The following is a 144,179-nucleotide window of genomic DNA, read 5'->3' as shown; positions in this document are numbered from 1 at the left end:
TGTGGGTGTGGACCTTCCTGGCAACGTGGCACAAAAATCCTAAAATGAGCAGGGACTCAGCATCAAGGGATTGAGAAAGTGTTCTCGACCAAAAGGGGGAAGAACAAAATGAGACAAAATAAAATGTCAATGGCTGAGAGATTCCAAACAGAGTCGAGAGGTTATCCTGGGGACTACTCTTACACATTAAATAGACATCACCTTTTTAGTTAAGGTGTAATGGAGAGGCTAAAACTAGGTCTGGGTATCTGTTTTCAGCATGGTTCACTAAATTGCTTAGTGAGTTGGAGATAGGTGCTCACTGGAAAACTTAGTTCTTCACCATATTGACCTCTCCATAGGGCAGCTGGTTTTCCCAGAGTAAGTCATACAACTGCCTGAAACTGTAGAACTGTGTTCCAGTAAGTTTCTTGAAGATGATTGTATGATGCTATAGCTTTCGCAACGTGACTGTGTGATTGTGAAAACCTTGTGTCTGATGCTCCTTTTATCTACCTTATCGACAGAAGAGCAAAACATATGGATTAAAAATAAATAAATAGTAGGGGGAACAAATGCTAAAATAAATTTAGTAGATTGAAATGCTAGTGATCAGTGAAAGGGAGGGGGAAGGGGTATGTTATGTAAGATTCTTTTTTGTTTTCTTCTTATTTCTTTTTCTGAATTTATGCAAATATTCTAAGAAATTATCATGATGATGAATATACAACTATGTGATGATATTGTGAGTTATTGTTTATATATCAAGAATGGAATGATCATATGGTAAGAGTGTTTGTGTTTGTTTGTGGTTATGTTTAGTAAATAAATTTTACAAAAAGTTATTGATTTTGTTTTACTTAATCTACATCTTTGGAAATATTTCAATAAAAATTTGGAGAAGGACTTAGAGGATGATGCATAACAGAAACTTAAACCAGAAGTGAGTCTACAAATATAATTTGTCTGAAATGTCCACATTGATTTGTCTAAACAGAGCTAAATATGGCATACAGCTCAAGGCATAAGTGAAAATCTTGTTGGAGATGAATTAACATTAGCATCTGTTGGATAATTTTCATAAATCATAAAAAATAAATGTCTTTCAAAGGCTATCATTAAATGTCTATCATTTATGATAGCTTTAGACAAAGTAACATTTAGCTTAAAATGAAATTTGACCTTTAAAATTACCTAAGTGTTTAGTTTGGCTTGGTTTCTTAAAACTCTTTAGATTATTAGACTTCTTGAGCAACTGATCGATATAATTTAATTTGTCATTTTCAGCTGTTTATATTATACATTGAAAATATGCTGGTGTTTACAGAGGCACTGCTTCAGGTTAAATCGATCACAATAAAGTCAATGCATTTCTTTGGGAAATCATTTTGATCTTTTTAAGCAGTGTTTTGGAACTATTGCATAATTTACCATCCAGTGCTTACAAGTCATCAATAGGTTTGATTGATTGTTGTAGCAAATTATGTAATGCTCTGACCTCTGGTTGACTTTCATAGATTTAAAATTAGTTGATGTGAAATAATTTCGATGTTCAAAGTACATTTACATTAGTTAAAATGCATTTCATAATGTTGCAATATGGGGACATTTTTAGAGTTACTTTTTTCACATTATATTGGTGCATGTCTCACTATTGAGGACAGCATGAAGTAAAGGGAGAGTTTAATATATTTATATTATTTCACAATATTTTATCTCGATCATTTGATATGTAGTTTCCTTTGACTTATACTTTTAATGGAATCATACATAATTTCAATGAAAAATGCCTTAGAAATCAACTCCATGATATTGCTGTTGTGTTTCAATCTGGAAATCCTGGTTTAGACATTAACTGATAATATATACCAAGTAAAATATAACTACTTAAATATTTTATATCTGTCTCTCCTCACCCTACTGTAGCACTAAATAGATATTTCATTAGTTGTGTATTGCTGCCTAGCAAACCACCTCAAAATTTAGTTTTTTTTTTTCCACAAGGAATAAACCCTTATCCCACAGTGCCTCACTGTCATGAATTCAAGAATAGCTTATCTGATGGTTCTAAGGCAGTGTTTCTCCATGAGACTCTAGTCAAGATTTAATTCATCCTTGCATTCAATTAAACTAGGTCTGGGATCTGTTTCCAGCATGGTTCACTAAATTGCTTAGTGAGCTGGAGATAGGTGTTCACTGGAAATCTCAGTTCTTCACCATATTGACCTCTCCATAGGGCAGCTGGTTTTCCTAGAGTAAATCACCCAACAGAAGCCGAGGTGGAAGGCACAATGACTTTAGTCTCCTGGCCTCAGCTGTCAGGCTCCACTCTTTCTGCAACATCCTATTACTTGCAGAGGCTGACACTATTTAGTGGGAAAGAGAGGACGCAAGGAAATGAATACCAGGAGGCAGTCATCACTGGGGGCAATCTTGGAAGACAGCTACAATAGATTATAAGTAAAACACTTGGAAGTTCTTTTATTTATCCTAATTTTGTGATCAAAAACAAACATATTACAAAATTAGAACATCACATTCAATTAGATTTCAAAGGCTGCTGTAACAAATTTAGCACAAATTTACTGTCTAGGGAGAAATTTATTCTATTACAGTTCTGGAGGTTAAAAGTTCAAAATCAAGGTGTCAGTAGGTTGTTGCTCTCTCAAATGTCTCTAGGCAAGAGTCTTTTCCTATCTTCTTGTGATGGCCAACAATTCTTGACATTTTATGGCTTATACCATAAATCCATCTCTGCCTCTGTCTTCACACAGCCATCTCCTTTGTGTTCCTGTCTTTGTGTCTCTTCTCTTCTTCCTATAAGGACAGCAGTCATATTGGAGTAAAGACTATCTTACTACAGTACGATCTCATCTTAACTAATTACATCTTTAGTGACCTGATTTCCAAATAAGGTCATATTCTGAGGTACTGGTAGTTAGAATATCAATATTTTTTTTTTAGGGGGAGCATGATTCAACCTATTACAGCCTGCTCTCTGGACTCTCAAAATTCATCTTCTTCTCATGTGAAAAATACATTCCCCTTAGTCCAACACCATCATAAATCTTAACCATTCCAGCCACCTCTCTAGGTCCAAAATTTCATCTTCTAAATCAATAATTGAATAAAGGTAAGATTGGGTATGTTCTACCCTGGAGCAAAATCCCTCCTCATCTGTCTATCTGTGAAACTTGGAAATCAAGTTATCCGTCTTCAAAATACAGTGGTGGGATAGGCATCACATATATATTTCCATGCTAAAATGGAGAAATTGGAAGGAATACAAGGGCCTAAAGCATATTTGTAAACCAGAAAGCAAATTCCATCATGTTTCAGGACTCTTGCTTCAAGGAAGTGGTTTCATCCTCTTGACTCAAGGCTTTGTACCTTGGAACACAGGTTGTGGTGGCCTCAGTCCCAAGGCTAGCACTCTTTGGGCAGCTCCACCAGCCTCTGAGACATCCTTAGAGTCATTCTACTCTTTTATTGAAGGCTAGCACATGTCCACAGTTGAGATAAGTCTATTGGCTTGTTTCTTACCACAAGTATGACAGCCTTCCTTCCTTTAGTTCAGTCTCTGCCCCCTTCAGTCCAATCTAGCAGTGTTTCTGCTGAAATGGTTGTCTGGAGCCATAAGCTACATGACTAATATCTTTAACAAATCATTGTTGAGGTACATCTTTAAACTTCTTTGAAGATCATGCTATTTGGATAGGCCTAGAATTTTCCAAATCATCCAGTTCTAGTTCCTTTGTACTTGAACAGTTTATTCCTCAATTTATCTCTTTCTTCTTGCATTTTAATAAAAGCACCACAGGTAAACCAGACCATAGCTTCCATGCTTTGGCAATCTCTGAAGCTAGCCATCAATTACAAGTTTTATTTTCCATCCAATATGCAATTCAGACAAATTTTCTAACACTTTATAACAAGGATCACCCTTCCTCCAGGGTCCGAAAACATATTCATTATTCTCTTCTAAGGCCTCGCCAGAACTGCCTTTAATGTCTGTATTTGTACAAAGCATCTCTTCAAAACAATTTAAAATTTTTAAATTATGCATCTCAAAATTCTTCTACCTTCTACTCTTACTCAATTCCAAATTCACTTCCACATTTTTAGGTATTTGTTACAGTGCTGCCACTCTCCTGGTATCAGACTCTATTAGTTTCCTAGGGCTGCCAACATTGACACAAAGTTGGTGACTTAAAACAACAGAAATTTATCTCTCCAGTTCTGAAGTTTAATGCGTTGGCAGGGTCATGCTCTCTTTATTGGCTCTAGGGAAGTACACTTTCTTGTCTCTTCTAGCTTCCTGTGGTGGCTAACAATCAATTCCACGTATGGTAGCTGCCCAAATTGGCTCTGGCTCTGTCTTCTTTAGGCCATCTCATCTGCATGTCTCTGTCTCTGTGTCTTTTCTCCTTGTTTTATAAGAAAGCAATTTATATTGGATTAAAGACCCACCCTACTCCAGTATAACTTCATCTTAACTTTCGCTATATAATGACTTTATTTACAAATAAGTTTATATTTTGTGATACTGTGATGGAGACTCCAACATGTCATTTTGGTGGGGTGGGGGGAGGGTTGTGTAATTAAGCTCAGAACAGCTATCAACTTTATTTATTCCTGCTTGGAATAGAGATGTTTGTTTATGCTGAACTTTTTCTCTTTCCAGAACAATTTATTCAATGCTCTTTACACATTTTTCTTGTGAAATGTACTTATTTCATTTTATACTTATTTCTTTTTTCCCTCAGACCTCTGTTTTTTTGTTAGGCCATATTTTATTAGGCTAATATGTTGATTATTTGATGTGAAAGTTAATTTACACACAATTCAGGAGCCTTCTGAAAGAAGTAAATTTTATTGTGAATATTTCAGATTTATAAAAGGGGCAGAGGAAGACATTCTGGCCATTGATAGAGATTGAATGACTCATAAACATCGCAAAAACAATGTTTAAAATCAGCTCAGTTTAGTAACCTACCAGAGGTTGGGTGGTTTGATATGGGCCTTTTAATACATAGGGAACCCCAAGATTCTGTATCTCCCTCAGAAACTGTTCCTTTCCTTTGAGGCTAATAATTTTATTGATTTTCCTAATTAAATTCCATCTACAACCATGACTTCGACTCACTTCTATGTCAAATTTGACTCACAGGTTTATATTTCTTATTTAGACCTGTCTCTTGAGCTTCTACCTGATTTCAACTGCCAACTGGATCTCATGAAATACTGAAAATTGAGTGCAGTTTGGAGCCAGGCAGACATGGATTTAAATACTGGCTCCATAATTGTATTTGCTCTGTGGTATTGGACTCATTACCCACGAACTCTGAGCCTTCGTTTCTCATTAGTATAACGAAAATAATACTATATCCCTAACAAGTCAATTAGGAGGATTAAATATTATACAGCTGTGGTAATCAACCAGGGGAAGTTTTGTCCCCAGGAAACATTTGGCAATGTCTGAAAACATTTTTTTTTTCAGTTTCACAAATGAAAAAGAGGAGTGCTATGGTATCTAGTATTTAGAGCCAGGGATGTTCTTAAACATTCTCTAGTGCACAGGACAACTCTCTACAACAAAGGATTATCTGGCCCCCAAAATAATAGTGCCTTGGTTGTGAAATCCTGATGTACAGAAGCATCTGGTCTAGTTCCTTACAGAAGAAAAACAATCAATACATGTTCAATGAATTCAAGTATCAATTGTTTTCAGAACCAGGAAATCAAGTCAACTGGATAAATAAAAATATGATTCAATGTAATTCTAGGTTTTCGACACAATGCCCAAGATTAGTTAAGGTGAAAATTGACAAACCATAACTTGTAGTTGCTGTTGAATGCAAGCACACACACACACACACACATATATAATTGTAAATATATCAGTTATAAAATTTTGGTCTCATAGTTTGCTAGTTCTGATGTTCACTTTAATGATTCTCTAGAGTCTCTGTTTTGTTTTGCTTTGGTTGGTTGTTTTTTTGATAGTTTGGTTGATTTGTCTATCTGTTATCAATGCTATTATTTTTGCCTATGTTTGGTTATGTGAGGAAAACATCACTTTGCATCTTTTCTTTTTTTGTATGGCGGAATCACATGTCATTCTTCTTCCATGTGAGTATTCCATTATTGTGGCACCATTTGTTGAATTTTTGTTGGTTGGGTGGTTGGTTGATCTTTTTTGTTTTGTTTGGGGGAAGTGCATGGACAAGGAATTGAACCTGGGTCTCCCACAAGACAATCAAGAATTCTACCACTGAGCTACCCTCACACCCCCCATTTTGCATTTATTTTGTCAGTTCTTTTTACTATCTTTGATCTTGATGATATAGCATTTCCAATTATACATCGAATAAAAGTATAAATTCCAAATTTAATTTAGACCTTAGGCTAATGAATATTGTTATCTGTAGAAGAAAATATGTTTTGAAAGAAGTTATTAGGCACATCCTGCTGATATTTCTAAGCAAAGGTGGGATAGTTTTCTATTTCCCTTGACACGCAATTACTGGGATTTGAAGTTTTTAAATAGGAGACCTTTAAGTTTACATTGTGTGGGTATCCAGGTGGCAAGATTGACATGCTTCATATGTTAGGGATCATGTGAACTTCAGTTTTATAATAATGTGGGTATGTGAAGTGAAGAGGGACAGATGTCATCTAATTACATTGGTTGTTGCATGGTAATCATAAGAAAGAGAGGAAAGGATAGAAGGAGAGAGCTAAAGAAAGAAAGGCAGAGTCTTTACTTAAGCAAGTAAAAGTTCTCTATTCAAAACTCTTCAACGTTTTCATCAAATACTTAAAAGCTCTTTCCTTCTATTTTATTACAGATACATGTATTTTTCTATTTGTTATTTTTAGATTTTGTGGGAAAAAAATGAAGCTAAGAAAATAAAACTACATTAGTTTCATGGTTATTTTAATATTCATGGGTTTTGGATTATATGAAAAATATAAATCAGAATGAAGTCTGATTTATATATTTTAATTAATTATGGATGCACAGTGGTTATCAGAACTGAAATACTGCTATATTTATGCAAATCTAATCTAGTTTGAGTGTTCACTCAGTAAAGTCAGTAAGAAATCTATTATCAATAAAGAAAAATGAGTGAAACCCTAGTTTTTCCTTCTGATGATCTCTATTGCCATAACTCATTGTCCCATCCAAAGGTGGTATATTTAAGGTCATCAGTTACTCTTAGAATTCCAGTTCCTCCACATTAATGTCATCATGAGGTCCCCTGGATTATAACGCCTAGTCCCAGATGTTGCAGTCCTGACAGCCACTTATGCTGTCATCTATTTCCTGAGCCTCTGCCATCTCAACTGAAATGTACTTCAGAACATTCAGGTTTAATTCTTAAACCATCATCCTCTCCCTAATCTTGGAAAACAAACTACTGGATGGTTAAATGTTATCTTTATCATAGCACCACATCACCTCACATGCCTCCTTATCACATACTCCAATTTAAGACTGCCCCTAAAATGAGGATTTCAAGGTCAAAAGATTATTTTGATATGCCAATGTTTACCTCTAAGTAGGTGACATATTTCTATAGCCGTCAATGTCAAGAATGAAGCCATATTTACTCCTTGTTCTCCATTTTGGCATCATGAACCCAACATATATTAATATTTATAAAATTATTAAATATTTATAATTAATGTGCCAGGTACTGTTCTAGTGGTGGGAATACAAAGTCAAACCAGTGAAAAATGATTCACAGTCTCACTGGGCTTAAAACAGATATTAAGTACCATTTATACTATTTCTTTTTCTTTACTCGATTTTCCAATTTTTTAATTAGATGAAACTATAGTTAACCTGCTGATAATTCTTTTCACTATACCGTGTAACACTTATTATTAAAGAAATTATGTTTCATGACCTCATTAACGAATATTAAGAAAGCCCGTGTGGCCAATTCTCTTTTTTTCTGACTTTATTAGCTTGAGTTCTTCATTTTTATTTTACTCTCATTCATCTGAAATTCCTATTTGAAATTTTTTTTTCAGAAACAGCTCACAGGTAGTATATTTTCTCTAAATTTTCCTGTGAATGGAAGCCCTGCTTGTTAGATAATTATTGACTTACAATCTTTTCTGTTTGAAATTCTCCAGCCTTTTCCCTATGGCCCTCCGGAAATGTTTGGTCATCTATAGGTAAGCTGTTTTCACTGCCTGAATTCTTAAAGGTATTTTCTTAATTTATTTATATTCTTCAGTAAAGAATTTTGTCACTTTTAAAATCTACTTAATATAAAATGGATCCCTTTAACTCAAGACTCATTTCTTATTGAGTACATTTTTTTGTTATGGCATCTTTTAGAGCAGTATTCTTATTTGTTTCTTTCAAAATATTTATTGAGGACATGCATATGAGCAGGGTGCTATACATGCACTAGAGTTCTCTAAGTTTAAGCAAGAATATGTGATGCTTGCCCTTAAGCATTTTAGGTTATAGCTGCCCTGTATGAAAGGGGACAGTTTTAGCATGGTGGATCCAGTAAAGCTCACCTAGCATTATATGCTGGCTTTTCAATGAGATTTTAAATGCTAACATGAATGATCATTTTAAGTATCCATAGAATGTTTGCATTTCCCATGCAATGTACTTGTGATTATTTTTTTGGAGTTTAAAATATTTATCTGCTGTTGTATATAAACAAATTTCATTTTATGAGAAACGTGAATTTATTAGTGTTATATAAAGGGAAATCTCCCAAAAGAAAATGAAGGCAGTACTCTGTGAAAATACCTAACCTTTGCTGCCACATCTGTTTTTTTTTTTTTTTAAGCATGGGCAGGCACCGGGAACCGAACCCGGTTCTCTGGCATGGCAGACGAGAACCCTGCCATTGAACCACCATTGCTGGCCCGCCACATCTGTTTTGTTAATGTATAGTATGATGTTATTTTACATATCCCTTGAATCTAAACTTTCATTTAAACAAAGACAAGATAATTCAATTACAAAGAAACTGTTTGTTCCCAAGCCAGAACCAAAATAAATAAATAAATAAGATAATCCCGAGCTCTGAATTGGTAAAAGAATAGCTTATGTATTTATTTGCATTTCCAGATATCTTATTAGTGATTTTAGTGGAATGCATCAGAAGGATTAATTGCTTGGTTTTATGCATGTTCTTTATCATCATTAAAAGGCCCATTGAAGGAGGTTTCTAACGCTGTAATGTATCATTTACTAAAATTCTCTCTTTGAAAGCTGACAAAAAAAGTATCTTAGATGTTAGTGCCTAATTACATGGCTTGGCTCTAACAATTATTTTCAATTTGTTGATCTCAAGTTGTAAGGACGGAGGAGATAAGTAAATCAACAAGCAATCTCTGCATGAGATCTAGTCCTACAGAGAGTGAACAGAGGGCTTCAAATACTTCAACATAACATGTTGAAGCTTATGCTGACATGGAATTGCCTTTTTCTGAAGAAAGATTTTTATTAAGTGTATTATGATCACTTAGTCCCTTTATCGAAGTTAACTCAGAATTAAGAATCATAAAATAATAATTACCATGTCTGGAAATTAATATTGGTTAGGCTTACATAATGTCACATGCTGCTTTTGCTGAATTAATATAGGTCATCTATTTAATGGATTGAAAACATGGTTTTGGCAAAATCAGTTAAAATAAGCTAGTTAAAAATCTTCTAAGGAAACATATGATATAATTAGATGGAAATTATTTTCCCCTTTAAATTATAGATTCAAAATATTTCCCCATTTGATGTTTTCTTTGTCTTCACAAATGTCCATCATATTTTTTTTTCATTTAGAGTTTGTTCTGCATAAATCTTTTCTTAGTTATCCCCTTAAAATGAGGCTTACCTCTAATATAGGAAAGAAGAACATCAACTAGAAAGTAATTTCTTGAAAGGACATGTTTCAGTAGGAGTCTTAACTTAAGAGATGCCTAGCTTAAATTATTTGCAAACACAAAGTAGAATACAAAAACCCTGTGAGTTGGCAAAGAAGATATTTGAGCAGCTGTAATCTTTAATAAAACATGGTAAAAAAATTAAAAACAAGGAATATAATTGCATCTTTTGTGAAGCAAAGATATATAGCTGTAAATATATAAGAATGATTCCATTAGACAAGGAGGATATTGAATAACAAAAACTTAGTGGGCTGACCACAGTGGCGCAGTGGCAGAGTTCTCGCCTACCATGCTGGAGACCTGGGTTCATTTCCCGGTGCCTGCCCATGCCAAAAAAAAAAAAAAGACCTAGGTACTCTCAAGCACCATCATTTATTTGTTTTATAACCATGGATAAATCATTCAACTTCTCTGAGCCTTATTTAGAAAAATAGCAGTATCTACATCATACTGATACTGTGAGGCTTAGATGAGAACACATATTTAAGTGCTGTTATATGTTGAATTCTATCCTCCAAAAAGAAATATTCAAGCCCTAAGACCCACAGTCTCATCGATGTGCTCCAATTTGGAAATAGAATCTTTGAAGGTATTATTAGTTAAGATGAGGCCAATAGAATTAGGGAATGTCCTAACCCAATATGACAGGTGTCCTTATGCAAAGGGATGAAGGAGACAGCAAGAGGCGGAGAGAGAAAATGGCCTGTGATGGAGACAGTTATGTAGTTATGCTGCCACAAGCCAAGGGATGATGAGGATTGCCGGCAGCTCTTGGTAACCATCACAAACTAGAGAAGGCATGGAGCGGTTTCTTTCCTATGGACTTTAAAGAAAGCATGGTCTTACTGATACCTTTCTTTCAGACTTCTAGCCTCCATTACTCTTTAACAGTGCATTTCTCTTATCTTAAGTCTCCCAGTTTATGCTACTTTGTTAAGGCAGCACTAGCAAACTAAGAGGAATGGCCATCTGTGAACTAAAAATATTCAATAAAAAAGAAGTTGAGATACTAGAAAAGTGGCTTGAAAAGTTATTTCAAATTTATGGGGGAAAAGTTCAAATAGTTAAATTTCTGCACCAACAAGAAATAACTTTTAATCAAATTGTCTATTTCATCACAGAATGGGCTGCATTTTGAGCAAGTAAGGGCCTCACTGGAAAGATGAGAGTGAGTTCTCTTAAGATTATAATCTCTTGTTGAGATTATGGAGAAAGTTAATTAAATATTTGACTGGAAGATAGTAAAATTCCTCTACACTCCTGAAAGCCAACGGTTTGTCAAAATGTCTGTCCTTCTACTCACAAGGGACAATAGGGTAGAATGGTTGCATATTAGGGTTTTGAAATCCAAACTGATTGTGTTCACATTCCAAGAAAGTCTGTTTGTGATGGTATGAACTTGGGAAAATTACATAACTCCTCCAAGATTTCTTACCTAATACATAGTGATAATAATTTGCATTTTAAATGGTTGTTCTGAAGCTACAAACAAATAGTGAATAGTGAAGGTTTAGTAAAATGTCTAGAATGTAGTAAATGGTCTACTATAGTTATCAGTGTTTTATCATTATTAACCTAGTGGCTGGGTGGAAAAAAGCTAACTCTATCAAAAACTCTAAGCTAGGAAACAAGAAAGCAAAGTTTACAAATGCAGTGTCTAACTGAATGGTAAAACAAGTTTAAGCCATAAATTTCTTATCAAAAATTTTTTAAATGATATTTGAAGTAACACAATGTAGCTATCTAAGGATAGCCAGTCCTTATAAAACAGACTTATAAGTACCATGTACAATGTGTAATTACTACACTGATAGTATTGCCTAAATTTGTAGACATTTGAATTAACTGAGCTTCTCAAGATTAAAAATATTTTAGCCATTAGATAGATCTACTGTTTGAAATTTGCTAATAGCAAAATCAATATATTGTATGTGACAGTAATAGCTTGGAGAATATACAATGTGATTATTGGAAGTTATTCTTTAAATTCCTTTTTGCATTTTAACTCATTGATGACATCACTGGTTTATCAATCTGTATTAATTCATAATCTCGGAAAAATGATTGTGGTTTGCAAATTTTCTACATTGATTACATCAGTTTTTCCTCTACATTAAGAGGAATCCTGTCATTTATTATAAAATCTCTCAGAGTGTTCTAGTTTTAAAGGTCTATACTGTAGTGAAATGTTCTTTGAATTTGTTCTTCTTAGATTTGGCACCAAATTATCCACCCAAAGAATGGCCTGATTAGCTATCTATAATTATTAAACCTTAGTACAACTGATGCTGCAGATTATATAATAAATGTAAAATTAATTATTGCTGCTTGTTATTGCAATTTATTTTATCCCAAATAAATTTTGACACTTTTTTCCCCATGTAGCCTCATCTAAAGTATAGTAATTTCACATGGTTATTCCAATGGCTAAAGAGTAACCCATTTCTAAACTAGGGAAACCATTATAACTGTAGTTTATTGGTTGACACTATCATTTAGAAATAGAAGCTTACATATTAAGAAAATTAACTTGAAGTTGTCATTCACCAATTAAATAAATGTTAAATAACCCATTAGTCAACATGTAAACCCAGGAGTCCACATTTCTGTAATTAAAACCAGTGCGCTATGAATTTCACCTTTGTCAGAAAACTTATCATTTTCTTAGTTTTAAAATCAAGTTGCTACCAAATGCTGTAAGAGCAAAACTCATAATAAAAAATAAACTTAGACGTTCAATTTTCAGAGGAAGGTATAATAAAAGATTGAAATAAGATGCATGAAAATAGAGTAACTGGGCGGGCCACTGCAGCTCAGTGGCAGAGTTCTTGCCTGATGTGCCAGAGACCCGGGTTCGGTTCCTGGTGCCCCGCCATGTTTAAAAAAAAAAAAAAATGGGAGTAACTATGTTACCTGAAGATAAATTAATTTAAAAAATTATATGTCTTTTGTCCTGAATTAGACAAATCAAAGGATGGAATGATTCCATAGCTCCCTGGGTAGAAAGTCCCGAGGAAAACAGTATTTTTCTCTATGAAAAAAGCTTACATTTGATAAGTTTGGGAGTTAAAAGTTGAATCTGCAATTGGGTGTCTTCCTAGTTTTGATGGTGAGTGAAGGAAAGGGCAATCAGTAAACAAGAGAGGCCCTTTATCAAATACGGCTTTAATAACCACAGGCAATACCGAGCATCACACTGGGAAGCAAATTGTTAGTCAATGGAGGCTGCTGTGCTTCGGTGTGATAGTCCCTGAGGCTAAAACCAATCAGAGGCAAGGCCAGGCTGCACCCCATGAAGCTGATGAGTGGTTTCCAGGGGTAACTTCTTTCAGAACACATTAGAATAACCTAATTTGGGGTTTCCAAACTCTGAAAAAATGATGGAGAGATCACTTCCTAACAAACCTTATTCCTAAAATTGCAATGGAAGAAGTGTCATATTTGCAATAGGCTCTGATACATTTAAAAAAATAAAACTGATGTGGTATATGCTATTTTATCTGTTATAATTAGAAAATTCATTTCCAATGATCTTTTATATAAAGATGCGTTTCCTTATGACATGAATGCTTGAAAAGTCATTTTTTTTAAATAGTGCAGGAGGCTGCTTATTATTTCTAATACCATAAAACAGCTTTCTAATATTAACAGACTGAAAATTCACAAATCTTCATGGCTAAATATGTTAAGCTTTGACTGTTTTATTTATATAAGAATTATTTATGGAACACAAACTAAGTGGAACCTACCATATTGATATATATGGTCGGTCTTGTCTTTCTAGAAACATATATTATTTTCTTCAAGAGGGCTTAAAATGAGGTCATGCTGAAACTTTCGACAGAGCACTAGTTCTTCTTTCACAGGATTCCTGGGATGACATCCTCGAAAAGGGAATTTTTAGTGTTTAAATCATGTGAACTTGTTCAGGCTACTGAATTGGCTATTGAAAGATAAATATTTTATTAACTTTATATATACTGAAATTAATGCTTTGAAATGAAGTAGTACCACATCAGCTTAAAGTATTTAATCTTCTAGAAGATTTGGAATATTAAAGAAATTGGAGGGTATAGCAAATAAAGTATGAATTAGTTCACTCAGCTGCCCGAAAGAGTCTATTTCTTCTGAAAGCATTCTATTTATTCCCAGGAAGCATATTTATTTTATTTATTCCTAGGGAATACATAGTATGTCTTTGGATCAACATTATTGCTCTAAAGAGTTGGCCAGTGGAAAATCTATGGTGGCAGAGGTGAGACAGAACCAAGACTCTGGGCAGATCCGTCAGTTTTTGTAAGTCTGTCTTCCGAGGGGCAAGCTGAAAAATTAATTCAGTTTGGATGTTTGAAAGAAAATGGGCCAAAGAACAAAACCCCCACAAATATGACAATGTGGAGATGTCTGTAGTATTAGGTAAAAGTGAGAGTCGGTTGATAATAAAGGGAAATGTAAGAAGGGGCTTTCAGGGCAGGACTCTACTCCTAAGGAACAGTGGGAATAGAGCAATAACCAGTTCTAAAGACAGGATACACTGCAACAGACAGTTACATGGTTTAATATACATTGTAAGCACAACGGTAGGCACTGTACGAAAGAAAAAATACCACAAAAATATATAAGACTAGGGTAGAGTCTGTCATAGAAGTATATGAAAGAATAATGTTACTAAAAGTCAAGGTCTTGGAATGATTGCAGAGAACAAAACAATCAGCAATTAAGACTAAGGTATCATTTAAGAGAAGCTTGGCAGAATACCTGACCTAATGCTGAGATGATAATCCATTGCCTAATAACTCCTTAAATAATTTCTTTAAGGAATGCAATTTTAAGCCATTATTGGAACACATTTGAGTGTCCAAATATGTGGATTCCGTAGGCAAGAAACTAGTGTACCCCGTAGGAAAAGGAGCAGCTGGACTGTCATACAGGCGCTCACCCACGCCTCCGATAATGGTAAGGTCTTCAGAGGCAGAGAACAACTTTCTATCTAAAACTAATAGTGGGATTTGTCCCCAGAGGACATGTTATTCTGTTGCACATGGGCATCAAAAAGGGAGTTATTTCTCACCAAATACTTTCTCTAGAGTTGAAAAAGTTATTTTTGAGACCAACTGCAATTTGGTATATGTAATGCACTTGCCCCTTTGGAGCAGAGTCAAGGTCAGTAAACCAAAGAAGGAAGAGAAGGAAAACAATTTCCATTTATTTTTTGCTACTCTAACATCTGAGTGCCTTTATGAAACTGGAAAAGAAACGTGTATGTCTTTTACTTTGAACTTGCTTTTAGCACTAATGCTACACACGTCGCTTTGATGCATTCTATTGTCAACTGTCAAAAGCTAATTTTGAGAAAACAAGTTAGTAGAGAGTTAAACAAGTTGTGAAAGCAAAATAAATATACAAATAAATTAACTGAAGCATGTGCCAAAGTCTTAAATCTTGGGATTATCTTATGAAGACAGAAGTGAAGGGTTTATGATTATTTTTATAAGAACAAAAAGAAACTTATAATTCCCTTAGGAATATACACATTTGGCTTAATTCTTATATAAGTTCAATTTATTGTGAGATTGCCATCCTACCAGGCATCAGCAAAATGAAAAACAATGTAACACCAAGAGAATGCACTATAAAATAATTTCATTTCAACCAAACTTTCTAAGCTATATTGAAATTACACTTTTACACTGAGTAGTCTTATTTAACATGTACATGCAGAAAGATAGAAATTTATATTGCCTAGAAAAGCAAATATTACCAATAGTATTAGTAACTATTTAAAGATACAGAGTTTTCAATCTCTGAGAAACAATGTGAAAATGTCAATACAGTAAGGCCACCTCTGGTTTAAATTAATGCCCATTTTATTGGCTATGCATGCTTTGGGGCTGACACAGAAATCATTTCATGAACAATGACAATTTGCTTTACTTCAGATTTTATAAATACTAAAGAAATTTGTTATTCTATTTTTAAATGTTTTCAAATACATTTCTTTAGCAATTCTTTTAGAAATAAGGTTAATAATCTTCTAGTGGAAAAAAGGAAAATAATATTATGTAGGGTCATATTAAGTTTTAAAGTATGTTTTATTGTGAGTCATAACAAATATACAAAGAAATGAAAGAAAAAGCAATAATTTTCTAAATACATTTCAACAAGTACTTACAGAACAGATTTCAGAGTTTGTTATGGGTTACCTTTCCACTATTTTAGATTTTTCCTTGTAGCTGCTTTAAAGCCCCAGAGGGGAGAAGAAATATCAATATAGTGATTCATCAGTCAGACTGACTCATTTGTTAAATCCTGTTTTCTTTGTTGTAACTCCTCCTTCTCTTGTGATCCTTCTCCCAATCGATAGGGAACTTTAGGCAATGCTCCAAATGAACAGATAGGCTAAGGTCTCGTTCAGAAAATATTTATAAGAAAATTGGAGTCTAGGTTGTAAGCCCTTAGAGCAACCACACTTGGTCTGAAGTTGTAAATGGATTTCTAGATTCTGAGACCCTGAGCTATATGGGTATCAGCTGATGTTTCCCTGGAACTTTGAGTACCTCTGTGACACCTAAGACCCAGAAATGGACAGTTGCAGCCCTGAAAGTTAGCACAGCTGTGTGCAATAGCAGTTCAAGTGATGGGAAAGGAGGTTAGGGTCATGTTCTTTTGAGTCACCTTTAATGCAGTATAATTTACACGTGATAAACCCATTCTAACTAATCGTTTTGATGGGTTTTGACAAATCTGTGCACCTGAGTAACCACTATAATCAAATTATAAAAAATTTTATCCCACCAAAATGTTTCCTTGTATCCTCTCACAACCACTAGCCCTTCTCCTGCCTTGGCACAAGATAATTACTTACCTTCAGTTATTCTAGATTTGATTTGTCTTTTCTAGAATTTCATATAAGCTAGAATTAAACAGTTTGTATTCTTTTATGTCTGGCATTTTTTGAACTACGTACTATTTTCTTGAGTCATACATTTTCTTGTGCATATAGGTATTTTGTGTGTCTTATATTGCCAAGTAAAAACCCATTGAATATGTATATAAGCATACATATATATAAATATGTGTGTGTGTATACTACGTATACTACAATACGTAAGTTGTGAATTCCCTTTTTGATGGACCCTTGGTTTCAGGTGGGACTCTAATGAATAAATCTGATATAGACATTGGTGCTCAAATCTTTGTGAGTAAATATTTCATCGTTCTTGGATAAAGGTTTATGAATTGGTCAAATGGGTTGGGCAACAAGTATATATATATATATATATATATATATATTAAACTTTATTTAAAAAAAAAAGAAAAACTATTTGCCAAAGCAGCTAGATAATTTTACTTTCTTTCCTGCAACCAGCAATGTTTACATATACCTCCAAATCCCCTTCAGTATTTGTTATTCACAGTTTTTCATCTTGTTTTGTTTTTGTATTTGGAGGGTGCATGGTCCGGGAACCTAATCCAGGTCTCCCACATGGAAGGCGGGCATTCTAACCACTGAAATACCCATATACCCTTATTCACAGTTTTTTAAAAAAATGATTTTATTAGTTGTAATGTGTGGCTAGAGGAACACCACTATGGGTTAAATCTACACTTCTCTGATAAGTAGTGAGCATCTTTTCATAGGATTATTGACAGTTTGTCCATCTTCTTGTGTGAAGTGCCTACTTTTCTACTTTGTATCTTGTTCTTGATTTGTAAGTTATTTATGTATTCCTGATGTAAGCCTAGATTTTATATATATATTTTATTATATGGGTTTTTGAGTTTTCATTCTCTTAAGAGTTCATTTTGAAGAGTAAAAGTATTTAAATTTGAAGAAAAATGCATCAATTATATTCTTATATTGTTCATATTTTTGTGATCCAGTTGAGAAATTAATGATTATCCCAAGTGTAACAAAGAGTAATAAAGTCCAACAAAAAGGCTATGTCCATTTTTATGGATACTGCTATCTTCTAAACATCACTCCTCTCTCTTCCCCTTTGCTGCACGTGTGGGTTTGCTGATAAGAAAGCCTGGTTCTCCCTCATTTGGCACCAGTGGGAAGTGCCAACCATGCAAGGGAGGGAGCCTACACCCAAGCTCCAACCTCACCAGGAGGAAAACCCCAAGCCAGCATCTTTTCCTTCTTATCTCGAGTCATTTTTGGACCAGATTGGGAAACTTTTAACCTCTTATATATTCCTAGTGTGTGTGTGCACTTGGAATGTTTGTGTGTAACAGGGTGGTCACAACTCCAAGGATAGTAACACTTTCTTCTATGATTTCTTTCAAAGTTTAATAACTTTAACTATAGGCTAGACAGAGGATCCATTTTGAGTTAAATATATGTATGATGTGAAGTGACTAGATTCATTTTCCTATTGAGATAATTTGCTTATTCAATATGTGGTCTTTCATGTCTGACATCTTTTACTTAATATTTTCAAGATTTATCCATGTTGTTAACTGTATCAATTCTTCATTTATTTTTATGGTTAAATGCAGTTGCTAGTACCCTAGAAAACATGTTCTTAATCTTGAGGTATCACTGTGGGTTCGAACCCATTGTAAATAGGTTCTTTGCAGGAGGTAACTTCATTAAGGTGTGGCCCAACTGAATCAGCAGAGATCTATTAAGACCTTTATAGAGGTTTATAAGGGTCTATAAACAGTCCTTTACAAAGAAGATGAAATTTAGACACACAGAGAGGGAAAGCCACAGGGAGAAGTTGGAAGTCACAGGGACCCAGTGAAGCCAGGAGAGGCTATTACTTGCATTGTCATGTGACAGAAAAGGCAAGAACCAAGGACCATTCCCAGAATGCCACAGTCTTCTGAGAGAAATCATTGCTTTGATGATGCTTTGATTTTGTACTTATTGTACACTCAAAACAATGACCCAATAACTTCCCATTATTAACACTAACCTATTGCACGGTATTTGTTCTAGCATCCAGAAAACTGAACACTGCATAACATACACCACATTAATTTATCCATTTATCATAGATAAGTATTTGGGTTATTTCCACAATTGGGCTACTATGAGTAATGTTGCCAAGAACATACATGTACAAGCTTTTATATGAACATATGTTTTCAATTCTGTTGATTATATACCTTTGAATAAAATTGTTAGGTCATAAAGTAACTCTAGATTTAATCTTTTGAGGAAATACTAAAATATTTCCATAATGGATGCACCATGTTACAATCCAACTAAGAATTTTTGAGGGTTCCAGTATATCCCCATGCTCTCAACAGTTGCTGAGTTCTGTATTTCTGATTATGGCTAAAATAGCAGGTATGAGGTGATAATCTCATGGTTTTGATTTGTATTTCCCCAGTGACTATTGATGTTGGGTATCTTTTCATGGGCTTATTGGTAATTTGTATGTCTTCTTTGGAAGTAATTGAGCTAATTTTTCTTTTGATTATCAAATTTTCGGTGGTTTTGTATATTCTAGATACCGGCCTGTTTCAGATAAATTATTTGCAAAAGTGTTCTATTTTTATATTGTCGTTACGCTTTTAGGATAGTATTCTTTGAAAGCACAAACATTTATAATTTTGAGGAGTCTAATTTATTTATTTTTTCTCTTGTCACTTGTGCTTTTTGTGTCATATTTAAGAAAATATCGCCTGATTCAAAATCAAGAGGATATAGTCCTATTTTATGTAAACGTTTTAGAGCCTTCGCTCTTAAATTTGGATTGATGGCCCAATTTGAGCTAGGTTGTGGATATATGAGGTAGGTGTCCATCTTCACTGCTTTATGTAAGGATAGTCAGTTCTCCAAGCACCATTTATTGAAAAGACTATTCTTTATTCTGCAAATTGCTTGATACTCTTGTCAAAATTCAATTACCCGTAAATGTAAAGATTTATTTCTGAACTCTCAATTATATTACACTAATTTGTTTGTCTATCCTTCTGCCAGTACTATGCCTCTTGATTTCTGCAGCTTTTTATTAAGTTTTGAAATTGGAAAGTCTGTGCCTTCACACTTAGTTTTCAAGATTGTTTTGGCTATCTTGGTTCTCTTACATTTCCATGCGAATTTGGGTTGTGCTTATTAATTTCTGGACAAAATACCTTCTGGAATTTGACAGGATATTTTGAATTTTTAAAATCAATTTTGGGTGTAATGCTTCTTTACAATACTAATTCTACTGATTAATGAGCATGGAATATCTTTCTATTTGTTTAAGTATTCTTTAATTTATTTTAATGATGTTTTGTAGTTTTTACTGTACAAGTATTTTGTTAGAGTTATTCCTAAATATTTTATTGTTTTGATTCTATTTAAACAGAATTTTTTTTACTTAGTTTCATTTTTGGATAGTTTGTTGCTAGTATATAGAATGTCTTCAATTTCTATAAATTGATCATGCGTTCTGCAACCTTCTAAATATGTTTAGGAGTTCTAATAGATTTTGGAGAATTCTTTAAGACATTCTATATACCAGGATCACGTCTTCTGGGAATAGAGATAGTTTTATGTCTTCCTTTCCAATTTGGATGCCTTTCACTATTTTTCCTTGCCAAACTTCCCCAACTTGAACTCCAGTACATTGTGGAATACATGTGGTGTGAGTAAGCATCTTACTTGTTCCTGACTTTGGGGGTAAGTTTTCAGTCTGTCACCAGTTAGTATGATGTTAGCTGTTGGTTCTTGGTAGATGCTCTTTCTAAGACTGGGAAATTCCTTCCTGTGGTAGGCAGAATAATTGTCCTCAAATATGTCCATGCTCCAATCTCTGAATAGTAAGAATATATTACCTTATACACAAAAATGTGAATCTGTAAATGTGGATAGGTTAGGGGTACTGAGACAAGAAGGATGATCGTGGAATATTTTGGTGGACCCAATGCATTCACAAGGATCCTTAGAAGGGGGAAGGAAGAAAGTCAGTCTTATAAAAGGAGATATAACATTGGAAGCTGAGGTTGAAGTGATATGGAATTCTCAGCCAGACAGTATTAGTGATGGATATGTGGTCCACAGTGAGGACATGGGGACAAAGAGGTCACACCTTCATTTGGGATGTGCAATGTGTTCTCTCTTCTGTAGTTGCCTGTATGAGTAAGTCATAGTATTCTTTATATAACTCATAAAAATCACATTATTTCCCTATGTATATGGTAGCCTTCTCTTAATTAACACCCCTTACTACAGGGAGAGACAATGTCTCCTAATGATGAAGCACTTGGATACTGGATCCAGACTGGCAGATTTTAATAGTGGCTTCCCCACTTATTAGATGTGTGAACTCATTATACCATCCTATGTCTTGATTTTCTTATTGGCCAGATAGAGAAAAAATTGGACCTGTCTAGGGATTGTTGTGAGAATTGAAATCGTTTATATACATAAAGCACTAAATTGCTACAGTAAGCACTAAATGTGTATTGTTTTCTTATTATACTACTTCTTCTTAATTTTATCACACTTTCACCAACGCAGTTTAAAAATGTCAGAAAACCCAACTCAAACTTTCTTCATCGATTGATTGATTCATTCATTCAAATTATATTTATTGAGATTAAATATGTCATTCACTTTGTAGGGAGCTGGGGTTATTGCAGTAAACAAAATCATATATAACATGACAATAGTAAGAATGCTAAAGAAAAATAAAGTGAAGAAGAAGATATAGGTTGACTGTGGAAGGCTATTTTAAGTAGGATTGTAGGAAAATCCACCATGAGATGATAATTTGTAAGCAGAAGCTGGAAGAAAAAAGAAATGAGCTATGCAGATATTTGAGGAAGAATGTTCAGGAAAAGGAAACTGACAATATGGAGGCCCTGGGATGGGAGCATGCTTGGTATAATACCAGAGCAGCAAATAAAGCCAGGGCAGGTAGCGCAGAATGAGCAAGGAAATGAGAAGGAAGAGGTAGTAACAGCCATGTTTTTAGGACCTTGAAGACTATGTAAAGAATAGAGCTTTCATTAAAAAGTTTTCAGATGAAGAACAATGTGATATGAATATTTGTTTTTAAGCAAATATTTTATTAAGTGTATATATGCATATAGTGTTTTTTTCATTTTTCACTACTGCATTTAAAAATCAATCCATCACATGATTACACCCCAATTTATTTATACATTTACTGTAGAAGGACATTTGGGCTGATTTCAGTTTGAAGCTCTTATGAATAAGGCTGCTATGAATATTTATGCATATGCCTTTCACTACACATATGCACACATTTATTTTGGTTATGTGCCAAGAGGTGGAATTGCTAGTTGTTGGGTAGCGTTGATTCTCAGGTTCCATGGATAATAACAAGGCTTTAAAATATACAATAGTATAAGACAGTGAAAATTATTCTATTTACTCAAAAAGTATTGTCAGGTTTTAAATTTTAGCCATTCTGAAGAGGTACAACAGCATCTCCTCCTGAATTTAATTTGCATTTACCTAGTGACGAATTAATTTCAGCACCTCTATCACATTTATTGTCCATTCAGGTAGGCTAGTATGAAGTACATTTTTATGTCTTTTCCCTATTTTGAATTGATTTGTATCTATCATCCTTAGTAGTTTGTAAGAGTATTTTAGATATGAGTTCTTTATGAAATACATGAGTTGTAGGTATCATTTCCTACTCTACAGATTATTTTTCATTCTTTTCATGGTTTCTTTTGATGATTAGACATGATTTTAATGAGCTCCCCATTCCTGGAATGTATTTGTGTGTATGGTATAATGTAGAGATTCATTTCTTTCCATGTGCATATATAATTCAATAGTCTCCATTTATTGAAGAGATCATCTTTTCCCCACTGCACTGCTGTGGAGCTTATTTTATGAATCTGGTGAATAAATACGCATGTTTCTGAGTTATTTTTTAAGACTGTGTGCAATAAGCATATATGAAAAGTTAATACAGCAGAGCCCCATGGAGAATTGTTTCCCAACATAGATACCCTTGTCTCATTCTTGATCTTATTTGTAGGAAAAGTATGCACTAGTTCACCATTATGAATGACGCTAATGGAAAACTTTTGTTTATTTTTTGCTAGATAGACTTTTCATATTAAGAAATATCTTCTACTCCTAATCTGCTAAAGTGTATTTTTTTTGGACATGGGCAGACACCAGGAATCGAACCTGGGTCTCTGGCATGGCAGGTGAGAATTCTGCCTGCTGAGCCACCATGGCCCACCCTAAAGTGTACTTTTGTTGTGACAGGGAGTCGAATTTTTTCATAAAGACATTTCTTCACCTATTATAGTTATATTATTTTTCTCTTTTATTATTCCAAATTTATATTTTATATTGGCTGATTTTCAAATGTAAGCTAAATTTGTATTCCTGAAATAAATACAATTTGATTTTGATCTATTGTTATTTTTATATTTTGCTGGATTCAGTTTTTTAATATCTGCTTAAGATTTTTGCATTTCTATTCATATAATATCTCATTCCAGTTTTGTTAAAAATGTTATATTGGCATCATTGAATGAAATATACAATGTATCCTATTTTTCTCATGTCCTAAAGAATTTTATGGAATTAATAGATCATCACTTCCTAAAGTGTTTGAGGAGATTCATTGTAAAGCAACCTATGCTTGGAGTTTTCTTTGTGGAATGATTCGTATTTACAGATTAATTATTTCACAAATAAATGACTATACATATTTTGTCTATTTTCTTGTGTCCCTTTTGTTATGTTGTGCTTTAAAACAATATTTTCCTAGTTTACCCAAAATTTAATATAATGGTATCAGTTTTTATAATCTTTTATCTATTTGGGCGATAGGATATTTACTTATGCTCTGTCTATATTCCAAATTTTGCTAATATATATCCTGTTTCATTCTTTCTCAGTTTTCTTTGTTTTTCTTAATATTCTTGCTAGAAATTTATTCCTTATATCAATCATTTCAAAGAACTGACTTTTGACTCTGCTGATTTTCTCTATTGGATGGATTGTTTTCTTTTTCATTGAGTTCTAATCTTATCTTCATTATTTCTCTCCTTCAGATTTTTCTGGTTTTAATTTGGTGAGCTTGTTCTAACTTCTTCAAATGGATATAACTTCTTTAAATTCTGAAAAATTGCATGGAGTATTGTATATATCCCACGCTGCTTCTTTCTAGTTGGTAATTGGGCATCCTTCCCTGTCCTTCCCCACACCACCCCACTCAAACACAAATCAGTAAGCCCTGCTAGCAAAAGAAAAAAACTGGAAATCCCCCATTCACTTCCATGTGTTTCTCTTCTTTTAGTAATTTTGGACATTTTATTTCCGACTGAAAGTTCTCTCCGATGCATTCAAACAAATTTGGGGGACTTTTTTTTTTTACTTAAAAACTGTTTCCCTGGCAGTTTTTATGAGAGGGTTGTTTTAATCCAAGCTTCTTTGACAAAGTCAAATACAGACATTCTGAATTCTGACTGCTTTGTGGAAATATTTTTTTAGAATTAAGAAGGAAAAATGAGAATGATTAGGAGGGTAATATACTAGTTCAAGTCAAAGTATGAAAGTAGTGTTGACTGGGTATTTGGGTAGAAAGTGACAAATGGTTGGTTTCAGGATATCTTTTCAAATAGTCCTGGCAGGATTTTCCAGAGGGCCAAAGCAAAAGAAGATTGAGGATGGCTACAAGTGTTTTTGCCTTAAGCATCGGAGAGATTTTTGTTTTCTTTTTTTCCCACAGAACTGAAATGTCTCTGGGTAGTACTTTGTTTTCACTGTTAAGCGCAGCCTGAAACAGACTATTCCATCATAGAGGCAACGTGGCTGCAGCAGCTTCACCTTCTAGAACCCCCACTTATAAGCCCTCGTGTATGTTTACCTCTGTCCATTCCTGAGGTAATTAGTGTAATCAGGGATTTCTTTTTTTGCAGTTATTTCTGGAAGGCACACCATGAGAAGACAGGTCTTTAAAAGTTATGGTGGCATTAGAAAAAGAAGGAGAAATGGATATTTACAAATAAAATACAAAAATATTTACCAGACCAACCATCTATAAGATGTTCATAAGCACACGTTGGAGCAAAGGTCATTCAAAAATAGAAAATAATTTGATATTTACATGCTGAAGAATTGCATGGAATATTAAAACATCTGGTAAAAGTGGCAAAAATGAAACTTTTCTACCATTTCTCTCAGATAAAGCATTTATATGGGAGAACCACAGGAGCTGAAGGTGAAAAATGAACATCACAACAGGGTCAAATTTCATGAAAGGTAACTTGTGGAGGGAACATGCATATTTAGAGGAGAAATATAGTAACTTGAGTGATGTACATCTTGGAAGCCCTGTGAAATTATCGGGTATTTTTGACAATGGGCTCACATACCTCTGGGAATACTGAAACTGGAAAATATCTTATAGCTTCTAGTTTTACTATTCAAGTTCTGTATTTCTAGAAATGAAAGTGCTCAATATGGTTGAAAGCAGTTATCAGAATCTCTTCAGCAAGAGAGGGATTTGCTTACGTCTGAATGCATTAGCACTAAATATTGCAAGTTAATTTATCAATGAAAATACTAAAAGTAACTAATTCCTTATTTGAAAATTATTATTAAATTATTATGGTGTGAAATATTGAAAAAGGCAAGATTTCATATTCAATTTCTCATCTCCTGGTCAAAGCATCAAAAATGTAATAATTTAGAAATGACATGGTTTATGGTTATATATTCCTAAAGGCTAATGTATCAATGTTGCATTATATGGATTATATTCTTAGTAGAAATTTGGTTTTGTTAATGGTATAAATAATGCAGGGAGGAATGAAGTAATTTAAAATCAATTATAAGGAAGCACACATTTTTGAATTCAAAATAATTGTAATTAACTAAATCCTAAGCAATTATAGTCATCTGAATTTTATCTGAACTATTTAGATTTTTTTAATATATTAAATTTGAAAACCTGTATAGCATGTACTTAAATTTCAATGATTTTTCACCTTTAATATGAAAATGTAAAAGAGGAGATAAAGTTTGATTTTTTTCCTTCTAAGGATAAACATACTGATATTGTCTCTAAAATTCAGATCTTGATTCTTTGGTTGTTTTAAAAACATCATCAGTATGGCTTTATGAGAGACTCACAAAAGTAATGAGAGTATCTTCTAGCATGAGCTAGTGTGCTTACAAAAATACTCAGAGCAGTTACAAGATTCATAAAATATTTAAAAGCATTTAGTGATGAATTTTATAAATGTCTGAACGGTGACTTCAATCATACCGAATCAATTAGCTGAAGAAGCATCTTTTCCATATTCAGTGTTTACATTAAATATAACTTCCTGTGTGTGTGTGTGTATGTACTATGTGCGAGTTTCCTGTGTAATGAGGTTTTAATCATTTTCCAAATCTATAGCTTCCGTTCCCTGGAAATCACATACTCATTAATGCAAGAACAACAAAAACATTTATTTCATTTTCACGGTGTTTTAAAACATTCCTCAAACAATGACATTTATTACCGCATAATTTTGGGTATTGACACTCTACCACATACCCTAATTTTAAAAATTGAGAAAGTGAATCTTAATTTCCTCAGAGTTCATGTTTTCTCTTCAGGTATAAATGTCAGTGTTTAATCTTGTTACTCGCTATGATATCACTCATTTGTTGAACTGCTTCTATGAGTCAGCACTGGGCTATTTCCCTTGGTTTGTTACGTACTCACATTTTGTTGGCTGAACTCAGTGACATAGGCACACCTACATTCAAGGGACTTTGGGAAACAACTTATTTTCTGCATGCCTGGGATAAAGAAGAGCTCCATGTTGACAAAGAGATCTAAGCTCCACCATAATACATAAATAAATTCAAATATAATTGAGAACTACTTTCTGCTATCAAGGAACTCAACTTTTGTGGGAAGGGACAGTTAAATTAGTGGATGACTAGAATGAACTGAGATAAGGGCTACTAAGAAATAAGATAACGCATGAAATTCTTTTAAAATGCCAAAAGAATAAATAATTGCTTACAATAGAAAAGGGCAGATGCAGTTACACAAAAGGTAATGATTCAACTTTATTTCCAAAGATGACAATAAATTCATTAGGTCTACAGGGGACAGAAAACTTTTGACAAAGTATAAAAATTATGGAAAGTTGTGAAAAATAAAAGTTTGTTAATAGTTACCCAATTATACTGTTACCCTATTAAAATTTGGAAGTGATTTAAAATATAGGAAAAAAGGTCAAAGAATAAGTAATCTAGGCACTCATGCACCCTACAACCAGAATTAGCAAACATTGGCATTTCTTACATTTGCTTCAGATATGCTAGACTAAATTAGTAATCCCTATGCTTCATGTTCCCCTGTATCCACATCTTTACATGCCAAGTTGCAGCTCTCCCCACAGACACAGAGTAGAAGCTTCTTCTCTCCCCCATACCCACTACCTCTTGGCTTTGGTCTGAACTACGTGACTTACTTTAACCAAAGAGGTGGTATCAGGAATATGCTGGTAGGGGGATTAAAATGTACATATGTCATTGGACATGACCTCTATTGCTTTTGCCATTCCCTTAAGAACTTCATCTTAGCAGCATATGCTCCTTTAGCCTTGGCCAAAGAATGAACACACTTGAAATGGAACTAAACCAAATAAATCTGAAGCTTGAAACACAACTGACTAGCTGAACCAGCCTAGAGAGGCAGACAACCAGCCAATCATCAAACCCATGAGCAGCTGAGAACAATAGAATCACTTCAGCACAACATGGCTATGAGAAAATACTCTTATTTTTATTAGCTACTGAGATTTTGTGGTTACTTATTATATAGAATAACTGAAAGATACAGTGTCTATATTTATATAAAACCAAGTACAGATAATGTTAAACTCCCCCCTTTTCTCCCTCTAGAGAACCATTTCTTTCTTTCCTTCCCCAGAATAATCATTAAAATGAAGTTAATGTGAACTTAGGGCGGGCCGCGGTGGCTCAGCGGGCAAAGTGCTTGCCTGCTATGCCGGAGGACCTCGGTTCGATTCCCGGCCCCAGCCCATGTAACAAAAACGGAGAAACAGAATACAATAAAACAAGAAAATGTTTAAAGATGTTTCCCTTTCTTCCTTCCTTCCTTCCTTCTATCCTTCCTTCCTTCTCTCTGTCTTTCCTTTAAAAAAAAAAAAAAAAAAAAAAATGAAGTTAATGTGAACTTAATTTGTATTTTCTAGTCTTTTACAAATGCAATTGACAATATTACATGGCATGCACACCCACGCCCCCCCCCCCCCGTACATGCTGATAGGTAATACATGGCTTATTAAAAGAATATTAAAGGAATTTCCAACATGCAGGCTGGGCATTGTTCAGAGTAACTCTAGCACGGATTATTAGAAGTGGAATCCTAAGGCAACATATATGAACATTTTCAATTTTATGAGAAGTAGATTGTATTTCCATCTGCATTCTTTCAACACTGGGTAATATCAAACTTTTCATTTTTTGTCACAATTCATTATTGTTTCCATTTAAATTTCCCTGATTATTGTAAAGTTTAACATATTTATATATTGTTGGCAATTCTATTTTTTCTTCTATGAGCTGCCTGTTTTTTAAAATTTATCTATTAATTAAAAAAATTTAACAAACCAAATAAAACATTAAAACATAATCAGTAATTCACAATATCATCACTTAGTTGCATATTCATCCTTTCTTAGAACATTTGCATCAATTCAGAAATAGAAATAAAAAGACAATAGAAAAAGAAATAAAATGAAAACAGAAAAAAAAAAGATTATACCTTCCATACCCCTTACCCCTCGCTTTCATTGATCACTAGAATTTCAAACTAAATTTATTTTAGCATTTGTTCCCCCTATTATTTATTTTTATTCCATATGTTCTACTCATTTGTTGACAAGGTAGATAAAAGGAGCATCAGACACAAGGTATTCACAATCACACAGTCACATTGTGAAAGCTATATCATATTCAATCATCATCAAGAAACATGGCTACTGGAACACAGCTCTACATTTTCAGGCAGTTCCCTCCAGCCACTCCATTACATCTTGACTAACAAGGTGATATCTACTTAATGCGTAAGAATAACTTCCAGGATAACCTGTCGACTCTGGAACCTCTCAGCCATTGACACTTCGTCTCATTTCACTCTTTCTTCTTTTGGTCGAGAAGGTTTTCCCAATCCCTTGATGCTTAGTCTAAGCTCATTCTAGGGTTTTTCTCAATCCGTTGATGCTGTATGACCTGCCTGTTTTTGGTCTTTTTCCTGTTTTTTCTTAGTTTTCTTTATTCTAGTGCTGGGTCAAACACTTTGTTTTCTGAAAATTAAAACACACTAAAATTATTTCCTCCACACCTCTACCTTTTTAAACTTTTATATTACATTCTTCATTCATTCCTATAGAAGATGATAATTTTAATTCATTCATTTTTTCACTATCATCTTTTATGATTTGTGGGTTTTGTGTCTTGTTTATGTAATGCTCTTCTAACATAAGATACCAAATATTCTAAAATATTTTACACTGATATTCTAATTTTTAAAAATTATCATTATTAATTTAGTCATCTAAAATAAATGTTTCTGTAATGAATTTACTTTAATAAAATTGGTGGTTTTGCTTATGATAGAAAGAGGAAGAGATGAGGCTAAAGAAAAGAATGAAAAACAAACATGATCCTATTCCCCATACTTATTATTTGGCTTTTATCTTGTAGATCAGTGCTTCCAAACATGTGTGTGAAAATCTGTGGGGGGCGATACTAGGTTATGCAAAGTTATTTTTTTGACAAGACACAAAAGCTCAAATCAATAAAAAGAAAATGAATCAAGTGCATTTCATCAAAATTATTATTTTTTTAATTAAGAAATCTAAGGAAAAAAGAAACGGAAATCCACAGCCTGAGAGAAAATATTTAGAAAATGTATACCTGGCAAAGAGCTTGCATCCAAATATGTAAAGACCACAAACCAATAAAAATGAATCAAAAATTAAGTAATTTTAAATGAGCATTCATTTGAATAGACACTTCACAAAAGAAGACATGCATAAGGTACTAAGCACATAAAAATAACTACTTACTAGTAAACTCTATAGTATAAATTATCTAGAATGGCTAAAGTTTAAAAGATGACAAAACCAAGACTGAGTGAGGATGTAAAGCAATGGGAATCTCATATACTGCTGGTGGAAAAGCAAATTGTTATAACCATGTTGGAAAACAGAAAGTCAATACATTATAAAATTAAATATACACTTACCATGTCTCCTAGCAAAACCACCTCTAGATATTTATTATAAAAAATGGAAATCTATAGCCATAAGGAAACACATACACCTTACATGTAAATGTTCATCACAACATTATTCAAAATATCCAAAACTGGAAGTAACATAACCACTGCTCTACTGGTGAATAGATAAATAAATTATAGTATAGCCACAATACAGAATGCAATTCAGTAATAAAAAGCCACAAAAGGATAGATACTGAATGATTTCATTTTTATGACCTTTGTAAAGGTAAATTCAGAGGCCTATAATACAGAATATAGGGGACTTAGACATACAAAAAAGCTAGAGCTGAGTGACTGGTTAGCTATTGATGTTGAACTTAAATGTAAGAGACTGGATAGAAATGAAGGCAGTTGCTTAGTGGGTCAATAAGCAATATTGCCATATTGAAGGTGAACATCAAAATATGCAGTCCAAATTGTATATCTGTATTAGCCAATCTTGATCATAACCTTCCTCTCACTGGGAGAAAGATAAAAAAATTTGCACAGATACAGTGACTAGGAGAAATGAGGTCTTTTGGGAGAGATTGAGATAGGGATAAAAATGAAAGGTAAATGTGTGTGGCTACCATTTTGTAATTAAACCTTTTCTCTCATCAAGTTCATTATAATTGCTACTAGAGGATTTTATTTTATTATATTATTTATGTTTTTGTTCATTTCTTGAGCATTTATTGAGCATTAACATGAAATCATATAAATTACTGAGGATTAAAATGGCCATCCAGACAAAAAAAAGCCTCAGTCAGTTACAGGAAGCAGACATGTAAATAGCCAATTACATTGCAATGCTTTCCTTAAGGTTGCAAGAAAAAGTGCTGTGGGAATCCAATTTAAAGAGCCTCTGACTGTTCTCAGATAAGGAGAAAGTTCAGGAAAGGCTTTTCAGAAGTGGAGTTTCAGTAGAAACTTTGAAAGAAGAATCTTGAAAGGCAAGTGAGGAGATAGGATGAAGAAGAGTTTTTAAGGTGGGGCAAGCACCTGACTGAGCGCTGACGGTGGATTTATGAAATCATCCTAGGTAGTTTGGTTATACTAAGTGTAAGGTGGATGGCAGTGGATTTTATTCCTTATGTGGGGAATGCTAAGCAGAAATGTGAATTGATTATAAGTGTATTTTATAAAGATCACCCTTATGATAATATGCGGAATTGCCACAGAGGCAGGGGTGAGCAAGACAACTGTGAAACTGATTTTGACAGTCTTGTCTAAAAATTGATGGATCTAAATCAAAGAAGTGCAATATGAAAATTTGAGTGTATTGGTCAGAAAATAACAGAATTACTCTCCAAACTGCAAATGAGGCTCCATTTTCTAATCATAAAGAATACTGTCAGCATTATAACCAAATCCCTTCATTCATTTTCTGCTCCCAACATACCTTTCTAGCTAAGTTGTACTTTTAACAATACCTTAGCTCCATAAAACCTTTTAATTTTTCATTTGAGTCTTGATTTTTCCATTTGGAATATGGAGTGCTACACACCAATCAAATGACAGTTCTTATATAACACATTACACAGTAATTATTTTTCAGAATAATGTCTTTATCAAATTGAATAATGTTCTAGGAATGCTTTAGAATTGAATGTACAACTTAAATTGATTTATTTTGCTTCTCAAAGAGATGTGTGTGTGTGTGTGTGTGTGTGTGTGTGTGTGTGTGTGAACTTGGTGGGAAACTTAGAACATGAAAATAAGGAAAGAAGGACATTTGTCTATAATCCAAAGATTTTCACTATCAAGATATTTCAGTACATGCCCTTTTAGTATTTTATATGAATTTTATGTTCTAAATATAAGTATAAACATGTTGTAGCCTTTTTATGTAAAAGACAAACTTTGACTATCTTTACAAATGATTAAACTGCTTCATTCTTTGATAGCTGACTAGTTTCTACTCCATTTTTGTGTCATAATATTATTAATCTTATCTTGTGGCTGGGTATTTAGGTTGCTTCTTGTTTTCCTGTTATAGTGTGTGTGTGCATGTATGTGTGTGTGTGTGTGGTGCGTGTGTATCTATATAACACACATATATATAAGTATATATATATATATATAATCTGCAATGATACTCTAAATATTTGTGCATCTCCTCTTTAGCATTTTCCTTTAATGAACAATCTAGAAAAAAAATGCTGTGTCAAAGACTATTGCACAAATGTAAGACTGTCTATCTCTACTGTTAGATCAAACTTCAGACCAGCTGATCCAACATACACTCCCATCTATAAGGTATGAGAGCCCCTCACCTAACACACACTGAATTGCTAATTTAACTGGTCCTGTTTTTAATAAGTCTAATGTACAAATATTTCTGACTTACTCCTGTCTTATCTAAGCAATAATAGAAATCTGTCCACTTTTCACAAAGGATGTAAAAAATAAAAGAAGAATAAAATCAAACAGTTCTCATATAAAATACTAAAATTTAAAGCATTTTAAAACAATAAATGATTATTTGGTTTCACCTTCATTTTGCGACCCACAGGTCCTACATTCTCTCCTTGGGGTCTGTTTTGCTCACAGTGATAATGTTTCCTTTGTAATGTTTTGTTCCCCAATAGAGAGATTTCATTTCTAACATTCTAGCATTCTCTCAATAATATGTTTGACTTTACTCAGAGATGTTTGAATATTTGGCAGTGTGTGGAGGAGTCCTGATGGGATTAAGTAAGAGTGGAGAGCATCTTTTCAAATTCAGGTAGCAAATTAAAACAAAAACTTGGCTTCTTTTTGCATGGAACTGCAAACAGCATCAATAACAGCAAAACTTATAGAGTACTACAGCATGTTATTTACTGTACTGAGGTTAAAGGACACAATAAGCTATTGCAGTATGGGTTTATTTCGTTAAAGTTCTCTAAATGTTCCCACATGGGTCATATAATTTAATTCTTAGAACAACTGTAGGTTGAATGTAATTATAATTTTGTTTCCAGACTCGAAACCCCAGGCTTTGAGGAGTTTGAAAATGATATTTAACTTGCTGCTCTTCAAAGTATAAATTAGTATCTAAGTATTAAACCTAACGTATCTTAAAACCAAAGCCTGAATCATAAGGTTAGAAGGAGACCTTAATTTAGAAATTATCCCTAAGTAATCTTTGGATACCACAACTCATGGTAATTAAATTACTTGTCCAGAGTCATTTGCAGTCAGAAAACCAAGATGCTCCTTATTTCTCCATGAGGAATGTAGCATATCTGTCTGTCTATCTACCCATCCATCCATCTATCCATCTATCCAACCAACCATCCATCCATCCATCCATCCAACCATCCATCCATCCATCCATCCATCCATCCATCCATCCATCCATCCATCCATCCATCCATCTATCTATATAGTTTTTAAACATGTTGTTTCTAATAGTTTGTACCAGCACTGTCCAATGGATATATATTACAAACCACATATTTAATTGAACATTTTCTATCATCTTAAAAGAGTAGGATGAAACAGGTGAAATTAATTTAATAATATATCTCATTTTATCAAATGTGTCCAAAATAGTATTATTTTAACTTGATATCCAAATAAATATCATTAAGGAAGTATTGTAGATTATTTATTTCATACCAGGTCTTCAAAGCTGGTGTTTATTTTCTACTTACCCCATAGTTCATTTCAGACTAGCCACATTTCAAATGGTCAATAACCACATGTGGCTACCATACTGAACAGTTCACTCTAAATTAATCCTCGTAAGTACCTTCTTTAGATTAAACATCTCTCCTTATTTATAGCACTGGAATATTCATGGAATATTCTCTACATTTAGTTTTTGAAAAGATAATATTGTTGCAGCTCAATGCATCTGAATGCTTGCATAGCTGCCAAACTAAGGCAGATTGTGTCACTCCCCAGCGTTAACAACTTTCCCACGGAAAAAAACTTAATCACAAATTGACTAAAATATATTTCCATTGCAATTTTATATATTAAAATTTAATTTGTTTAGCATCAGAAGTATAATCACTTTTGAACTAATAAAACAATAAATTTTGAAAGGCAAAAATTTTCAAAATAGTAAAAAATTTTTCCATACATAATAAAGTTCAATTCTTCCTCAGAAGTTATAAAAATATAACATTATAAACTACTTTCCTCAACTTTGCATTTTGACTAAAAATTTGTGATTATTTTTATTAGTATGCACAAAAGAAAAAATTTAGACAACTTTAAATATCTAAAACAGTAAAAAAAAAAAACTTCAGTAAAACCACAAGAAAACCACTATGTTTGTATCATGACTATGACATTATTTTGACAATGGCAATAATAATAAATTCCTTTATTGATAATTTAACATTTTTATTTATTTAAATTTATTTATTAAAAGAATGTATGGACTTTCAATCAAAAGCATTTATCTAAGAGGGAAATTATATTTAAAATAATTGAAGAAAGGACTTACATGACAAAAGATAGCAATAGCAAAAATCCAAATTAGTGCTGAGCACATATTTAATTTAAAGCAACTTAAAATAGAAATATTTGTGACAATTAGAAACAGTGGAGAAGTTGCACATTAACAGAAAATAGCTGTAGCAATTTTTAGCAAAAGTTATTTTCACATAGCATTTGTCTTATTATGATGAGAATTGATAAACATTAGGATGGTAACATTAAACCTTAGGTCTGTGATGGCACCTCTATTTTGTGTTCAGTAATGTAATTTAAGTGCATTCCCAATCTTGATGATATGATATTAGTTTGAAAATTTTGACACATGAATTTTTTGTACATCACTTAGTAAGCTCTTTAGATCTTGGCCTTCTTTAAAACTACAGCATGGAAATCATGAAGGAGTTTGTTAGAGATGCAGAATTGCAGCCCCATTCCAGACTCGTTTGGTCAAAATCTAAATTTTCACAAAAACTCTTCAACAGGACTTAAGTTATTTTTCTCTAATATCAGTTTTTGAATTCCAAGAAGATAGCAGCATTTGTGGCAGGATAGTTTTGTGGTCTCCCTGAAGCACGATAAAATAGGCTGAATAACTGTGTATCAAAGCCCCCCCCCAAAAAAACCACAAAACATAAATACATTTACAGCAAAAATAGTCAACAAGTGACAGCAGTAAAGATGGTGGAATGATCAACTTTTTCAGAATGTTGTAAATTAATCAAAGCTTACAACAATCTGATGAGTTTAAACAAGAGAAACAACTGAATCTTGGTAAGAACAGCACAATTTGTGGAGTTTAAACTTGCCCTGGTGCCATCCTCCCTTTCCAAGCACCTCTGTAGTCTTGAAAACCAATAGCCCAAAATTATGGTGAAAACCATCAGTCTAGAAGACAATGAAGGGGGGACCCAAAAATAGAAGTCAGTGGGGGAATAAATAGCACCATCATCACAAGACTTATATCTTTTTGTTATTTATGCAAGATAATACAGAGGTGTGGTAGTAGATTCAGTCATCATCTTGGCCAGGTGAAGGCACCTATTTCTGTTGCTGTGGACATGAACCAGTGGTACATGAATCTCATCTGTTGCTGATTACATCTGCAGTTGGCGAGGAGGCGTGCCTGCTGCAATGAATGATGTTTGATTTAATTGGCTGGTGCTTAAATGAGAGAATGCAACGTAGCACAGCCCAAGTACCTCAGCATACCGCATCTCAGCACACAGAGCTCAGCCCAGGCCTTTGGAGATGCAGAAAGTAATCACCATGGGAAAAGTTGTTGGAACCCAGAGGCCTTGAGAGAAGGCATCAGAGATCACCCTGAGCCTTTCCACGTAAGAAAGAACCTCAGATGAAAGTTAATAGCTGTCTTTCCTCTGAAGAACTAATGAAATAAATTCCCTTTTATTAAAAGCCAATCTGTCTCTGGTGTGTTGTATTCCGGCAGCTAACAAACTAGAACAGATTTTGCTACCATGAGTGGGGTGCTGCGGCAGTTTGTAAATACCAGATATGTTGGAACAGTTTTTTGGATGGCTAAGGGGAGGATTTGGAGGAACTGTGAAGAGAATGATGGAGAAGTCCTGGACTGCTTGAAGAGAGTGCTGGTGTAAATGGAACCGCTGCCAATATGGACAAAGGGGGACACAAAGGGACAAATTGGAGTTTGCAACATGAGAACCATTGAAGCTCAGGTCTGAAGCCAAAGAAACCTCGGTCAAGAGAGTGGACCCACCCTTATACATGGAGAGGGTGAGTTTGCCCTGAGGGCAGAGGATGTCTCCCATCTCATTGCAGTGGAAGAGCTGTGCAGCCTCAGGTCTTGGAAAAGGTATAGCATGCTCCTTGGGGACTGGGGAGACCCTGGCTGCCATCACATGGAGGGGTTGAGTGTGTGCTCCAGAAATGGCAGAATGCCCAGGTGTGGCCCTGATGCTTGGAGACAGTGGAGTCAAGAAAAAAGGTGGTCTCCTCAATGTTCCCCAAGGTTGATTTGGAAAGAGGCAGGCTACTGCATAGGCCCTTGGAAAGGGTAGGACTGCCACTTTCTAAAGCTGAAGGATAAATGAGTTTCAGACTTTGAAATCCAATGGTGATTGCCCTGTAGGTTTTCCTTCCAATTTCTCCCTATGGATCCTGTGACTGTTCCTCCTTTGCATATTGGCACCAGACAACTTGTTTTGAGATTCACAGGTCCACAGCCAGAAGAGAATTTTTTGTAATTTAATATTATTTAATGTGATGCATATAGTTGCCAAGTTGACAAGGGGTGGACATGTGGTAGTTAGATTCAGTTGTCAACTTGGCCAGGTGAAGGCATCTAGTTTTGTTGCTGTGAACATGAGCCAATGGTATGTGAATCTCATCTGTTGCTGATTACATCTGCAGTCAGCTAGGAGGCATGCCTGCTGCAATGAATGATGTTTCACTTAATTGGCTGGTGCTTAAATGAGAGAGGTCAATATAGCACAGCCCAAGCACCTCAGCATACCTCATCTCAGCACTCACAGCTCAGCCAGGCTTTTGGAAATGCAGAAAGAAAACACCCCAGGGAAAGTTGTTGGAACCCAGAGGCCTGGAGAGAAGGGCAGTAGAAATCACCCTGTGCCTTCTCACATAAGAAAGAACCTTAGTTGAAAGTTAGCTGCCTTTCCTCTGAAGAACTAATGAAATAAATCCCCTTTTATTAAAAGCCAATCCATCTCTGGTGTGTTGCATTCTGGAAGCTAGCAAACTAGTACAAGAGGAATTCAAGAAGACATCTAAAATAAAAGAGAACAGGAGAACCTCAAAATAGATAACAGGTATTGTGCTGGTTTGAAAATATTATGAACCCCAGAAAAGTCATATTTTAATCCTGATCTAATCTTGTGGGTCAGCAGTTTCTTTTAATCCTGTTTCAATATGTCAAGATGGAAACCTTTGATTAGATTATCTCCACAGAGATGTGACATGCCCAAGTGTGGGTGTGATCTTTTGATTAGATGGAGATATGGCTCCACCCATTCAAGATGAGTCTTCATTAGTTTACTAGAGTCTTTTCAAAGGGGAAACATTTTAGAAAAAGTTCCAAGTCAATGCAGATGCTTGGAGAACAGTTACTTCAAACCTGACAAGGACATGCATGTTGGGAGATGTTTGGATTGCTAACATGAGAGCAGATGCCTACACATGGGCAGAGCTCAGCAGACACGGACATGTGCCTTCCCTTGAGATGCTAAGCAAGCCAGAACCCAGAGTTGTGTCCTAAAGGAGCTAAGTGAAGGTCCACAGAGGCTTAGAGAGGAAACTACTGGCATCAGAAACTGGAGGCAAGAGAACCGGGAACTAGAACCTGCAGTTGCAAGCCACGTGCCTTCCAAGATCACCCTTCCTTGAGCCATCTTTCTCTGGATACCTTAGTTAGGACATATTTCTGGCCTTAGAATTGCAAGCTTGTAACTTATTAAATTCCCTTTTTTAAAATCCATTCCATATCTGGTATATCGTATTCTGGTAGCTTGACAAACTAGTACACATACTAGCTTACTGTGACTGAGAAGGGCTTTGCCTACTCTAATAATAGTTGAATGTGGGACACATATGATTAGGGCTAAAGGGAATAAAGCAGCCTGGCCAGAGTGAAATTGTACATTTATCCTTGCATGGCTCCTTCCTTACACACAATCTGAACTCTGGTAATGCAAAAAAACATTGAGTGGTGTAGGCACAACAAACAGAAATGAATAAGAAAGTCCTTATAAAGAGAGTGAGAGAAACAGAGCTGGGAAATATTCAGGGAATAAAAAGAATTTATACAATTTTATGATTTGTTAAAAATTATATAATTTTTGACTTCCTGGAAGATGGCGGCTTAGTAAGACGCGCGGATCTTAGTTTCTTCTCCAGGACACCTACTAGGGGAGTAGAAACGATACAGAAAGCGCCCAAAACCACAACAGAGATAAAAAAGACAGCGTACCCCATCCTGGAACGGCTGGCTGGCTGAGAGAAGCAGCTCGGGTGAGATCGCCGAGGCGCGCAGGCCTTACCGGGCGGGGTGGCAAGCGGCCGGAGTTACTCCCTTCCCCCTTCCTGGGCCGGCTGGGAGAATTGGAGAGGTGGTCCCCTGAAACCAAGGCGACTGGTGCCCACACCACGCGCAGCCCCCGGACCAACTGAGAGAATTGAATCGGAAACCCCCAGGCCGCGGAGAACGGTGACCCCGTGACTCCCGGGGAACGTGCACTCTCTCGGGCGGGCCGCTGCCGCTGGCGCCCTCCCGCCACGCTTGTTGCCCAGGGCCGACTAGGAAATTCGGACGGGCTCTTTCCCTGGCTGCGGCGACCAGCAACCCTCCCTGCATTCGGACCCCGGGCCGGCTCAAGCCGCTTCGGCTAGCGAACCCCCAGGACGGCGAGAGTTTTCCAAAGTTTAAGGTCCCACAGCACCTTTTACTGGTGGGACCCGCAGACAAACGTGTGCCACGAGCGCCACCTACTGGGCAGGATAAGAAAAACAGAACCCAGAGATTTCACAGAAAAATATTACAACCTTGCTGGGTCCAACACCAAGAGAAATCTGAATAAATGCCCAGACGCCAGCAGCAGAAGATAACTGTCCACGCTCAGAAGATTGAGAATATGGCCCAGTCAAAGGAACAAACCAATAGCTCAAATGAGACACAAGAGCTGAGACAACTAATGCTGAATATACGAACAGAAATGGAAAACCTCTTCAAAACTGAAATCGATAAATTGAGGGAGGACATGAAGAGGACATGGGCTGAACATAAAGAAGAAATAGAAAAACTGAAAAAACAAATCGCAGAACTTATGGAAGTGAAGGATAAAGTAGCAAACATAGAAAAAATAATGGATAGCTACAATGATAGATTTAAAGAGACAGAAGATAGAATTAGTGATTTGGAGGATGGAACATCTGAATTCCAAAAAGAAACAGAAACTATAGGGAAAAGAATGGAAAAATTTGAGCAGGGTATCAGGGAACTCAAGGACAATATGAACCGCACAAATATACGTGTTGTGGGTGTCCCAGAAGGAGAAGAGAAGGGAAAAGGAGGAGAAAAACTAATGGAAGAAATTATCACTGAAAATTTCCCAACTCTTATGAAAGACCAAAAATTACAGATCCAAGAAGTGCAGCGCACCCCAAAGAGATTAGACCCAAATAGGCGTTCTCCAAGACACTTACTAGTTAGAATGTCAGAGGTCAAAGAGAAAGAGAAGATCTTGAAAGCAGCAAGAGAAAAACAATCCATTACATACAAGGGAAACCCAATAAGACTTTGTGTAGATTTCTCAGCAGAAACCATGGAAGCTAGAAGACAGTGGGATGATATATTTAAAATACTAAAAGAGAAAAACTGCCAACCAAGACTCCTATATCCAGCAAAAGTGTCCTTCAAAAATGAGGGAGAAATTAAAACATTCTCAGACAAAAAGTCACTGAAAGAATTTGTGACCAAGAGACCAGCTCTGCAAGAAATACTAAAGGGAGCACTAGAGTCAGATACAAAAAGACAGAAGAGAGAGATATGGAAAAGAGTGTAGAAAGAAGGAAAATCAGATATGATATATATAATACAAAAGGCAAAATGTTAGAGGAAAATATTATCCAAACAGTAATAACTCTAAATGTCAATGGACTGAATTCCCCAATCAAAAGACATAGATTGGCAGAATGGATTAAAAAACAGGATCCTTCTATATGCTGTCTACAGGAAACACATCTTAGACCCAAAGATAAACATAGGTTGAAAGTGAAAGGTTGGGAAAAGATATTTCATGCAAACAACAACCAGAAAAGAGCAGGAGTGGCTATACTAATATCCAACAAATTAGACTTCAAATGTAAAACAGTTAAAAGAGACAAAGAAGGACACTATATACTAATAAAAGGAACAATTAAACAAGAAGACATAACAATCATAAATATTTACGCACCGAATCAGAATGCCCCAAAATACGTGAGGAATATACTGCAAACACTGAAAAGGGAAATAGACTCATATACCATAATAGTTGGAGACTTCAACTCACCACTCTCATCAAGGGACAGAACATCTAGACAGAGGATCAACAAAGAAATAGAGAATCTGAATATTACTATAAATGAACTAGACTTAATAGACATTTATAGGACATTACATCCCACAACAGCAGGATACACCTTTTTCTCAAGTGCTCATGGATCATTCTCAAAGATAGACCATATGCTGGGTCACAAAGCAAGTCTTAACAAATTTAAAAAGATTGAAATCTTACACAACACTTTCTCGGACCATAAAGGAATGATGTTGGAAATCAATAATAGGCAGAGTGCCAGAAAATTCACAAATACGTGGAGGCTCAACAACACACTCCTAAACAACGACTGGGTCAAAGAAGAAATTGCAAGAGAAATTAGCAAATACCTCGAGGCGAATGAAAATGAAAACACAACATATCAAAACTTATGGGACGCAGCAAAGGCAGTGCTAAGAGGGAAATTTATTGCTCTAAATGCCTATATCAGAAAAGAAGAAAAGGCAAAAATTCAGGAATTAACTATCCATTTGGAAGAACTGGAGAAAGAACAGCAAGCTAACCCCAAAGCAAGCAAAAGGAAAGAAATAACAAAGATTAGAGCACAAATAAATGAAATTGAAAACATGAAAACAATAGAGAAAATCAATAAGGCCAGAAGTTGGTTCTATGAGAAAATCAATAAGATTGATGGGCCCTTAGCAAGATTGACAAAAAGAAGAAGAGAGAGGATGCAAATAAATAAGATCAGAAATGGAAGAGGAGACATAACTACTGACCTCACAGAAATAAAGGAGGTAATAACAGGATACTATGAACAACTTTACGCTAATAAATACAACAATTTAGAGGAAATGGACGGGTTCCTGGAAAGACATGAACAACCAACTTTGACTCAAGAAGACATAGATGACCTCAACAAACCAATCACAAGTAAAGAAATTGAATTAGTCATTCAAAAGCTTCCTAAAAAGAAAAGTCCAGGACCAGATGGCTTCACATGTGAATTCTACCAAACGTTCCAGAAAGAATTAGTACCAATTCTCTTCAAACTCTTCAAAAAAATCGAAGTGGAGGGAAAACTACCTAATTCATTCTATGAAGCCAACATCACCCTCATACCAAAACCAGGCAAAGATATTACAAAAAAAGAAAACTACAGACCAATCTCTCTAATGAATACAGATGCAAAAATCCTCAATAAAATTCTAGCAAATCGTATCCAACAACACATTAAAAGAATTATACATCATGACCAAGTAGGATTCATCCCAGGTATGCAAGGATGGTTCAACATAAGAAAATCAATAATGTAATACACCATATCAACAAATCAAAGCAGAAAAATCACATGATCATCTCAATTGATGCAGAGAAGGCATTCGACAAGATTCAACATCCTTTCCTGTTGAAAACACTTCAAAAGATAGGAATACAAGGGAACTTCCTTAAAATGATAGAGGGAATATATGAAAAACCCACAGCTAATATCATCCTCAATGGGGAAAAATTGAAAACTTTCCCCCTAAGATCAGGAACAAGACAAGGATGTCCACTATCACCACTATTATTCAACATCGTGTTGGAGCTTCTAGCCAGAGCAATTAGACAAGAAAAAGAAATACAAGGCATCAAAATTGGAAAGGAAGAAGTAAAACTATCACTGTTTGCAGACGATATGATACTATACATCGAAAACCCGGAAAAATCCACAAAAAAAACTACTAGAGCTAATAAATGAGTACAGCAAAGTAGCAGGTTACAAGATCAACATTCAAAAATCTGTAGCATTTCTATACACTAGTAATGAACAAGCTGAGGGGGAAATCAAGAAACGAATCCCATTTACAATTGCAACTAAAAGAATAAAATACCTAGGAATAAATTTAACTAAAGAGACAAAAAACCTATATAAAGAAAACTACAAAAAACTGCTAAAAGAAATCACAGAAGACCTAAATAGATGGAAGGGCATACCGTGTTCATGGATTGGAAGACTAAATATAGTTAAGATGTCAATCCTACCTAAATTGATTTACAGATTCAATGCAATACCAATCAAAATCCCAACAACTTATTTTTCAGAAATAGAAAAACCAATAAGCAAATTTATCTGGAAGGGCAGGGTGCCCCGAATTGCTAAAAACATCTTGAGGAAAAAAAACGAAGCTGGAGGTCTCGCGCTGCCTGACTTTAAGGCATATTATGAAGCCACAGTGGTCAAAACAGCATGGTATTGGCATAAAGATAGATATATCGACCAATGGAATCGAATAGAGTGCTCAGATATAGACCCTCTCATCTATGGACATTTGATCTTTGATAAGGCAGTCAAGCCAACTCACCTGGGACAGAGCAGTCTCTTCAATAAATGGTGCCTAGAGAACTGGATATCCATATGCAAAAGAATGAAAGAGGACCCATCTCTCACACCCTATACAAAAGTTAACTCAAAATGGATCAAAGATCTAAACATTAGGTCTAAGACCATAAAACAGTTAGAGGAAAATGTTGGGAGATATCTTATGGATCTTACAACTGGAGGCGGTTTTATGGACCTTAAACCTAAAGCAAGAGCACTGAAGAAGGAAATAAATAAATGGGAACTCCTCAAAATTAAACACTTTTGTGCATCAAAGAACTTCATCAAGAAAGTAGAAAGACAGCCTTCACAATGGGAGACAATATTTGGAAATGATATATCAGATAAAGGTCTAGTATCCAGAATTTATAAAGAGATTGTTCATCTCAACAACAAAAAGACAGCCAACCCAATTACAAAATGGGAAAAAGACTTGAACAGACACCTCTCAGAAGAGGAAATACGGATGGCCAAGAGGCACATGAAGAGATGCTCAATGTCCCTGGCCATTAGAGAAATGCAAATCAAAACCACAATGAGATATCATCTCACACCCACCAGAATGGCCATTATCAACAAAACAGAAAATGACAAGTGCTGGAGAGGATGCGGAGAAAGAGGCACACTTATCCACTGTTGGTGGGAATGTCAAAGGGTGCAACCACTGTGGAAGGCAGTTTGGCGGTTCCTCAAAAAGCTGAATATAGAATTGCCATACGACCCAGCAATACCATTGCTAGGTATCTACTCAAAGGACTTAAGGGCAAAGACACAAACGGACATTTGCACACCAATGTTTATAGCAGCATTATTTACAATTGCAAAGAGATGGAAACAGCCAAAATCTCCATCAACAGAAGAGTGGCTAAACAAACTGTGGTATATACATACGATGGAATATTATGCAGCTTTAAGACAAGATAAACTTATGAACCATGTAATAACATGGATGGACCTAGAGAATATTATGCTGAGTGAATCCAGCCAAAAACTAAAGGACAAATACTGTATGGTCCCACTGATGTGAACGGACATTCGAGAATAAACTTGAAATATGTCATTGGTAACAGAGTTCAGCAGGAGTTAGAAACAGGGTAAGACAATGGGTAATTGAAGCTGAAGGGATACAGACTGTGCAACAGGACTAGATACAAAAACTCAAAAATGGACAGCACAATAATACCTAATTGTAAAGTAATCATGTTAAAACACTGAATGAAGCTGCATCTGAGCTATAGGTTTTTGTTTTGTTTTGTTTTGTTTTGTTTTGATTTTACTATTATTACTTTTATTTTTTTCTCTATATTAACATTCTATATCTTTTTCAGTTATGTTGCTAGTTCTTCTAAACCAATGCAAATGTACTAAGAAATGATGATCATGCATCTATGTGATGATGTTAAGAATTAATGATTGCATGCGTAGAATGGTATGATCTCTAAATGTTGGGTTAATTTCTTTTTTTCCGTTAATTAAAAAAAAAAAAAAAAGAGAAGGGATAATTGGAGATGAAGGGATACAGACTGTACAACGGGACTGGATATAAAAACTCAGAAATGGACAGCACAATACTACCCAATTGTAATGCAATTATGTTAAAACACTGAATGAAGCTGCATGTGAGGTATAGGTTTTTTGTTTTTGTTTTTTTTGTTTTTTTTTTCTTTCTATTATTGTTTTAATTCTTATTCTGTTGTCTTTTTATTTCTTTTTCTAAATTGATGCAAATGTACTAAGAAATGATGAATATGCAACTATGTGATGTTATTAAGAATTACTGATTGTACATGTAGATTGGAATGATTTCTAATTGTTTTGTTAATTCTTTTTTTAATTAATAAAAAAAATTATATAATTTTTAACACTATATAGTTTTGAACTATGACGCCAGAAAAACTATCAAAACCAAACTTCCATAAAAATGCTTAAGGAAAACTAAAAGCATGCAAAGAAAGAACAGAAGAATCAAGGTCCAATTCCATATAAAGCTTCTCGAAGGAAAAAGAGAAAATATGTCACATAATGACAACCATATAGACAATGAAATCACGGCTGAAAAAAATCACATAAATCAGAATTAGAAAAATATATGTGAAATAAAATAAGGCAATTCAAATGATAAACTGAAAAAACTGCTTTTTAAATGGAGTCTAACCTAGAAGAAATATAATACTGAATAAGCAGAAAATCTTAAGATAAAATATGGAGGAGTTATTTTTAAAAACACAGAGACAGAAAATATTTTAAAAAGTGAGGAGATAAAAGCAAAGTATTTGAAAGAAAATGGTAAATAATTTAAATTGACAAAGAAAATATGACACATGGACAATTGGAGTCTTTGTAGGGAAAAAAAAAGAAATTTAGGAGAGGAAATAAACATCCATGCCTATAATTCAACTTGAAATTTGCACAGAATAGACAACATTAATTCATATGCTAGTAAAAGTACTGAAATGCTTTGGGTAACCCTCAATGATTTAATGGCTCATGGCATGGAGCATTGGTGGTGTGGTAATATTCAAGAGTGAAGCCAGATATTATATGCCTTCCAATAATCCATCAACAGTACAGTCTTTCCAATGTGATTAAACCTCAAAATCCAGACACCAAAGTCAGACCGCAAATTTAAAAAAATCAAAAGCCAGACATCAAATTAAAAAAAGGAAAAGAGGACCGAGGAATATGTTAAAGCACCCAATGAATGTAACCCAACGAGAGTTAAAGCAAAATCTACATTGAGTATAAATTTATGTCAAATAACCCAGATCTTTCAACAGATAAGGAAGAAAAGGGATAATATAAATGAAGGGGAGGGTATAGCAGATTAAAAAAGACTTGAAAAAAAAAACATGTCAAGTTAAAAAGAGGAACGGCAAAATATAGCGTCAAGGAGAGCCTATCTGGGTGATAAAACCATATAAAACTACAAGGATCTGACTACTATGAAATCCAGCATGCTGGTTACACAGGGGAGAAGGCAAGTGGCTGTGATTGGAGTGAAGTACTTGAACGGGCCATTCATCCAAATTTCGGATTTAACCTTGGTGGTTAAAAAAGTGTTTATTTAATTATAATTAATTAAGCTATGCATTTCCTCTGGGTAGTTTTCTGAATCTGTGTTTTACTTTAAAATAAAAAGCTCAAAAACAATTATTTTACTTGAAATTACTTCATGATTGAATCTGAAGGCCACACCAGTGGATGGGATATATTGTTAAGCCGCAGTTCTGATGATCTATTTTCCCAAAATAGAGGCTGGAAAATAAAAAGTCGTTCTTATGACAGTAATACTAGCACACAGAAAAAGCTTGTCTGTTACCCTAGGTTTCAGAAATTTAGGGATTTTGATATTCCTATATAATACGTGCATTGCACAAACACCGGCATACATATGTGTGTATATGTATGATATACATATTCATATATATGTACATGCATATTATTTATATTCTGGGTTAATTGAGAATGCTAATGCATACTATTCATTTGTTAGAATTAAAATTCAGTGTTAAGAGAATACTCTGATAAGTAACGCAAATTCCATTTAACAGATTCACCTATGTCAACAATTACTAGTTTTTGTTGACGGTTTGCGTTGCTCGAAACACCCTGCAATGCTTTGGCCGTGCCTACCTTTTCCAAGTGGAATTTAGATGTGGAAGGAGGCAAATTAATGCATTCAGATTAAGGCTCAAAAGAAGCCATAGAACATAGAAAATACTGCACTGTCAAGTTTTATTTTGTCATATATATTAGCTTTAAGGAAATGAACATCTCTTTAGAGTTGTTGAGCTATTGGTCTCATACATTACCAAAGTACTTGAAAATTAGCTAGATATATTTCTCATTTCATTTTTCCCCCAAGGCATCAAAGTTTGATTATTACTTATACATTTAAATATTCTCTAATTGCAATAGTTTATTTTCTTTCACAGAAAATAAATAATATGATTCTGAGAAAAATATTTGGGTATGTGTATGTGTGGGCCCGCATGTGCATATGAAACAGTGAAATATAGATTTAAAATTTTACCCAAACCTAAATGTGTACTTAAGTGAACAAGATGTTAATTTGGTAAATTATGTATCAATGTAAAATTAGCCAATCAACTGATAAATTAATTTCGATTACATTCTCTTTCCAAGGTTAATTATAAATTCAAAATGCATATTAACAAGCTTTGTGATGTTCAATTTTTATTCAGCATAATCTCCAAAGTATGATCACACACTATCCTCTTTTGCAACTTAGATTTCAAGCATCATTTCTTACTGTCAATTTCCTGTTGGTGAGGTTTACTCATGCTAAATATTGCATCTAGATGCAGGTATCTTTTAAAGTAAAAAGACACTAATATTATATTACTCATTTCATTTATTAAAAGTACCATAAATTGCCTGACAATTGCTGGTGGCAGAAGCTATAGATATTCCATATTACTAGTTATCCATAATCTTTCCTTTAATCATTTAAATCAGATTTTGGATGAGTAGTTATCGCTCAAGGGATATCAAGTTATAGAAAAAAATAAGGTTAATATAGGTTTTTTTTTTCTTGAGAACTGTTTTGCATCAGTAAAATGATTTTTTAAACCCCAAAATAATCAGTTATTAGGAAAAAAATATATTCAACTATTCAATTTGTGCAATAATTGAGTATAATACTGCATAAATATTTCACCAAAAGGAAAACATTTTTAAACAGACAGCTAATGAAGAGGAGTTATGAAAGACTCTACTTAACAGGAGTTCTTATTCATTAGCAGTCTTTAATCCACCTGTTCTAGTTTGCTAGCTGCCAGAATGCAATATACCAGAAACAGAATGGCTTTTAGAAAGGGGAATTTAACAAGTTGCTAGTTTATAGTTCTAAGACCAAGAAAATGTCCCAATTAAAACAAGTCTATAGAAATGGCCAATCAAAGGTATCCATCCAGGGAATGATTCCTTGGTTCAGGAATGCCGATGAAGTTCAGGGTTTCTCTCTCAAGTGAGAAGGCACATGGTGAACACAATCAGGGCTTCTCTCTCAGCTGGAAGGGCACATGGCAAACATGGTGTCATCTGCTAGCTTTCTCTCCTGGCTTCCAGTTTCATGAAGCTCCCCAGGAGGCATTTTCCTTCTTCATTTCCAAAGGTGAACTCTCTAATATAGGTTTTGACGTTTAGAAGTTAACTATTGCAGTGTAAATCGATTCTCAATTTAACCCTAAAATTCTCCCGAACACAATAGTCATGTACACGTGTGTCATACCATGTGCACCCACCACCCTCCACACACCACACACCTCTGTTCTTTTAGAACAGAGTATCATAATTATATATATATATTTATATATATATATTAATATATATATATTATATATATATAATTATATATATATATAATTTTTTGTATGCTGTATGGCAGGGTCACATTTCATTATTTTACCCCATTATTGCAGCAACATTTGTTGAATTTTTGTTTGCTTTTGTTTGTTTTGCTTGTTTGTTTGTATTTTGGGAAGTGCATGGACTGGGAATTGAACCCAGGTCTCTCATGATTAGATTTCAAACCATCAGAAGGCTTAAAATAGTAGATAGTATTAAAAATACTTTCCCTCCTCTGTTTATTTATAACACTTATTGAGTTCTTATATGCCACAAATTAACTTATTTGTGGGTATTGTTTATTGGCTGTCTCTCCCTCCATGTAAGCTCTGAAGAACAGGGATCTTTGTTTTCAAATACTGATATATCTAATCACCTCAAATACATACTGACATTTAGTAGCTCTGTTGAATGATGAACATAAATTGTTCAGAATTTAGTGGGTTTGTAGAATTAGACTTTTTGAGGTATGGAAAGAGTTGGTTTTTGGATTATGCTATTGATTTATTTGCTCATTCATTCACACAGAACTCAACTTCCCCAACTAGGAGAGTATTGAGCTATACTTTCGAGTATTCATAAGAACTCCATATATGTACAATTTCAAAACTTTAAAATTTTCATTTTAGGGAAACTTGAAAAGACTATTTGATCCCCAAATAATTTAACAACTTATTAAAATGTAAATTAGGGCGGTCCATGGTAGCTCGCCTGCCATGCCTGAGACCTGGGGATTCCCGGTGTCTGCCCATGTAAAAAAAGAAAATTAATTAAACAAATTCGACATCCAGTGTTTAATTCTTGATCCCATCACTTAGTAGTTGAATAACCTTGGGAAACTGAATAACTTCAGCCATTTATTCCTCAGTTTCTTTGAAATGAGTGTAAAATAACGTGATCTTACATAATATCACGTGTTTAGTTACTCTTCTGCATCAACTTGGCTAGGCTATCATGCCTCATTATCTAATCATGTGGTCAGCCTGTACTATTAAGCGACATTAAATAAAGGAAATTACCTTTGAGAATGTGGGTGGATCTTATCCAATAAATTGAAGGACTTAAGAGCAAAAACTGAGCTTTTACAGTGAAGAAATTGTTCTGCCTTATCTACCTTATGGACAGATGAGTAAAACATATAGATTAACAATAAATATATAATAGGAGACAAATGTTAAAATAAATTTAGTAGATTGAAATGCTAGTGAACAATGAAAGGGAGGATTAAGGGGTATGGTGTGTATGAATTTTTTTTCTGTTTTCTTTTTATTTCTTTTTCTGAATTGATGCAAATGTTCTAAGAAATAAATGATCATGCTGATGAATATACAACCATGTGATAAAAAAAGAATCTTCATATTGTATGTTGATTGGTTTTATTAATAAAAATTTAAAAAATAACAATAATAAAAAATAAAAAGCTCACCTTCCTGACTTTTAGCAGTGTCAGAAGGTCACGAGGTAAGGCCCATAGACTCTATCTACCACATCCCATCCCAACTTTTAAGACCCCAGGGGATTTGTATGTAAAGAATGTTTGTGTGTTTGTATGTTAAGATTTATCAGTAAAAATATTGGGAAAAAAAAAAAGATTATATATCAACTGTTGCCTGGGTTTTCATTTGCCAACAGGCCATTCCCACAGTCTGGGCCAATTCCTTAAAATAAATCTCTTAATATATAAATTAATAGATACAGTTATATCATATCGATTCTGTTTCTCTGAATCACCCTGACTGATACAGGTAACATAATGTTGCCATGGGAAATAAATTAGTTGTTCTATTTAAAGCATATAGTACAGCATATAGTACAGCATATAGTACAGCATATAGTACAATCTCAATAATTTTGGCAATGATGACGATGAAGATGATGATGACCATGGTCATGATCATGGGTCAGTAGTAGAAAAATCATGATGGTTCACTTTACCATAGTTATTTTGTGTCAATTTGCATTTATAACAAGCCTATTCTGAACAGTTTTCCATGAAAGTTGCTATATGACGAACATAAGTTCCCACATTTCTTATCTGCTACTTTACTCTTGATAGAGATTATTTGTAGGTCCATTGAGTGAGACACCCTTGAAGACATATTTTAATATGTTATATCTCTAGAAATGCATGACCAGATGTAAGCTGAAGTGCAATGCACACTTTCTATATAATATATTGACTCTGTCTCACGCAAACATTCTTTTCAGATTAATCACTAATAATTTATTACATCTGAAATTGCAGTTAGCCCAGATATTCTATTGGTAATAAGAAACTAATATTATGATGGAAAATTATATCCATATGTTTTAAACTTATTCTTGATTTCAAAGGATATATATAAATTTTTATCAGTTATCATTTTCTAATATTCCATACAATTTTTAAGTGATCATTCTTTATTTTTAAGTGCTCAATCTTCATCCATTTTCCATTCAGCAATTATCCGTAAAGTGCACATCATGTCCTGCTCATTAAGATCAGACTTTCTGTGGCTTATCTCACTTAATCACAACAAACCCCCTGTATTTGTGAACATTTTCTTTCCCTTTTACAGCTAAGGAAGCTAAGTTTTAACAAGTTTAAGAAGTTAACAGAAGGTTAGAGGAATTGGGAAGTTGAAAAATAATCATTCTGACTTCTAATGAAGTTCTTAACTCTAAGTTATAATATCACTGTTACATGGCTTCTCATTTTCACAATGCACGGTAATATATGTACAGTTAAAAGCTGAAATTCTAACTTTGAACTTGTATTCTCAATATCCTAAAAGAATATTACAACATTTATATGTGTGCTTTTGCATGTAATTTTTATGTATATATGTTAAATTATTGACTACTTGATTTTAATGAATTCAGCTACTTATTTGCTTTGTACAATACAGAAATAAACTAATAAATGTCTGAATTTGTCCACATCTCTCAAAAGTACAAAGAGAGAGGATGAAAAAATGCAGAATTTTATATTCAACATTATTCTGGCTATGTAATCAAATGTCCCAATAGAAAACATCTATTCACTATTATACAATTGATCTTCACATAAGAAAAAAAAATCCAATAGCCAGAGTATGAATCCCCTTAACTAATATGGAGAGCTTCTGTCATTTATGAAATTCATAAAGTCAGCTAACCTCCCCAGACAGAAGTGTGTATATCTGTAATTTAGGTACTTAATTACTTTTAGCCAAGAGGGAGGTTCAAATATTTCTGTCCTTGACTTTCTGTTTGGTATAGAAAAAGATATTATTATTATAGTCTATCCTAGGGAGTCTTAGAGAGGTTCAGAAGGGAGTATGACATTGTATGGAAGAAAGGAGAATAAAACTAAGACATGATCTTAATTTTCAATTTATCCAATCATAGAATGTTCTGATTTCTGTTGCACAGTAGATTCTATTATACAAATCCTCTAGGTTCTGAAACATTTGTGAACCATCATGCATCATGTATATTTGGTATGAAAAGACCCATTGTCATATTTGTAATGTCAGCATTCCCTCACAATTGTCACTACTTGTTAAAGGTAGAGTTTATCAATTAAATCAGAAATGACTGAATATTTTAGGTAAACAAATTCAGAAATTATTAATATAGAGTTTAATAATATGTGATGCAATGAGAAAATCTCTAATGTTAAAAAACCTGCAGAACTGTTAGTTGTTCTTTTGTTTTAATTAATCCTCCTGACAACACTGCTTTACATAATTTCCCAGAGCTCTCAAAGCCAAGAAGTGGCTTGTTCTTGGACTTTTTTATTTTGAATGTCTCTTTTCTATTAACATGTTCAAAATATTTTCTTAATTATAACTTTGTTTTCTTCATAAATTTTTGGGCATATGTAACTCAACTCTTAGGGAATAAGAGTACCAGTGATGAATGTTCTAACAGAGAGATTCATGAGGGAAGTATCTATATCCAAAACCTTCAGAATTGTAATCTCTGATCATAATAACCGTTTACTCATAGTTTGTCATTCTTTCTTATCTAGGTGCCATCTCAAATCAGACACTGACTGTCAGATTTCCATTCCTACTTCTAAGAAAAAAAAAGTAATATCTAGTTCTTCTGCCCTCACTTTCTCCCTGTTATCTATAAATCCACTATTTATGCTAGAATTTGTTTCATTGGAAAGTTCTTGCTCCACATGTTTCCTTCTCCTTTTTTCTTTTAATGGTGACCTTAATTAGGTGTTTTGTGACTGAAAATTCAGATTTATGGACCCATTAGGCAATGATTATTTTATAACATCAGCCTCAAAATTGCTTCTGATATAGAACTTTATATTGCACAAATCTTAATTTACACTAGAGATTATTTGTCAGAAGTCTACATTTTCTGGAATAAGCCACATTAAAATTATTAAAACAAGAGACTGACAGGATTTTGAAACTAGGACAAAGACTGCATTAGAGTCAGATTTTATCTGTTAGTTACACAGGAAGATTGCATATTTTTGATAAAAATAAATTAAAACTTCATTTTCCTTCTCCAAATATTTAGCAACTTAAACCTGTTAATTGAGTAATAGCATATTTAGCTGAAGGTCAGATTTTCATGATTTCTGGTGTCTGAGATACAACTATGAACACAAAAGTAAAGCAAAGATGACATTGCACCACCCATAAATTTATTCACTAAAACCCCTAAGCCCATTATGCAATTTACTAAAAATTCTATATGAACAAAGAAAAGCCTGTATCATATTACAAATAGTAATCATAAATATCATAATTTATTAAATTGTATGAATCTTCGGATTGGGAAAGTCTACTGCCATGCTCCATAGCAGTTTTGAGCAATTGTAAATAAATTACAATACATATGAAAAAATAGAAAATAAAAAAGCAATATCCTGTTCACTTACCATAATGGAATATCCACTTAATTCAGCTACTGTTTTCTATGTCATATCAAGACTCATACGTATTCATATTCAGCATTAAGACTTCTCTGTATATTGCTCCATTTTCTCTGAAGCAAATAGAAAAGTTCTCACTTTATTTGTTTACTTAGGGCCTAGACCTTATAGTACATTATTTCAAACACTATATCTCATATATGTTCTCATTTTGTTCTACCATTCTCCTTTTCCTCATTTCCTGCTTTATTTGAATATATTTAATATATTATTTTAATTTATCTATTTGCCTTCTGGCTATATACCGTTGTATTTTTTTTCAGTGTTTTCTCTAGCGATTATAATAAGCATACTCCCAATTTACCTGGAGTTAAAAATTTATAATTCCCTCAATAGATTTATATGTTATAGTGATTGTGCCAGTTTAAAGCTGTTATGTACCCCAGAAAAGCCATCTCTCTTTTCCTGATCCAATCTTGTGGGGGCAACCATCTTTCTTTTAATCCTGATTCAATATTGTGGGTATAGAATCTTTGATTGGATTGTTTCCATGGAGATGTGACATGCCAAACTGTGGGTGTGACCATTTGGTAAAATGGAAATGTGACTCTGCCCATTCAAGGTGGGTCTTGATTAGTTTCCTGGAGTCCTTTAAAACAGGAGACATTTTAGAGAAAGTTTCAGAGTTTACAGTGACACAGATGTTTGGAAATGCAGAAACAGTAGGAGATACCAGGAGCTGAGAGAGTTGGCAGAAGCTGGACAGTTGCTCCAAAGCTCATAAAGATGAAGACAATTGGAGATGATTGGTGTATTGATGGTGCCAGTTTGAATCTTTTGTGTCCCCAGAAAAGCCATGTCCTTAATCCTTATTCATCATTGCTTGGTGGCTGCTTTTGATTGTTTCCATGGAGATGTGACCCGCCCATACCTTCCATGAAGAAATGTCTCCACCCATTCAAGTTGGGGTTGCTTCCTAGAGCCCTTTAAGAGGGACTATTTTGGAAAAGGCTTTAGAGCCCAAGTAGCCAGAGACCTGTGGAGATATAGAAGGAAAATAACCCTAGGAGAGATCCATGTTAAAAGAAGCCTGGAGAGAAAGTTGGCAGATGTCATCATGTTCACCATGTGCCTTTCCAGTTGAGAGAGAGAATATCAATGGCCTTCTTGAACCAAGATATCTTTCCCTGAATGCCTTAGATGGGACATTTTCACAAGCTTGCCTTAATTTGGACATTTTCACAACCTTAGAACTGCAAAGTTGCAACTTAATAAATTCCCTTTTTAATACCCATTCCATTTTTGGTAAATGGCATTCCAGCAGCTTGCAAACTAGAAACTGACAGAGAGAGAGCAGGCAACTAGACATTGACATTTAGAGATGCAGAGCCCAGCAGACTTCTCCATATGCCTTCCTATGAGATGTAAACAAGGTAGAACCTGGAGTTTTGCCCTGAAGGAGCTAAGTCAAGGCCCACAGATGCTTAAAGAGGAAAACACTGGAATCAGAAACTGGGAAAACAGGTACTGGAATGAGGATTAGAAGACATGATTCCCACATGATAGACATTGGCCTTTCTTGATTCAAGGTATCTTTCTATGGATGCCTTAGTTTGGACATTTGTATGGCCTTAGAACTGTAAACTGGGAACATAACATCCCTTCTGAAAAGCCAACCTATATCTGGTATATTGTATTCTGGCAGCATTTAGCAAATTATTACAGGCCTATAATATGCCTGTATATTATATACTACATGCCTATACATTGAAAACTCCACCATATAATGTAATACCTTTCCCTTTCAACAGTTATACATACTTTGAAGATCCTAAGGAGAGAAAACTAGTCCTTATTTTGCCTTAATTTCTGAAGGACATTCTTGCTATACACAGAGCTGTTTTGGCAGTCTTAAAGATGTTCTATTGTCTTCTGGCTTCCTTTGGTTTCTCATGAGAAATTCACAATCATTTAAATCATTGTTTCCCTATATATAAGACATTGCTTTTCTGCCGATGCTTTCAAGTATTTTCTTTAGCTTTGATTTTCAGCAATTTGTCTGTAATGTATCTGGATGTGGTTTTCTTTGGTATTAACCCTGCTTTGGGTTTCCTGAGTTTCTGGTATCTGAAAATGGATCTTTCACCAAATTTGGGAAGTTTTTATCCACTATTCCTTATAATATGTTTTCTGCAGCAAATATTTCTTCTCTTCCTTTTAGATCCCACTAACATGAATGATACAGCTTTAGAAATTATCTACAGGCTTCCGAGGATCTGCTAATTTTATTTTCAGTATTTTTTTCTCTGTTCTTCTAAAGAAATATTTTCTATTGATCTATCTTCTTGTCCAGTGACTATTTAATATAGCTTCTTCATTTTGATCGTGGGCCCATCCAGTGTCTATTTTTATCTCAGATATTATATTTCTCAGTTCTAAAATTTAATTTTTTATAGTCTCTATTCTCTGCTGAAAAATTCTATTTTTTGCTTGATTTCAAACATGTTTATGTAGCACCTGAATTATTTTATAATTTTCTAGAGGAAATTGGTCTCATTTTTTACAACATGATTTAAATTATTAACAATAGGTTCAGACCCAAATTCTCTCACATTATATGGGAATCGATTCTAACCTCAGACGGAAATTTTAAGCCTTTTTTTTCTGCTACCTTGGATCTTCCTGTGTATATACAGCTCAGTTTTCAGATTGGGACTCCTGTGGATTGATACCCAGAATTTCAATTTTCTAGCTCCTCTCTTGGGTGGCCCTCAACCTCTTTGGTCTGCTATTTCCCAATTCCTTTTCCCAGTTTCTCTGTCCAGTAAGACTGAGTTTATCTTAAAGTTTTAGTTTTGTGTGCTACCACATCTGTACAACTAAAAATTGGGATCAAAAGAATGAATACTAAGTAAAGTTAACTGAACACTAAAAATTTAAATCATATGTTCAAATCTGAGGCTTCATGGTCATTACTGATTAATAGAAGAAGATAAGATAAGACATTGAATGTGAGTTGACATTATCCTGACTTGGGTTTACAGCCCAGGTATGCCTTGCTAGATGTCGACTTTACTAGGGGGTGAAAAATCCCCAAATACCTGGGTTTCCAGTTTCTGTAGGAGGCTCTAGCCTTCATGTTAACACAAAGTTTTGTGTAGAGGATTGTATTAGCAAACTGTGGTTACATAACCAATTACACAAAAGGGTAGCAGTTTAAAACAAAAACATTTATCTCACAGATTCAGTGGGTCAGGAATCTAACTCAGCTGTTTCCTTCAGTTTGAGGGCTCCATTTGTCTCAAAGCTCAATGTGGAAAGATAACTTCTTATCTCACTCATGGGATTTCTATCAGGTTTCAGATCCTCACTGGAACCTCAGTTGCTTATGAGCTATTGACTGGAGGATTTCCCCAGTTCCTCACCATTTCGTCATCTCCACACAACATGTCACAGAATACTCAACTGGCAATTTGATTCATCAGTGCCAGTGAGAGGACAAGAGAGAATGCCAACAAGGGAGAATCCCAGCAAGAGAGAAATCACTGTCTTTTGTAACCTAATCATGGACATAATCTCCCAAAACTTTTTCAATATTCTGTTCATTAGAAGCGAGTTTCTAGATCTAGCCCACAATCAAGCAGAAGAGATTACACAAGGCTGTGATTGGTAAGAAGTGGGGACCATTGAAAGCCTTTCAAAAGCTACTTCCTATAGGATTAACTTAAACCGTTAAAATGTTTCATGCTATAATCAAACTATAGCAGATATTTCATATTTCAACAAATTTTTTGATGGATAGCATGAATTATAGGTATGTAGGATGAATCAAGGGACAAACTACTCAAAAACCTTTCCTATGTGGAAGAAGAAGTAGAGATACAATAAAAAATAAAGAGAATAAATATTAAATTCAATAGTATACAAGAAGGTGATACATATTATAGAAAGAAGGATAAATAGAGGAGACTGATGAACATTAAGAATGTGAGGCTTACACATGAATGAAGCTGGACAGAAGTTATAGCATTAAAAATTTTGTTTAGGGTAGTATTCATTATGTATGTGATTTTTTTTTTCTTGGCGTGGGCAGGCTCCAGGAATCGAAGCTGAGTCTCTGGCATGGCAGGAGAGAATTTTGCCTGCTGAGCCACCGTTGCACTGCCCTATTATGAATGTGATATTTAAGCAAAGACTTAAGGATGTGAAGCGGTTAGTGAAAGCAACATACAGGGAAAGAGCACACAAGGCAGAGAGAAAAAACGGGATAAAAGCACTTAGATGATAATATGCCTGGAGTTACGTGAAACTGCAAGGAACTCAGTGCTGCTAGAGCAGGGAAAAGAAAGGGGAAAAGTTGCAGCAGAAGAGGTTAGGGAACTAAGTTATGTTTATGTAAGATTTTATAGCTATAAAAAGGACTTTGACCTTTAAGTAAAGTGGGAAGCAATCACAGGGTATTGAGCACAGACATGATATAATCCCACTTACATTTTTAAAAGGCCACTCGGGCAGGTCCTTGTTTTTAGATAATGTACAGTGGGGGGGGAGGGCGGTGTGAAGTAGGGTATAGAGAGATGAGTTAAGAGGCTGTGGGAGAAGAAAGAGGACAGTTGGTTATAGTGCTGATAGGGAAATGATTCAGAAGTAGCTATATTCTGGAAAAACTTTGAAGATACAGTCAAGAGAATTTTCTGACAGACCAGTGAGCAGTATAAGGAAATGAGAGGATCAAGTGTGACTCAAAAGTTTTTGGCCCGTAATGTTCTTGGGCAGAAAACTAGAACTTATAATCAACTGTCACGGGGAAAGTTGAGTTTGTAGCAGTTGTTATTTTGGAGTATAGGAAATCAATTTGGTTTGGAGTGTGTTCAGAGGAAATGCCCTGCAGACAGCAGGATATATGAGTTCTAAGTTAAGGAGAGAGTTTTTAGCTGTGGCTGGATTTCTGAGACATGACCCTGTATAGCTTAGGAACAAATAAATTTCCATTGAAAAAGCCAGCCCATTTCTGGCATATTGTATTCTAGCAGCTTTAGCAAACCAAAACAGATTTGTTTCAGTTTGCAGACTCTTTTCTTTTATGCCTGGAAATTCTACATGTTCCTTCCATTCTCATTCTATTGGCCCTGAAGCTAGGCTTTGGGCTTTGAAGAATGCCAGGGAAGACTGTCTATAGCTGCATGAGTTAAATTAGGGGGAACTCCAAGTCTTCTATATCATATATCAGGTTGAAAAACTGTAGTCATAGTTAAACCTTGTTTTCTTTACATATGAATAAAATAAGCTAAAAATTGATAGACTTCTGGGCGGGCCACAGTGGCTCACTGGAAGAGTTCTCCCCTGCCATGCTGGAGACTTGGGTTCGATTCCTGGTGCCTGCCCATGTTTTTAAAAAAATGATAGATTTCCGTGAATCAGATTGACATTGTATCTGCCAATTAGTGTAGATTATGCAACCTGGAAATTTATGGAAATAAATAGGAATCATATGAATTTTCAAATGTTTAGCATCATGTAGAAATGAAAGCTTTTTCAGTAGAAAGAGCACTGACCATTGTTATAGCAAACCCAGAATTGATAACTGACTCCACCATTTATTAGCTCATAGACTTTTGGAAAACTATCTATCTGTTATATTCTGGGCCTCAGTTTTCTCATCAGCAATATGGATTTAACAGTGATTTTATCACCTACTTCAAAGAGTTGTTATGATGATCCAACAACGTAGTACATATTAAAATGTTTTATATAGTATAGCATACTGTGTAAATATAATTATTATTAATATCTGAATAGCAAGCTGATTATATCAAAATCATTAATTAATTTGCCAAAAGCAAGTGAAATGATATTACCATTCAAAAAATAATTGAATACTTTGTAGTATATTGATAAAAGAGGAATAATAACCTTTTATACAAATGTTATTCCAGTATTAGTTTTTATAGAAAAAGTTATCTTTGAAGAGAATCAGATTTAAAGTGAGTAAACTCATAGCTGTGTTACCTGAATAATTAGAGAGTATTACATCTGCCTTACTTTGCTAAGTTTGCCAAAATGCAATATGCTTGAAATGGGCTGGCTTTTAACAATGGGGGTTTATTAACTCACAAGTTTGCAATTCTGAGGCCATGAAAATGTCCAAATCAAGGCATCAGCAGGCTATACTTTCTCCATGAAGATCAGCTACTAGTGGTCTGGGAGTCCATTGTCACATGACAAAGTGCATAGCTGGCATCTGCTTGTCCTTCTCTTCTGGGGGTTGTTGCTTTCAACTTCTGGCTGCTTCTCTCTCAGCTTCTCTACCGTTTCTGTCTTCTGTGTGAGTCCTTCTCTCTCAGCTTTTTATAAAAAGCTGCAGTAAGAGAATTGTGACTCACCTGGAGCAGTTCTTAACTGAAAGACCCTAACCACGCAGTCCCACCCACCGTAGGTCTATAGCCACAGGAATGGGTTAGCGTTAAAAACATCATCTTTTCTGGGGTAATTAACAGCTGCATACCATCACACTATCTAAAGTATTTGTTTGAAAATGGACCAAATAGATTTGAATACATGAGGTTATTTCGCTCTTCAGGATTTGTTCTGAATTTTGAATGAGTAGATCTTTAGGACCTTATTTTCATAAACTTTTTCTCTAAGAACATCTGCAGAAATGTGAATATACAATAATCAAAGTAAAGTTTTAGCGCAAACGAATCAGGTGTGTAGCTAGAGTATAGGTGGTTATTTGAAAGACGCACGTTGCAATCAAATAGAAGCAGGTGCACATGTTTGAATGATCATGACTTCCATACACAGTGATTTCAATATAAAATCATGTTAAGAAGTGCAGACGAAATTTTCTGTATTCCCACAGTTTATTCTTTCTTACTTAAATGCTGTAAAATGAATCCTCAATGTTTTAAGTAAACAGTTTGCCGTTAACTTTAGAAAGTTTCATTAGATTAGTCGAAGACAGCAGCAGTCCTGTGTGTCATTCCGTATAGTGAAACTGTCCCATCGTCTGCAAATCGCCTAGTAAATTTTACTTGAAATCACCACTGAAGTATAAATTTAAACAGAGTGGAAAGGTACTCTCCAAGCAGGGCCATCCTATAGCATAGCAACAGCTGTGAAGAAACGTGATCATGTACCAAACTTAAAAAGTACCCAGAAAGAAGGCTGACTATATTAAAAACTCATCATCTCTATGGTGCTGCTGTCTTAAGTAACTATATCTCTGAAATAAGATAAAGAAGCAGATTTAATAGTGAATCACGAGAAGTATGTGTTTATTTAAATGAAGCACTTTTATTACGTATTTCAAATCTTAAGTTCTGTGTCTATTTTCTATCACCCTCTGCATCTCATATTCTCAGTTGACACAAGTTCAAGAAAAAAATTAGCCTAGTGGGGGGGGATTTTCCTTAATGGTTGAAGGAAGAGTATATTATTGTTTTGTTATTTACTGTGTTCATTATGTACCTAATTATTATGTTAGTATTATTCCTCACATAGTGGATATTAACAAGGAATTACCTCAATTGAATGTTCTTAAAAGATAATTGCGTTGGTTTGAATCTATTATGTACCCCAGAAAAAACATGTTTTAATCCTCGTCCAATCTTGTGGGAGCAGCCCATTTGTTTTAAAACTGATTCAATACTGTAGGGTGGAAAATTTCGATTAGATTATCTCCACGCCGTGCATGAAAATAAAGGTGTTCAGGAAATCCTTACTGAATGAATAACGACATTTTTCCTACATTCAAGAAATTATTATGAGTATACTCTAAAAGCAGATTTCCTCATGTTGAAAACTCATGTTGTTAAAGACGCATTATGTTTAATATATTCCAGGAAGCCACAAGCCCACTTTATAGTAAACTAAACTTCTGTTTTATCAAGGAATGCATTCAATATCAGTTATTTTAATGCCCATATTAGCTTAAAGTAAGCCTTTCACCATCTGTTCCAACTCTTAACAACAAATATAAAAGAACACTTTCCCCTATTACCTTTGTAAAATGTAAGATGTAAATGATTTAAATACAGTTATATACTCGTGAAGTAATCCTGCATGCAGCTGGTATGAGGCTCCCTCATGTTGCAAACAGAAATAAATGATGAAGTCTCTTTTCCCTGACTCAAGGGGCTTCAAGCTGTATAAACTTTGGTAATGGCAGTGGTAGGTCAAGTTTTCACCATAGAACTAAACTGAATTTTCTTGATAGCAAATCTTACAATGAATCTCATTTATAAGCTATAGTTGACTCTCTTTCTCTTCTCTCCCTCTATCCCTCCCTCCATGTGTCTCACTTTCTCTCTGTTTTTTTAAACTGCTTATGAATGTATCTTAATTCCTCCAAGAAATTCATTAAATTCTGTGAAGTTCTCAAATAATGGTCAATTCTGTCTCTATTGGATTTTTCAGTGTACTTGGTACAGGTTTATTGATTTTGCTGTCGATTTGTTGTTCCACTGAGGCAGAAAAGGCTCAAGAATTATTTATTGAGAACAAAATATAGTCATTAATATGATTATTGATAAGAAAACATTTTTAAATAAAAAAGCATGCTTTATTTGGCCTTCCTACGTTTCAAAGTTACTGCAAAAAGAATTAAAAAGTCAAACAAAACTTATACTTTTTGTTGTCATATCTTATCCATTCCCAATAATAGATATTTGAATGACTTTGAAACCTGTGATTTTCTGAGAGCTAAATTCTATTTTTAAAAAATTATGTTTTGGGGAGTGTAGTAAAAAGGAATTGACAGGAAAAATGTGCCTAGGAATTAAAAGTCTTTTACATTTACATTTTATTAATGTAGGAAGCATCTTTTTTTGTTTTTTGTTTTTTTGCATGGACAGGTACCAAGAATCGAACCACCCTGGTTTCTGCATGGCACGTGAGAACTCTGCCTGCTGAGCTGCTGTGGCTGGCCCTTAGGAAGCATTTTTGAATTCCCTTCCTCCCTACCCCAAGAATGCAATAATACCTAATTGTCATTGATGTGCTTTTGGGAAAGCATGTTTTGCCTTCCATGGCTTGGCTTACTATTGACATTTAGTGAAAATATAAGCAATGGGCAAATGAAGGAAACTTAACAGTTAAACTTCTGCGAATATGAGTAGCAAATCTCAATCTCTGTAATTAGAAAATAAATATTTGGTGACAGAAAAATGAAAAGGCAATCTTTTTACTTACTCCTGAGTTAGCCTCAGACATATAGACTGTCTTTAAGATGCTGTTATCTATACTTGGAGATAAAGCCTGCAAGTAACTATACACACAGACACACACACACACACACACACACACACACACACACACACACACACACATCACGCTGCAGTCTGTTGAAAATAAAACCATATTTTCAGGTTCAGGGAAATGCTATAGAAATTCAACCATATGAACAGCTAAATATTAAGATTACATGTGATATTCATAGGTAACTATCTTTTCTTTAAGTTTTAAAGATGTCAATTTACTGATCTATTAAACTGTTGATATACATCTATAGCCATAACCTTAAATATGTTGATATATTGAAATAGGGAGCATAACCTCAATATAGGACAGATTTTTTTCCCTAGACTCCTGCAGAGACTACTGTCTAGGATGCTCATATATTTAGAGATCAGGTTTATCTCCTGCAAACTTAGCTGTTTTACTGCTCAGCATGTTTCTAGGGTTGAAGACTTTGAGTTTCTAGGCTTCAAAATCTGTAGAAATGCAATATTTGATTAAATAAAGATATCATAATATCAAAAACAAGAAGGAATAAACATTTTAAAATAGGAAGTCCCTCAGTAATAGGGCCTTGTTTGTATTCCAGCTGGTGTTTTGTATTTTTTCATTCAGATAAGTTACTAACCTCTCTAAATTTTCTTACCTTCCTGGGGTAGGTGTTGAGGCAGGGATTAGGAAATTAGGAAATGGTTTTAATTATCTGGGCAAGGTTGTGGTTTCTTCCTCTTATCTAAAGATAGATTTGCTCAATTGCAGGAACCAAGTGGTATATATATATATAAGTTATATATATAACTAACCCTTTATATGTTTACATTTTACCAATTGTTATCCTATATCACTATTCCACAACACATTTTTTGCCCAGAGGAAAGAGAACAAGTAAAGCAATGGGCAGAAAATATGACTTGACATGATGGGAACTGCTTATGTTCCCCTTCTTATGTCCTTAATTGTCTGTCCCTTTAGTACAGTTAGCACCAGGGCAACAAAGGAGAACATATTTTATTAATCTTTCTGACATATTGATTTATTCTATTGTTTATTCTCCTATTATTTTAATAAAATAAAACATATATTCACTGATCACCAAGTTTGTGATCAGCATTATTCTAAGGAGTTTGAAATAGGCACTGCTTGAGGGGACAGACTGAGATGGTGAGGACAAAATTTTTAAAAATTGGTCAGGGAAGACTCCTGCAGGTTGCGATTTTAAGTCAAGACCAGAACGTAATGGTAAAGTGAGAAGGAGCTATCTGGGAGAAAAGGATTCTGGGTAGAGGAAAATCAAAGATCTTGAAAGAGCTGCAGTTGAGGGAAAGCAAAGAGGACATAGTAGCTAACGCAGATGAGAGTGGGTAGAGGAGCAGGAGCAGGGGAGAGAGTAGCAGTTGGGGTTAGAATAAACTCTCCATGCCTTGCTTTCTGCTGTATTCCTCCTAAGATCATAGATACTAAAGCAGGATTGGTTTACCATGGATGTCAATACAAAGATAATTTGGATCTAAGAAGAAAATATACTTTCTAATGCCTTAAATGCTATGCTAAAATTACATACTATATATTATACATGTATATTTTATAAAAATAATATATAAATATACATTGAACATATTATATATAGAATAAATACATATTATATATACCATGCAATAACATATGTACTAGACATGTACTATATACATTTTTATACAATACAAATTTTGAAATACCTTACTATTTGATTTAATAGATGTCTTAATATAGTATATGAATTAGCATTGGGAATTTCAAAAGGCTCTTTCCTGATCATTTGACCTTTCAGTACATGAATATACACTGTGGGCAAAAGTGGAGGTTCTAGATGGACGGTTGGCAAATAAGTCCTTGCAAATTCTCCCCCTGTCAATTTGATGTGGTTTACAGAAATTTCCATGCCACCACTTAAGTAAATTTAGGTATTATATACTCTAGATTTGACTAAACTAATTTCCAGAAAGTGAACAAGTAACTTAAAAAAAATCTTGCAAGAAATTTTAAGATTTAAAACAAGACTAATAATAAACTGAAAAATAAATAAGAGAAAACTAGAATTGCAGATAATTAGTACATATCTGATAGCTGCATTAAAAGTTAAGAACAATGTAATTATAATCACATGTGACTGGTAGCTAGAAAATATGCTTGCCTTAGCTGAGCTTAGCAACTTATTTTTTGCATTTAGTTTCCAGGACATTAATTACACCTTAGTTTTGCTTGTAGAAATAAGATAACAGAATAGCATCAAGAAAACCCTGTGGCCCAGTGAATCAGTGACTTCCTCCTCAAAAGACAAAAATTTGACATTCCTGAAGATCAGCTTATAAAAAAGTATCATGAAGACCATGCATGAAACAGCTTGTACATCAATATCAATATCTGATCACTAAAGCTGGAATATCAAGATGTGCTCAACACAACACAAAATAACGAATTGCCCATGCCTTCTGTTACAGTAACCCAACATCATCACTAATCTGACAAGAGTGAATTGTGTGGACATTACTTAGCTTTTGGCCCTAACCCCTTCCCTTTCCCTATAAAAATCCTAACTCCCATTCCCACTTTAAAGTGGTTTGGGGAAGATTCCTCCAGCGCATTGCAAAGTGCGCGTTCTAGTTTACTAGCTGCTGGAATGCAACACACCAGAGACAGATTGGCTTTTAATAAAAGGGGATTTATTTTATTACTTCTTCAGAGGAATGGCAGCTAACTTTCAACTGAGGTTCTTTCTTATGTGGGAAGGCACAGGATAGTCTCTGCTGGCCTTCTCTCCAGGCCTCTGGGTTCCAACAACTTTCCCTGGGGTGACGTATTTCTGTATCTCCAAAGGCCTAGGCTGAGCTGTGAGTGCTGAGATGAGGTATGCTGAGTTACTTGGGCTGGGCTGCGTTGAACTCTCATTTAAGCACCAGCCAATTAAGTCAAACATCATTCAATGCAGCAGACTCGCCTCCTAGCTGACTGCAGATGTAATCAGCAAAAGATGAGGTTCACCTACCATTGACTCATGTTCACAGCAACACAACTAGGCACGTTCACCTGGCCAAGTTGACATCTGAATCTGACTACCACAGTGCACTTGCAATAAATGACCTTCACACCGAGGGATAGGTTTCTCCTTTGTAGCGCCAAGTCAGGCGGGCCGTTCTGCAGAAAGTACGGTCATGCAGTAACAGGACCATAAATAACGGTAAGGAAATTTTCTAATTTTTCAATTATCAGGATTAGAATTCATGATATGAATTTACATTCAGTATTGTTTTATCATGTATTTTGTGGTAAGAGTTCGTTGTACCTTGAGCCGTTAACTAATTATGCTAGTTTTCTATAGCCGTAAAACAAATTACTGCAAACTTATGGGCCTTAAACAATACACATTTATTATCCCTTAATTTACATAGGTCAAGAATCCATATATGAATTAGCTAAGCTTTCTGATCAGGGCCTCAGCAGGCTGAAATCAAGGTATGAATTTCTCCTGAGGCTCTGGTTCCCTTCCAAGTTCATCGTATGTTAGCAGAATTTATTTCTTTTTGACTGTATGAGTGAGATCCCCGTTTTCTGGGTAGCTACCACCTGAGGACCACTCTCGGTGTCTAGAGGCTGCCTGCAAATTATCGTCTCTGGGTCCCTTGGCAGTTCACAGCATGGCTCTTTGCTTTCTTCTTCTTCCAAACTAGCAAGAGCAAGTCTCTCAGTCACATTACATTCTCTACAGGCTCATGTGATTAGGTCAGGCCCACTCAGGAAGTTCTCCCTTTCAGTTATCTTCAAATTAAACCCACTAGTAACCTACTGACAGCTTCTACCCACACTCAGGAGGAGGGGGTTACTCAGGACATTGCAGCAGCTGTGGAAATCTCAGCAGCCAATTTAGAATCCAGCCTATCATATTTCTAATAACATGAAGCCATCTCTATTAATATATATTTAATGTTATCTTGTACTTCTAAAAGTTCTGTTCTGTGTATTTATTATAATGAGATTGTGGTGGTGTGAGAAGATGGGATTAGAAATCTAAAAATAAATTAATTGGAGCGGGTATTTGGAAGTTCACCTGACTTTTTACCATCCCCATTTCCAAAATTGGAGTCAAGGTTAATAGCCTGGCTTTTTCCCTTTATACATTCCCCAAATATTTTACACATTATATAAATGTTCTCATAAACAGCTTTTATAAAAAAATAAATGATCTTACTGTAATTAATGTATGTGAGATAATTTATTTTTCCCCACTTTTTCTATATTGTGCTTAATCTGAAAGGAAACTGTGACAGTCATGCCACAAAGGTAGATCACACCTGCTAACGGTTTTCCCATGCTCCTGAGTACAACCTTTGAGAACTGTGAGGAGTAAATTGAAGGTATGTGGAAATACCAAATATAACGACTAACACACTTTGAGCTCCTAGTGGTAATTGTTTTCTTCTTTTCTGTTTCATACCTCCAAATGGCAACTGTATGGTAGTCCCTTTGTGTACATATAATGAATGTAAAACAGCTGAGCAAAAGGGTTGAGGCAGACTCACAATGATACTGTATGGAGAACTGGAAAACTGTATGAATCTGTCGTTACCAAGGAAAAGGCTGATTGATTTTTGAGAGCTTTTAGAAATGAATGGCAAGGATTATATGGATGATTTAGGCAATTGAGGCAATGAGACTAGAAACATAGATGGGGATGCAAACAAAATAAGCATGTTTTTCTTACAATCTGTTAATGAGTATAAGTAATTTAAAAAGTATTTATGTCTATGTTCATTCTAAAATAAATTTAAGGTAGCTGGTAAAATAATTTTGGTGGCTAATCACAGGTTGCTCAACTTTAAAGGTAATATTGAATTCAGAGATTTATGAGTTGCTTTGTTTTGCTGTTGGTAGTGATTTTTTCTTTTCATTCTGTTTTTATTTTCTACTGTCAATAAGAAAAAACAGTCCCAGTCTATGATTTTCTCACCTCCACATTCAAGCTTTTTAAAATTTGCCAATTTAAAAATGTCTGTTAAAAGATTTTATGTCAATAGATATTCACTTTAATTATTTTGCACTGAAGCACATGTAGTGACAGTGGAGACAAAAAAAAGAATCTGTTTTTTTTTGTTGTTTCACTTTTATAAGTGGGTTCTGTTAAAGCAGCATGCTTTTATTTTCTGAGAGACACTGTTATTCTTTTAGAGGAAGGGAATAGTAGCAAATGCTGACAGCTTCATCACCAGCCACAGACTCTAAAGTCTAAAATCTGTGACCGAAAGTCTCTTGTTGAATAAATTGACATGCTAAATACTTTTCCTTAAACTAAGATGACATTTCAGCGACACTATATTGAAAATAACTCCACACACAGACAAACTTAAGCTTGTATATTATTTTTATGGTGAACTGAAAGGTAATGGACAGCAATATGCAAAAAAAAAAAAAAAAGAATGAGAGCTCTTTCCACCCAGATTCAGTGTAACAACTGAAATAAATCTATTCACAAAGAAAATCAAGCATTTTCATTGAGGCAATGAGAAAAACCCTTCATTTTAAAATCAGCATTTTAATATTGGTTTTTATACATTTTTCTAACAGTTCAGTAGAATTTAGTATCAATTTGCATGATGCCTTACATTAATTCTGTTCTCCGCTTTGAAAAAGTGAGTAAAATGAGTCAAATAATGAAACATTTTATGCATGCACTGGACAAGTACTGTGGTACTGTGGGACAGTAAGTAGTAAACCAGTTGTGAAATTGCTTAATACTATGCAAATGAAGCTATAAAATCATAAATTCAATATTCATAATAAATTAAGATTCACGAAAACCTGAATTTCTATTCTGACATTGTAATTCATCCATAGATAAAGTTTATCTAATTTACATATCATAGAGCAGTGGACAGTATCACTTAGAAATTTTCCTAAAATCGGGACTTTCTGGATTTATTTGCCTACGTAATATTACAAATAAATTATTCTGGAATGGGATCCAGGAATTGGTCATTTGAAAATGATCCTCAGGTAATTCTTGTGAAACTAGTTGGGTTCATATCAGTAGACTAATACCTGTAAGCCACTACTATATACAACTGTAGTCATATACCTAATTGCCAGAAGGAAGTCAAATTTCTAAGAAACTTACCTGAGAGGGAAGGAGACAAAAAGCCAATAACTCAGTATTCTTTTAAATGTGTTTGTGTCATATTATGCATGTTTTAAAATATACATTTCCAGCTTGGACCAATCTCCCTTTTCTCGAGGGCCATCTTAGTTTATAGATAAATTGGCCTCCTTCCCCAGGCTTTCTGTATCAAAATAGAACCTGACTGAAGACAGATTTTGGGGTGTTAGGCAGTCTATTCTCCTGCAACACATGTAGTAATAAACTCTTACTCTTTTGGAAACCCCGGTGTCCCAGGAATTGGTAATTGTGTTTGTTGGGCAGAAAAACTGACAGCCTTTGTCTGGTAACAATTTGGTGACAAGATGGAATGAATGCCTGAATCTCTGGACCCCCAGCAAAGCAGTTCCTTAAATATTTAAAAAGAATCCTGGAGACTTCCGGAGAAGATGGCAGCTTAGTAAGACGCGCGGGTCTTAGTTCCTCCTACAGAACAGCTACTAAAGAAACAGAAACGGAACAGAACAGCTCCCGGAGCCATGACAGAGACCAAAAAGACAGCGTACCCTATTCTGGAACGGCTGAACCGGCTGGGAGAATCCACTGCAGTGAGATCCCCGAGGGGCGCGCGCTTCCCCGGGCCGTGGCGGCTGGCGGCAGGAGCCCCTCTCTCCCTCCTTCCCAGGCCGGCTGGGAGATTTGGATCGGAGGTCCCCCAAGCCACGGAGGCTGGCGACTGGGGTCCCTTCCACACACGTGGCTTCCCGGTCCGGCTGGGAACTTTGGATCAGCACTCCCCCAAGCCACGGTGGCCGGCGCCCCCCTCCATGCTTGACTTCCCGGGACGGCTGGGAGATTTGGATTGGCACTCCCCCAAGCCATGGCGGCCGGCGCCTCTCCCTCCCTCCTTCCCAAGCCGGCTGGGAGATTTGGATCGGCACTCCCCCAAGCCGCTTTGGCTGGCGATCCTCCCCCACAGCAAGAGTCTTCCAAAGTTAAAGGAGCCACAGCATCTTTTACTGGTGAGACCCACAGACAGATGAGCACCACAAACTGGGCAGGATAAGAAAAACAGAGCCCAGAGATTTCACAGGAAAATCTTTCAACCTGCTGGGTCCCACACCCAGGGAAATCTGATTAAATGCCCAGATGCCAGCAAAAAATAATGGATCATGCCAGGAAAATTGAACATATGGCCCAGTCAAAGGAACAAACCAATAGTTCAAATGAGATACAGGAGCTGAGACAACTAATTCTGAATATATGAACAGAAATGGAAAACCTCTTCAAAAACCAAATCAATAAATTGAGGGAGGACATGAATAAGACATGGACTGAACAAAAAGAAGAAATAGAAAGTCTGAAAAAACAAATCACAGAACTTATGGGATTGAAGGACAAAGTAGAAAAGATGGAAAAAACAATGGATACCTACAATGGTAGATTTAAAGAGACAGAAGATAGAATTAGTGAACTGGAGGATGGAACATCTGAATTCCAAAAAGAAACAGAAACTATAGGGAAAAGAATGGAAAAATTTGAGCAGGGGATCAGGGAACTGAATGATAATATGAAGCACACAAATATATGTGTTGTGGGTGTCCCAGAACGAGAAGAGAAGGGAAAAGGAGGAGAAAAACTAATGGAAGAAATTATCACTGAAAATTTCCCAATTCTTATGAAAGACCTAAAATTACAGATCCAAGAAGTGCAGCGCACCCCAAAGAGAATAGACGCAAATAGGCATTCTCTAAGACACTTACAAGTTAGAATGTCAGAGGTCAAAGAGAAAGAGAGTATCTTGAAAGCAGCAAGAGAAAAACAATCCATCACATACAAGGGAAACCCAATAAGACTATGTGTAGATTTCTCAGCAGAAACCATGGAAGCTAGAAGACAGTGGGATGATATATTTAAATTACTAAAAGGGAAAAACTGCCAACCAAGACTCCTATATCCAGCAGAATTGTCCTTCAAAAATGAGGGAGAAATTAAAACATTCTCAGACAAAAAGTCACTGAGAGAATTTGTGACCAAGAGACCAGCTCTGCAAGAAATACTAAAGGGAGCACTAGAATCAGATACAAAAAGACAGAAGAGAGAGGTATGGAGAAGAGTGTAGAAAGAAGGAAAATCAGATACGATATATATATAATACAAAAGGCAAAATGTTAGAGGAAAATATTATCCAAACAGTAATAACTCTAAATGTTAATGGACTGAATTCCCCAATCAAAAGACATAGACTGGCAGAATGGATTAAAAAACAGGATCCTTCTATATGCTGTCTACAGGAAACACATCTTAGACCCAAAGATAAACATAGGTTGAAAGTGAAAGGTTGGGAAAAGATATTTCATGCAAATAACAACCAGAAAAGAGCAGGAGTAGCTATACTAATATCCAACAAATTAGACTTCAAATGTAAAACAGTTAAAAGAGACAAAGAAGGACACTATCTACTAATAAAAGGAACAATTAAACAAGAAGACATAACAATTATAAATATTTATGCACTAAACCAGAATGCCCCAAAATACGTGAGGAATACACTGCAATCACTGAAAAGGGAAATAGACACATATACCATAATAGTTGGAGACTTCAATTCGCCACTCTCATCAATGGAAAGAACATCTAGACAGAGGATCAATAAAGAAATAGAGAATCTGAATATTACAATAAATGAGCTAGACTTAACAGACATTTATAGGACATTACACCCCACAACAGCAGGATACACCTTTTTCTCAAGTGCTCATGGATCATTCTCAAAGATAGACCATATGCTGGGTCACAAAGCAAGTCTTAACAAATTTAAAAAGATTGAAATCATACACAACACTTTCTCGGATCATAAAGGAATGAAGTTGGAAATCAATAATAGACAGAGTGCCAGAAGATTCACAAATACATGGAGGCTCAACAACACACTCTTAAACAACGAGTGGGTCAAAGAAGAAATTGCAATAGAAATTAGTAAATACCTCCAGGTGAATGAAAACGAAAACACAACATATCAAAACCTATGGGACGCAGCAAAAGCAGTGCTAAGAGGGAAATTTATTGCCCTAAATGCCTATATCAGAAAAGAAGAAAAGGCAAAAATTCAGGAATTAACTGTCCACTTGGAAGAACTGGAGAAAGAACAGCAAACTAACCCTAAAGCAAGCAAAAGGAAAGAAATAACAAAGATTAGAGCAGAAATAAATGAAATTGAAAACATGAAAAAAATAGAGAAAATCCATAAGACCAGAAGTTGGTTCTATGAGAAAATCAATAAGAATGATGGGCCCTTAGCAAGATTGACAAAAAGAAGAAGAGAGAGGATGCAAATAAATAAGATCAGAAATGAAGAGGAGACATAACCACTGACCTCACAGAAATAAAGGAGGTAATAACAGGATACTATGAACAACTTTACGCTAATAAATCCAACAATTTAGATGAAATGGACGGGTTCCTGGAAAGGCATGATCAACCAACTTTGACTCAAGAAGAAATAGATGACCTCAACAACCAATCACAAGTAAAAAAATTGAATCAGTCATTCAAAAGCTTCCCAAATAGAAAAGTCCAGGACCAGACGGCTTCACATGTGAATTCTACCAAACATTCCAGAAAGAATTAGTACCAGCTCTCCTCAAACTCTTCAAAAAACTCGAAGTGGAGGGAAGGCTACCTAATTCATTCTATGAAGCCAACATCACCCTCATACCAAAACCAGGCAAAGATATTACAAAAAAAGAAAACTACAGACCAATCTCTCTAATGAATATAGATGCAAAAATCCTCAACAAAATTCTAGCAAATCAAATCCAACAACACGTTAAAAGAATTATACCTCATGACCAAGTAGGATTCATCCCAGGTATGCAAGGATGGTTCAACATAAGAAAATCAATTAAAGTAATACACCATATCAACAAATCAAAGCAGAAAAATCACATGATCATCTCAATTGATGCAGAGAAGGCATTTGACAAGATTCAACATCCTTTCCTGTTGAAAACACTTCAAAAGATAGGAATACAAGGGAACTTCCTTAAAATGATAGAGGGAATATATGAAAAACCCAGAGCTAATATCATCCTCAATGGAGAAAAATTGAAAACTTTCCCCCTAAGATCATGAACAAGACAAAGATGTCCATTATCACCACTATTATTCAACATCGTGTTGGAGCTTCTAGCCAGAGCAATTAGACAAGAAAAAGAAATACAAGGCATCAAAATTGGAAAGGAAGAAGTAAAACTATCACTGTTTGCAGACGATATGGTACTATACGTCGAAAACCCGGAAAAATCCACAACAAAATTACTAGAGCTAATAAATGAGTACAGCAAAGTAGCAGGTTACAAGATAAGCATTCAAAAATCTGTAGCATTTCTATACACAAGCAATGAACAAGCTGAGGTGGAAGTCAAGAAACGAATTCCATTTACAATTGCAACTAAAAGAATAAAATACCTAGGAATAAATTTAACTAAAGAGACAAAAAAAACCTATACAAAGAAAACTACAAAAAACTGTTAAAAGAAATCACAGAAGACCTAAATAGATGGAAGGGCATACCATGTTCATGGATTAGAAGACTAAATATAGTTAAGATGTCAATCCTACCTAAATTGATTTACAGATTCAATGCAATACCAATCAAAGTCCCAACAACTTGTTTTTCAGAAATAGAAAAACCAGTAAGCAAATTTATCTGGAAGGGCAGGGTGCCCCGAATTGCTGTAAGTATCTTGAGATAAAAACCGAAGCTGGAGGTCTCACGCTGCCGGACTTTAAGGCATATTATGAAGCCACAGTGGTCAAAACAGCATAGTATTGGCATAAAGATAGATATATCGACCAATGGAATCGAATAGAGTGCTCAGATATAGACCCTCTCATCTATGGACATTTGATTTTTGATAAGGCAGTCAAGCCAACTCACCTGGGACAGAACAGTCTCTTCAATAAATGGTGCCTAGAGAACTGGATATCCATATGCAAAAGAATGAAAGAGGACCCGTATCTCACACCCTACACAAAAGTTAACTCAAAATGGATCAAAGATCTAAACATTAGGTCTAAGACCAGAAAACAGTTAGAGGAAAATGTAGGGAGATATCTTATGAAACTTACAATTGGAGGTGGTTTTATGGACCTTAAACCTAAAGCAAGAGCACCGAAGAAAGAAAGAAATAAATGGGAGCTCCTCAAAATTAAACACTTTTGTGCATCAAAGAACTTCATCAAGAAAGTAGAGAGACAGCCTACACAATGGGAGGCAATATTTGGAAATGACATATCAGATAAAGGTCTAGTATCCAGAATTTATAAAGAGATTGTTCAACTCAACAACAAAAAGACAGCCAACCCAATTACAAAATGGGAAAAAGACTTGAACAGACACCTCTCAGAAGAGGAAGTACGGATGGCCAAGAGGCACAGGAGGAGATGCTCAATGTCCCTGGCCATTAGAGAAATGCAAATCAAAACCACAATGAGATATCATCTCACACCCACCAGAATGGCCATTATCAACAAAACAAAAAATGACAAGTGCTGGAGAGGATGCGGAGAAAGAGGCACACTTATCCACTGTTGGTGGGAATGTCAAATGGTGCAACCACTGTGGAAGGCAGTTTGGTGGTTCCTCAAAAAACTGAATATAGAATTGCCATACGACCCAGCAATACCATTGCTAGGTATCTACTCAAAGGACTTAGGGGCAAAGACACAAACGGACATTTGCACACTAATGTTTATAGCAGCATTATTTACAATTGCAAGGAGATGGAAACAGCCAAAATGTCCATCAACAGACGAGTGGCTAAACAAACTGTGGTATATACATACGATGGAATATTATGCAGCTTTAAGACAGGGTAAACTTATGAAGCATGTAATAACATGGATGGACCTAGAGAACATTATGCTGAGTAAGTCTAGCCAAAAACTAAAAGACAAATACTGTATGGTCCCACTGATGTGAACCGACATTCGAGAATAAACTTGGAATATGTCATTGGTAACAGAGACCAGCTGGAGTTAGAAACAGGGTAAGATAATGGGTAATTGGAGCTGAAGGGATACAGACTGTGCAACAGGACTAGATACAAAAACTCAAAAATGAACAGCACAATACTAATTGTAATATAATTATGTTAAAACACTGAATGAAGCTGCATCTGAGCTATAGTTTTTTTTTGTTGTTGTTGTTTGTTTGTTGCTTTTTTCTTTTTATATATTTTTTATTTTTTATTTTTATTATTATTTTTATTTTTATCTGTATATTAGCATTCTATATCTTTTTCTGTTGTTTTGCTAGTTCTTTTCCTAAATCGATGCAAATGTACTAAGAAATGATGATCATACATCTATGTGATGATATTAAGAATTACTGATAGCATATGTAGAATGGAATGCTTTCTAAATGTTGTGTTAATTTTTTTAATTAATAAACAAAAAACAAAAAACAAAAAAAAAAGAATCCTAATTCTAGGTTTGAAAAATTTCAATAAAAAACCAACATGAAAAAAAAAAAATAGAACCTGACTAAGATAGACATATCCAAATTTAAAACAGATTCAATGCTGCCTGTTTTATGATGCCTTAATTCATCTGGATTATATTGCATAACCTACCCCCCCTCTTAAAATATCCAAACTCAAGGCAAAAAGGAATTTTTTTCAATACTAGGTATTGGGATTTTGTGCTCTCTCCATAATCTGCCCCCACTTCCCAAATGTCTGATCTGCACTGTGACTGTTTATTGAGTGACTTTTCCTGGGAAGCAATAGAAACTATAAATTCTAATTTCAACAGACATTTAGAGTAGGCCACATTTACTATCTCTGTGTACTTCAAAAGGAAGATGCAAACGCAGAGGCGAAATACTGAGGCAATAGATAAATCCCACTTCAGGAGAACTTTGAACCATTTAGCCCCACAAGAAGCCCCAGTGCTTTTGAAGATTGTATTTGGAGCAGGTATAGATCTTAACACCAGTCTGCCATTTACAATCTATATGACTTTGGTCTGATTTCTTAATTCTCTAATACTCAGTTTTATAAAGATGATGAGATACCTAAAATTAATTACAGTCGATTCTTATTTTCACTGTAGTTAATTCTATAAAGTCCTTGTCAATGCTAAATTAGTTAATACTGAAGATTGCCCCTAGGGAAAATACTGGTCTTGATTCTTTCCAGCCTTTGGTCACAACATTTCAGCAACCACCTCTGCATATCCTTGCTTTATGCATTTTTTTTTGCTCTTAAAAGACACTTTGTGGCTTTTGGTTCCTCCCTAAGCTTCCTAGGAATTTCCTTATATCCCTGGCTTTTAGAGACTGCTCCAATTTAGCCCTGTTTAGAAGCAGTATCATCCATTGCCTTCAGAACTTTGTAGAGCAATATTTGAACAAAACCACGGAACATAAATTTAAGCAAGTTTAATCATAAATCCATTAGAGGGGCAGGCAATTGGTGCGCATTAAATAAGGTGTTGATTCATTAACATTGAATTTAAGGTCAACAGCTTTATAAGCTCAAGCCTGAACAGAGTTTATCTAACCCATTTTTCCAAGTATTTTCTCCGTGAGGCACATCACAGCCCCCTCGTGCTTTGTAATACTAGTCATCACTTCAGCACTATGCTTGGGGGCCATTTAAACAGTGGAATCATTTACAACAAGCACAGAAATGTGAAAATAGTGGCTTCAGATATATTGCAAAAATAAGACTTGCTTACAGTATGAAAGCTGAAACAAGGAAGCATCTGTTTTCCTTGTTCAACCTCAGCTGGGAATGTGCACATTGGACAACTCAAATTTTTTGCTACTCTGTGTATGTACATAAATGACCAGGAAATCATCACAAATATTAGTTTTGGGATAGCAAATAAATTTTAACAAGTTGCACATATTCATGAAAATGCAATCAGGAAATCAGGAGGAGCGATTGTTTATACTTTCCTTGCCCCAAGAATTCTTTAGCATATTCAATCCTTACAACAATGCTGTAAGTTATACATTTTCATCCATCCCAAAGATCACTATATTAGTTTGGGTGAATAACACACACACACACACACACACACACGTATATTTAGTGAAGCTCTTGGAAGTAAATACATAGGCTAAAGTAATGATGTGATTAAAATATTTCATGTTTAATAGGCAGCTGAATACTAATCATAAAATGTTCTACAACTGTAATTGGTGCCTGGCAGTCAATGGTGCCATCTAAGCCCTGTTCCGGGTTCATTAGTCTTGATGGTAAAAGAATTTAGAGACAAGAGGACCAATAGGAATAAGTAGCAAATTTTATTAAAGAGGAAGAGAAAGAGTACAGGTTAGAGAGATAACATGGATGTGTTTAAAGGAGAAGCAAGTACTGACTAGGAGTAGGTTAACTTGCTTCATCTGAACATTTCTGCTGCTGGCAGGTGTCCATAGTAACCTTTAAACATTCGGGGCTTACATGGTTTGTATTGACCAGGTGCTTACAGGGAAAAGGTAACTATGATACTTGTAGCCACCTCATCATGTATCCAAAATTTGTATTTGGGAAGATGTTTGACAATCTTTACAACTCCAGGTTTTCTGTTATTAACTAAGACTGTTTCAGGCCCAAGATTTTACAAGCTTTTATGGTTTGGGGAGGTTTGGGGGCTTTAGTGGAAATTTTTGCCCCAGAAAGTGTGCAGCTGAAGTTTGCACTTTGCATTAGTTCCTCTGGAGCTATATATGAAACAAGGGACGTGCAACTGCCCATTGACTCTTTTAAGGGCTGATCAGAAACCAGGGGCTTGTACTGGTCTGTTAACTCTTTAAGAGCTAGATGGGAAACCAAGGACTTGCATTTGTCCTATTTTATCCTGCTTTACAATGCTGCATGTAGCCAGTTCATTTTTTTTTACAAAAATTTACTACATAATGTTTCAGAAATTCAGCAAAGCGTAAGGAGGCTTCTTATGGCCATGTATCAATAGTAACACCCTCCATTGAATGCATTTTCATCAAACTGTGTTTTGACACAAATTTAGCCAAGCCAACATGGGATGGAGAGTGATCATTCAAACCATTCTGACAACTAGATCACCTCCGAATAAGACTGGCAGATTTCTCCTTTGATTTATTATCTAAATGGGTCACTGTCCTGATGCTGGTAGACAGTTACAGTAATACAAAAAACTTTATTTCTTGGCCCCGTGGACCAACCAAGCCAATCTTCACAGAATAGGCAAGGAAACCAGATGTGAAAAGAAAATGGAGGAGGTTGACGTTCCAACAATCAGAGAATATATCACAGGAAAGAAATCTCTTCTGAAAAGAGAGGTCTGCCAGAGTGAAGAGCAGAAATGAAGTGAGAGAATTTTGAAATATTTCACTGTAGAGTTTGCCTGTAACAATGTTTGCTTGAAGAAGGAAATTTTTAGTTTTGCTTTTGAGTATTGGGTATATTAAAGGAGATTTGGAGGACATTTCAAGTTCTAGGCATCATTTTAGTATTTGAAAGAGATTTTAACTGAGGAATCAATTGTCTCCTAGTTTTGGAAATTACTGTTGAGGTTTTCAAGGGCACATTTCTTACACATATACGTACTCAGGCTGGTGAACAAATAAAGATTATCAAAAAGCTCCTCCAGTAGGTGCTATATTGTTAAGCATTTACCAAAAACATAATTGGTCCTACCACTGACCACTTCCTGGTTAATATACTTAACTCAAATAAATAGAATAATTCATGTGTTCAGGGCTTGATGACTGCTATAGAAAAATGTGCTTTCTCTGTGTGTGTATCTCATTTAATCTTCAAGCTACTCTATGCAGTATATACCACCATTATTCTAATTTTACAGAGTTCAGAATGCTGGCCCAACTTGTCTAAGGTCAGAAAATTTGTGGGTGGTGGAACCAGGATTCAATCCCTAGTAGGTAATGCCTCAAATCCACACTTTCAACAACCATAGTATTGAACATACATTTTCCACATGTTATTACATTTAAATAAACATCATACACTACCATGATGTCTTTATCAAAACCATAATCAAGAATGTCCTAGAAATTTACCTGTACTGAAAAAAATAACTTATAATATCCAGCCCATTCTTTGTTTGACAAATGATTGAGACAAAAGATGAAGTATGATGACTTTCTTTGGGCCCCAGGAGAGAGAGACAACGGAAGATTTTTGGTCTTTCTCCTTCCACATATATGATTGATTAATTGTTAAACCCTTGTCTTTCCCAAGTACATTGACCTCCTCTCATTCAATTCTGCTCTGTAATCTTTTCCTTCTTTGAAAGACTGACCAAAACTTCACCAAGAACTGATGTTAGACTCCCAGTGACACCATAGCTATTTCCACTATAATCTATTAAGCAGGGGGTAGGGAAATGAATCAGAGGAATATTCTAGTTTACTGTCCAGATGCCTGAATCTTTCAACCCTCAAATACCCCAATTGGGATATTTTCTGGGTCTTCCCTTATCCAATAATTTAACTTCCACATTTTCTGACTCTATGCTCAGAATTTTCTTTTGTCCATCCAAGAATCTCAGGAACCCTCCCTAGAGACCGGTATTGATGATGATGATGGTGGTGGTGATGGTGATCTAACAAACTTTTACAGTAATACTTGGTAACAATAACAGCTTACTCTGTGCAATGACCTGAATATATCCTTTTTTTTGAGATATTGGCCTTCTGATATTGGGTGACTTTGACTGCAATATTTGTCTGTATATTCTAGTATATGTATTCTGGTTTATGTATCCCAGAAGAGCCATGTTTTAATTCTGATCCAGTCTTGTGGGGCCAGACGTATTGTTTAGGATACAAATCTTTGATTAGATAGTTTCCAAGGAAATTGACCCACTTTAATGTGGGTTTGATCTTTTAATTAGATGGAGACATGACTCTGCCCATTCAAGTCTTGATTAGTTTACTAGAGTCCTTTAAAATGAGGAACAGTTTAGAGAAAACTCAGAGGTGGACCCAGACACAAATGTTTGAAATACAGAAGCCCCATGAGATGCCCGGAGTTGAGAGAGCCAATAGAAACTAGACAGTTGCTGCAGAACCAACACAGAGAGATGTTTGGGGATGCAGAAAGAAAATGCCCCCAGCAAAGCTGTTTGAAAAGAAAAGATGGGAGAGAAAGCTAGCAAATATTGTCATGTGCTTTCCCAGCTCACAGAGAAACCCCAGATTTCACAGTCTGTTCTTGAGTCAAGGTATCTCTCTCTGGATACCGTAGTTTGGACATTTTTATGGCCTTAGAACTGTAAATGTGTAACAATAAATTTCCTTTATAAAAGCCAACCCATTTCTGGTATACTGCATTCCCAGCTGCATTTACAAACTAAAATAATTCGTAACAATAACAACTTACTACGTACAAAGACCTGAATATGTCCTTTTCTTTGAAATATTGACCTTCTGAATTCTGGGTGACTTTGACTACAGTACTGTCTCAATATTCCAGTGTGATAATTCTTTAACAAAGTAAATAAATATAAGTTTTTATTTCTATTTGCATTAATGAGTAAAATGAGGAATAGTAAGGATATATATCTAGAAATAGTCTCTTGCCTAACATGATTTTGTGGGACATTTTTAATTCTAGAGATCATTAGAAGTGTATTTTTTGGTATTTAAGACTTAGTTCAATTATTACTCTTTCTTTTCAGTTACCTTAGAATAAAATTTCTTGGAATTCTTAGTCTTTCTTGCAAAACTTCCTTTATGACAAGGTGCTTAGTAAAAGAACAGGTCCAGTTCTTGATGATAAGAATAGGGATATGACACATTGTTTGAAATTTAGATGTTTTTGAAGCTTAGGATAGCAAAAAATCATTTATAAAATAATGTGAAAGTGCAAAAAAAAACAGTATGCAAAGCCGGTCTTAAGGCAAATAATAATAATAATAGTAATAATAATAATAATGTGTAAATGCAACTTTGCTTGCATATTTTCTAATTTTAAAACTATTCTTTCTGTAATTTTATTTGAATATATATTAAAAAGAATCCTTTCAGAGGAAAATGTAGGAACCTTTGTGTCATGCTTGCCACCAAACCTTTCTCCTAAACTCTTGCTTGCAGAGGATTGTGTTTAGAAAGATTTCATTGTCTTTTTGTAGGAAGACTTTTCTTTTGTATATTATTTTTCACTTTTCTATTTTTAGAAATAATAAGAGGTTTAAAAGTTCCATTTCAACACTGAAATTGTGTGAAAGAAATGAAACTTTCAGTTATTTAACAAGACACATTTTTGGTAATAAGAACTGAACCAGGGTCGGCCTCATCCAGAGAAAAAAAAAGCTATCCTGAAATAGATATCCCTCACACAAGAATGATTTATTTAAGGTCATGTTATGTACACTCGTGGACTATTAGAACCACCAAAGTATTGTACTGAATAGTCCTGCTCACATGGCTGGATTATTTGATACTGGAATGTATAGTGGGAATTAATCCTTTTCCATTCACACACATTTGCTATTTCCTTTTATGCTAAAGCTTTAGAGACCTAAGCAATGACACAGGGACATTTTAAATTAAATCATGGATAATAGGATTTACTGTTAGCCCAAGCAGGTAATCAGGAAATGGCATGAAACCAGCATAATAAAATAACTTAGTTATCAATACAATGACAGCACGAATGCCTTTGCAGTGTTGACTGGTATCGCAATATATAGGAAGAAATGTAGGAGGACAGCAAAGGAAATAGACAAAATGATGTTCAGACAGAAACAGCATTCGATGTATTGGATAATTATCTCAATGTCAAAACCTGAAGTTCCTTACATATATTTAATAATAGTTCTTAAAATATTTAGCAAGTTCGTTCCTTTTCTGATTTGTGATTTTTTTGAAAACCAAATCACTGTTGCTATTTTTAAAAATGATTCTCAATGTTATGGAATTGGTTCCTTGCTTACTTCCCTAACACTGAAAATGCAGGATACACAATAAATGTTCTATCCATTTCATTGTTGGATATTACCTGAATTCATAAGGAAATACATATATAAAATCTATATACTCATATTGTATTTTTATCTATCTATCCCAATCTGTTCATATATACTTATATAAGTATATATGTGTATTATTATATATAAATTATGTATTATAGTTTTCCAAGGTGAATGCTAAATATTTATCCCAATCTGTTCATATATACTTATATAAGTATATATGTGTATCATCATATATAAATTATGTATTATAGTTTTCCAAGGTGAATGCTAAATATTAATATCTCTGCTGTTTATTTATAGATATTTTACCAAAGTAACCTGTTTTTCAAATGCATTATTTAAAAAATAATCAACAATTTTTCTGTAGGAATTTTCTGACCTTTTTATTGACTCAAGAAAATTATCATATAAAGTGATTCCCAAATGAATTTAGCCTTGCATTAATTTATCATGGCTGATCATACATTAAGAAACAATAAAATAGATAAGAATGTAATTATGTACATGATAAGGTGAATAAAATTGTGAGGAAATTTTGGTTTGAGAAGGCAATGTGTCTATCTCGAAAGAAAGACTACATTTCCAAATAGCCCTAATAGTTAAGAATTAAGTCATTCTGGCACAAAAGTCCCAGATGCAGATGTCTGCTCATAATTTCCGGGGAGATTTACTTTCCTGACATGGGCATGGCTGCCTTCTCATTGCTGCTGTCAGCTTTCCGTTCTTACCTGTCGACGTGACACTGCAGGAAGGTTTCCCTCTGTGCCAACATGAGGCAAACAGAAAGAGGGACACAAGCTAAAGACTAAAAGGATGGAGCAGAAAGAGTGAGATGGCAAGTCCCCATTTCCATCTTTGAGTCACCGCACCAACCTGGCCTGCCTGCTTCTCGACTAATTGCTAAACCAGAAAATTTACCTCTTCCTAGTTTAAGACAATGTTTTAAGTTTTGTTTTACTCATAGCGAAATGAGCAACTACCTCACTGCTAAAATAGGGTGAGGCCCCTTTCTTCTCCTTATGAATTGAGATGATTTACAAAAAGAGATGATGTTTCAGGGAAATATTCCAGGGTGAACTTCAGCAATATCCTACATGAAAAATAGTTTTTTCAACTGAAAAAACTACAACTTATTTTATTCTTGATATTATAATTCCATATATATATATATTTTTATTTGAGTGCTATATACTGCCAAAAATTGCTATGATGGTGGTGGTTGCCTTTATTATTTATTAATTAAAACAACAGCTAATTATAAACTCTGTCCTTTATTAATCACTTACAATGTGCTTGGTAATGCAATTTACATAAGGAATCCTCTTATTCATGATTTAAATATACCCTCTGAGAGGTATATTTATTTTCATTTAAAGAAGAAGAAAACAAGAATTACAGACTTTTAAATACTTGCCCAGACTTTTATTTCTGGCTATAATGAAATAATAGATATCAGACTTTGATATCTCATTGAAAGCAACTATAAAAGCTCAAATAATGCAAAACCAACTGTTTGAAGGCATCAAGGCACTGGAGAACTTGGGAAACCAAGAATAGGAGAAGAGAAAATAAATTGAGGTAAGCTTTCTTTTGCCTCCAATCCCTTCCTAAAGAGTTTGCTGCTTCATGTGTTAGACATAAGCTCTGAATAGAAAAATGTAAGTCTGGAGTTGGTCTCAAGATCACTGAGCTCAGGAGGCAAATACTGGAGCCAAAGTTACCAAGCAGACAGTATTTAGGAGGCCAAGATCACAGAAGTAAAGGAAAACTCAGAGAATTGAGCACAACATCCTGTGTGCAATTTGCCTCGAGGCATTTTCTCAATTCCTAAACTGCACATTCACGGACTAATGGAAGAGAAACCAAGTAGAAAACAATTAAACCAAGTCAAAAAACAAAATAGAACTCAGCATTACAGAGAGAATCAACAATTAGAGTTCAGGGACTAATAAGGAAGGATTATTCTGGTTAGTATCCCACACTTTCATTGGAGAACTCAAAAGTGTAATACCCTATATATAAAGCAAACCAGAAATATATCAGTCTCAATGGAATAAGGTGATGTGCCTATGAATTTCTGCTTACCAGCAATTAAATGAAACATATTGGTTCCCCAAGAAATAGGACCAAAAGTTCAAAAGCACAGGAAAATATAAGCAATAAAATACACCCACTTATCATCTAATATTGAAATAATCAAAAACTTTAAGATAACTTTAACTAAAACATTCAAAAGTAGAATAAAAGATGGAAAATTTCACCAGAAAACTTAAATTAAGATGTATGTGTATATAAAGTGAAATTCTAGAACAGAAAATTATAACTGAAGTAAAGAATTTAATAGATGGTATAAAAGGATATTAACACAGCAGAAGAGAGGATTACTATCTAATCTTTTTTAAAAGCCACCTATGGCACAGAATAGAGAATATCCAGGAAAAACAGAAAGTAGGACTTACATGCAAATAGAGTACCAGAAAGAAAGAAGACAATGGGCAAAAGCAAAAATCAAAGAGATACTGACGAATACTGTTTCATATTTGACAAAAAGATATCACAACAACAATTAAAGAAACTGTTAGAATCCCAAGCAATATAAATGCTAAGAAAATCTAGCCACTTCGCAGTAAACCTAGGTCAAACCACATGTAAAATGACTTCAAAAGCAGCCTGAGAGAGGGGCTGAGAAGGAACCTGAAAGAGGTTCCTTGAAAGGAAACAAGTAAGACTGACGGCTGATCCACCTTCTTTATGCAATCACCTACTGTGCATCAAACTTAGCACACTGTGTAGTAGAGCAAGGATCGTGTTTTCAATACATCTTCTAGATGGAAAGAAAGGGACGAAGAGCGTGAGGGATGGAGGGAGAAGGAATGAGGGAAGAGAGGGAAATAAAACACTTGGCTGTTATTTTGCATAGTACAAAATAAGTAACTGAACCCCAGGGGAACTGGGACTCAAATGTGAAAGATAATAAATAAAATTTCTAGAAGATAACATAAAATATACGTATGGCAAAATATCTTGGTAGGCAAATATATGTTAACAAGACTCAAGAAGCACTAACAATAAAAAAATGGAAATTGAACTACAATAAAAGTAATTCTGCTCACTATTAGGAAAGTAAAAATCAAGTCACAGAATGAGAGTATTTTGGTACTTTGAGTTGTCAGAAAATGTTTTTATCTGGTAATTTTTATGTATGATTAATAAGGAATTCCTACGAATCTATATGAAATGGCAATTTAACGAAATAAGACAACCTTATGAAAAGGTACACACTTCACTGAGGTAGCTATCCAAATATCCAATAAGCTTATACAGAAATGCTTAGCATCATTCTTATTCAGAAAAATACAGATTAATGCAAGAGTGAGTACTGAAGACACAATGAAACTACATTAATAGTATGAATGTTAGCAAAGATGGAGAAGTTAGAAATTTTATTTATCATTGGTGAATGCAGAAACTGACATTGCCATCTTGTAAAGTTAGCAATGCTAATTAAACCTGAACATTTGAATACCTCTCTCTCATGTATATATATGCCATAAAAGTAATCTGTCCAGGGCAGCATAATCTTTAGTCAAAACTGTCTCAAATTCCTATGAAACATGGAATAGATACATTAGACATGGTATAATCATGTAGAGTAAAACGACACAAAATGAAAATGATCAAATGGCTACCCACATGTAACAACAGTACTGAACCTCACATATAAGGTCGTGCATAAGAAGTCAGATCTGAACTATTACCTAGTGTATTAGTCCTTTTATATAAATTTCAAAAACAAACCCAATTGATTATGCTGACATGAGCAAAAAGAATGGTTAACGCAGGGAGGTGGAAAAGAGAAATGTCTGGTTGAGGCCATCATGCAGACTTCTGTGTAATTGAAAACGTTCTATAATTTTATTTGTTAAATGACTGGCTTGATAAATATGTTAACTTTGTAAAAATTCATACAAATGTACAGAGTTGTGCATATTGCCTCATTTGTTTTATTCCTATAAAAAAAACTAAGAACACCTGGAATAATTTATGCAAGATTTAGTAAACTTAGTAAATGGCAGAGCTGGAATTTGAACACAGGCCTAATAATCATAATATTATACTTTTTCTTCTTTACAGTAATAGTTGACGGCTGCCTATGCTTTGTAAACTCTAGCTTATGGGAAAGAGGCATTAAAATTACATAAGTATTATCATACCAATTGAGTATTCTCAATTATGGTATCACTGGTTCAACACAATGTATGACATACTAAACAAAAACCTAATGGGCCCCAATATTAGTAACTGAGTTGTGTATGTTCTATCTTATCCCAACTGACTTTCTTTCCAGATATATAATACACAAATACCTTAACTCTTTGCAGAGATTAAGAGACCTGTAAAATGTGTGGCTGCACATCATTGGATTGAATCATTTCCTGAGTCATGTTTCTTCTCTTACTGTGGAAACCATAAAAGAAAAGGTCCTTATTTTTGGCTTTCCTGCTCAACCTAAAATTATATTTAAGCAAGAATCAAAGCCTTAATCTAATTTATATTACTACATTTATTAGTTTTTTAGTGAATAATTTACGTGGGGGAGAAACAAATAAATTTTGATTAACCACTAACTCCTTGCTTACCTCATGACCTTGTGACTCTCAACGGAAACTCTTTCAGTTTTTCATTTGTTTTTTTTCAAGATTTATTTAAATAGCCATTCCTTCCAAAATAATTTACGGAGTACCTTCCAGGTATCAGGCCTTATTATAGGTACTAGTGCTACAAAAAATAATGAAAAGTCCTGCTCTCATAGCTTTACTTTCTTTTTGGGGTTCAGGTGATAAACAGATAAATGAGTACCCTGTATAATTTGCTAGTTCATGACAATGTAATGAGGAATATAACATAAAGAGATAGTTAGTACTTGTTTTACAGTGGAGTTGTAATTTTAATTCGAGTGGTAAGAGAGAATTGCATACCAAGAAAGTGACTTTGGTTGGGTTTCCAGAAAGCTGCCTCCAAAACAAGGAATTAGTTGCAAGTAAGTTATTTGTATGGTGATCCAAGGAATCATGGCAAAGAATAGGAAAGTTTTGCTGATAATGAAAGTTATTCAATGTGAAGTACATAAATAAGCAGAACACGGCTATGTAAGTGGGGAAATCATTATTGCCGAAGGGAAATGAGTAGAGCTCGGAAAACTGAGCTATAGTGATGTTTCACAGAAACCTGAATGTGGAAGGGGGAACTGTTATTAAATATGCGGAGAAAGAGCATTCTTGGAGAACAGGACATGCAAAGCCCCTAAAAAGGACATAAATGTGGTCTGCTTCCACACATATGTTCCCTCTGCGAAGGCAAACTTTGCCTGAATGGTTTCATTCCCTCTATTCATGTAACTTTTCTGTTTCTATTTCTACCAAGACGTCTATATCTATACCTGTATATCTGTATTATCTGTATCTATCTGTATTGACATCTATATCGACATCCATATTACTTTTCAATTGTTTTTGGTCTATGTATTGCATGGCTCATCTAATCACTTTGGAAAGTTCAGTCACCAATATAAATGTCTAGAACAGTTCCCAGTATGCATGAGAAGATAAATAAATTAGTATTAAATACATGGAGTGAAAAAAAAGAATTAATCAATTAAATGATTAAAGTTAGGTTTGATGCAGCTTTATCTGGAGTCTTAAAGTAGAATAGTTATTTCCCCGAAAGCTGTCCATTTGGTAATGCTAAATAACATCAAACGCAATATGAGACAGAGCTTTTACCTAACAGCAAGACAGCTCATTCTTCATATCTCATCGCTATTGTGCATTCTTTTTCTTTTTCAAGCAGACTGTAAGTTCTTGAGGACAAAATCTATGCTTTGTTCAAGTGGCTATTAATCACAGTTGTTAGCACGGTATCTCTCAAATAATAGCAGATGGCTTTAAGATGCAGAGTAGTGCAGTTGGAAATATAACACCAGAAGCAAAGTTTCTGAATTATTCCAAATATGGGGTTAAGAATGGTCATAGTGACATTTTAAGATTTGTAGAAGGAAATTCAGCTTGCAAAAGGAAGGCAATATTTTAGATAAGGGTAACTGAATAGGGGTTGGAAATTTAAATGGAAAATTTAAATAAGCAAAATAACTCAGAGAGTTCAAGAATAAATAATACTGACACACAGCTGTAAATAAAAGATTTATTTTAATAAAAATGCTGGGGGAAAACCCAAGGTCTAAGAAGCAAGTGATGGGAGGGAAGAAAAAATTGTGTGGTAATTTTCTAAAGCGTTCATTGGTAAATGATACACATGAGCGTGAATGGATACCATGAGATGGAACTGAAAACAAAGAAACAAGTCACTTTAAAAAGTGAAAGGTGAAAGACTTAATAAAGAAGAAAATATGGCAGATATAAAGGAAAAGAAAAGCTAACTTAGGGAATCTGTAAAGTATGCAGACAAGCACTGGGCAAATAATGATTCAATAAATGTTAGCTGCTATAATAATGAGAAGAAGTGGAAAGAAGGAAGAGGGTGGAGAGAGAAGGAGGAGGAGGGTTGAAAAGGGGGAAAATACAGAGGAGAAAAAAGGTTAGGAAAAAGAAATATCATATTAATTGTGATGTGAGTATTGACCTTCAAATTCAATATTTATTTATCATTCTTTTTTGTATGCCACTTTTTAATATTTCCTTTTTGTCAAAGCTGTTATGACCTATTATGTGTTTATTAAGCATTTTCAAAACTAATATGAAAACAGCTTACTTATTATGGAGGAGTTTATTATAGTCCATTAAAAAATCATTATCACAGTCATTTTATATAAGTGTGGCTCTGTGCATTCCCAATTTCATTAAGCTGAGAGATCTCTGCAGATAAGAAAAATGGAAGACAGTGTGCATTTGATAAAGAATTCACACTGAAAGTGAAGTGCTACATGGGGCATGGAAGATGATGGCATGATATAAAAGGCCTTGTGTGTCACATAACTCCAGAAGGCACGATTTACCCTTGTGAAGAGAAGTTCTTAGAGTTGGGCATTGCTGTGACCCAACTGAAATTCAATCTTTATAATTTTTCTTGGCCTCACTCTTTTAATTTTTCTTCTTCTCATTAGATTTTTCTTGAGGTATATGTTACACACAATAAAATGCATCCTCTTTAAGTGCACACATTTGATCAGTTTTGATCATGTTATGCACCTGTGTGACGTATCATGATATGGAACAGTTTCTTCACCTTAAACAGTGCCTGTTTTGTCCCTCTACAGTGAACATCCAAACCCACTTTGATCCTCAGAAAATCACTGATCTGCTTTCTAATAGAGACTAGCCCTTTGGAAAAAATGTCTATTAAATAGATAAATAAATAATCTCCCTGGTAACAGACAAAACGATGTTAACTGACATCTTAGAGTTGGTTAATCATAGAAATGCAGTGAAATCCTGAAAATGCTTAGCTAATTTACTTAATAAAATGTGTTGCTTCATAAATACATCATAGCCAAAAATTAAATAATGGTGTGTCCTTCTGTGGGAGATTTTCTATTTTATTTTCTGGCTCTTATGTTTCGGATGTCTTCTCCCCTATCTCTCTTGTGTTTACATATGCTCTCCTCACTCTTTAAAGAGAACCAATTTTTGCCCCCTGAGGACATCTGAGGAAGACTATAAACCAAGTCCACTCACAGCAATAAAACTTACAATGAGATTCAGACTCCAGACAAATTATGGGCTTTTACTGAAACCAGTCCTTTAAACATGTTCCTTTTTTTTATATACCTGGTGCTTATTCAATATGACTTTATTTAGTGGTAAAAAAAATTACCTCTAAACTTTTATAAGTTTATAGTTACAGTTCTTGTTACTTTTAGAAGAAGCCATGGTTTTACAGTCATTCTTGTTTGCTCAGCCCATATGTGAATAGAATACTGCTCGTTTAAAAAAACGGCACCCTTTCCTTTTGGGATGCTGCTCTGCTATCTGACCACTATTCTGCATCTGTTCTCTTTGGTATTATTCAGCTTATTGAATCATTTTTATATCATTATATTCTGAGCTTATGTTTTATATGAAACACTGTGATATATGCCCAAATGAGCCATTCTTACTGGTGCATATGTTAATGAAACATATTTAGATTGGGATATATATATTCATGGGTAATGCTAATATATACAACATGTAAAGGTCTCAGCATTTCCCATTCATTATACCCTCTTTCAATCAACCTGTAAATTGATTTTAACCATCCCCTTCACATAGATGTAGAAAAGAAGGATAGTAACATTGGACAATTTGCCCAAGTTTACATATATTCAGACTTGTATCTGTATGAATGTGATATGCGGACTCTTTCCACCATGGCTAACCACATCCGTGTACTCTGGAGGAATGAGTGATAAGATGTAGCTCCGAGTCGTGATAGCCATTTTTAACTAATTGTATGAACAGTAGAAAATACATAAAACAATATGTGGAACTCAATGTGAGGAGACGTGCAATAAGATAGCATAAATGATAAGATGATGTCTTATGTTTCTCTTTTTTTCATTAAGACGTTGATTTTGCAGATCTGCAAATAAATAAATAAATAAAGCAAATCTTGCTTTCTCTAAGCCAGAATCTCAAGAACATTCATAAACAGATGTGAAATGAAGAAAAATTACCTGTACAATCTGTGCAATAATGGCATATTTTTTAAAGAAAGTGAATGCTTTTCTAATACCTTGACAATATTATCTGGAACAGCTTTCCTAGAAACAATGATTATTCAAATGGCTTAGAGAGAGAGGCTACATCTGAGCAACAAAGGTGTATCTCAGGGGTGACTCTTAGGCATAATCATAAGTAGGCTTAGCTTCTCCTTTGCAGGAAAAAGTTTCATAAGGGCAGGCCCCATCAAACTGGCAGCCCCTAATGCTTCCGAGAATATAGGGCCTTCTCCAGAGGAGGTAGTTTAATATTTCCAATGTTTTTGTCTGTATTTAAAAAGACCTTTGCAATACTTTTTCATCAAGAATAATATTTAAAAAATAATTTGAGGTTGGGCCACAGTGGCTCAGCAGACAGAGTTCTCACCTGCCATGCTGGAGACATGGGTTCGAAACCTGGTGCCTGTCTAAACCAACATTGTTGAACTCTGGAAATAGTCAAAGGTTTGCAACAATCAGGTTAATTAATGCTGAAGCAGGAAAGAAGCAACTTAAAAGTGCGATGAGGACTTTGTGGCATTTTTACTAGACCATGTCCTACCATCTCCCTCAGTTTTGTCATATTCTTGAGGACACCAGCTCACATTCCCATTAAGGGATTTTGAACCCTGGTTCTGGGGGGAACAGAGGAGATTCCTATTCTTTCTTTCAAAGGATTGTGTGTTTGTGTCTGTTTTAACATGTCTCAGAGCTACCTGAAGGAATGATGGCTCTATATTCAATCATCAGGAGGCTATTGATAACTCATGGTTAAATCGGCAATAGAGATATGCAAAATATCACCATTGGCTACTCCTAGTCAAATGCTAATAAAAGTCATGTCTGATTGATGGTATATTGGATAGTTTAGCAGATTTTGTTGTCAAATGCAGTAGAAAAAGTTATTAAAGAAAAAGATGAGATAAAGACATAAGTATTTCTTTCTGGGCTTTGAAAACTCATTTCTTGTAGCCAAAGACTTGAGATTTCTGAAAAAAAAAACACAGTCTCATTATATGCATGGCTGAATTACAGCACAAATTGAATTTCCAGACTTATAGGGTGTGTGCTATTAAAGTGAGGACATTATTTGTGAAGGAACGGAATTCTGCAAATTGTAATGGGGATATAAGAGGTGATGATGATAACACTGGGGATATTGAAACCCTAACTTCTGCTGAGTCTGCTTTGAGGATTCAGGGAAATAAGAAACCTTAAATATTGTTGGTGATAAAGTAAAATGGTATAGCCACTGTGGAAAACAATTTGACAGTTTCTCCAAAAATTAGACAGGGAATTACTATATGGCCCAGCAAATCCCCTCCTAGGTATATACCACAATAATTGAAAACAAGTACTCAAAAAAATTAATATATTCATTTGTTCATAGCAGCACTATTCAAATAGTCAAAAGCTGGAAACAATACAAATGTTCATCAACGTTTGAATGGGCAAACAAGATATGCATAGAATGAAAAATTATTAAGTCATAAAAGAATGAACTACTGGTACATGCCACAATATGGGTGAACTTCAAAAACATTATGCTAAGCGAAAGAAGCCAGGCACAAAATGGCATACATTCCATTTTGGCATATGGCATATTCCATTTATATGATATATCCCAAATTTGAAAATCCACAGAAACAGGAAGAAGACTGGTGGTTTCCAGGGACTGCAGAGTGGGGGCAATTGAGAATGGCTGTTAATGTGTTTGGGGTTTACTTTTAAATTGATACAAATGTTTTCAAGCTTGATTAAAGTTGTCATTGGAGAAATTTTGAGTATACTAAAGGCCATTCAATTTTAAACGTTAAAATAGTTAATTTTTCAATATATGAATTTTACCTGAAAAAATAACATTTTTTCAAAAAACCACAAGTTAATTCCAAGAATTCTGTTAATTTAATTGAAAATATTAAGAGATCAATGGAAAAAAAGATTGTATGATAATTTTAGCAGAAATATATTTAATTAAATTCAAAATATTTTTGATAAAAAAATGAATAACTCATCAAATAATTCTACACATTTTTTCAATGTAAAGTGAATTTAGAAACAAATGTCAAAAAGTAGTAGATCATTTAAAATCCATTCAACAAATATTTACAGAGCGCTGTAGTACTGTAAGCACATACTACATAAGGGAGACAGATAATGCACAGGCAGAAAAAATATGGATACAATAATATCAAATTGTGATAAGCATCATGATGAGACAGATATGGTCAAGAGTGACTTAAGATAAGAGTCTAGTCACAAAATCACAATATCATCTCTAAGGAGTGGTTTGGACTGGAGACATAGTAGCAAGAAATGTAGGCTATAGAATGTAAAGCAAATATATTAAAATATGTATATATGTGTGGTAGTTAGATTCAGTTGTCAACTTGGCCAGGTGAAAGCACCTAGTTCTGTTGCTGTGGACATGAGCCAATGGTAGGTGAATCTCATCTGTTGCTAATTACATCTGCAGTCGGCTAGGAGGCGTGTCTGCTGCAATGAGTGACTTTAACTTAATTGGCTTGTGCTTAAATGAGAGAACGCAATGTAGCACAGTCTAGCAGCTTGGCATTCCTCATCTCAGCACTTGCAGCTCAGCCCGGGCCCTTGGAGATGGAGAAAGAAATTACCCCGGGGAAAGTTGTTGGAACCCAGGGGCCTGGAGAGAAGACCAGCAGAGACCATCCTGTGCCTTCCACGTAAGAAAAGAGCCTCAGTGGAAACTTAGCTGCCTTTCCTCTGAAGAACCAACAAAATAAATCCCCTTTTATTAAAAGCCAATCCGTCTCTGGTGTGTTGCATTCCGGCAGCTAGCAAACTAGAACAATATGTATATTTGGCTTTTTGCCTTAGAATTGGTAAATTTTACTAAAATATAGAAGAGATGAGAAAGGTCAGGTTTGCAAGGGATGTGGTAGAACCAATCCTTCTGTTTTGGCCATGTTGGGTTTTAAAATGCCTGTTAGAGTGGCAAGAAGAGAAATTAGAAAGCAGATGGAGAATCACATTTGGAGCAGAATAGAGATATCAGGCTGGTAGTCAACAGGACCTAAATGATAGTTAAAGGTATGTATCTGGGTGAGATTACCTAAAGGGAAAATTTAGAGAAAGGGGTCCAGGATCATTTAAGGAGTACTCCAAACACATTATTCAGCAGAGCAGAAGTCAGCAAATGAGCCTGTGATTGAATAGTCGGCATGGCATTAAAGAATCAGCATCAGAAGAGAGTGGTGTCACTAAAGCCAGTGAAGAGAACATTTCAAGATGGGATTCGTCAAATATTGGTCAAAAATTGCTGGTAAATCAGGTAAAATAAGTTCTGTTTTAATGGCTTGATGGGTTTAGACACTCCATAAAAGTGGGATGAGGAGATATTAGAAGGTGATATCCTATTGTAGCCAAGTTTCTCCAGAGAAACAGAAATGATGAGACATGTCTATATCTGTATCTTTATCTATCTCTATCTCTATTTCTATTGCTACATCTATCTCTATATTTATCATCTATCTATCTATATCTCTATTTCTGTACACACACATACTTTCACATATCTACATATTAAGTGATTTGTTAGTGTAATTTGCTCACACTACTGTGGAGATTGGTAAGTCCAAATTCCGTGGGGCAGTCTATCACTCAGTGGTGGCTTTGAATACCTCAAGAGAAGCTGCAAGTTGAGAACACCAATGAAGGCCACCATGAATTTCCCAGGACGAGCTGACTGGCTGATGCAGAGATAGACATTCTTCTTTCTGGCTGCTGAAATCTTCAGTTCTCCTTTTAAGGCCTCCAACTGATTGGATGAAGATACCATCACTGCTGAAGACAACTTCCTTTTTTGATTGTAGAAGTAATTAACCATAGATGCATTCAACTGACAAATGATTTAAATCCATGAAATACCCTCACAGTAACAAGGGCCAATGATTGTTTGACTAAGTAAGTGGACACAATAACCTAGCCAATTTGATGCATGAAATTAGCCATCATAGATAGTGACAAGAGGAAGAGGTGCGGCCTTGAGAGGGCTTTATTTTTAAATATAGGGAAATATTAACGCAGGATTTTACATCGAAGAGAATGACTCATTGCAGAGGGAGTAGCTGATGTGAAAAGAGAGGAATTAATGTACAAATCTCCTTGCCAAAATGAAAGTGGTCATACGTAAGGATCAAAACATTGGTTGATGGTTGGAGTGGGTTGGAAGATTTGGACGCTCTTGAGCAGTGTTATCTGAGTACTGTTATCTGAGCACTGTTAGCAATGACATTCATTGTAATCAAGCAGATTCTTATACAGTACTGAATGCTCATTTCATATTCATGGTCAGTATTTAAAATGGTAACATTCAAAAGGATTATGAATGTTTCTCCAGGGACAGTCAAGGTCCATGTGTAAGACTGCCTCAGTAGTTCAGTTTAACTACTGCTAGAGATGCATTAAATCTATATTCCCATTGGTGGAGAATTACATTTGAGAAGCCGAAGTAATGACAAAAGTTATGGTGTAGAGTTAATTAAAAACAAGCATAGGGTATGTTTAGAATGATTACATTTTTTAGAGTACCTACAAAGATAAAATGACTGGAACAAGTCAAGTAAGAAGCCATTTCTCTAAGGTGGCATGCTAGGACTACTGTTTTTTTGTCTCAATCGTTTTATTGTTATTGTATTCATTCTTTGCAGAATATTAATAATCTTTTGAAGAAATGTTTATATTTAGCTGTACAAATCATGTAATAGTTGAACCATTCAAAAAATTATTATATGATCAACACATCAATAAGCTTTTTAATACAGCCACCCTATTCCCCCCTCCCCCACGAACACATATAGATAGATAGGAATCCAAATGACATGACAAAAAAATAACTAGTAGTAAAATAGTCTATACTTTATCTTAAAATATTAAGAATAAAAAATTTCAAAACTCACTTTTAAATGATTAGTTCAATATTATCAGAAAAACTGTTCTGTGCTAAAACTAATAAAACATGCTCATTTATACTGAGAGTACAATAGTTCTGATACTTAACGGTATATCTTTTAAAATATAAATCAGTACATACCATGGGTCATTGCCACTAATATTATCCAAAACAATCTCCATATTTCTAGGCTGGGTTTTTTATTTCAATCTCTACATTTAAAACTGTATAAAGAAAGGCATGAAGTTTAACTTAGTCACTATTGTATCCTTAGAATTCAACAAAGGTCCTGGCACCTAGTGCATACTCAATAAATGTAGTCTACATTTAAATAGTTTTAATAAGAGTTTATCTTTTTGAAGGCCATTTGCCAAATATTTCTACAGCCATTAGGCCTACAAAGTAACTTCTCTGTTCATCAATGTATTGCAGTCAGAAATACAATGTAAAATTACCCTACATGTTTATTCTTCATTTCAAGTCATCCAGCTAAATAAAACATACTTTTTTTAAAAAAAATCTTGGATGCATTATTTGAAAAAAGGTTTTTGGACTTAGTTGAAAATCAGAATATCTGCCAGTTAAGAATTTTGTTCTTTCTAAACCTTAGCTTGTGCAAAATGGAGAATAATGCCCTATTCACTCTTCTGTGAAAGAATTAAACAAGAAAATATATGTAGAAATTTTATAAAGGCAAGTGCTCTATGATTATAAGAGAGGGAATGGTTGACTGATACGAAGCTTAAAAAATATATGTAGGCACAGGGCTGTAGGGCTCCTTCTCTTATACTCTTTCTCTCTAAGTAACATAATGAGAAGGTTAAAGTCATCTATTTTCTAAGAAATCTAGTATGTATCTATCGTCTACAACAGAATGAATTATAATCAAAATCTTTAAGCAGCACTGAAACTTATTAGGAAGAAATGTTCAGCTTGAAAAGATTTGGATTGTTTTTAATTTAGTTAAAAAATATCACATGCAAAAAAAGGTTCAGCACTAGATGGAATTTTGCAATTGTAGAATATCTAAAACTCCTACTTGCTTTTTAGAATATATGTTATTTATTATTCAATGTCATTTTTAGATCTATGCAATTATCATTTGTATAGATATAAAATTGTTTGGTTATACTTGTTGTGTTTGTATAATTGATGAAAAATAAAATGCCAGACTCGTAAAAATGCAGGAAAGCCCTCTATGCCCTTAATTCATATTTTTCAAATGGCGATATGACAAAGTTGTTATCCAGCTTCTATAGAGATGAGAAACAAGACGAAGATCACATCCTCAGTGCAGTTGTAAGATCAATTTACTGCTTAGATTAATATAAGGAATGATACAGATTGAGACTATTTTTCACAGATGCTTATTTTTTGATCTAGTGTTCACATTCTCTTGGTAACAGGAATATGCCACTCAGAGTTATAAGCAGTTAATGCCCCCATAAAAATGGAATGTTTAGAAATCAGAAGAAAGTCCAGGCTGTGTTGACCCTTTCATTATGCCCATAAAAATCAAAGGAAATGATTGTGTCTGGACTTCTTTGAAGGTTTGGGCTAAAGAACAGTGGAATATTTATTGAGACTTAGAAATCCAGCACAGTTGATCTTGGCTCTGGGGTATATTGCAGGCATTATTGATGTGGCTTCTGTGCAGAGTAGAAATGCGGAATGTTCACTTGACTTGTATCAAATAGTGAACAGAAATACTTAATAACATTGATATTTCATTGTCTTTTAATCTTCAGACCAGCCTACACACTGTCAAATTAAAAAATAAACACAAAAATTGTATTTTGTTTAGTTGTGAACTGCAGTTTCAGAACTCAAAGGTCTTGACATGGTAGTAGAAATGACACTCAAAAATTCATGGTCTCTATAAAGATTAATCCCAGAAGCTTCTTGATAGAGAAAACCGAACAGCAAGTGTTGAAAGTAGAACTATAATTGGTGAGTTTGGAAAGCCTACTGAGATAACAATGACTAGAGTCGATGTGCAAGTACTCTCGTGATGAATGTTTACAATACTTTTTGAGAGCCAATTATACCACTTTTTGTGCAGGGACGGGAGATCAGCCAGATCAGTTATATGCATAAAGCTGCTTTGGATCTGTTCCTTTCAGACAAGAGCTACAGAAAACATTCTACCAAGGTTGAAGCTTTATCCCACTCTGGTAAGACAAGCTTTCTATTTCTTTGTTGTGATGAGAGTTTGATATGAAATCATTTTAAACCATAATGTGGTAGGGAGAGGAGAAGCTGTTCTATTGTACAAGACATAAACTGTTTTCTTTCCTTTGGATGACTTTTTTTTATAATGCTTTTTGCCTGCACCTTACAGTGTGCTAAAAATAAAACACTAAGTCATAATACACGTGTTAAATTTATATTGGAGGTAAGGGAGTTTTAAACTACTCTCCTGTTGAATGAAACAAGATGTTATTTTATGTTTTCTACTGTAGATCTTCTGGTCAAGACAAAGGGGAAAAGCTCATTATTCTGACACGGTGGCTGAGAGTGAATCCATGTGTATAAGATTTTCCTTAGACCAACCAGTTGTATTATTAGTGTGAGCAGCTCCCCACAATAAAACTTTAGGACCAATAGAATTTGGCCTTTGGATTTAGTTGCAGGCATTTCAGAGCACTCTAACACCCTGTGTTGGTTTGAAACTGTTTATGTTCCCCAGAAATCCCATGTTCTTCTGATCCAATCTTGTGGGTGCAGACCTATTGTGGGTGGGACCTCTTAATCAGGTTGTTTCCATGTAGATGTGACCCACCCAATTCAAGGTGGGTCTTAATCCTTATTGGACCCCTCTATGAAGAGAGTATAAGACAGAAAACATAGAGAGAGCAGATACCTGGAGACAGAAAGAAGCTAAGGAAAGACCCACAGGAGACAAGAGAGCCATTTTGAAACCAACCTAGGAGAGAAGAGCCAGCAGACATTACCGTATGCCTTCCCATTGACAGAGAAACCCCAGATGTGATTGGTATTTTCTTGAGTGAAGGTATCCTTTTTTTTTTTGGCATGGTCAGGCACCGTGAATCAAACTCTGGTCTCCAGCATGGCAGGTGAGAATTCTGCTACTGAGCCACCATCGCAGTATCCAAAGGTATCCTTTTTGATGCCTAAATTTGGACATTTTCATGGCTTTGGAATTGTAGCTCTTCACTTAATAAATCCCCTTTGTAAAAGCCAATTCATTTCCTGTATATTACATTCTGGAAGCTTTAACAAAGTGAAACATCTCTCCTTTTTAAAATTGGAAAAGTTTAATGAATTTATCTGTAGCTAGTCATCTGTAACATTCTTGATAAATAATACACTGTACATATTTATACAAAGTGAAAGATTTTGTGCTTCACATAAATTTCTTTAACCTGGAATGTTCTTCAACATTTGCACCCAATTCTCAACCTGTTTTAAGCTGTGCCTGTATTGCTACCTGTCTAAAATGACAAGAAACACTATAGAATAGGTATATGCAGACAGGTATGTGAGTGATTAATCTTAGATAATGACAGGTTTACACATGATAGCTATAGAATCCATATTGAAGTTTGTTGTTTTACATTCCATTTATACAATTCTTCATTAGATTGCTTAGCATTAGCTAATAAATAATACTTATGTGAATATCAACAGTTTTTAATCAATGAGCTGCATTTAAAATCGTTTATAAAGTGAACCTGTTTGATACAGTATTTCTCCTTTTCAGCTGCTAAATTACTTTGTAATTCAATTGATATATACTTGTTTATGAATTTAAACCTTTCTAGGGTTTACCCCAGAGTAACATTCCCAGGGTCACGATACAAGCAGCTCTCAATGTCAGTCTGACTAATGAGAAGCTATTAAATATTCACATTTGTTTAATCATTTCAATAACTGCTTATTGAACAACTACCTTACAAAATGCTTTGAGAGGAAATAAATCACTTATAAAATAAATGGAACCTATAATATCTATACAAATTTAATGAACATTCAACAAAAGTGTTTCAAAAATAATTTATATTGAGGTGTCAAGCGAGGAAAGTATTAGTGGAAAGTGAGGAAATGTTACAAGTATGGACAACTAATACAAGAGAAAAATTATGCCAGGAAGAGAAGGGAAAATTAGTATAAAATTGTAGGGATTGGGAGTAACAGAAGATTATAGACATCGAATATGTTAAATGATGATGGAAGGAACCATTATACTAATTAATCTGGAAAATCCCATTTAAATTAATTGAACTAATCCAAGTTTTTAAATAGAGTGAGAAGCTGAAGAAAAAGCATATAATGCAAGATTTTAAAAAATCTGGGCAGAGGAAAGGTTCGCAGGCAGGAATGACAAGGATTTGTATCACAGTACTCTTTGTACTTACTATAGTGCATTTAATATATATATTGATTCTGAACTTCTGATTAGCAAAAGAGCAGTGTAAAATTTGAAAACAGAATGTAGAACCTCAGAATTTGCTCATACTTTTCCTCCAGAATGGAATTCGACTGTGGTTAAATATGATTCCAATTAATATATATTTTTTTGCATTTCAGAAACCAACAATTATTTGAATGAAAACAGGTTTTTTGATTGTTTAGCTATATTTATAAATCAATTCACATATTTTTATTTAATTTTCTCTTCTAAAACTGTGTGGGGAATGTGTAGTATCTTGAAGGAGAGCGTTGTGATTCTACAAGGTTTATTACCACGACTATTCTGCTTTGGGATGGTTCTGACATGTAATTATTGTGGTGTGTGAAAAACATAAATATTAGTAACAATACTTTAAGCCCCCCAGCCCCCAACTGACATACACCGTGTATATTAAGCAAGTTTATGTCATTTACTTAGGAATTTTTTTAAAAGAAGGGATTTGTTTTTACACTTCAATTCAGATGCCTTTTAGAGATAAAACACTGTGTTTTATGAGAACAGTGAATAAACTTATTCCTATGAGTAATTCATAGAAACCGTTTTCATTCATTCTTTTTAATTCTTCAGGTACGGTTATTGGTTACGTCCACAAGGTCCTAAGACTGCCAGCTTTTGTTTTAATTCTGTCACAACCTCTTCTAGTTTGTGAACTAGGGCAAATAATTTAAACGGTCTTTGTCCTAGTTTTGTCATCAATAAAATGAATATAACAACATTACCATATCTATAAATTGATTAGGAATAAATAAGAAAATGCATATATAGAATTTAAAAGAATATCTAGCACATATTACCATGTACAGGTTAGTCATTGCTATTTCAAGATATTTTGATATTTCAGATGAAAATAGTCTTTACTCCACATGATAATACCCATCCTACAACCATCCTCTCTTTTACTTCTAATATCATTGTTAGATTATCCTTGCAGATCAGCTCTTCCTTTTCACTTAATTTTAATAATCATCATTTTCACTATCAATCTGTCCCTACACTTTGATATATTATATTTCCCGTCTCACATACCTCACACCAGGGCATATAATCAGTGTTAAGTCCCACAGTTTCTTGTTCTCAAAGTCTCTCACATCTGACTTATCTTTTCCATTTCTAGTAACTCACCCCTATTCTGCATCTTTATCAGCTCATATCTGTATTGCTGAAAAGCACCAATCTCTTCTCTTTGTCTTTTAGTGTTTTCTCCTACCTAGTTGTCCAACTTAATGATGTGCGTTCCCTTCCAAATAAGGTGTCTGGTCCTCCATTTTTGCAATGAATTAAGTATAATCAGTACCTGAAACTCCTATTTATTAAGTATAATCAGTACTTGTGGTTTCTATGATAGTATTTATAATTGATAACTACAAGGAAAGACATGGTGGAAGTTTTCAGTTTTGTTCCACACATCTTATCCTTTACCTGGAGCCAGCAGGCTAGTTAGAATATACCATTTCTTCTTCTGGTTATAACAAGTGTCAGAGAACACATCCAATAACATCTCAAAATTTCTTGAGCCCTTCTCATTTTCACTAGCATTGTATTGGCTAAAACAAGGCTTAAGACCAAGCCTGACTCAAGGGTCATGGAATTAATTTCTGCTTTTGGATATTGAGGGTGAGGGAGTCACTGATTATTTTCCAACAGTAATATAGTTAACCCCTAGTATCTAAAGAAATGCTCAAAAATTCTATTATTATAAAAAAAATTAATGAGAATGAGGGTATAACAATTTAAAAACCTTATGGGAAAATTTGACAGAACCAATATTATCCTGTTGGCTAGAATGAGATTCCCTGTTTTTACACTGTAGTATTGCTCAGTCATATATGCAGTGAAAAAATTATACATTAGCACTTTACATATGTTACAGATATTTTTCTAGAGTTTGCATTATTTTTAATTTAATATGTATTTTAAAGTGTAGAAAATTAAAAATTTCCCCACTAATAGTAAAATCAGTGTATTTTCTTTATGTCTCTGTTATTCTAGGCCTGGTTATTAAGGCTTTTGTAACTCCAGTCAGTTTTGGGGTGTTTGTATCATTCAGTAATTTTTCTTTTAATGCTTTTAATTATTTTGAATTTATTTTATAGAATTTTTTAAGTGAAGAGCAATCCAATCATAAAGATTTAAAGCTTATACATATCTTCTTCCATGGAATATTATTTACTTTCCAGTTGTTAAGCAAAAAATACACTTGAGAGACTTCCTAGAAAAAAGCAGAATATCTTTAAAAAACTGTAAGATGGTCTATATGTGCAAATAGTTTGGTGGTTTCTTTTATGTAACTTTAATATGAGCTTAACTTGGGGCTTGTTCTAACTAAATATAGTAGTTGGTCTGATTTGGAATTGAGTTTATATTTTCATAAGCATTTATGTTTTCAGATTGTTTGATTTCTCCTTTGTATTTTCCTTCAGTTATTTTATTACATATTTTTATAATGTATGCTTACTCTAGTATAAGCATACATTATATAAGAGTCCTGGTTTATACCATTATAAATTCTAGAGGGTGGAGGAAATAAATTATTCATAAATATTGACTTTTATCTCTATTTCACTAATTTTTAAAACAAAGTAAATGTGTGTGGACACTTACATACTCATACACATTCCATGGGATAATATAAAATGCAGAATATTCAGAATATTATTTTTTTCGGTTGCCTAAAATCCAGATGTATAATATGCACACATTTTGCTTAAAGAAAGATAGTGCTATTTATATCAGTGATGCTAGATTTAGAATTTAAAAGCTTTTAGAACTAAAACCTTTCAGAAACAAGGGGAACTTTTATACTTAGTAAAGTGTACTTGACTTGGGGAAATTTTATATTAGAGAATGAAAAATGCAAACTGTGAGCTAAAGGGAATGTGAAATAGAACAGAATTGATGTCATGCTCTTTATCCAAAATGGGGCAGTAATACCCTAAAGTCTATAAAGGCAAAATAATATGGCACCAAGAACGTATATGGAATATCATTTCTACTATGTATGCAGTCTGCATATAGCAGAGGGAATCCAACATTAGGAAAGAGGCATGACTATCTTGTATATCTTTTCCTCTAAACAATCTCAAATGGTGCTAACATAAATTAATTCTGTATTTTTAATTGGTTGATTAGGATGAGCAAAACTTAGATGGATTTGACCCATGTTTCAGTTTCATAGACTGCTCAAATGCCATGACATGATTCAGCTTATTCTGAATTTATTTGCTCATGGTTAGAGAACAGGAAAATATCCAAATCAATGCATTATCAAGAAAAAGTGCTCTTCCCAAAGACCAGCTGCCAGCAATCCTTGGCTTATCTGCCCTATGGCAAGGCACGTGGCAGTATTTGCTGGTCTCTCCCTTCTCTTTGGTTTGAATTGATTTCAATGTATTGCTCCTATGGCTTTCTGTATGTCTAAATTTCATTTTCTTATGAAATACTACAATAATAGTAATAAGACCCATCCTAAATTAAGTGGGCAACACTTTAACTGAAGTAGCCTGATCAAAAAGACCTACTTATAATATCCCATTATAAGTAGGTTTAAGAACATGGTTTTCTGGGGTACATACAGCTTCAAACTACCACAACCCATAAAAATGAAGATTTGTATTCATAAAAGTTTAGTGGTGATATTAAAATTAAAAAAAACAAAATTTTAATTTTCACTAGTAACTTAGTGGTACCCAAATATAAATTTCAAGTTTCCATGGAACACATTTTGAAAAATCCTATAACACTGGTATTAAGACAAAGTGTTTTGATGGTTGATTGGACGAAGGTATAAGTAGCATTCAGTAAGAGCAGAGACCGGTGGCTAAGTTGCTATTCTCTTCCAGCACTCAAGAAAATAAAGGCAGATGGAAATTGGGCAGAGGAGAAGAGATTTCATGCTTTTGTCCAAGTCTTGTATGGAAAGAGGGGAAACCCTAATTTTTTACCAGAGTCTGTCTTTCACCCTTAGTGATTTTATAATTGATAAATGAACTTACACTGACAGAAATTTAAATTTATTCATTTACCAAATAGGAAGAATAATTCCTCTCTCAGAGGTTATGACAAAGACTGGATGCAAAGTCTTAGAGTACATAAAATTTTTTGATAAAATTCAAAATGCTAGTGGGATCTTGAATGGAATGATATGTAAAAAGCAGAGAAGTTATATTTGCTGACATGTGAAAGTTAATAGCAAGAGAGCTATGGCTTTTATTTCCAGTTGACAGTTAAATTTTAAATCCCTTTGAATACTAAGCACATCAGATTGTTTCTTCTTATATTAAATATAGCTTGAAAAACCATACATAATTGTCTGAATGACAGGTATAAAAATATATCAAGATACATTCTTAAGGATGCTATAATTATATTTTTAATTCACAAAAAATATTTTGAAGAAAATAAATATGAACAATTTCAGTAAGGTACAGTTATGCTTTCTATTCATAATTACATCTTGTCCAGATCACACAGAACTGAAACTTCTAACCTCATAAGTAAGGTTGTGAGTACATACTGCTATTATGTTTATTGCTTATGATATAATATTATTAATAGAGCATTTGGCTTGATCTTTTATTCTATTTTTTTCAAACTATATTTGCTGCTCTATAAAGAGTCAGAATTTGTTACTCTCAAACCTTGCTGCCAGGCTCTTCACTGTGACAAGCAGACAGGACTTTCCAGTACGCTTTTGTGAATGAGCCAGGGATAGAACAGAGACCAACCCTTCAGAGGCTCCATTTCTTATGCTCTTCAGCCTTATTCTCTCTTGGTTCATGGTTAAGAACAAGTACATTGGAAACATCCAGACTTCATTCAAATCGTAGCTCCATCACTTATCAATGGTAGGAACCTCTAACAAGGAACATAACTCGATACAACTCCATTTCCTCATCTCTGACCTAGGGAAAATATCTTTTTATAGGATTGAATGAGATAAGCTAGGCAAAGAATTCTTTGATGCATATATAATATGTGTATTTCCATTTTATGACCTCATTTAACATTATTTGAGACAGATTTTATGCCATGTTAGCTTTTAAATAGTCTATGTGAATGAAAAGGATCACCTTTTGTGACATTTTAGAAAACATATGGCATCTATTTCACTTCCACCAATTAAATAAAATTTCTATAACTAAACCACTAAGAATTTGACTGTTAAGGAAATGAGAACCTCCCTTCTGGAATTTTTGGGAGGGTGTGCCCTCATGTGTTTACTACATGTGTGTCAGAGGGAACTGGGAAAATTCAAAATCTTCCAATAATTTAATCAACACAGGACTCACCAGGCGATCAAGTATAGTATGTATGATATTGGAAACTCTTCATTTTGGAAGGGATGGAAAGTGAAAAGCAGAAAAATCTAAATCTTGACAGGTTAAATTATTTTTAGCTATTATGGTGGCATTATAATTATATCGAGCTTAGTACTTCTCACTCCCCAGTAACTTTATAGTGAAAGACAAAATAGCAAGTATGAAGTATAAGTGATATATGCTTATATATAAATCACTTTTCCATGTGGAAATGTGGAATGGGAGCACCAGAGCTGCACACTAAAAGGAGAAATCAGTCCATTCTTAACAAATGCAACCTTCCGTTTTACTTCAAGCATACAGACCAAAACTGTAGGAAAAGCATCCCAAACCCAGGACTGCCTTATTTACCTAATACTTCCTGTCCCTCCTGACCTTCACAATGATTGGGCAGTTAAATATGACAATTGTGTAAGTAGGTCAGAGATATATACTGATGTTTGCCTTCTCTTTAAATTTGATAGCTAAGGATGTCTCCATATAGCACTGAAGAGTGTATGTGCTTGGAATAACGGCTTTAGGATCATCAGACCTGGGTTCCAGGGCCATATCTGCCATATATACAACCTGTGGTTTGCCCAATATCTCTAAGCCTTTGCTTACTTATCTGTAAAAGGAAAACAATACTTGTAAATTATACATATAATTTATATCCTTTAGATATTAATATTAACTGACATGATAAATCTATGTAGTATAGCATCTGGTCTGAAGTCTTATACAGACTAATTATTGATAATATTATAAACTTATTGCTAGGGTCTATTTTCTTTCTCTGGTCTTAATATCTAGCAATAAAGCAGCATGCATATAAACCAATGGATGGAGAAATGGCAGCAAAAAATGAAAATGCACACTAATGCTCTATGGGCATTACAGACATAGAAAATACACAGGAAATTTATACTTGTAATGGATCACAAATTCAGAAGAGACACATCCCTGGACAGATGTCATAATATATTGTGTATCATGGTACATGCCAAATAGGTGGAAGCTTCTCATATTGAGAAAATAGTTTAAAATAAAAGGTCTTCATCAAATATATAAATATGTTATTGTATTCACATAACTTTTTCCAATTGCGGAAAGAGGAAGTTTTAAAAAGTTTACTGCTATTTCATGAGATAGAATATACCATGTTTTACTATGGAATAATATACACATAGCATATTGATATAAGCATAGATTGTTATTATTATTGCTATCATTAATTTTGTTATTTTAGAGAAAGAACTCTAAATTCTACAGAGACAATAAGTCATTTTGAAGGTCCCTCTCTAATCAGAAGGAATCTTTAGTTATACAGATGTAAGTTCAATACCCAGCAACCTTGGAAAAGCTCAAGGTATTAGCGATACTATATGCATGCTGTAGTTTAGTTTTCCCACTGAGAAAGGGATTGTCATCATGTAATTTTCTTTGCTGGTTGGTGCAAGACACTGAGAGAAGAAGGCATTGGGAAATGACTCAAAGCTTTCCAAAATTTGCCATTGTTCAGGAGCTAAATGAATAAATACATGTATAATATGTATGACAATTTAAAAAATATCCATGCAGTGCATTTGTTATTCTTCTAAAATTATGATGAAAATGTGCATGGCATAAGGTTCAGAGAAGGAATGGGAACCACTACCATACTGCCTGAACTTGAATTCAGGTTCCACTAATTGATGGTTATGTGGCTTTGAACAAGTTACTTTATCTCTCTGCACCTCAGACTTATCATCTGTTTAATGGATATAATAATAGTACCTGAGGGCGCAAGTGTAGTCCAGTGGCAGAATTCTCGCCTACCATGCAGGAGACCCAGGTTGGATTCCCAGTCCATGTACTACCCAACAAACAATCAAAGAAGCAAAAACCAACCAAACAAAAATTCAACAAATGGTGCTGCACTAACAGGACACTCACATGGAAAAATAATGAAATGTGACCCTGACATACACCGTACAAAAATAAATAAATAAATAATAGGATCTACTTGATTAGGTTGTTAAAACAGTTGGATATCTTAATAAATTAATATCACATACTTAGAAGAGTGGTCAGCATAAGAAATTAAGCTCTGTGTTTGTGGTGATGCTGATGAGTTCAGGACCAGCTGTCTGTACTCAGGAATCTATGCATCTCAGCACCTCCGGGACTGTTAGTGATCACCTGGAGCATTCAGCTATTGCTCAGATCTGACTGTCAGATTCATTTTGTAAATCAATCAAAGGAACAGTAACTGCCTTGAAAGCTAATCCTTGAAAGCAAGAGACAAAAAGATTTCTGTTGCCCCAAATTCCCTTTACATATCAAAATAAATTTATTGAATTTTTCTCAAAGCTAAAACAGAACAGTCTACAACAAAGCAGAGGTTCTCAGCAGCCAGAGAAAATGTAGTCCATTTCCAGTTATTGCAGGTGAATAAGTGAGCAGAATCTAAAGAGAAAGGTGAATCTTCTTTACCATTAAAAGTTCTTGCTATTAGTAGTAGTCCCCTTTACGATGAAAAAAAAATGCAGCTTAAGGATACTAATGTGGCGGAAATGGTTCTGAAATCCACATCTCTCTGGCTCTGAACTCAGTACTCCTAACACCTACTTTAATGAAGTAGTTTAGGCTGTGAAGAGAAACCTCACTTTAATTTGTATTTCCTATATCTCACATAAGTACCCAGGTCAGTTTTTCATGATTTTCTAATGTGTGCCAATAGGTTTGTTTTCCATTGAACCCCGGTGGAGGTATATCTACAATGAGCTTAGACGTCCTTATTTTCCCCTTGCTCTATATCTTGGAAGCTCCTGTTCTAAATATCCAACGTGTATGGTGTGTGGCTCCAGGTGGACTTATTTACACCAGCCATCCTTACTTTGACATTGTCGTTATTGCAGGAGGAGCTAGTTAATGCCAAGAATCATACTAACCATTTGCAGAATATTTACAGATGGGTATTTTAACAATTCAAGAGTTACAATTCCTTGATCTTCACTTTCAATCCTTTCTACTATGAGGCATTTACAGCATTGAAAAATTTGTATTTGCATTGCAAGCAAATTCAATTACAGGGGTGCAAGGGTAGTTCAGTGGTAGAATTCTCACCAGCCAGGTAGGAGACCCAGGTTCGATTCCCGGTCCATGCACTTCCCAAAAAACAAACAAACAATCAAAACAAACAAACAAAAATAAAATAAAATCAACAAATGGTGCTGCAATAACGGAATACTCACATGGAAAAAAATGAAATGTGATCCCGCCATACAGCACACACACAAAAAATTCAATTACAGTATATTTCTCATGCACACATCCAAGTATGTATTTATGTATATATGTGCACTCACATATTCATATAGGGAAAATATCATACATTGGTAGTCAAATCCTTAGTTGTTATATTATAGAAAATTCCACTTATGCTGGTAAAATTGAAAAACATGTAATTATATTTTCTGAAACTTCCCACAGACAAATCATTTTATTTCAGGTTAAAGTGTGATAGATACAATAATATATCTGTATTTGCATTACTTCAGAGCTTTTAAAGCATTTAATGCCTTATTATTTTATCTAATGTACCTTAATTCCAAGTATATTATGCTGAAACATATAATAACATTTTGATACAATGAGAACATAATTTTGAATTTCTAAAACTTTCATTAAATAAGTCATGTAGTAAAGTTAGGAATAATTTATGTTCTAGCAAACTTGCTACAGGCAAAGAGTTGCTACAAACAGAGGCCCAGAAAATACAGCTGATTTTCCAATTCTTCTAGCACCTTTCTTGTAGCTGTGCTCAAAAGACCATTTTATTCTGATGTTTGTGCAGATCACTTTTTGCCTATTGTACATCTTTCTCCCTATACTGCACAGCAAAATGAATAGGTGATAGCTCTCAGCATTTGATACTGGTGGAAAGATTAGCAGGACTGTTGACTTTGACAAATCAGATATATTAAGCATTTGCTGGAGGGCTCTACTGCGGAAAAGCTGGTTTGTCACTGTAACCAAGATACTCTTTATTTTTCCTCAAGAAGCAAAACAACACTTTTCAGAATAGGACTTAGGTAAATGCAATTGTCTGCACATATAAGCTTTAAATTGCTTTATAATATTCTTGTTGAGTTTTATGAAGTTAGCCAAACTATTGACACATATAATTTTATACAGATTTTATGTTTAATTTTTAAGTGGCAATCACAATGAGCATAAAAATGGATTTTTAAATTCTAACTCTTTGACATAGAAGTTGCTTGTTGGCCAGAAGGTTTAAGCTCCGTTGCATCCTTACACCCACAGCCATTGTATGTTTGTGTTTTATATGCCATGGCAAATTTTAAAATTGTCAAGAATTGAAAAATGAAACTTTTTTCTAAATGCATGACTATTTCAATGACATTGATATTGTTTTAAATGGTTTGTGATGAAATAGGAGAGGGCAGATTTGAATAGAAGAGTATTTAGGTGATAAATATTTAATATTTCCTCTATCTCTATCATGGAGTAGTGGACCATTCATTTCCATCATTTGCCATTCTACATCATTCTATTCTTCCTTTGAAAGGAAGCCTGATTCTAAGTCTTAAATTAAAAAAAAATCATATTTTGTACTAAGCTGCTAGTAAATAACTCAGTTTCTCTTCCTGCACTAGCCTTGCCCGTACGTGTTAGTATGGAAAGTGACTATAGTGAATGACTTACAGATTAAGTCTAACAATTTCTACTTATAATACATATTTACATATCTTTTATTTCCTTGAATACATGTCAGATACACTTACAAATTGTGGGTTGATTGATATATTTACCTTTACCCCTTTTCCTTTCTAGCCCCATTTCATTATGGGCTTCTTACTTCTTCTTTGATTTAGGCAGCAGGAAAATTGCAGAGCTGCAGAAATTTACTGAGGTACATATGAATGTGTACATATATTGTGGAAGAATAGGCCAAAGGAAAGCTAGGTTAATTTTAAGGCTACTGTGTTCAAGCCTTTGGGGATTAGCGTTTAGGGTTTAGAATGGAGGACATTAAGCAGGAATTTTTAACAGATCTGAAATATGTAAAAAACCCTCTCTTCAGCGTTAATTCATTCTAAATTAATGCCTTTATATTTAGACAATACTAATATAATAGATCAAGTAAGTTTTGAGGGATGGTGAGAGAAATAAATGTTATATTGTTTCTCCAGCATTTCCCTTGAATACTGGATTGAAAAAACATGCAATGCGAAATATTTTGAAAACGCTTTATATTACTGTTCTCTAATATAAAACCTTTGTAGTAGCCATAATAACCCTCAAACTAGAAAAAAGTTTCGAAACTTGTTCTGGGCCCAAACAAAAAAACAACAAAACCTATTGGGATATTTCTAAGAAAGCATTTCGGGAGACTATTTGACCTCAGCGTTCCACCAACATCATTTTATAGTCCTAAGTGGTTTCTTGGCAAAATCCAAGAATGGATTTGCAATTTTTTAAGCACTTTTTTTTCTCCTTTATCATACACGAAGCTTTACTATCTTTTTAAAACGTTGTCTCTCTTTACTAGCTCCTCTTTTTCAAGTCAGTTGCTTATGAGTTCAGTTCTTTGCAGTGTTCTCTAAACATTCACTCATTCAGTTTTTTCCAACAAAATTGAATAATTGTTGATTGTCTGTCATGTGTTAAATACTCAGGCAATCCTTCAACCACTCTGGCATATCCTGTACTTATATTTATATGTATGACACACAAATTATATGCTCTGACAATTCCCAGTTAGTTATAAACAGGATTTGAAATGAGAAAATTAGGTTCATAGAAAATTTTATCAATAGGCAGGGTCTTTTGAAATAACTTCTGCTATTAAAAATAAGAAAGTTAACAAGATTAATGTAGACTTGTTGGACATAATTATGAAAAGTACTTGTACAGTATAATAATTAACCATAAAGATTCTGGTATGTGACTGGGCTCACATCCTGTCCCTCCCATTTCTTAGTTGTGTGATCTTGCACAAGGAATTCAGGCTCTCTGAGCTTCAGTTTTCTAATCTGTAAAATGGGCATAATAATGAAATCCAATTTATAGTTTTTACTGTTTTCTATTTAGTTTGTATTGTTTTTGTTTTTTAGAATTAAATGAGCCACACCATAAAATGGAGGCCTTATTGTTATTATCACCACCATTATTATTATAATGGAAAAAATCCGTTTCACCTCTTCCTCCCTGTCCTATAAACCATCTCTAAATTGGCAATTGATTGCCCAATTGCAAATGATGCCTATAAATGTATTCTACTCAAATAGCTTAAATGTGCAAATAATCTAAATATTTTTCATAGTCAAGCATTTATTATTATAAAAATATATACAGATACTCATGTTCACAGTCAGAGTGAATGTTTTCTTATAATATATTTTATTTTCATTTCTATAAATTATTTATTGATTAAGTTGTTATTATATAATGCAGGTAAAAGGAGTATTATTATATTTGCTTTGGGTGTGATATAAAATACAATTAAATGATCCCCATCAGTTGATTTGTAGCATTTTGAACAGTAGTATCTCATGTTTAATTATTTTATTTTAACAAATTGTACTATAACCTCAAAGAGCATTGAAAATTCAAGCTTTTTAACATTGAAGAGTATTATGGTCATTGAATATTTGAATAGAAGGTACTAAAAATTGTTAAAATTGAGATATTTATCAAAGTTTTTTCAATTCAGTTATTCATATATTCATCATACAATTATATACCAAATCATGTCATAAAAACATAAAATGAAAAGCACAGTATGGATGTGATATAATTAAATAGCTGCCCTACATTCTAAAAAGGAATGAGTCACACAAATTATCAGTGACAACTCTTATGGGACATGTTGCCTCTTGTGTAATCCAGGTTTGTTGAGGTGGAGAGGTAATTCGCTTTTGCTATATATGTAGAATCAGTAAGTTACTGGCGTTCAACTGTCATCCTGCCCCTTATCCATTTCTTTCCTTCCTCACAATTTTCCCAAAGATTATCTGTCCTTTGATGCTGCTGAGACGAGGCCAGAAAGTAAAGAAAGAAGGGATTTGTCAGATATTACCAGTTGAAACTGAAGATGCATCTTGACATAGATGATTGTTATAAATTTTCTGGAATGCAGAACAAACAATGCTCAGCTACTTTATGGTTCAAATCTGCTTTGCAGGGAAGAAGGGGCATTTGGCCTATGAAATGAGCTATCATTTATAAACAAAGTGCAGCAGCTTCCAACAGCTACTACTTTTACTGATGAAATTAGGGAAATGTCAGCTTGGGAAAAGTGGCTTCAATTAATAAACAGTTCTTGTCATTTGGTTCAAAGTTAAAGAGCCCGGTAACAAGTACATTTGAAGCAAGACATGTCTTATTGAGCAATGAGCCATTAAGATACATTAGTGAGAAAAAATAGAAAAAAACACAATGATTAGGAATATATATCTTCAACAATAAAGTACATTTATTTTGGCTCAAAAAGGTAACTAAATGTTTTAAAACATCTGCAGTTAAAGACAGCTTATTATAGATATAAAAAGTAAATTTTTTGACAACTCATATACTGTCTAAATCAATAAAAATAATATGTGCACAGCATTTTATAAAAGATACTCTTGGGTTTCAAATTGTTCTTATGAGAATAAAATCCACTTGCTACATTTTCTGAGTAAGCACAATGTTGTATTACTGTATTTGTGAAGGCAATAATTAAAATGCAAGAATCTATTTTTCTGTACAGTTTATTGATTGATACACATAACTTATTGGTCTCAGAATCTGTTTAACACCAATTAAAATCCATTCTTAGAAAATTCAGGCTTATTTTCCACAATAGTTAGTTTTAGTTCAAGGTCTTGATTCCTTAAATTAGGTTGATGCTTAAAATCTATCAGACAAATTATTCAGTTTACCTTTTGTCTCAATCCCTTATTTATTCAAATTTCCCTTATATACTTAAAAAGGAAATAGGAAAAACACACACACAACTCTGTTGATTTATTGTAAACATTTTCACATGAACTTTCTCCCTTGAAACTTTATTTTTAGTAGTCAAAAGTTGCTATTGGCTATATATATATGTGTACACACACACACACAAAATAGTATGATTAGTAACAAAGCAAAGAAACAGTTCTCTTCCCCTCCCTCTCTCCCTCTCCCTCTCTTTCTCTCTCTCCCTATTTTTCTCTCATTTTACTAACTTGACCAACCCCCAACCTGGTTAAATCTAACTCTTATGTCTATGCCTGGAAAACTGAGGACAGCAGAAAAAAAACACATATACCTTTGCCGAATCGTTTGATATTCAATTCATGACCACGTATTGAATTAGGTCCCTTGAAGCTACACCACAATCCTACTTCATTTCCTCTGAAATTTCTCTCATATACCTCCTAGACCTTTATTTCATAGCGTCTTTTTGCTCCTCAGATGTCCAGCCCTCCCTGTCCACTGACTTTGACCTACCACTTCCCTTTCTGTTTCACTGACGAAAGCTCTCAGGAGAACATCTGCACAGTTGCATAATATATCTACTGTTGACCTCCCCTCAAGCAATAGATTCTGTTCCTCCTCATCGATTTTAAGACATGGTTCCAACAAAGTCATTCACAAACCAGTCTTTTTTGGCTAAGAATACTCTTCTGAGTTCCAATGTATTGTATCCAGGTTTTTAAGGCATCTTAATTTCAAGGTTCATGTGGAATTCATTTCTTCTTAACAACATTCTTTGCCTCATATTTCTTTTTTACTTAGAAACCTAAATAAGTGAAGTTATCTTTCATTCCTTCTTTTACCTCAACAGCAACCCTCAATATTAATTTTTAGTTCTGTTATCTATGAAATGTCTACAATTGGCCCACAGTCCTTCCATTCTTAGAGTATCTTTTTTTTTTCCAAAGCTCTGACTTATATTTGGTGTATTAAACTGGTGATGCAGTTGTTCTTCTTGTCTGAACTCTAGATGTCCTCCTTTATCTCTTCCACACTATTATAAATAGTGATCCATTTAGGGCGGGCCATGGTGGCTCAGCAAGGAGAGTTCTCACCTGCCAGGCCAGAGGCCCACGTTCGATTCCTGGTACCTGTCCACACAAAAATAAAAATATATATAGTGATCCATTTAATGCAAATATAATCAGGTAAATGTCATGCCCAAAATGCTTTATAACAATGTATATTTAAAAATTCATTGGTTAACAGCATAAACACTGAGTTAAGATGGCCTATGCTTAAGGCTCAACTCTCACGTTCTATTGGGTTTTGTCTTAATTATTTAACTTTTTTGTACTTCAGTTCCCTGAATGTAAGATAAGAATAATAGTAGTATCTTTTAAAGGGTCATTGTAATCATGAAATGATATGATCTATTGAAATCTCTTAACTTCCCTAAACATACCAAGGGTTTTACACATACCAGTTTGGATTATCATCATTTCTTGCTTGGCTTTTGGTTCTTTAGGTACCAAGATTATGGCATCATTTTTATTATTTTGTTGTTGCTGTTGTTAATATTATTTTCAGCACCTCACACAATTCCTGAAACATGGTACCTATCTAATAAAATTTGGTTGGTCCAATGAATAAATTTACACTTACACTTTTTATAACTATTTGCATGAATTGATTTACAGAAATAAACAAACTTAATGGAATGAATACTCTGGAATTTAGATTTCATTGCAGAGCAATATGATGAAATGGAATCCTTTGCTCACTCTAAAATCACCTCCTTTCCTAACTCTTTAGTGAATCTGTATCAGCCCTGCTTTTCCTGCTACACTCTGCAACCCATACACAATGGTGGACTTCATAAGAAAATATTTCAGAAGTGAATCACCTGAAAACCTTCCCCAATTGGCAAACCACTGAACCTAGGCAATTGTTTACCATTTTTGAGACAATTTCGGACACTTAAAAAATGTAGTTGCACACAATTCACAGGACAGCAAAAATTATTAAGATAACAGCTGGGTAATCGTTTTTTTTTCTTTCTATTTTTCTTTTGGAGTGGTGAGGACTGAAGTGCTATCTTATATTGTATATAACAAAGTAAATGATGAGATAAATCTAATGGTTTCTTCAAAGAGGAAAAGGGAAAAATAGTTTAGCAGGCTTGTTTGGCAGAGTAACAAAATATTACCAGAATTATTTCTGAGATGTTCCTATCAAAATGCTATAATTCCTCATTTAGCAGACCTATTTGTATGAATTTCAGAGAAAGAATCTAGCTATGATAGACCAAGTAGGAAAGTAAAAATAAGATAATATAAAATAAACTAAGAAAAAAATTTCGTGTACACAATATATGTGTGTACCATCTTTTATTGTGATTATCTAAATGGCAAGAAAATAAAAATCTCTTCATCTAGTTCCAGTTAATTTTTGCTTCACAAAAATAATGTCCTCAAACAGCAGTGAAAATCCCCTAAGGAACCTCAATTCATCTCAGAAAATAGAAATGATTTCATTCCTCCAATATACTGTGAGTGTTTGAGAGCCTATAATAGGTTTTATTTTTATTAAAGACTCACAAAATAAAGCATACATTTTATAAAACAGAATTTCATTTTTACGTCACCTAAGTATACATGCAAATGAATTTTATGGTCCTACTATTTTTTTTAAAAAAAAGAACTTTTTCCACACACACACCTGATAACATAAAATTATAAAAAATATGTTCAATCTGTCTTGGGAAGTTGCCTGGCAACAACATTAGAGTCAATTCCATTGTAGGGTGCAATGCATGCCCATGTTTAGATTGCAATTTATCTTCATTATAACCAAGTAATTTAGGTTGTCAACTCTCTTGTGACTGTTGGATATCTGTTAACTATATATTTAATGCTTGACGAGACTGTGCTTTCAAAAAGTAAAAGCAGCTATAAATTCTGTGTTAGGTTTAAACCTTATGGCAAACATAAGGCTACAATATATCTTAATCTTCTTTGAAAAACATTGTCTTTCTACCAAGTGTGTATTAAATGAACCTTACAGAATAGTGAGGGGTGTGATCTATTCATAAATCTATTCTAGATAAACAGCTTTATGGCACTGGATAAAAGTGTACCTGTGGGGATTGTTGAGCCAAAAGGCAAAATGACTATCCTTAAAAAAAAAAAAAAATGTAACATACAACTCTGGTAACCTCCACTATAAAATGACAATGAGCTGAAACATAATATAGTATGTATTTTTAAGCAAATAATAGCTTTAGTCAAACTTTATTTTCCTTCCCATAAATATTGAACTCTATTTACCCAATAGTCTCATATTTTGTTAGAATAAGCAAGTGATTAAATCACAACAAGCCAATGTGATTTGATCATTTCCTCATTATACATTTTAGCTATATCTTAAAAGCATGCACAGTCTTTAAGGATATCTTTCATTATAATTTGGTATATAATATCAGAAATTTTAGTATTGAGTAAATATTTAAGTATGAACCTAAAATTAATGTACATTTTCATAAAATCATACTTCATTTGCATTAGAATTTAAATGAGATCATTTGTAAAGTCTAGGAAACTCAGCTGAATGGAGAGGTTTCTAATTTCTGAAATCTCAGAGCAGATATTGTCCTAATGGTTTAATTGACATAATCCTTAATTTTATTCTACCTAAATCACAAACACAAGAAACATTTTATTATTTCAGTTCACTCTCTGACATCTTTGATATCTAAGTGTTCCATTTGAAATTGCCTATCAATGTAGTGATGGATGAGAACTTTCATTTATTAAGAGAATACAATGAATCTGATATCAGGTTTGATATTTGGTCGCCATCAAAGCATTTAGAATTTTCCTGATACTGAGAGACAAGTAATATGTCGTTTTAAAGATGAAGAAATGGATTTTAATCTGTGGGTCATAGAACTGTGATTTAAATGGAGCTTGATCTTTTCTTTATTTAGGCCTGTGAACTTGGACCATGCTATATTATTTTTATTGCCATAAAAAATGTATAGTGCCGAAATGTCATTTTTTATTTTTTAAAATTCACTTTCAACTTTCTTAAAGAGATTTGTAGTCTCCCCCTTTTTTTGAGCTGTCCTCCCATATTTTAAATTCTGATCAGGCTCTGCTAGGAGGACTCTCAATATCTGAGTAGAACTGGGTCTCTTCAACTCCTTCAGTATACACTGCTTTACACTGCACTGGATGTGTTTTCTTCTAGACTCTAAGACCTATTATTTCAGTACCAAACCTTGGACACACCTTGGTTTTCATTTAAACTTTGTATTTTAAATAAAGTGCAGTTTCACATGCAATTTAAGCAATAATAGGGAGAGGTTCCATGCACGCTATACATAATTCCACAAAAGGTAGCACCTTGTAAAATTATAGTACTTCATAACCAGAATATTAGCCTTGATACAGGCAAAATACAGAACATTTCCATCACCACAGGACCCCTCATGCTGCCCTTTTACAGCCTTGTCTACTTTCTCCCCATTCCCACTCTCTTCTGGGAACCTGTAATCTGTTCCTGTTATTTTGTCATTTCAGGAAAGTTAGATTGATAGAATGACACAATGTTATATGTAAAAACGTTTGGGAGATATATATTTTCAGTTGATACAACTCCCTGGAGATTCAACCAGATTGTTGCATGTATAGAATAGTTCATTCATTTTAATTTATGAGTGTCTTTCCATGGTATAGGTGTATCACAGTTTATCACCCATTGATAGGTAGCTGGATTGATAGCAGTATTTTGCTCTTAGGAAAAAAGTACCTATAAACATTTGTGTGCAGGGTTTTATCTATGAATATAAGTCTTTATTTCTCTGCATAAATGCTTGAGTGCAATTTCTAAAAGGCTCTATGCTATCTGCGCGACCATTGTTTGAAGAAATCGCTAAAGTGTTTTACAGGGTGGTTGTACAAGTTTGCATTCCACTCTCAGTATGCTGGCAATCCCAACATCTCCACATCCTCACCCAATATTTGATGCTGTCACTATTTTTTATTTTAACCATTCTGAGAGATGCACAGCTATATGTCATCAAAGTTTAATTTGCAGTTCCCTGTGGGTAATGAAGCTGAACATCTCTTCCTGTGTTTATTTTCCATTTCTATGTCTTCAATGAAATGTCTCTTCATGTCTTTGGACCATATTCTAACTGGGTTGCTTGCATTTTTACTGTTGAGCTTTAAATGTTCTTCACGTATTTTAGATCCTATTTCTTTGTATGATATATGGTTTCATTTTCAAGTAAAATTTCTCCTGCATTTAAGCTTCTCTTTTCATCCCCTTATTAGGGACTTATACTGATAAAAATTTTTAATTTTGATGTGGACCAGTTATTTAACTTTTCCTTATATGAATCATACTTATGATTTTAAATCTAAGGACACATTGACTTGTTCTAGATCCTTGAGAGTTTTAACTATGTTTTTCTTTTCTAAAATTTTTGTTTTATATTTTTCTCTTATGCTCATAGTCCATTTTGAATTAACTTTGTATAGCATGTGAGACTTAGTTTTTGCCCATGGATGTACATTGGCTCCAATGCCATTGGCTAAAAGATTAATTTTTCCCTATTGAACATTTTTGCAATTTTTGTCAAAATACATTTGAACATATTTGTATGAGTCTATTTCTGGTCTGCTATTCTCTTCTCTTGATCTTTGTGTCATCTTGCTATTAATACCACCTCATCTTGACTACTATAGCTATATATTAAGTTCTGAAATCAGGTATACTGTTTTCTCCCACTTTATTCTTCTTTTCAAATGTGCTTTAGCAATTCTCGTTTCTTTGCCTTTCCACATACCGTTTAGAATAATCTTATCTATATCTAGAAAAATCTTAACTGATATTTTGATAAAATTTGCATTAAACCTGCATATGAATTTCAGAGAACTGACATCTTTATTCTCTTGAGTCCACCAAAGTATGAGCACAGTCTCCCCATAGATCTTCTTTGATTTCTTTCATTGGCATTGTCTAGTTTTTGGCTTACAAGTTCTGTACATGTATTGTATGTATTGTTATATTTATACCTAAGTATTTTCTGAGCAATTGTAAATGTTATTGTATTTAATTTCTTTCTTTACATATTCATTGCTAATATAGAGGCACAATTGATTTTTTTGCATTGGCTGGCACCCAGAATCAAACGCTGGTCTCTGGCAATCAGGCAAGAACTCTACCTGCTGAGCCACTGTGGCCCACCCACAATTGATTTTTGTATGCTTTCTTTGTGCCTTGAAATATTGCTTAACCCACTTTTTAGTTCTCAGATTATTTTGTGGAATCCTTGGCTTTTAAGATAGACAGTTATGTTATCTGCAAATGAAGGGCAGTTTATTTTCTTCCTTTCTGATTCATATGCCTTTAATTTCATTTCTTGCCTTACTGCGTTGTCTGGGAATAACAGTACTATATGAGATAAGAATGATGAGAGAAGATATCCTTACTTTATAAAATAAGAATACTTACGGTCCTGACTTTATAAAGAATGCATTCATTCTTTCACCATTAAATATAGTGCTAATTGTAGATTTTTGTAGATATTAGTTATCAAACTGAGAAGTTTTCCTTCTATTCCCATTTCTCTAATAGTTTTTATCATGAATGACTGATTAATATCATCAAATGCGTTCTCTTTATTAGTTGATATGACCATATGATTTTCTTCCTAATCTTTTAAGAGATGGAATTTCATTGATTGTTTTTGAATATTGGACCAGCCCTACATATCTGGAGTAAGCCCCATTAACTCATATTGTCAAATTCTTTAATGTACTGCTGAATTCCATAGGTAATATTTTTTGATTTTTGAATCTATGTACAAAATGCTATTAACATGTAGGTTTTTCTTTTTCCTATTGCCTTGTCTGATTTTTGTATAAAGATGGTTGTGGTAGTTATATTCGGGTGTCAACTTGGCCAGTTGTAGGTGCCTAGTTCTATTGTTGTGGACATGAGCTAATGGCATGTGAACCTCATCTGTTGCTGATTACATCTGCAGTCGGCTAGGAAGCGTGCCTGCTGCAATTAATGATATTTGATTAAATTGGCTGGTGTTTAAATGAGAGAGATCAATATAGCACAGGCCAAGCAGCACAGCCCACCTCATCTCAGCACTTGCAACTCAGCCCAGTCTTCTGGAGATGCAGAAAGGAATCACCCCAGCGAAAGTTGTTGGAACCCAGAGGCCTGGAGAGAAGGCCAGCAGAGATTACCGTGTGCCTTCCCACATAAGAAAGAACCTCAGTTGAAAGTTAGCTGCCTTTCCTCTGAAGAACTATACATTAACTAAATAAATCCCCTTTTATTGAAAGCCAATCTGTCTCTGGTGTATTGCATTCTGGCAGCTAGCAAACTAGAACAATGGTACTAACCCTGTAAAATGAATTGAAAAACGTTTACTCCTCTCCTGTATTCTGGAAGAATTTGCATAGAATTTGTCTTAATTGTTCAAACATTTGGTAGCTTTCTATGTGGAACCATCTGGGCCTGAATATTATTTTTCTGAAAATTATATAATATTGAATTAAATATCCTCAATAATTATAGAGCAATTCAAATTATTTTTTCTATTGTATAAGTTGTGGTAGTTTGTGTTTTTCAATGATAAAATCCATTTCAATGGATATAGTCCATTTTATCAAATTGTCAGGAATAAATAAAAGGACACCTACTCTGTCTTCCAGTTAACTTTTATAATGCCAGATTAATATAGAGTCTTTCCCGATAAAATTACAATAGGAGGAACTCAAAAGAGGTGAAAGGGATACTGTCCTTTTTTTAGAGAAAAAAAATGCAATATTTTCTGTATTCTGCTTACTTTTTATTTTGCTCTATGCTAAAAAGAAAAACAAATATTAAAGGCATTGGAGCAATTTATATTCATTTTTATTTTATTGAAATCTACATGAAAAAAATTTAAGAAATAAGGAACAGAAATTCTGGAAACAAATATATGCTTGAACTACCTGAATGCATCAATACAAGTATCACTGAATATTAAAAGAGGGATTATATATAATAAATGTAGGGAAAATTAATACCACTTTTTTCTATATTTCTTATCAAATCATTGATAAAATAAGTTTAGTAATATTTATGTCAATTTTATTGTTAAAACTTAAAATACTTCAATATTTATGGATAAAAGCACTCTGAGGAATTGTCCATGCTTCCTGAAACCTTTCCCTTTTTTTCTTACTTCCTTTATTTGATGTGATTTTTCTCATTTAAAGATTGAGAGATAAATTATAGGACTATAAATAAAATATGAATCCATTATCCTTCTACCTGGAGGATTGAAGGCAATCAAACCATGTAACATAAATTATTACCTGCCCGCTAATTTTGTTATACATTTTATCTAAAACTGAATTAAAATATTTTTTACTCGTATGATACCAAAATAAAGTATCTAATTTTATTTTCAACTGTAGACCACAGTTCATAGGTAAACATAAATATTCATTATGAAAACTTATTTTAAATGACTATTTTTTATTATATCTATTTTTTAATACAGGGATATTCACTTCCTATGGCTTCAGTAAAACTAGACATACAAACGTGGTGGCTTATACCAAAAGAAATGTATTATCTCACACTTCTTAAGGCCAGTAGTCTGAGATCAATATTGCTGGGCAAAATCAATGTGTCAGTAGAGCCTCACTTCCTATGGAGACTCAAAGGAAGAATACATTCCTTGCACCTTCCGTCTTGTAGCTGCTGGCATGTAGTGACTTGTGGCCACATAACTCCAGTCTCTGCCTCCGTGGGCACATTGCCTACTACTTGTCTGTTTGCAAAATCTCTTTATAAAGATGCACATGATTGTGTTCAGGGCCCACTTGGATAATCCAGAACAATCTCCCCATCTTATCACATCTGCAGACTACTGATCATTTTTGGTACATTTACAGGTCCAAGGGCTTAGGATACGTTATCTTTGGGCATTATTTAGTTTACCAAAGTGGGTGTGGTTTAATTAATTTAGGTTTTTTACAACATTAATTAACTTATCATATATATGGCTTCTAAATATTTTCTTCCATTGTTTAGGTTGTCATTTCATTTTCATAATAAAGTCTTGATGCACAAAGGTTTTTAATTTTGATGAGGTTCCAATAATCTCTTTTTTTTTTCCTTCTATTGTTTGTGCATCACATGTAAGTTCTAAGGAGACATTAACCAACCTAAAGGCCTAAAGATGTTTCTGTTAAGTTTTCTCCTAGGAGTTTTACAGTTTTGCTTTTTATATTTAGGTCTTTGATCCATTTTGAGTTGTTTTTGTAGGTTATGAGGTAGGAGTCCATCTTCTTTCTTTTGCAGATAGAGATCCAGTTTTCCCAGCACCATTTGTTGAAGATACTATTTTTTCCCAGTTGAGTAGTCTTCATCCCCTTGTCAAGAGTCAATGGCAAAAAAAAAAATCAATGGCAATAACGATGAGGGCTGATATCTGATTAGATTTGCTTGTTTCATATATCTGACCTTGGTCCAATGCCATGTTGTTCTGATTGCTGTGGATTTTTAGTAAGTTTTAAGCAGGGCAAGTGTGTGTCTACAATTTCATTCTTCTTAAAGATGGCTTTAGCCATTTCAGTCCCTTATCTTTCTGTATAAATTTGATATTTCATTTCTCCATTTCTGCAAAGGCTGTTAGAATTTTTACAGGTATTGCATTGGACCTGTAAATCACTTTAGGTAGAGGTGACATCTTAATATTTATTCTTCCAGTCAATGAACACAGAATGCCCATGCATTTATCTAGGTCTTCTTTGATTTTTTCTAGCAATGGTTTATAGTTTTCTGTTATGAGTGATTTACGTACTTGGGTAGATTTATTCCTACATATTTAATGATTTTAATTGGTATTTGAAAGGAAATGTTTTTCTGATTGTTCATTGCTAGTGTAGAAGCACTACTGTAATTTAGGTATTAAATACCTTATACTCTGCTACTTTGTTTAATTCATTTATTAACTCTAGTATTTTTTTTGTAGATTTTTCAGGATTGTTGATATGTGGGCTCATGTCATTTGCAAATAGGGAAAGTTTTAACCATTTCTTTCCACTTTGAATGCGTTTTTCTTTCTTTTTTTTTTTTTGCATGGGCAAGCATCAGGAATCGAACCCGGGTCTCCAGCATGGCAGGCGAGAACTCTGCCAGCGAGCCACCATTGCCCGCCCTGAATGCCTTTTATTTCTTTTTTGCTTAAGAGCAATGGTGCTGGAATTTCCAGTACAATGTTGAAAAACTGTGGTGACATTGGGCATCAATGCCTTGGTTCTGATCTTTAAGAAGTTAGAGTCTTTCACCATTAAGTGTGATATTACCTGTTGGTTTTTCATATGAGCTCTTTATCATGTTGAGGATGTTTCTTTCTATCCCTAGCTTTCTAAGTGTTTTTACTAAGAATGGGTGCTGTAGCTATTGAGATGATCATTTGTTTTTCCCTTTCATTTTGCTAATGTGGTTTATTAAATTAATTGATTTTCTTATGTTGAACCACCCTTGCACACTTGGGGTAAATCACACTTGATCACTTGATCAGAGAGTATAATTCTTTTAATACGATCATGGGGTATAATTCTTTTACTGTGCTTACGAATAATTTTAAAATCCCACTTGATCATGGTGTAGAATACTTTTAACATTAAAAAATAAACTTGATAGCATTTTGTTGAGGATTTTTGCATCTATATTCATAGTGATATTTCTTAAGCTTGCTTTGGGTTTCATTTGCTCTTCTTTTCTACTTCTAGATTTGAGGTTAGGTCTCTAATTTGAAATCTTTATTTTTTTATGTAAGCATTTTAGAATTGTAAATTTCTCTCTCAGGCCTTTGCTGTGTCCCATAAATTTTGTAAGTTGCATTTTCTTTAACCTTTCTCTCAGTTTGTTTCCTAATTTTCTATGTGATTTTCTCTTTAATTCATTGTTTATTTAATTGTCTGTTATTTAATTACCCTATATTTGTCTATTTTCCATTTCTTCCTCTGTTATTGATTTCATGCTTCATTCCATTGTGGTCAGAGGAGATGCATTGTATGATTTCAGTATTTTTGAATTTACTGAGACTGGTTTTGTGACCTAAGATACAGTTTATCCTGGAGAATGATCCATATGCACTTGAGAATTACATGCATTTTGTTTCTGTTGGCTGAAATGTGCTGTATATCTGTTAAGTATAGTTTGTTTAGAGTATCATCAAATCTTCTATTTCTTTACAGATTTTCTGTATAGCTGTTATACCTGTTATTGAAAGTGGTGTTTTAAAGTCTCCTGTTAATGAAGAGCTATTCATTTCTTCAAACCTGTCAGTATTTGCTTCATATATCTTGGGAATCTCCTGTTAGGTGCATATCTATTTATAATTGTTATATATTTGTTGAATTGATCCTTTATCAGTATATGATGACTTTGTCTCATGACTTTGTCTATTTTATCTGTTAGTATACCTACTCCAGCTCTCTTTGTTTACTACTTGCATGACATATTTTCCATCCTTTCACATCTCACCTACTTATGTCTTTGAATTTAATGTGACTGTATTTTAAATAGCATATTTGTTCAGTTATGGTTTTTAGACCATTATGTCAATCTCTGTATTTTTTCTGGAGAGTTTAATCCATGTATATTAGAAGTCATTGCCGATAATGCAGAACTATCTTCTGCTATTTTTCTATTTAGACTTTGTACATCATATAAGTTTTTATCACTTATTTCTTCTATTAATGCTTACTTTCATATTTATTTGATATTTTTACAGTACTATATTGAGTCTCTTTTCATTTCTTTATGGATATAATTTTCATGTATTTTTCTTGTGGGTACCATGAGATTAAAATTTAACATACTAAATATATAACAATAATATTTGATTTGATATCACCTGGACTTCAAATACATTCACATACTTTTTTCCTAAACTCCTCTATATCGCCTTTTTTTTTTGCTGTTTTTACACATTATATTTTTCCACATTGTATTTCCAAAACCATAGATTTATCGTTACTTTTTTCTGCACTTGCATTTTAACACCAGTAGAAAATAGAAAATGGAGTCACAAACAAACAAACATATATATTACAATTGTACTAGCATTTGTAGCTGCTCCTATGATTACCTTTACCAGAGGTCTTTATTTCTTTATGTCACTTTGAACCACTGTGTATGCCCTTTCCTTTCAGTCTGAAGCACTCCCTTTGGCCTAGTTGATAAGGCAGGTCTAGTTGTAATGAACACCTTTAGCTTTTGTTTATCTGGGAAAGTCTTCATCTTTCCCTCATCTTTGAAAGATGGACTCACCAGATATAAAATTTCTGGTTGGAAAATGTTTTCGTTGAGCATTGGGGATTTCTCTGTCAGCTGAGAAGGCACGTGGCTGGCATCTGAGGTCCTTGTGCTGGTTTGTGACTTTCTTCTTCTGATTCCAGGGGCTTCCACTCTAAGCATCTGTGGGCCCCATTTAGCTTCTCCAGGACGCAACTCTGGGCTCTGGCTTGCTTGGTACCTCATGGGAAGGCACGTGGCCACATCTGCTGGGAGCCTCCCCTGGCATCTGGTTTCAAACGGCTCTCACAGATCCTGTGTGTCTTCCTGGTATTTTCTTCTATAGCTCCAAATATCTATGTTTGAACTTTCTCCAAAATGTTTCCTCTTTTAAAGGACTCCAGTAAACTAATCAAGACCCCCCTGAAATGAGTGAGGTCACATTGCCATATAATCAAAAATAACACCCTCAGCTGGGGGTGTCACATCTCAGTGGAGATAATCTAATCAAAAGTTCCCACCCTATAGTATTGAATCAGAATTAAAAGAACATGGCTGCCCCACAAGATTGGATTAGGATTAAGAGAGCATGGTTTTTCTAGGGTATATAATAGCTTGAAACCAGCACACCAGAGAACAGAACTTCTTCCTTTCCCAGGCATCTAATGCTGTACTTAAAGCACGTAAGCCTTTGCTTACATGCTGCCTGCCTCAATTGTTTATTACACTGCTTTCCTCATATCAGGCTTTTTGTACCTGAAGGACAAATTCTCTGGGGAGATAGGGAATTCCCAACTCAATTTTTCACAGTCGAAGGAAGTCCAGAGAATGGTGGACAACTCCAAACTGCCTTGGAGAGGAGGTGAGAAGGATCGTCCAGACTCTGGAATTTTAAAATAATTTATACAGATTATTTCTGCATGTTTATTAGTTGTTCTGGTGGAATAAATGTTTCCTGGAGTTTACTACTCTTCCCATCTCCCCACACTTCATTTGGAAAACCAAATGTTTTTGAGGTGCCTGTGACTTGGTAAACTCCAAATCTTTTTAAGCTTCAAAATTATTTAATTCTAAGCACTTATTTTTATAAACGGATTTATTTTTGGCCAAAGTGTCTAAATTTTGACTATGTAAGAATTATTTGAGCTGTTTTTAAAAAATAATGACAAATATTCTTCATTCCAGATCAACAAATTAGAATTTTTATAATGGAACCTACTTATCAGTATTTTTAAATATGCCCCAATTGAACCCAATGTGCATCAGTGTTTAGAGTCATTAATTGAATTTCAAGTTTTACACCTCTTCATTCCACTTTACCTTGTCTCTACAGTATCCAAAATATTGTTCAATGCTAATTATTATCTAGAGAAAATATTCTACCAAAGGAAACAAATACAACCTGATAATATTTACTGTGCATTTTAGTGCTGAACTTGATAACAATTACTTGAGAGGAAATTATAGTAATTAAATAAAAGTATTCAGTTCATAAAATGTAAATTTATGATTGAACTGTATTTCTGCATATAATTTTTCTACAAAGGCTTTTTAAACTATTGTCTTATAATACTAATTTGATTATTTTTTGAAACTGAGACAAAAGCTAGCACACTCCATACCTCTATGAAATATCTTCCAATAATATAAATCTTATTACCATTAAGCACACTCAAAAATATAGGTGAGGGGCGGATCTCCACAGGCAGAGTCCTTGCCTGCCATGCCGGAGACCTAGGTTTGATTCCTGGTGCCTGCCCATGCGAAATGACAACAACAACAAAAAGTATAGATGAGTCCATTGTGAAGGTACTTTAAAGCTACACTTACATTTTAAAGGAAGAAGACAATCAAGGGCTTGTTATGGTTTTATAGTTACTGTGCACTGAATTGTAAAGCAAAAAAGGTCATTGCACTTTTAAAATGCAAGAGCTCAGTGCCACACATTGAAAACCTATGCTGGCTGGCTATGCATAGCAAAACACAAATTTCTACTGTAGGAGTTTTCCTTGAATGCAGTTTAGGAATGCATAATTGAAGCTCTAATAATTCAGCTCAATTCCCTCTTACTTCTTAGGTGTATACAAATCATAGGTACATAGAATCATTTCCACTTTTCTGTGCTTATTTAAAAGCATGATTTTAAAATGTGCTGAATGTGCATTGCTTTAGATATTAAAACAATTTTTCCTTGTGAATGCTTAAATAGATTGGAAAGAAAAGTAAATCATGACCCTATTTTAGTAATAAATTTTAAAATGAAATAATTCAAAGACCTCTGCATATTGTAAAGGATAATCTTTTCTTTTTCCAACTGTGAAGTTATGTAACATTTTCCAATATATGGTAAAGAAACTTATTATAACTGAAATCACAAATCTTTGCTATGGAAATTATTTGGACTGGATGTTTTCTGAAAGTCATTGTTTCAGTTACTGGAATGCAATATACCTGAAATAGACTGGCTTTTACAAGGGGGGTTTATTAGATTGCAAATTTATGATTCCAAGCCATGAAAACTTCTGAATTAAGGCATCAACTGGGAGATACCTTCTTTGAGGAAAGGCTGCTGTCATCCCTTTTTCTTTGATACATGGTGACATTTGCTCATCCTTCTCTCTTGTAATCTAGTTTCAAAATAGCTTTCTTAGTTCCTTTTGGCCTCTCCTGGGGTATTTTTCTTTCTCTCAGCTTCTCCTGGGGTGCATTCTTTCTCTGAGATCTTTTCCAAAATGGCTCTGCCTTTTATCCTCTCATAAAGTACTCCAGCAAGGAGATGAAGAGCCACCTTGAATGGGTTGAATCACATCTTCAATGGAAACAACCTAAGTAAAAGTTTCCATCTACAATTGTTCTGTGCCCAAAGGGATGGAGTAAAAGAACATGGGCTTTTCTGAGGTACATAACAAATCCAAACCAGCACGTTTCCACCCTCTGGATACCAAAAAGACATGTTCTTTCCATATACAAAATGCGTTCATCCCATCACAATATCACAAAAGCTTAAATCATTTTAGTAACAATATTGAGTACAAAATTTTACCAAAGTAATTTGCAGGTGTGGTTTTTACTAAAGAAAAATTACCCTATGGCTGTGGAACTGTAAAACTTAGAACAAGTTATCTGCTTCTTATATACAAGGGAGGGACAGTCACAAACTAACCATTCTCATTGTCATAGGGAGAAATTGAAACGAAAATACCAGACCCAAACAGTTCCAAAAATACTTCTATCCTTTTTTTCTGTCCATTTTAGTCCAGACTGATGATAGTTCCATTTATACAGATCCTACAACAAACTTGCTGGTTTTTCATACAGCCCACAGGAATCCCAAACATCAGAAAATGAGACAGCAAAAATCCTTTCTAGATAGCTGCATTTTTAATCCTGACACCCACTGACATGGCTGACTGGTTCTTCCATGTTCACTGGAATCCTTACATGGGGCACTAGCCACTGGGGTCTCTCTTTCCAATAGCTCAGACTTTTTCAGACCATCAACTTCTGGTTTCTTTGTACCCAAGGGTTCAATTTTCAGCTTATCCCTTTCCTCTTGTATTTTACAATAATCTGTAAGGAGAAGTCAGGCTGCATTTTCCACATTTAGTTTGAAAATTTTCTTAACTAAGTATCCTAACTCTTCACTTCCAAATTCTGCCTTCCATCCAACACTGGGACCCAATTTTGCCAAAATCTCTGCCACTGTAAAACAAGGGTTACCCTTCCTCCAGTTTGCAACAATATATTCATCATTTCTGCCTAAGGTCTCATCGGAAATATCTTTAGAGTCCACATTTCTATCAACAGTCTCTTCAAAGCAATCTAGGCCATTCCTATCAAGCTATTCAGACTTCATCCAGAATCTTCCCCTTATCCATTTATAAAGCTGTTTCACCAATTTTTCTATTTGCAAATCTCAGCATCCCATTCTTCTGGTACCCAAATCTGTTTCTGTTTGCTAAAGTGTTGAAATGCAATACACCAGAAATTGATCACCCTCACAAAAATAATTATTATCTTATAAATGAACAGTTTTAAGACCATGAAAATGTCTGAATGGAGGTGTCAAGAGGGAAATACCTTCTCTGAGGAAAGGCTGCTGGCATCCAGGGCTCCTCTGTCACATGGGATGACATAAGGGAACATTTTCCTTCCTAGATACTGGTTTCAAAATGGCTCCCTCAGCTCCTGTAGATACTTCTAGCTGCTCCTGAGCATTTTTCTTTCAGTTTCTCCTGAGGCATTTTTGTTTTTCTCTGAGCTCTTTCCAAAAAGTCTCTGACATTTATCTTCTTATAAAAGACTCCAGCAAAGGGTTAAGACCCAACTTGAATTGGCTGGGTCACATCTTCATGGAAACACCCACAATAAGTTGGCACCCAGAGGGACAGATTAAAATAACATGGGATTTTCTGAGGTACATAAAAGATTCAAACCAGCACAGTCATTTATTATGTTTTCTTTTATTTAAAACTTATATCACTTTATTAAAATATTTAATGTCCCCTTTTATTATTAAAGACCATCCCACCTCTATCCCCTTTTTAATATTGAAGAATTTTTTTTTTCTTGGCAAGAGAAAATTGACAAAACTATGTTGTGGGTAGATCTCATGAGTGTAGTGTCTAATAGCATTTAAGCATTATGTATTTTCATTTTCTCTCCACATAATTCTAAAAGAAAAATAATAGATTTCTGATAATATTTAAGAGTAATGAAAATTTTCAATGTCTGCTATCAATGAGAAGTATAACCCCTTTAATGCATTAAGTTTAGAATGGCTTAATAATAGCCAAACAATAATCACCTATCTTATCTCCAATTACCAAATTTACCTATGATATCTACTGTATCAGTCAGCATGCCTTGAAGATCAAGTGAAAGAAATCCTGACTGACAGTATTTAGCTCATCTGGCTATGTATTGTTTATAAATTGAGAAGTATGGAAGTTTTCAGTCCTTGACTTGGTTCTGTGGTTCTTCCATGCTCCTCTGTCATCCTTGTGCTTTCATTATCATGCTAGTGGCCTAAGAATCACATGGTGGCTGCTTAGTTACAACCCTCATTTCCTTACAGGAGAGTGCATAAAGCAGAGTAGAAGCATACAGGAGCAAAGGTAAATGCTCTTCAGAGGCCTCCCTCTTTATATCAGGAAGGGAAGTCATTAAAGTCAACAGCAAACTTCATTTTATATTTCACTGGTCTGAAATAAGTTACTTGGCCATCCCTATACTAATTCCTGGCAAAGTGGGACAAGATTGCAGTGATTAGCTAAGCTAGTGTTTCCAATGGCAATAATGGCACTTCAGAAGAGTTCTTTATTTATTGTGCAGGATTGTCCAATGATCCCGAGGCTGTAAATGCCTGAGATTAATCATCATGACAGCCACCATCACCCTTCATACTTCCTGGAGGAGAAGGACCTGCTGAGAGCCATTGATTCGAACTTCCATGGTTCATGCTCAGAGGCTGAATATATAGCCAAGATAATAAAACCATTTTTTGGTTAGCAGGGAAAAGGAGAGAAATGGTCTTGGGTTGGTGACCAATGTGTTTTCCATACCAATAATAATTAGTTAAGGATTTGATTATATCACGTTTACACGTAAATTCCTTCTTAACCACATAATAAAGGAGTAAAAAGTGCTTTTAGCTGTAATCATTCTACTCTCAACTTCTGTTTGTTAATTGGGTTTCACTGGGAAAATTGTTTCATCTCTGCAAACCTCAATTTTCTCCTTTCTGAATGATGATTTTGGACTACATGATCTCTAGCATTATTTCTAATCCTAAACAACCTTGGGTGTATAATTTCTTTTTCTTTCGGGTGTTATGAATTGGATATGTTGCAATTAAGAAGTGATGAAAATCATAACACAATGTAAACACTGCCAAAAGAAAATTTATAGTTTTTCTATACATTTATGTTGTTTCCACAAAAGGGCACTTGGAAAAGTATTCTCTGAAGAGTAAATAACTTTCATTCAATTGTATGTACTGGACAAATTTAGAAAGCAGTTACTACATAATTGTAATTATTTAAAAAAGGTCAAAAAACAGCTTTTTAGACTAATTTTCCAAAAAGCTGGAGAGGTAACAATATATCTCTGGGAATTTTAACTTAAGGTTTGTTTTAATTTAAGTGTGTGTATATATAGTTACTTTAACTTTTTTAAAGTGGCAAATATTTTCTCAGTTAATTATAGATAAAATACAATAGTAAATAAAATACATGTAAACTTTTAAATGATATATATATTGAATTCTGGTAATATTTGGGTTATCAATAATATAATTTACTGTATAGAAACTATTTTTACAATGGTGATTTTCTTCCAGCAGTCAACCTAAGAAAAATAAGTTGCTTTGTCAGCAGATAACACATCATTTAAATTACTCACTCACATATTTATCATTCAAACATTTATTGAATACTTTCTGCATAAACCAGACAGTGAACAATTTGATTTCCCAACATCTGCTTCTTTGCATATCTAACTCCTACACATCTTTGAAGACTTAGGTAAAGAATGATTTCCTCTAAGAGCCTTCTCTCACCATATTGTGATTAATGCTCTCCTTTGTGGTTTTATTGCATCCTTTGCTGCTTAGGCTATTTTAGAGAGCTTATTAAAATTATCACTTATTAAAATGATCACTTTTTAAAACCTGTTTTTCTTACCTATAAATAGGTATAATAATACACTACCCTTATAGTATTGTTAATGCTATAAAATAATATGTATCTAAAGTGTTAATCTTATGGCTGATATTGTTGGAAAACTTTTATCAGGTAACGGCAGTGTTTGGTGATGAAACACCGAGATAAAAGGAGGTTTTGGTATTATGGAGGGAGAAGGACAAGTAACTAGATTATTTTAACAAGCAGTCTCTTACCTATTTATAGGCAAGTAAACCAAATTTAAAATAATGATTAATTTAATCATTATTATTTGTTAATATATAATAGAACTGAGAATAGAAGCAGATCACCTTATAAATGCTACCTTTTTGAATAATTTATTGTTACCACATTTCTCAGTGTATATTAGCACTAGACATCATCAGCCATGTATAAGCACATGCATACCTCTTTTTCATCCAGAAATCAATAATATCTCTTCCCCTCTAAAGACACTGTGTATATATATATATGTCCAAATATGTGAATTTACTATCCTTTTGCATTCTGGTTAACCCTTTACAGTTGCTTGGCTACTTGGCACAATTTCTATCCTGGGTTCTACTCCCAATATAATCAGATAATCAACAAATACCTTACTTTACAAAAACAAAGTTTACCAGCAGTTTCTCATATGTTAGAATTCCTCTCTCTGAATTGAGATATCTTTTCAGCTTGTAGTTATTGCATGCTTCCCACTGTCTCTCATATAACCCAACAGACCACTGTCTCTCAAATAAAACTTGCGAATATTCCAGACCACCCTTTCTGACAGTTGTGCAATTAAAAGAAATTTTATAAGGAAAAATTTGTAATATCTCCTCCCACAAAATAAGAAAGAAGAAAAAATGGTGCATGAGTCATGAAACCCATATTTTGCATGATTTTTAATCCTTTCTGGAAAAGAGATATGTCTGGTTATAGGAAATAGTTCCATTTGGGTAATGCATTCATAGTAGAGATTATGGAGAAAACTGGAATTAACTCTTGATCCACCATATGAAAATTCTGTAACTTTGGGCCTGATATAGATTCCTGAGCCTCAGTTTCTCACGTGAAATTCTAATTCCCTGCTCTAAAACTAATTCTTATTATTTATAACTAAACTTTTAAAGTTTATTTAACCAAGATCATTTAACTTTTTACCAGTTAACAAACACATAAAAAGGGAATTTTTTAATACTTGTCACCAAATTTACTTGGGGAGTCTTTATTAGACAGTGCTTCAAAATTTAGGTTAGAAGCTAATATTCCAAAATGTTTGCTCCTTTTTTATAGATGTAGTATTACATTTGATCTGAATATAGTGTCCTTTGCAGAAAGAATTGATAAAACAAACATAAATTATGTTATCCTATTTGAAATATTAAATATATTTTGATATTGTAATTGGGAATCTTATTGCTTTTTGCTTTATTAATGCTAATAAATATTTGCCCCAGATTAAAATACAAACCATATCAAACTCAGTGGTTTGTAAAAACAACACAGGGCTGCAAGTCAACTGTGACTCTGCTGGGCTTTGCAGTAATCAATTTAGTGACTCTATTTCAGACTCTGTTTCAAAGAAGATGTCTCCAGACTCCCAGGTATGCCCAGTGAGTCTTGACCTGGGGCCAGGCTGAAGACGAAGCTGTTCCTGGCATGCACTCGCTTTCACAGGTCTCAAAAGCACCAATAACAAGTCAAATTGCACAAGCACATTTGAGAACTCTGTTCTCCTATCTTCTTTTACATGGCCTAATCACGTCATGTGGCCACACCCAAAGGCATTGATGTGACGAATTATGCTGCACTCTTAGACACGGAAGAGTAAAAGTGAATATTGTGGAATAGTAATCCATGTGTCACTTCATTTGGAAGTATCAAAATTTTTGACAGAGTTATTTTGTGAACAAAACACTGTTAGTACTAGATATAACTTAATAAGTTGTGAAATATAAAAATGTGATGCTTAGATTCAGTAGTTAAAAGGCAAGAAAAATAGAATCTATGTTTAGTAATCAAACCCAGGAGTTTATTAATCATAAAGTTTCATTGACAGGCAGTGTGATTTAGTGAAAAAAAATCTCTTAATTGGGGAGCAGTCTGTATTTAGTTTCTATCATCTCCTTCTCTAATAAACTGGTCTGACCTTGTGAAAACATGCTGCATGATGTGATATCTAAGAACTGTTTCGGTACTTATTTACTTGCTTTGATATATTGCTTTTTGCCACCAATATGAAAAGAAAGAGTTCTAATGAGCCAATGGCTCATTCCAAATCTTTAAGAAAAAACAATATATCGTATTAGTTGTTCTCATTTTGGAAATCTTCATGTGCTTCCTTCCCCTAAGGATCATAAAATGAAAAATCACACATTAGCCATTCATTTCTTCATCACATTCATTTTTTTCTCCAAAATATACATTTCAAATCCAATTAAATACAAGCTCCTAAATAACATTGTGAAAACCCTTCAGTTTTTTCCACGTGCTTCTGATTATTTTCACATCTCTCCCAATAATATGAGAATTCTAATATATTAATGCTATGTTATCATTACAGACTTCCTGCTGCATTTGTAAAAAATGCTTTGCAAGAATCACTTAAGAAAAAAAGGCTTGAATATTTATATTACAGGAGAAAGAAATTTCAGCAGCCGTTTCTGAATTATAAGCACCTATTCTGTCTTGTGAATAAGTATCTGAGCATTAATATCTTGAACCTACACTCTGACTGAATTTCATAATAATAGCTGATGCTCCCACTTCATAAAACAATAGGGCATTTTGTCATCGTGCCTTTACAATATACACATTCATCAAAGTATGATTAGCTAAGGTCAAGCTTGCAGCTCCAAATCACATCCACAGTGTTTGATAAATAATACAATAAAATATCATTAACTGCTCAATGTAATGGATCATCTACTTTTTTCCCTTCTATTGCCCAGCTATAATCTTTAGGGCTTCAGAAATCACACTACAGCTCCAGTAATAATAGGCTTGTTATTGAATCCATTAAGTTACTATTTTTCCATTGTACTGCATAATCTAAATAAAATAACCATTGAAAACATTTATAAATAATGTCATTGCACATTGGTTAAATAAATATTTACTATGCTCCCTCCCTCAGTTGTTCTTTGTGAATTATTTATAAATATAAATATATAAGAGAATACATAATAGAAATATAAATGTTTCCACAGTTCTTCAAACTGAAAAAGTCAACATGATGTGTTTATAAATAAATATTTTCAATGCTAGATGAGTAAGTTATTACACATATATGAAACATATTTATATTGTAATAGTAGTAAAAACAGAAGATTCTTTGAACATTATTTATGCAAGAATCTAAAAATCAGAGGTGCATAATCATTATGCTGATAGAATTAGGAATAGTGAGTAAGTAGGCAGTAAAATTTCCATTGCTGTGTGCTCAAGATCATTTTGAAATTCATCAACACATAAAAGGATTAATTCAGAAAATTATTTACATTTAGTATTTGGAAGAAGTCTATTAGAAAGGAGAGAAACTAATTATACTGCCTGTAATATTGACATTAGTTATGTAATATTCATAAAATTGTGCCAGTATTTAAGCCAATTTATATAAAATGAGGAACAAATATTATATTCATGCAACTTGTGCAAAATTTTACTGATTTGGTAGCTTAGTCTTCTGAGGGAAAAATTAAAGTGATGTTTTCTCTTAGTCTGCAATGCAAACACAATAGCTGAATTGAGCCTTGTATTAATGTATTTGTGCTATGTGGTCAGCAAATCAAATGGAGGAGGAGATAATTCCTATGAAGAGTTATAGACATACTTTAATGTACTTCAATTTTTAATAATGTTTCACTGAGGTCTACTGAGATCCTTGAATTGTTATAAATTATATTTCTCAGCTGTTTCTTTTTTTTCTCACTGAGAGTTGTAATCCAAAATATTAACTTGTTAGAGTTTAAGCAATTTCTTATCATTGTTTGCCTTCAGTCACCACAGGGAATGAACTTTGGAATAAGGAGAAGGAATGTAATTGAAATGGAGACAAATAAGCTGTGTATACAATTTTATTTCACAATGTACACTAGAGGCAATCTTTCAAAAAATTTTTTTCAATGTATATTGAAGCCTTAAGAATAAACAGACAGAAACATTTCCACACACAGCAGGGGAAGCTCATTCATCAGTGAACACTTACTATTACTTGCCAGTGATGGGAAACGTAAGAAGGAAAGACAGATCCCATTCCTTAAGGTCACTGCATCGTGGGAGGAGGAAAGCAAGTGCAATGCTCTTCCCAGCTAGACTCTGAGCTCTGTGAAGACAGGAAAAATGGGCATCTGACTTGTCTGCCTCCTTGGATCCTGAATTCCCTGGAGCCAGCACACCACCTTTAAGGAGTTCATTCTCAAAAATAAGTATCAATGAATAGAGTGATGGTGTCAGTAGTACAAGATTGAGAGGAAGCACATAGGATGCACATTCAGGCTATGGCTGGAAAACAGAATAGGATAGCATGAAAAGGTATCATCTGAACTTAATTTTGAATAATGAGGAAGAATTTGCCAAAGGAATGAAAGGACCTTAGCAAGACAGTGTCAGTAGAGAGGACAAAGTATATGGACTGGAGAACAAGAGGTGAATAGGCCCAATCCCATAAAGTTCATGGTGAATTTTAGGTAATTTCCTGTGGTCAGAGTGGAGTAAGTCTAATGCAAGACCTGAGGCTTATACAAAGAAAGGGCTCAGATCATGAGTGTTCACATATACCATGCACAGATCTTTAGACTTACGTGATAGACAAGGAGAAGCTGCCCAAAGATTGTATGCAACAGAGTTTCAGGCTAATATTCTCCTTGTATAAAAATCAGTCTCATGCCCAACTGAAGGTGAGGAGTGGAGGCACAGCAATTAGTAAAAAATTAGTAAAGAGGCCATTGGACTAATTCTGCCATGACATGATCAAGGTCTGAAATACAGAACAGGTAATAAGAGAGGAGAATTTAGTTAGATTTGAAAGCGTTAATTTAAAAGTTGGAATGAGTAAGATTTGCCCATAAGGAAAAATTCCAGTATAATAAAGGCCCAGATGAACAGAAATACATTATTATTATTGTTATTATTATTATTCAGTTATTGGATAATATTATTCAATTAGTGTATGTTATTTTTGGTTGTATTTGTTTTAGGTGATCATTCTAGCTGCCAGTGAAAGATCATCTAATTCTTAGTCCAATTTACTGCTTGAGCAAGTGTTTATTGAGCACCTACTCAAAACTCTGCCATCCCTGAGGAATGCCATAGTGAACTTCACTGAAAGTGTTCACTTTCTTTAGTTGGATTTTAAATGATAATATGCAACCTTTCAAAATATTTTCCTTGCTAGATATGGGGAAGGATAGTCTAGGAGAATATAGACATAGGACAGGTGCTGAAGAGAAATTAAGTGGGGCAGAAATTAATTGGCACTACAAATCAACCATCTAAGAGAGAACAGTTATCTAAGTTAAGTGGGGAGGTGTCTATACCATTTTGGATCAGGAGAGGAATGGCCAATTAGGAGTGAGGAAGAGGGAGGACATCTGAAAAGAAAGTTACAGCTATAAGTATACAGAAAGTCAGAGTCCCACCTACAGAATCAGACACAAGAAGCCAGTTCTATATCTGGATAATGTGATTGGCACTTTGATTTTTTCAAATACCGAAGGAAATGAGAAAATATAAACATTTTGTTGCACACCTATATGAGTTGGATACAGGAGAACAATTAAGTAAATCTTATTCTCTCATGGGAAGAATATATTCACAATTTGGATCTGATTTCTTGTTCTATTACATACTGACTATGGGAGTTTGGGCAAGATATTTAATCTCCCTTAAACTCACCTGTTCTTGGGAGGATTAAATGAGATGACACGGATAAGGGGCTTAGCACAGCAGCTGGTGTAATGTTGAGGTCTGATTCCATCCTGATTATTCCTTCATTTACTCTGTTAGGCACGGAAGAGACAGCTCTGATTAAAAAAGAAAAAATCCATGCCTTCAAGGAGCCCACCTACTACTGAATTAAATCGTCATTATCATGAATTTAATTTGGCATTAACAATATTTTCACCTCTGACAAGTCCATAGTATTCCAATATATAGTATGAGTGCAGAGGAAATATTTAATGCCACATAGCAGCAAAGTTTGGTGCTTTCAGCTAAGGATTATTTACAGAGTACATCTATTTAATCGAGAGAAACAGAAGCCAGGCATTAGCTCATTTCAGAAAACCTGTAAATTTCTTCACTTTTCCATTGTAGTTTCCAACACCAGTGAAAGCTTCTGGAATCACTCTAATTCTTGGCATTTTCCACTTCCTAGGGAGAATTGTGCGTTGTGATGAATCTCAGAATTTAGTAACCAGAACAGACAAACATATTTCAGTGTTATAGCACATTAGTGAATGTTACAGCAAAAAGAAATTAAAAAATGAATCATGTAAGAAATAGTTCTACCAGGTCCACCTATTTCCAGTTTTTGGCTCATGAAAAAACATCTGGGGTGCTGACATAGATAGGAGTTGTTGAGTAAACTTGGGATACTACCTGATTATATGTTCCTCCTGCACAATGCCCTCTTGTGAATTCCCACACATTTTCCCATGCTATGAACTGCTCATTTGTGTAAGAGTGTGTCTTGGGATGTTAAAGATATATAAGGATATAAGAAAATCCTTTGTGCTGGTTTGAAACTACTACGCACCTCAGAAAAGCCATGTCATTTTTCCTGATCCAGTCTTGTAGGGACAGCCATTTGTTTTAACCCTGATTCAGTACTGTAGGCAGAAAATTTTGATTAGATTATATCCACTAAGATGTAACCTGCCCAATCGTGGGTGCGAACTTTTGATTAGATGGAGACGTGACTCCATGCATTCCAGGTGGGTCTTGATTAGTTTACTAGAATCCTCTAAAAGGGGAAACATTTTGGGGTAACCTCAGATGCAGATGCTTGGAGAACAGTTGCTTCAAAGCTGACAGAGGCACAGATGTGTGGAGATGTTTGGAATGCTGACAGTAAGAGCAGATGTTAAGACATGAGCAGAGCCCAGCAGATGTTGCCATGTACCTTTCCATGAGATGCTCAGCAAGTCAAAACCCAGAGTCGTGTCCCAGAGGAACTAAGTGAAGTTCCCACAGATGCTTGGAGAGGAAACCATGGGAAACAGAGGGTGACAACAAGGAAGCTCAGGAGTGAAAGATCAGCAGATGCTAGCCACTGCCTTCTCAGATGGTGAAGGGAACCTCTTGTTGGCGCCTTAATTTGGACATTTGCACGGCCTTAGAATTGTGACTTGCAACTTATTAAATTCTCTTTTTAAAAGTCATTCAATTTCTGATATATTGCTTTCTGTCAGCTTTAACAAACTACCCTTATGATAAATTAGAAAATAATGGAGTCCTGTGATTGGAAAATGGAAGAACTGGAAAATGATATGATAAATATAAAATCATTGGTAATTAATAAGGAGTGAACAAGCTTGAGATCATGATGATTTACAACAGACTCAACTCATTTTCGTCTATTTGAAAATTTAAAAGCCCATTTTTTATATAGGGTGTGCTTTGAATGCTTAAAGCACAGGTTTTCATTCCCTCATTCACTCAGCAAATATTTATCTAATGATTACTGTGTACCAATGGAGATGTAATCATGAACTGAGCCAATTCTTGTTCTTAAAGACCCACTGCCAGAAACAGATGGCAATAGTGTTTAGAGCAAATGAGATAAACTCGCTAAATAATGCTATTTTTTGGAGTTGAACCTGTTCACACAACTATAGGCCTGTACAGAATTTTGAATAAATAGTCTTAATGCCTATTCTATAAGATGTCTAATTTCAGCCACTAGTCAATCGATTCAATAGCAGAAAATGATGTTTAATGTCACAAAGGGGGATTGGGATCCACATAGGAAAGAGAGTAACTGAGACCAAGGCTATTACTTTGTTAAGGCCAAAGCACCTTGTGCTCCAGAAGAAACCAGGGGCCTCTTGATGGTAAGGCCTCTTCTCTATACACTATTTTTATTTATGTATTTATTTTTGGCCTGGGCAGGCACCGCGAATCGAACCCGGGTCTCCAGCATGGCAGGCGAGAATTCTGCCTGCTGAGCCACCATGGCCTGCCCTTCTCTATACAGTTTACATGCATTTATTCATTTAATTTTTCAAGAACCCCATGAGGTATATATCATTATTATCTTCATTTTGAAAATGAAGAAACGTATGAACATAATGATATACTTCTTGCCTAATGGTACACTGCAAGAAGAGTCGGAGCCCAGATTCAAATCTGACAGGTTGACTCTAGAACCCAGCGTTTTGGTGCTGCTTTGACCCTACACTAGGCAGGAAAGGTAACAGAACCCCTTCTAGCCTCAATATAACTGTGGTGAATTGGATCACGTGCCCCAGTTTAGATGTGTTTGTAGTCTTGATCCACATTTCTGAGTGTGAAATCATTGTGATAGTTAAGGTCCGGCCCAAGTGAATAAGGTTTAATTTGGATTACCAGAGTGCTTTCTGAGTAGAAGACATTCAGCTGAGAGAGAAAGTCATGGATCCCTTACCTTTTAAGCTCACAGTTTTTTAATAAGACCATGTTGAAATGAATTATTTGACTCTGCTCTCTCTCTTTCTTTTCTCCCCATCACATAGAAAAATGCACAAATATAGGGGTGTCAAATTAAAAGTAATGTTGAACTTGTTTCGTTCAAACTCATTTTACACTTAATGGGTCTGGAGAATTTTTGTTATCAGCCATGGTAGAACCAAATCCAAATCCCTATGTTTGACTCCAAATTCAACTCAAGTATCATTTTCAACACACTATGGTCATTCTACAACCAGATATAATTATTATTGCATTGCATTTTGTAGAAGTTCTTGATTTTTTTTGCTAAAAATTGCCACACTAGGCTAGTTGTTTAGCAGTGTGTAATAGACACTAAGTCAGCTACCCTACTCCCATTTTCCAATGTGTAACTTCTCTGCTCCAATTTAATATAGTCCACTGTTCTCCATGAGCTGAAAGTCTTCTCCAAATGTCATAACCTCCAAAGATCATTTTGGAATTATAAAACCCTCATTGCTTTTAACTCTGCAGATGTTTATGTACTGTGCCTCTTACATTGTCCCATACCTATTCTCACTACCTTGACCAGGCAATGTATTGGTGACTTGCCATATTTTTTAAATGTTGTTTTGACTCTCTACAGTTCCCTGTCACAGCATTCCTTTTCTTTTTCCTTTTTTAGTGCTGATGGAGGAAGGAAAGTGGTTAGAGGCTGAACTGAAAAGAATCAGATCAAGGAAGTAAATTAAATGGATTGCTCTAAGAAAAAATTTCTGCAGTAGTCAAATTACATTTCACACAAAATACACCCAAAACTAAATATTGAAGCTTTTTTGATCTCTGATGAAAAAAAATCAAAGTTGTAAAATAATTATAAACATTTTCTTAATTGTAAGGCAAGCATTGTTAAAATCAAAATGTTGAACATATATGCTACTATTCTGTACACATGAATTCTCTGAAAAGCCTGTGCCTCATTTTTGAGTTACAGGATACATTCTGTTATTACTTATGCCATTTCAACTTAAAATAAAAGGGAAAACACAACAATTTCCTTAAGCTAAGACTATGGTTGTGTAAACAGAAAATATGTTTATTTCATTGAGTCATTGTACAAAAATCTGAAAATAAGAATTAGAGAAAGCAATAAAGTGTCCAAATTCACCAACTGTTAATACCGCAAAAATATACAAATGCAAACACACACATGCACACCCAATAATATTATATACACACATAAGGAATTACTTGTAATTAAATGTAATGTAACTGTATAATTATGTATAGGTATATTAGGATCCTATTGGCAATGTTTGAAATCTGCCTTTTTAAAATTTTTATTATAGATACTATATCTCTCTCATGCTGAATGTACCATTTGTGCCATATCCATGGGATTTCCCAAATAATTTAACCAGTCCTCCCATCATAGCGTAGTGAAATTTTTCCAAGTTTTTTTTTGCTAGTTAATACGCAGTAATTAAATATTCTTATAGCTAAATCTTTATGCAAATTCTGAATTATCTCCTCAGCATAATTATTTAAAACTAGATTGCATGAGTCAAGTGGTATATATGCACTTATTTAAGGCATTGGATTTATATTCTTAATTTCTATTCAGAAATTAAAGTGTAGGACATATAAAAGAGTACCTATTTCCTAGGAACTTTTTCAACATTGTAAAATGTCGTTGTCAATATGAAAGGTGAAAATATTTGAAATTTACTGCTAATTTGCATTTTTAAGTCACTCTCAATAGAGAACATCCTTTCATATTTCATTGGGTTGATCTTTCTCTCTCTGTCTCTCTCTTTCTCTCTCTCTCTCCCTCATGTGTACATGTGTGCATGTGAATCTGTGTGTGGTGGTGGTGGGGTGGTTATATTTCCTATTCATGTCATTTACGTCCTTTTCCTATTGGGTTAGTAGTGATTTTTTTAAAGACTCATAAGCTATCTTATGGTTATACATTTATATCTTCTCTATCTTTTCATTTGTCATGCAATTTATTTCTCTTTGTATTTTCTATGTATATATTTAGCAAGCCCTTCCCTATTTAGTCATTCTACAAATATTTCTTGAAAGCCTTGTATTTAGTAGTTGTTTAAGATACAGGAAAACATAGCATTGTACAGAAATGTACTACATTCTCACTGAAGTATTATATGCTACTTAATATTTTTGTTTCATTTTAAAATTTGTTCATTTGTAATTTGGGGAGAAGGACCACATTGTAAATAGAGATCTAATTTTATTTTACCAAATAAATTTGTAGTTATCTCAACACAATTTGCTTTAACTTTCAATCTATTCACAGTGATTTGAATGAAAAATATATACTAGATGAGTCTTTCCTTGGCTTTCTATAATTTCCATTGAAATTGTCCCACATCAAAATTATCATGCATTTGGCATTTTCTTTCTTTTTATAATTATCATTTCTAGAAGTCTATTTTTGTTCCATTTTTAGTTTTTGGCTATTTTTAGTCATTCTTTATTTGCCATCATTACTTCTCTTTCTAGTTAATATTTAGAACGTTTTGTTGTTCAGTTTCTTTGATATCTCTAGTAGGTTATTCATCTATTTTTAGGCTTATTTTTTTAGCTAGCAGGAATATTTTTTACTCTGAGTTTTTCTCTCAGTATCATGTTGGCCATGTTGAGAGATTTTAACCTGCAAAATCCTCATTGTTGATGACAGTACTCAAGGTCAAAATATGTGAAGTGGTTGTGAATTTTTAGTTGTAAGATTTAGCTTAACTTTCAAAAATCAAAACTTGAAGATAGAAATATAAATAACTTTATGCAGTAAACAAATACCCTGGTCTGCGAAGAGTGTAAAATGATATATCTTAGTTTGGAAGAAATATGCCAAATATTTACTTATGCTTATACAAATTTCCTTTACTTGTCTGAACATTCTAAAACTTTAGGAAACAATTTACGAGGCTAAATATTTTAAAAATCTTGAAATGTTAAGACCAATTACAGTCAGCCTCCACAGCTATTCAAACTTTATTTTTCTGCTCACATTTTTATACTTGTGAGTTACTGTAAAAAGGAATTTCCCAACACTTTATTAATGACCCAGCAGAGCATGTTTGGCACAGAATCTCCACATCATTTCTCCATTCTCTTCTACTCTTTTCAGTCTCCAACAGTGAATAAAACACCTTTAATGTACTATTCCTTTGTGCTCCTTATTTCTATGCCTCCATAAGCAAGGCTGCATGAAAAGGGAACTTAGAGAGTTCTATTCTCTACTCTCTTAAATAAGACTGTACTACTCACTCTTTCTCCTATTCCATTATGAAAATTCATAATTTAATGACAAAAAGCACCTCCTAAAATAATTTATTTCAACTATAAGAAACAGTATTCTGGCAGTAGGGAGTGTGAAACAGAAAAGTGCTGCCAAGGAAAGTGGATTATCATTCCTACCAATAAAAAAGACAATTGTTTCCCCCTTAGTTCTCATTCCTGGAAATTATTCGTTCACAAATTCCATGTGTTCAAAAGTCTGCATTGAAAACGTAACTGTAACAATGGAGCAGAACCTTATTGCTTCAGATCTAAACTACTAAATATGCTTTATTTTTAATTTTCTTTAGTAATTAATAAGTTTTTATTAACATGAGTAGCATGCCTTCAATAGTCACTCCGTTAAACAAAAAAAAT

The 144,179-nt window shown here is 34.4% G+C and overlaps 1 long non-coding RNA gene across 1 annotated transcript; it reads left to right on the top strand.

Annotated features, from left to right (window-relative positions):
• Positions 1 to 53,769: 53,769 nt before the first annotated feature.
• On the top strand, positions 53,770 to 130,831 carry LOC143690264 (uncharacterized). Its single transcript, XR_013179092.1, has 4 exons — positions 53,770 to 53,833; positions 66,737 to 66,836; positions 97,253 to 97,364; positions 130,537 to 130,831. It is a non-coding gene; the product is annotated as an uncharacterized LOC143690264 (long non-coding RNA).
• Positions 130,832 to 144,179: the final 13,348 nt, after the last annotated feature.

This window comes from Tamandua tetradactyla, chromosome 7 (assembly GCF_023851605.1).
Source record: "Tamandua tetradactyla isolate mTamTet1 chromosome 7, mTamTet1.pri, whole genome shotgun sequence".
Classification (NCBI taxonomy): Eukaryota; Metazoa; Chordata; class Mammalia; order Pilosa; family Myrmecophagidae; genus Tamandua; species Tamandua tetradactyla.
Note: the sequence above shows the minus strand (reverse complement) of the source record. Positions and strands in the feature narration are given on the sequence as shown.